This window comes from Thamnophis sirtalis, unplaced genomic scaffold, assembly GCF_051295495.1.
Source record: "Thamnophis sirtalis isolate CommonGarterSnake01/CBP01778 unplaced genomic scaffold, rThaSir2_p1.2 scaffold_3, whole genome shotgun sequence".
In the NCBI taxonomy this organism is placed as follows: domain Eukaryota; kingdom Metazoa; phylum Chordata; class Lepidosauria; order Squamata; family Natricidae; genus Thamnophis; species Thamnophis sirtalis.
In genome coordinates this window covers 145,372,955-145,515,969 of record NW_028261383.1, presented here as the reverse complement: position 1 = coordinate 145,515,969, position 143,015 = coordinate 145,372,955, and the positions used below count along the sequence as shown (strand labels likewise).

The 143,015-nt window shown below is 41.5% G+C and overlaps 1 protein-coding gene and 1 long non-coding RNA gene across 4 annotated transcripts; one reads left to right on the top strand and one right to left on the bottom strand.

The window, feature by feature from the left end:
* The first annotated feature begins 47,291 nt into the window (after positions 1–47,291).
* Positions 47,292–120,251, top strand: HLF (HLF transcription factor, PAR bZIP family member). Of its 3 annotated transcripts, none has more exons than XM_014061494.2 (4): positions 47,292–47,821; positions 50,744–51,079; positions 109,061–109,281; positions 113,538–120,251. In XM_014061494.2, exons 1-4 carry the CDS (start codon positions 47,716–47,718, stop codon positions 113,754–113,756), a joined length of 882 nt encoding a protein of 293 aa, XP_013916969.1. In that variant the 5' UTR covers positions 47,292–47,715; the 3' UTR covers positions 113,757–120,251. The 3 variants fall into 3 exon arrangements, with proteins under 3 accessions (XP_013916969.1, XP_013916970.1, XP_013916971.1); XM_014061495.2 differs by having other exon boundaries at positions 47,293–47,821; positions 113,541–120,251; XM_014061496.2 differs by lacking the exon at positions 47,292–47,821 and adding an exon at positions 48,476–48,717.
* Positions 57,639–70,712, bottom strand: LOC106545044 (uncharacterized). The gene is made up of 3 exons (XR_015696039.1): positions 70,609–70,712; positions 58,022–58,092; positions 57,639–57,709 (listed from the first exon to the last, which is right to left on the bottom strand). It is a non-coding gene; the product is annotated as an uncharacterized LOC106545044 (long non-coding RNA).
* Positions 120,252–143,015: the final 22,764 nt, after the last annotated feature.

Sequence of the window (143,015 nt, the reverse complement as noted above, 5' to 3'; positions counted from 1 at the left end):
CCAAGCTTTAGCTTGGCTTGGAATTTGCACATGACCACTTCATGATCACTTCCACAGTCAGACCTTGAAATCGTTGGATTGACAGCAACTGATAAGTTGTTTTGCTTCATTTCTCTTTCCTAGACTATTCCGCCCAATTACCTTTTTCTCTCTGCTATTCTCAACTTTGGCTTTCCATCTTCAACCATACAGTGGTCCCTGTATTCTTCACTCAGTCCTCATAGTAACGCAGTAACATGCTCTGAGACTTCATTATAGTTGTCAGGACTGAAAGCCATATTTTCTTTTTGGACTTCAGATCTGTCTGAAGTTGGGTGATATGTAGCCATAACAACATTTTTTTTCTAGAGAGCCAAGGTCATCCTTTGTCTCTGCACCTGGCTGGAACTGAATAAGTGGAAGGTGCCAGCGTAGCAATGGAAGATTGGACCATGTGATGGAATGTGGGGGGGGGGGGGGCAGGATCTTGAACTTTCAATTGGGTGGGAAAACCTGGAAGCTTTCAGATTTGGGTTTTCCCAGATGTGCCAACATTGCTCTCTTAATAAACTGGAACTTTGAGGAATCTTTTGCCTCGGACTGATTTACTTTTGGTTGCTATTTGGAACCCCGACAATAGTTATGTTAAGCCACAAAAGATCCAATTGGTTTTTTTTTATTGGAGACAACTTTGCTTACAGACTTCGTCAACACTGATTATTTTAATTATCCTTATCCTTCCTTAAGAAGGAAAGATCAGTTGATTAAAGAGAGGTCACCTGCCATCTATTGCAGAATACGGGTAGTGCCTTAGTTGCTAGGCATGAACCAGATCTGAGAACGAGATGGTGGAAAGGATTGCTACAGAGCCACTGGGTCTTCTTTCACTGAGGAGAAGTAAATAAAGTTTGTCATGCAATCTCCATTAGGAATTGTGTATGGGGAATACATAGGACTGTGATGGCGAACCTATGGCATGTGTGCCGGAAGTGGCATACAGTCATCTCTCTGGCCACACCAGCCGTCACCTGTTGCTCTTCCGGGTTCTGGCCAGCTGGTCTTTGTGAGCATAGGAACCCTGAAAACTGGAAGAGCAGGTCCCTGGTGCGCATGCACACACTGGGATGCTGAGCTTATGGTTTCCGGCATGCACATGCATGCCGGCCAGTTGGTGTTCACACATGCATGTATGCCAGAAACTGTAAGGCAGGCCAACTTTCCAGCACACACATGAACGCTGGGGAACTGCTCTTCCAGCTTCCGGTGCTCCCCTGTATGCATGCGCGCTCCCGTTTTGGCACTTGGTACCAAAAAGGTTCGCCAATGCTGATATAGAATGTAGTCTCTTCTCCAACTTCAAAAGTGGCAATATTCATAGTAATGTAACTTCCGCTCTTATATCACAGTGTTTCCACCCTGTGCCCACTAGGGAATACTTGCAAAATTCCTCCTCCCCTCCCTTCTCCTCCTCCTCCTTTTGGTATTTTCTTCAGCTATTGGCACTCACATCAGGGAGAAGAGGCAGAAGAATTCCCAAACCTGACCAACCAGTATAACAGGAGAACCAAAAGGTGAGATGTCAAAAGCACAAGTACATCCCAAAGCCATAATTGCTGTGGTTGGGAGGGACTGTCACCCAAGAGGAACTGAATCAAATAGGCCACTGACATGCATGTGTCACAATGCAAGCTCAGCAAAGCTTCATCACAACTCTGTTTCCCTGTTCCATTTGTCTCCTTCCACCTCGGATGGTAGCCAACCATGCAACGGTCTAGTGACAATCAAACATGAAAAGCAAACTCTACTTGCTTTTTGCATCCCTCAGGATAAACACCATGAATGATTAGAAAACCTCAGCCAGCACACAAACTGTTATGAAAAGAATGTGCTGTCCACACTAGCAATTTATAATTGTCCAGCCGTTCTATGGGATGTCACTAAGGAAAACGAACTTTGTATTGCCACAGTGATGTTTGGGTGTCATTATAAATTAATAATGTTGAAATACACAATACAAAGTGCAATACTTGGAATAACAAGGATTTGGCACTCTATTCTTTTAAGACTGAGCTAATGGAAGGTTCAAAACTGGTTTAACACATTCAGTAGTAACAAAATTCACAAACTTCATAAACACATCCATGGTTTCTCCTGGTATGAAGTTCCCGAATGTGTTGCCATTTTCTGTTTTTCCCCCAACTTATGAATCTAATTCATAGCAGAGCTCCTAAAAAAAACCTGGGCAAAGAAAAGAGGGGCTCATCCTCCCCACCTCTTATTTTCATGGAGAAGATAATCTGGAGAAGAAAACACCCCATTCTGTGGGTAGGCAGCCTCCACTCCAAGGAACGTAGGCAGTCTTGGGCCTTACCTCAAAAGCCCTATGCTACAAATTAGTTCAGATCCCTGGCAAGAGAAACCTTGTTCTCTTTCAAGGACTTGCTGGGTGGAAAGAAGATGGAGAAAAGGATGGGAATAGTAAGAAAAGAGAACAAACTCTACCTATCTTTTGCCTCCAGCGTTGTTGGTTGCCAATGCAGCCTCAAACATACTTCTACTAAAGTTGTATTGCCAGAGGTGGATTTCACAGGTGTTTACCATCGGTTCACTGTGTGCACACTTGCTTTTTGAACATGCACACCTTCTGCCCATGTGCACAACCTTCCACACACGTGCTTTGCTCGCGTGCGCAACTTGCACGGATGCACACGACTTCAAAAACGTGGCTAAATAGGACAGCATAGAGACAGGCAGGTGAGTATGGCTCACCCACAGGGTCCCAACTGCAGGTCGCCACTGCAGGTTCACTCAAACCGATCCGAACCGGCTGAATTCCACCTCTGCGTATAGCCCACTATAGATATAAATTGCCTGTCTTATGCCACTACCGTAATCTTTATGGTAAGAAGATTGGTAGCCCATAGACAAAAGTCATCATAGCCAAATCCTCCAGAAGATTGTCACACCCCAATTCTCATTCATTTTCTTTAAGATTTGTAGATATCTACAAAAGAGGGTTAGCAAGGTAGACGTTCGTAGCCAGCTTGTAGTTTTTCCCCACTAGCTCCTCTGTGCAACCAAATGCAATCTGTCCTTACTATAGAAACAAGTGTTGCAGAACTAGATGTCTGAGCAAGGGGGATAATTCAGATATTGTATAAAAATACACAAGCAATGGAACATCCTGTGCAGAAATGACAGATGATGTGAAACAGATCTTGAGATACTGGAATTTCCACTATTAATTGCAAAGACTAGCTTTTAAAGATACTTTTTTCTAGGCCACACTACATTTGTGTAATGTTATTTTTATTGGGATTTGTGCCACTAGTTGCTTGTTCTTTATTTTGTTCTTGGATGAACTATTTGGTTTTTCTTGTTAAAGCCTTTGCAAGCCTGGCCGTTTTAATTTATTGTGAAAATATTTTTAATTCACCTATTGCAAAAATACAGGTTCATTTTTGGAGGGTGGGTGTTACCTGTTTGTTTTGGCAGCTTAGAATTCAGCCCTGGCATTTGCTAAAGGAAGAAGTAAGAAATCCATTAGAACGAACTTCTCTCAAATTCACCCCCAATAGGCTCAACTATTCTAGGTAGCATAATGCAATGTTTGGCATCTTTCCAGAGGATCATAAGGCTTCAGTGAAACCAAAAGGTAAAGCAGCCACATTCAGTTATTGTTTAGGAGAGGAAACCAAATAGTTTTTCAGGTGAATATTCCCACCTTTGTGAAATCATGAGAGTTGCATCCGTGGAATGACTTCATCCTGCTCCACAACAAGTACCCCCTCAAACTCTCACTGACATTCCTTTAATATCACCAGCAGATGTCAAAATCATACCTTTAAAACTTCCGTCAAACAAATGTTGTAACTGTTAACGCAAAGGCATTGCCACAAATCTCAAAAGGCACTTTCTATCATACACTGAACTTTTGCAGAACAAATAAAAGGGGGGGGGGAGGCATGGGTTGGGTTGCAGCCAGTAAAGCACTTGAGGACTTAAAAGCCACCAAGACACTTCAGTATTTCATTAGGTAAGAAAGATTGAAATTAAACTCCTACAGAGCTGTTTACAAGTGCATCCTTGGCAGCTTCAGACTGCAATCTGAAACTGTCACACCAGAAGGTTCTTATCAGTAGGAGAATTCAAAAAACCACAAGAGGTAATGAATCTTTTTTACGTATTATCACTTTTGCGTGAAGCGTATTAGCTAAACTCAATTAATTATACCCCACTCTGAATTCAATTTGCAATTCTAATAGAACTACACACAAACACACACAAACCTTTACTTTTTTTCTCCGTCTCTTTAGATAGCTTTCAGAGAGACACAAATTCATCACCAATCAGAGAGGAACAAATCTAATAATTTCTAATGTTCTTGGCTTTGCCATCCACCAATCAACAATATTAACAAAAGAGATGTTTTGCGCAAGGACCTAGCACATGTGCCACATCGGTTTAAAGGCATATTATCCAGAAGCTGCTCTCACAGGTGTGCCAACACAGCTAAAGCAAGATACACAGAGACATTCTCCATCAAACATGACACATTATTTACTTGCTGTTTCATTTAAAAGTTCAAGGTGGTTAACACGTTGTTCTCTTCTATTTCCCCCCCATAACCAGTCAGCCTTTGAATTTGGTTGAAGTGTAAAACAGTGCCTGGTCCATTTAATGGCTGGGAGTGAGTTAGCTGTTGGATTTCTCTGGTGCCTATCCAACACTTTAACTATTTCACCAAAATGGATTGACATGACATTGTATGACTTTAGCTAGTTGATTAAGGAAGCGTCCAGAGTCTTAAATCATGTATCAATAAAAAATAAAAGCAGAAATAAAGCAGGTAATCCAAGCATTGACTATTCAACACTTCAAACATTTGATTCACAGATGGGTTGCTGCCGGTTTGGCCCGGATCGGCCAGTAGTAGCAGCATCAGGAGGCTTCGCCCTACCCGGATGCTTCTGCACAAGTGTAGAAGCATTGCGCGAGTGCACAAATGCACACGGGAGCACGCCCAAACCGGTAGTAAAGAAATTGGCAACCCACATTTGATTAGATTGAAGAGGCCAGAAGTGTAGAGTATTATATAGTCTGTGGTCAATTACCACAGAGCCACAATTTCATCATCCAAGTGGCTAGCTGGGCTGGGGGCTTAACCACATTGGTAGTCAGAACTGGCTCATGATTCATTAATCATTTAACCGTACAATCAAAGAGCAAATTTATTCAGCCAACTAAGGGGAGCTTTCTTCAAGTTAAATCCACTGAGACATCTTGTGGAACTTAATAAAAGGATTGACTTAGCCAACTTTTAAATTACTGTTGCATGCAATAACCACCAGTCTGTAGAAAATAATGCAAGAAAACATACCTTTTGCACAGCGACCTCTACATAGTAGGTCAAAGTGCTAAATATATCCTCCACAGTTTCTTCTATCACACATTCCATTAGAGCCACACTCCCACAATCTCCCAGAGACTCTTTCACCAGGAAGACGATTTAGACTGCAGAGTAAGATTGATACTGAAAACAAAACCATCTGGGTTTCAAAACAGAGCAGTAAGGGGGATTATAACTCTACAACCCTCCATAACTTCTCTTTATCTTAAGTGGAAGCCTTGGAGCGTCTGTTGGGAACCAATGATCCTACAGTACTGCTAACTGGAATACCCAGCATCTTTCTCTGCTGACCATGCCAGTGGAACCAGGGACATTGCCCTAGACCAGTGATAGTGAACTTAAGACATGTGCATCAAAAACGGCATGCCATGTTTATGATGTTACTCCAGCATTCGCCAACACCTGACAACTATTCTCAATAGCCAATGGTGGGTTTCAATTTATTTTACTACTGGTTTCCATGCATGTGTGACGTTTCTGTGCATGTGTGACACTTCTGCGCATGTACATAAGCTACTGCGCATGCACAGAAACGTCCAGGCGGGTGGGTGGAGCCTCCCGCCGCCGTCACTACTGGTTCACCCGATCTGGGGCAAACTGGCAGAAACCCACCTCTGTCAATAGCACACCCTGTTCTTAGCAATACCTATTAGACTTGTATGTTGCCCCATAACCCTCTCTAGGCAATTTACCATATAAGTATGATTTGCATATTGCCCCCAACCAGTGATGTGCGGTGAGGTTTATGGCTGGTGAGGCAGCATTTTTTTAGACTTGTGGACTTCAACTCCCAGAATTCCACAGCCAGGCATGCTCATTTCCGATTTAAAGCGACAGCATTTGTTTTTCTAAACTTATTTGCTAAATAAGTTTCCTTCTTTCTTTTTCTTTTTCTTCTCCCTTCCCCTCCTGCCTCCCTCTCTCCCTCCCTCCCCCCTCTCTCAAACACACACACACACACACATACACACACACAGTTGCACCAGGATTCAGAAAATTTAGGTTTTCCTCCTCAACCCATGTTAGCAATACCACTAGCAGCATTTGGCTGGCAGGTGTAACTAAAAGTGGAAATTCATTCTACGAAAACATTGTTTTTGCTTATGATTGGATAATTAAAATTTCAGAAGACCCAAAGACATAGTATTAGAGTGTTACATAGTGCATAAACTAAAGAACTGTCTCAATATGCTCCCTCCCCCCTCTCTCAAACACACGCACAAACACACACACATGCACACAAAGTTGCACCAGGAGGATGAAGTTTGAATTCCTCCCCCTCCCTCCGACCCACACGTATACTTACCTTTTCCAGCTGTTTCCCAGAGGATTTCAACTCAGCTCTTGCCTGCCATCATGAAAAGAAAAAAAATGTAAAAGGAAAGAGGCAAGAGCTGAGATAGGCTGAGCTAGTTGCTGCCAGAGTCACCGTGTGGATGACTCTGCTTAACTGTTTAAAAAAGCCTCTAAAAAAAACGCCCTCTACAGGAGGCAGGAGAACAACGTGCCTCATCTACGTCAGGAATTTTTCGGCTTTTAACCCTTGCTTAGCTCTGCTCGAGTGATCATAAAGTCAGAGTAGAGGCACCTCGTTCTCCTGCCGCCTCCTGCAGAGGGCACTTTTTAAGAGGCTTTTTTAAACAGTTAAGCACTAAGCAGAGTCATCCACTGTGACTCTGACAGCAACTAGCTCCGCCTTTTTCCTTTTACATTTTTTTTTCTTTTCATGATGACAGTGCACCAGCCTGCACCTCCCTGCCCCCAACAATCTGGGTCCTCATTTTACCGACCTTGGAAGGATGGAAGGTTCAGTCAACTTTGAGCCACTCAGGATCAAATTCCTGGCTGAGGACAAAGTTGCCTGCAATACTGCATTCTAACCACTGTGGGACCAGAGTTTATGATTCTTATGATTCAATTTTCAGAGACTGTGGAGGCCACATGAGATTGGGGTGCTGCTCTTACATGGCCTCAGGACCTTCTATAAGTGTGGCACAAGAGAGCTGTGCTCTTGTATGGCCTCCAGAGCCTCGGAAAATCAGGTGAAAGCAGGGCACGTTTTGCACTGTTTTCAGAGGCCGCAGAGGCTGTGGAAGAACATTCTCTGAAACCAATTCAAAAACAAAGGCTTGTGCAACCCAGACTGGTCTTGAGTAGGCCTCGGGGCCCTGTCAACAGAAACAAAACACCACCAAAGGTAAGAAAGCATGCAAAAGATCATAGGGAATGGAGTTTTTGAGAGGCAGCGGCTGCAGTTGAGGCCCAGTTGTTAAAATTAATAACATTTACAGTATTCACAAAATACTGGATCTAGGCTTTGGACTCGGTGTGTCACTCCTAGATTTTCTCAGTGGCTTCTTTTCCAATGCTTGTTTTTAAAAATCGCAGATGGCGCAGAGCGCCTGCCGGGCAATTTCTTTACATCCCATGAAATCGTCACATTTCACTTGCAAAAGAAAATCAGGTTCATCTTACGTTCAATAGAAAACATAATTCATACGGTAAAATTATAGAGTATTTTGTGAATACTGTATCTTCAGGCCTAGCCTCAGCGCTGCCGCTAACGATCACTGTTCAGGGTAGCCTAGTTGAGGGAGATGGAAAATAGGGAATTGTTTTATCTTTTATTGGGGGGGGGGGGAGTGAAATGTCAAGTTAGGATTTGTTTTTAATTTTTGACACACGGAGCCCAAAGCTTAGACCAGTGGTGAAATCTAATTTCTCCCACCACCACCAGTTCTGTGGGCGTGGCTTGGTGGGGGGGGAGGGTTATGTAAATGGGTGCGGGTGGCCAACTTTTTTTTCCACTTTTTTTTCCACTTATTCCAGCTATTTTTTTTATTATTATTATTTTTAGATTTTCAAAGCATTTTTCCCCTGCCGATTATGGGAATTTCTATAGCCACCTATCTCAATCAACCTTTAGGTCAGTGATAGCGAACATTTTTCTGCTTAGGTGCCAAAAGTGTGCGGGCGTGCACGATAGCACATGTGTGCCCACACCCATAAGGCAAATGCCTTCCCCTCTCACACATGCGCGCACAACTGACTCCTGTGCTCCCCCCACGCGCATGCACACAGGCCTCACTGAAGCCTCCAGACTTGCAGTAGGCCCGTTCGGGCAAACCAGCAGGGAAACAATGCTTTAAAAAGCAGGGGGGAAAGATTTCGCAGATTGTGCGGCTCACAGCTGAGCCATGCGATCCTCAGAAGCTTTTTTTTTAACTACCGGTTCGCAAAACCAAGGACAATCGTCCTTACCGGTTCAGCCGAACCAGGCCAAACCGGGAGGATTTCCTCCCTGGCTTAGACCCAGGCTGATGGCAGAGCAGCTCCAGCAAACCCCTGTTCGAAACCTCAGGGGTATTTTGGCAAAGCTCACAGTCGATTGCAAAAGAAAAGGGTGAAATATTAACCGGCACAGCAACACACAAGTTCCCTTTGGCCCCTGCATCACGTTGGAGGATACATTTGGGCCCCCAGGAATGGCTCTGTATTGAGTGCCTGTTTGCAGGAGATGCTTGACGGTAGCAATGCATGCAGTCACCAGCAGAGTGGGTTGAGAAGCCACCTCAGCTCCTGGAGCGTTCATGGGGCTTAGCTGCATTAAGCAAGGACATTCGTGCCGTCATAGCTATAAATAACCTCCTGCATTGAGGATATATGGGAACACGGCTGAGTGTTCAACCACCAGGCAAAAATATTCACTCCTAGGTTTTCTCAGTGGCTCCTTTTCAAATGCTTGCTTTTAAAAAAAAATCACAGATTGTGCAGAGCGCATCTCAGACAATTTCTTTCTATCCCACAAAATGGTCACATTTCACTTGTAAAAACAAAAATCAGGTTTGTTTTGTATTCAACAGGAAACGTAATTGATAGGGTAAACTGCAGCTTATTATATGAGTATTGAAAACATTATTAATTTTAACACCCGGCTTTTGAACAACTCTTTGTAGCCCTGGCCCACCAAAACTCTGGCTTGAATACATTTCACAACTGAATCTATCCATGCGGGAGGAGGTCTTTTGCTAGTTGCATTTCTTCTTACAAGTGCTCCTCCAACACAGCTCACTTTGCCCGGGCTCCAAGGCAGCCAATTTACTGCATCCTCACAATGGAGCCCCCCAGAGGTGGGTTGCACCTGGTTCAGCCTGGATCGGATGAACCGGTAGTGGTGGCAGTGGGAGGCTTTGCCCGCCCGGATGCTTCTGTGCATGTGCAGAAGGGTGGCATGCGTACACAAGCATGCACAAGTACGAGCAAGTCGGTAACACTGGGATTTGCAACTCACCTCTGAAGCCTCCCAATTCATGCCACTCTTCTAAAGCTGGATCAAGGTGAACAGTGTCTTTTCATGGGAAAACAGAAGGAAACACACACACACACACACACACACCGGTTGTAGGGAAGAGAAGCCTCCAGAGGTCAGTGACCTGCTGGATTTTATTTATTCAATTTATATAGGCACCCATCTCCATCAATTACTCTAGCTGGCTTACAATTCTAAAACTGCAAAAACTAAATAAACATTTTACAATAAAAAACATCCAAAATAAACATACACAGCAACTGAGAGAATTAGCCAGCTAACAGTAAAGCCGAGAAATGGAACTCTTAACACTTTCAGCTTCCCAGGCTCAGGAACACAATCAGCTTTACAAAAGGCCAGCAGGGTTGGGGCCAGTCTAATCTCTGAAGTGAAGATCTTCCACAGAGCAGGGGCTACTGCAGAAAAGGCCCATTTTTTAGTCCTCTCCAGCCAAAGGTAGCTCTTGGGCTGATGGGATCTGCAGCATGCCCAATCTGCTAGAACGAACTGGATAGGAAAAAGACCATCCCCTCAGGTAACCCAGTCTCAAGCCACATAGGCAGAGGTGGGCTCCTACTGGTTCAGACCGGTTTGGCCAAGTAGGTAGTAATTCGGCCGCTCACACACCCAAACTGGTTCTATTGTCAGTGGCGCCATCTTTATTTTTGCTTCTGCGCATGCACAGAATATTCTCCATTGCAGAAATGTAATTTTTTTCCCTTTTATGTTCTGCACACACAAAGACCTTTTTAGGCGTAAATGCATACATGGGCAGAGTGCACGTTTGCGCGCCGAACCAGTATTAATGCTGGTAGCAACCCACCCCTGCACATAGGGCTTTAAAAGTGACAACCACCACCTTGAATTGTACCCAGAAACATATCAGTAACCAATACAGCTCATTCAGTAGTAGTGTTACATCTGCCATATATCTGGCACCACCACTTATTACCCGTGCAGCCATATTCTGCACCAGTTGAAGTTACCAAATGCTCTTCAGAGGCAGCCCAATGTGGTCCTCCCCTTCCATCAGGCTTTGTAATTCTCCGGTCTTTCTGGTTGGGGCAGCTTCCTGACAATTCTCTGTGAGAAATTCTTGTTTGTTCTCCCTATTCCATCTCTCAGTAAGTAAAATGCTGTCAGGAATTAAAAACTACCACACCACACTCCTGCCTCTGCACTAAGATATAAACCACAGATTACAGACTAGAATGGCTGAGTTCATATATCACACTAGGCCCAAGATTATGGCTGTGTGTGATATAAAAAACAACTGGCCAATATTTGCCCAATAACATTGATGGAGATCCACATCCAATTCTAACCCGTCTTTGCTGAGGAGCTAAGATTTGGGATGTAGGATCTTAAAGAAGAAACTCAATGATTATAAAGGTAAGGTCTCATAAAAGGTTTCATATAAAGGCCTCACACATATGTGCTAGTCGTTCCAGACTCTAGAGAGTGGTGCTCATCTCCATTTCAAAGCCGAAGAGCCAGCGCTGTCCCATGTGGCCAGCATGACTAAATGCCGAAGGCGCATGGAACACTATTACCTTCCCACCAAAGGTGGTTCCTATTTTTCTACTTGCATTTTTACATGCCTTCGAACTGCTAGGTTGGCAGAAGCTGGGACAAGTAATGGGAGCTTGCTCCGTTACGCGGCACTAGGGATTCGAACTGCCAAACTGCCAACCTTTCTGATCAGCAAGCTCAGCGTCTTAGCCGCTGAGCCACTGCATCCCATTCAATGATTATATTCCTCATCAAACAGTCAGGCTACAAGACAATTCTTCTGTAGGAGCTCACAGAGAAAAATTCTCTCATTATTTTTTTTAGGAAGATATATAGATCTGGATAGCAACTGCAAGCCAATCATCACTGGTGCTCTGTTTCAAACACAAACACAGTTGCTAAGGATTTAAGCAGATAATAGTAGACAAAATTGAAAACCAAGGTCTGCGCAAAGAGAGCTTGCCTGAATAACTCTGTTCAAGCAGCAATAGAGCGATCCAAATTCGTTCCAAGAGTCAGAGTGCCAAGTCAAGAAATCAGCTAGTAGTCCAATAACCAAGAGTTCAACACTAAGTAGACACAAAAACAAGAGTCACAAACTCAAAATGGTTATTTCCCACAAATACTGAAAGCAAAGCAGCTATATAAATCTGTCTGCAGGCAGCTGGCTGCAATTACTCATTTCTTGCCCTTCGTCTAACAAGTAGCCTCACTGAAGAGCATTGCTGTGCTCACCGCTGCATGTGTCTAGAACCAATGCTCAGGGGGTCATGCCTCATCGATGCTCCCGCTGGACAGGAAATGCCTGTGGCTGATCAGCCTCAAATGAATAATGGTTTAATGATTCCTGAGGCTGACAATCCTGAAGCTGGCAATACGCAGGTTTAGCTGGAGCAAAAGATCAGAGTCAGATGCTGAACGGTGGCTCATGATACCTGGCACAGGTAATCCTCGACTTACAATAGTTCCTTTGGCAATCGTTTGAAGTTACAACAGCACTGAAAAAAGTGACTTATTATGATTATTTTTCACACTTATGACCCAGTGGTGAGTTGCCAATTTTTTTACTATCGGTTCAGGTGTGCTCACACGCATGACGCTTCTGCGCAGAAGAAGTGCCACTGCTGCTACTACCACCTCCCGCTGCCACTACTACCGATTTGCCCAATTTGGGCCACAACCCACCTCTGTTATGACTGTGTAGGATCCCTGTGGTAACGTGATCAAAATTCAGATGCTTAAGAACTGACTCATATTTATGAGGGTTGCAGTCCTTGGCGGTCATGTGATCACCTGTGATCTTTTGACAAGCTAAGTAAATGGGGAAACCAGATTCATTTAACAACCGTGCTACTAACTTAATAACTGCAGTGATTCACTTAGCCACAGGAAAGTAAGGTCGCAAAATGGGGCAAAACTCACTTAACAAATGAGTAACAGAAATTTTGAGGTAAATCGTGATTGTATGTTGAGGACTGCCTGTATTGAAATCACTGTCTCTTCACTCAATGAAAGATGCTAGGTTTTAATGTCCTAAGTAGCTGAAGGTCGGATTGTCCAAAAGGAAATCAATTCATTTTTTTTAATGCATTCAAGAAATCATGGATACTCAAACTTACTAGATTCTGAATGTATATTAATTCCATTACAATATGGCCTCTTTGGAGGAAAAAGTTGTGACTGTAGCCAGTTACAAAACCATTTATCAGGAAACAAATGGATTAAGCTGCTCTCCATTGAACCCCTTGGGTATTCTTTATCACTTTAGGCTTACCTTTTATCTATTTTTTTTTTATCCCCAGAAACATTTTTGGAAATAAAGATGATGCCAGAGGCTGTCATTTTAGGCTGTAACATCCCAGCTTATTTTAATAAAAAAGTTTTTTTAAAAAAAAAAATGAAGTGAATAATAAGCAAACACACTGAGGCTCTCCTCATGATCCAAGGCTTTTTATGTATTTCATCTGAAGCAGAAGTGAGATAGTAGTGAAAATGCTAGTTTACTTTTTCCTTAGCAGCAGAAAATCTAAAGAACTGGTGTTGAGAAAGTCTCCTTCAGCTTGCTTGACCAGAAAATGCAGACTGGAAACAAGGCAGAAGTATTTATTTATGTTTGTAGTGGACGTGTGAACATTGATTTAATTAGCATTAGAAATGGTTCTCTGTAGACAATCATGATCAGAATAAATCTACAGCAAAGCATTTAAGGAAGAATAAAATGGAAACCTGAGGCAGCCTAACATTTTCCTGTTGCGATATAAAACTGACTTAACTAGAAAGCAGAGGAAAAAATAGCAACCAATTAGACAAAACCATTCTCTCTTCCTTGAGAGTTACAAGGCTTATGGCAGGGGTCTTCAGACTTGGCAATTTTAAGACTTATGGACTTCAACTCCCAGAATTCCTGAGCCAGCATGTCTGGCTTAGGAATTGTGGAAATTGAAGCCCACAAGTGGACTGAGGAATTCTGGGAACTGAAATCCCCAAGTCTTAAAATTGCCATGTTTGGACACCCCTGGTCTATAGCTATGAAGTGTCCTAACTCATCAGTCATGGAGAGACCAAATTGGCCTAACATTGGTCAAAGAAGAAGCAGCTGTAAGGAATTTCACTCTCCAACATCTTCAGAGACTATTAAGATTACTGTAACCACCAGCCAGAAAATGAACTGTTGCTCCAATCCTCACTTTGTTTTCTGTGTGTTAAACCCGTGACGTCATGTTGCTGTCACATGATGTATCGTGATGTTTTCCCCCTTCACAGATCTGGGGTGGGCGTGGCCTACATGTGATGCGTCTGTCACGCAGGCCGCCAGTTTGACACCCCTGCTCTAGTCTATCCAATCTATTTATTCAAGGTAGTGGACAAGGGAACTGCCATATCTTTCATCACATAGTTGAGGCTACAAAACTATAGGCACTTTATAAATGAATTATAAGAGCATAGGGAACAATAACAAGGGCTAAATGTGTTCTACAGACAGTTTAGCTTTCCATTTTCTGCATGAACATCTGGAATGAATTATCAAAATTCCATTCCTTCCCTTTGGGAAAGAGGGGGGGGGGGGAAGAGACTCAAACATCTCTAATACAAATCAGCAAAAGAGCCCTGTGCAAAGCAGGCAAAATTATTCTGGCTGGGTCTGCCCTCTTCATTGTTTCCCTTTATAAGTGCTGCAGATGAAGTTATTTACACATTTAAAGAAACTGATATATTATTGGAAGTTGGACATTGAACAGAAGCATGTCACTGGAGCTCTAAAGTAGTTGCCAATATCCATTACACTTACACTTTTAAGTGGATGGGAGCTGCCATTTCAAAGGTTCTTTAATGTCCTGGAAGAATGTTATGATAGGTATTCTGGAACATTGTGGGAAATTCCCATGCCCAGCCAACACTTCAAAAGGTCCCAGAAAAACAGTGGAGGGGTAGGGACAGAGAGAGAATCAGGTTGCATTTTGTCAAGGGCATCTTCAGCAATTAAGCCCGTCTAAGTTCAGTTTTGATTTCACTGTAGCTGATACAAACAAGTGTTTTGAATATGGTCCAGGTGTGTTAAATGCTAGGGTGGTAACACATCAGGTAGCCTATCACAAACAAATAAGCCACCTGACATGCCATATATATAAAAAAAATGTTTCTATATAAAATGGCTGCTGATTAGAATGGTACAATTTTAGGAGAAGATTTGTGGAGTCTAACATGATAAAGAAAACCAGTACAGTAGAATACAGCAGAGTCCCCTCTAAGGAACATGGTGCCATCCAGCCAAGCTGAAGTCATAAATATATATTCAGTAAGAAACTTACATTGGTCCAATAAGGTGATGGCAAATCTTTTGGGCTTGGCACGTCAACAATTCAGACAATGTCTACTTTGTCTCTGCTGGCATGCCACCCCATCCCTATTCAGGACAAATGAGTTTTCTCTGGACTCTCCTCTCCTGACTTTTTGAAAGTCGCACAGGAAGGCCCTATTCTCACAAGGTCTCTGGAGCCTCTGAAAATCGCATACGAATGCTAGCCTGATTTTTGGGTGCCTCAGAGGTTCTGTGAGAGCAAAGCCTTCTTGTGTGGCTTCTAGAGCAGGGAGGTCAAACTCAATTTCATTGAGGACTGCATCCGAGTTGTGTTTGACCTTGGGGTGTGGATGTGGCCAGGGTGGGCGTGGCCAACTCGATGTCACTCGTGTTGAGGGTGCCTTTGGTGGTTCAAGTACTCAGCTCCCCTGAGATCTGTTGTTGCTGACAGAGGCACCACAGGCCGGTCCTTCACTGTTTCCATGGTAGCCCCGTGGGCCATATCTAACCACTCCGAGGGCCGAATCCGGCACACGGGCCTTGAGTTTGACATCCCTGTTCTAGAGGGTCCAGAGGATCTTTGACTAGGCTTTTAATGAACATTATAGCATTACAGGTAGTGCTTGATTTACAACAGTCCCTTTAGTGACTGTTTGAAGTTACAATGAACTGAAAAAGTGACATGACCATTTTTCACTTATGACCATTGCAGTATCCCCATGGTCACGTGATCAAAATTCGGATGCTTGGCAACTGACTCATATTTATGACAGTTACAGTATTCCAGAGACATGTGATCTCCTTTTGGTACTGTCTGACAAGCAAAGTCAATGGGAAAGCCAGATTCACTTAACAACCATATTACTAACTTAACTGCAGTGACTCACTTAAAGACTGTGGACAGAAAGGTCATAAAATGGGGCAAAATTCACTTAACTGTCTCATTTAGCAACAAAAATTTTGGGCTCAAATGTAGTATTTAATTTGAGGACTACCTGTATAGCATTTGTGGCACTAAACAGAATATGCAATGGAGCAGTTAGTGGATTTCATAGTAAAAAAAAATGAACGCAATTTCATCCTTACTACTATTGTTTTTTTTACCTTGTGAGGCCATTAAAATGCATGAACAAACAACCATCTGTAAGGAAAACAGCTAGAGTTCATGCATTGCGAAGGATGAATCTGCCCAATTTGCAAATAGCTGGCAGATTTTGCCTGCCAGTGTCAAAACAAGGGATTTTAAAGTCCAAGGGCCTGACTCCAAATAAGGTGGTGTCCCTATAAAAGTCTGGTGGGATCCCAGATTTCCTGCAGGACTTTATGACTAAGTGACTAGTTTGACAATCTAAATAAACCCGGCAAACTTTTTCTTTCCTCATCAGGTGTGAAGCGTTCTCACACTTTTCCTCAGAGCTTTGCTGTCAGGGAAGGAAAAACTGATCAAGCAGACGAATAAATTGCTTAAAATAATCCAAGCACTTTCCCATCATCCAGCAGGGCCAACATTGTGGCACCTCAGCCTACTCAAAATTTCATTGAGCGGCTTCATTACAATATTTGCAGCCTGTCTTATTTTTTAGGAACCTGAAACTTTTTTATATATAAAAAGAAGGCCTGGGTGGATGGAGGACACGCTCCCACTTGCATAATCCTGAAGTTGATTATGTTCCCTATTTCGGGTAACCAGGACTGTCTGGGTTTACAAATTCCACTCAGGCCATCAGGCGGTCAGCTTGGATTTGATTTAATACTGTGTAATACTGTGTAGTGTGTGGTGCCTTAGGGGCTTCTAAATCTTCTGTATAATTAGTCCTATAGCTCAGCCAGGTCATAAGAGCTAGATTGAAACAAACTATGGTACACAGCAAGGTATAAAGCAAAGCAATCCAATTTATTGAGGTGATAAGCATATATAGTGACTTTCCCAAATGGAGCAGGATGCCAAATATTAAGCTATGCTAACATACCAGTGTCATTAAAGTCTTGCTTCTTTCTGCTTAATTTAGCCTTTTGCCCTTGATCTGGCCAGGAACATTGCTTTTAAACCCAAGCTTTACAGCTGGAGCATAGGTCCACACCCAACACTCCCTTATTATTAGGCAGGCTTACAGAAACATCTGAGAAGTCAGTGTGGGGTAGTGATAAAAAGCACTGGGCTACAAACCAGGAGACCGTGAGTTCTAGTCCTGCCTTAGGCACAAAGCCACCTGGATGACCTTGGGCCAGTCAGTCTCTCATCTCAGCCCTAGGAGCAGCAGGGAAGATCTCTCTTCCCCCCCCCCTCCCTCTCTCCCACCATCCATCCATCTATTCATCCAATTTAGGTAGCACCCATCTGACTCACAGAGTGTCTCCAAAAGTCTTACCAAAAAAATTGCAGGGCAGGTAAGATCCAGGCAGTCAACTGTAGATAAGATTGACTCCAAGGCACAAATACATACACTTTAGCACCCAATTAAATAAATTAATCAAGGGGTATCATCCATGAATCAATCTGGCATACAGTTCTGTCCCAAGCCTCTAAATTATACTGGCTGTCTGCCATGACTAGGAGGGAAATAAGCTACCCCTTGGCTAGGAGCCCAGAAAATTATCTCTTCAGAAACCAAGGCCTGGACTCACGGATTTCTTCAAACGTTCATTACACCTGGATAAATGACTGTTGTTTCCTGCAAAATTCCCCTCCCATCGCCCCACCTATAAGCTCTCTGGGAGTGGCCAATCAGTAGCCACCTGTTTCCTATTTCCTTCTGTGAGCCTGTTTCCAAAGCTGCTCTCTCCTCCTATCAGCCCTACGCATCTGCACATCAGGGACAACCTCCCTCTGTTCCTCCTCACTGCTCCCTGACTCAGATGCCACTTGATGGCCAACAGACCTCTCTAGTCCCTGCTCTGATTCCGAACACCCACCAGAGTCTTCCTCAGCCTCCAGGGCAGTCTCATAGTGTTCATCGCTGTCAGATTCCACCAACAGCTCAGCTGGCCACTGCTGGGCCACAACAAGTTCAGTTCAGTTCAGTACATTTGTGGATCACTCCTACCAAATTAGGGGGGGTGGGAAACCCAATGCTACTGATTTTTGTACATTGCAAGACACCGATTTCATGCCAGTTCTAAACATGGACAGGAAAGTGTTAAGTATTGCGAGATCAAGTTTACTAATGACCACCCCACCTCCAATCAACATGACAGTGGATGTCCATTAACAGGCCTCATAAGAATTGTAAGCGTATAACTTGTAGTAGACATATGATCTCTACCAATCTAATGTCAAGATCTACTGAGTCCAGCATTCTATTGCCACAGTCCACCGAGGCTTCCCAAGAGCATGAAGCAAACTCCTTGTACCGACAAAAATTCCCTTTATTAATTTACTGTGAATTCTGCTCATTCACATCTAGCAAAGTCTTTCAAGGGAGGATTTACAGTCACAGACCTTATCTGACCTAGAGAACTGCCAGGCCGATATCTGCAAAACTTGGTAAGGAGTCTTGGAGAGTCACAAACCAATTAAGCAAATTAATTGTCTCCTGCAAACTCCCCTCCCCTTTTGCTCCTCTTTTATTTCCTCTGGGAGGGGCCATTCATCGTCCACCTATGGCCTTACTCCCAAGTCAACCCTGTTCTTTAGCTGTTCCCTTCGTCTGGCAACTCTGCACCTGCGCACACTGAGAACAGACTCCAGCTGTTCGTCTGCCTCACGGATGTCTGAAGGCAGCTGATAACTGGCATATGGCTCTGGTCCCCTCTCTGCTTCTGACACAGAGCCCTCATCAGGACCTTCCCCAGACTCCAGGACTGACCCATGTTCCTCGCCAACCTGTTGACTGTCCGAATCTGGTGCCAGCTCTGCTGGCAGTTGGAGGGCACAGCACACTGCCATTAGAGGAGACCGCATCTTCCTTGCAATTTCTACTCTCCAGAGTGACTCATTGGGAAAACAAATGAGTGAATTGAAGAGAAGTGCTATATTCAGTGTGTTTATATTCATTAAAAAAATACTATTTTCAGGTGTAAGATTGAAGGCTGACTCTGCTTTTGTGATAAAGAGAAAAAGAAACAAACGTGCAATCAGTTGAGAAATATTGACACGCAATACATGTTTTCTTACATGGAGACCACTCTACCAATTCAAAGCCAGAATAGATCCATATTGCAAAACTCATTTGTTCATTATAAGCAAATTGAATCAGTGCATCAAGCTGCTGTTTGACATTTCCTCTAGAAAAGGTATATGTTCGGTATAATTAGAAGAAAATATAGTAATTTTAAATGGGAATGGTACATTTGCTTTGTACAGTTTGATGGGCATAAATTAGGTCTCAGCAGCTTTTTAAAAATCTAATTAAAATTTTGATTACTAAAAGTGGCAAACAGCCACCTGCAAAACCTTTTTGCACATCTGATACAGTTTGGAAGCAGCAATTATGAGTAGCAGGGGAGAGGAAGGGAAAACCCAGTTTGGGTTACCAAAAGGAAGTTTAAACCCACTAAACCCAGTGTTGTGTTTAATACTGAATATGTGATACCTGATTCACAGGCACAATAGGCAGCCTCTCTAAGGAAAAGGGGCGAGAAGGAAGAAAGAGGAAAGGAGAGGAAGGAGGGAAGGAATAGAAAGAGAAGGAGAGAATGTAGGATGGGGAAGAAGAAGAGAGGAGTAGGGAAGAGGTAAGGGAAGAAAGAAAGGGAAAGGAGAGGAGGAAGGAAGGAAGCAGAGAAGGGAGAGGGAGAAAAGAGAAGAAAAAATAGGGTGATGATAATACAAAATAGGTGTATGGGATGGTAAGCAAGCAACCCAGAATGTATATTTTAACCTTTTATATGGAAAAACAAATATGTAAAAGTGATAAAGATAAATAAGAACAATAACTATGTGAACATATACCTGTAACTATATAAAAGAATAAAAATAAAAAAACTTTTTAAAAAATAGGCAGCCTCTCTAAGAGAACAGCATCTTATATACATACTGGCATCAATAACATCTAAATGATTCAGTGGCACCTCTTGTGTATTTATTTGCTTATTTATTAAGCTTATTTGCAGCCCATCTCGCAGAGATACAGATATACAGATCAGGCAAGCTACCTAGGCAAACTAGCTCACCATCACTGAATGTGCAAGAGCAGGGACTCAGTCAGAGATGCCTTAGCAACCTCTCTCAAAGGCAACTCTGGTAATGTCACAGAACAGTCAACTACAGCAGAAAGAATGGTCACACTGCGCCTCCTGCAAAGTGGAAGAAGCCTTACTTCAGTGAGGACAGTGCAAGAAAGTCCCAGGTTCACTTCCTTCTATGGCCAACACGTCTCACAAAAGTTTGCTTTTATGCATTAAAAAATAAATAACAGAGTGGAAAATGAACCTGCACCCAATACTTGTCTGCTAATTCCATCTCCAGATCTTCATGAGACTGATAGAACCTGGAATTTGTTAATTACGGTAAATTTTTATGCCAGCCATCTCCCCTATAAGGTGACTCTTATTGCAAACAAGAAAGGGAGGTGTTCAATTTAGTGAATCTTTATCTTTTCCTGGTTCACATGGTTGGTTTACTTGGATTTTCCTTTACCCTCAAATGCAGTAGAGGTCCATCATTCTCCAGATATGACTAAACTATGGCCAGCCACTATGGGAAAATTGAGGGAGGCTGGGGACTATCATGCACTAACATCTTACTTATCCTTGCTCTAGGACCTCCTAACTTTTGACAGTGGTCCTTCTTTCCATATTATTATTAGTGCTTTTGGATGGGAAAAAAAACCCCATGGTTTGGATTCAATGACCCCAACCAGTTTCAATCATACTTTTTCTCTGATTAGCCACAGCATTGTCTGTTCTTTGAAGCTACCTACGATTAGACCTGATTAGGAGTTGGATGGGAAGTTCCAAAGAATTCCAGAATTTGCACACATACACACACAAAAAAACACCAATGCTAAACTTTTCCATATCATGCTAAGAAAAGGTCACAGGTGTATCCCATGTTGTTGCTTGGAGTTCAGCTTGACTTAAAGACATCTTTATCATTTCAGTTGTAACGATGATCTTCAAATGAGACTGAATCCCCACTACCTGTATCAGACATACTTATCAAAGTCAATTTGCACCAGAAGATAGATCAATCAATCAATCAATCAGAATAGAGCTGGAAGGGACCTTGGAGGTCTTCTAGTCTAACGCCTTGCTCAAGCAAGACACCCTGTACCATTTTAGACAAGTGACTGTCCAGTCTCTTCTTAAAAATCTCTAGTGATAAAGGTTGACAACAAGTGATGAAGATTTGGAAAATCTTCTCATCCATAGAACCTGAGATTCCTGTCTCGGAATGATTAGGACTGGACTCATACCTAACCATAAGCCAACATTGTTTCAAATCATGGTTGTCCAAACTTTTGCTAACAAACTCCCCTTTTTAACATTTTTATTATACTCTTGTAGGGCCACATTACAAGCTCTCTGGGGCTTCATGCAGCCCGCAGGTAATGGGTTGGACATGCCTGTTTTAAACCACAGTTATTGAAAAAGTCACATTGGCCTTATTCATGAAGTCAGAAATAAGCCAACTCATGATGTGCAATTTAGCAATTATAGAGAGATCCAGGCCAGAGGCTTTCACACATGTTCTCCTACTGAATCTTGATTTCAGCATTAATCCGTCTCCCATATCTCCACTCCAACTCCTCTCATGTAGCAGGAGTTGGCACACAGCATAGGGCACCTTGCCTATTTTGGATTAAATCCAAGGACTCCTCCATGGAACGACCTCTGCCAGTTCAAATCAGGTCCCTCATCCTTAGAAGTACATGCAATTATTCTGCTGCTCTCAGATCTGAGACTGTAAGTGTTAGCAAGCAGGAAGGGTGTGTATGTGTTTGTGTCCATATATCAATCTTTCAAGTCACAAGTCCTTAGGTGTTGACTAACAAGATCAATTTTTTTTATAGAAGTGGGAAGCAGTTTGGACCTCCCCAAGTTATCTGAGAGATGACACTCAGAAGTGGTTCCTAATCTACCTCTCCACCTAACAAATTACTTTCTAGCACAGATAGGGCATATGATGAGGAGGGGAGATCTTGGAGACTAAACACTCAATCATCCCCATTTCTTTTACATGTGAGACATCAGGTTTCCTTTCCCAGGAAGAAAATCCACCATGATCTATCAAAAATGACTGAAAGCCACATATACCGTATTTTTCAGAGTATAAGACGCACCAAGGTTCTGAAGAGGCAAATTAAAAAAAAAGTTTTTGCACTCTGCAGACCTCCCAAAAACAGCCCATTTTTTGCAAACAAACAGGCCCTTTTCTTTTTTAAAAAAAGGCACATACAGCCTTTAGGAGGCTTCCAGAGTGCTCCTGCGGGCTGTGGGGGCAAAAATGAGAAAAACATGGGCTGTTTTCCTATCATTTCTGCCCTCCCCAGCCCCCAGGAGAATTCTGAAAGCTTCCTAGAGGCTATGCACAGCCCTATTGGTGAAGGGGGCGGGGTTTCAGAAGACAAAAAAAAATGCTGTATTCAGTATATAAAATGCACCCAGATTTTCAGCCTCTTTTTGGGGGGGAAAAGGTGCATCTTATACTCCGAAAAATATGGTAACCTTAAGCGCTCAAAGAGCCACAAAGGTCCTAACAAAAAGCCCCTTATTCAATTCTGGAGCCGACCAGAAGTCCAGTTCCCCCACCATCGAGTCTCCTCCTAGCAGTGTCCTTTTTCCTCTACCTGTCCTAAATGAAACCCTTCTCAATTGTGAAGCCGACCAGCGACAGAAAGCTGCAGAAGAGGGATGAAAGAGCCACATGCAGCTCCAGAGCCCAGGGGCTGCTGACCACTTAAGACATGGACTAAGATTGTCTTGATTGGGCTTATCAGAGAGGTGGGCTGCCAAAATCCCAGATCTTTAGTAGCAAACAAAAAGGGCTGCCACATAGAAGAGGGGGTCAATTTATTCTCCAAAGCTCCCGAAGGCAGGACAAGCAGCAATGGATGGAAACTAACCAAAGAGAGGAACAACTTAGAACTAAGGAGAAATTTCCTAATGGTGAGAGCAATCAAGCAGTGGAATAACTTGCCTTCAGAAGTTGTGGGTGCTCCATCACTGGAGGCTTTTACAAAGAGACTGGATAATCATTGGTCTGAATAAGTATAGGGTTTCCTGCTTGAAGAGGGGGTTGGACTAGAAGACCGCCAAGGTCCCTTCCAACTCTGTCATTCTGCATTCTAAAACAGTTTGAAAAAGAGCTCAGTCAGGATCCTGAATAGAAGTCTAAAGGTTTTTATAAACCGGAACCTAGAACAAAGCAACAAATATCCCATATATTAGTTTTAAAGAGTGAACTGTGTTTCAAACCTTCCATGGAGCAGAAATTACATAAGGGAAGGGAGAAAATACTAGCCTATGGATGCTTCAGAAACTAAAGTGTTAGCCCTCCACGATAGTCCAGACAAGAAGTTCAACTCTGAGTACTAACTCTGTTTTTATTGTAAGGTTATATTAATAGAGTATTGCTGAAAGTACTTCTCCCCTTTACTCTTCAGAAAACTAGAGAGTCTCTTCTGAAACTCTTTCTACATCTCCTCTGTTTCTTTGAGCTGAGATACCTTTTGCATGATAGTTATCAAGTGTGTGGTTCTTCCACCTGTCTCCCATGACAAAACCAGACCCAAGTCTCTGGTCCTTAAAAATTCTGAAGTGGTAGACTTTCATTACATCCATTTTCCTCCAGCAGGATTCTCAAAATCCAGCTCCCCAAATTGTCTGCCAAGTCAGCATTAGACCTTGGGAAGACTATAAAGCAGCTTTGCCACAACCTAAAATCTCAAGGTAGATGAGCAGGTTGGTTCCAACTACTGTATCTACCAGTGAAACAGTTATAAATATTTGTTTGATAATGTAATGATCTTGAACTGGAAGAATGGCTCCAACCAACTGAAAGGAAGACAAATATTGAAGTTTATTAGAAAATCCTGTTTTACTGTTATATTTGTGATAATGCTTAGAGAACAAATAAAGTATTGGTAGTGGAAGACAGATTGCTATGCATAAAACTATCTAAACTGAATCTTGGATGTCAAAAATATTTACCACACATTGTATTTATTATCTTTTTTTATTGTGTTCTTCCCTTTAAAACTAGGTTTTCTCAGGAAGGCTTACAAAACTCTAAAGTTACACCAAACTGGAAAAGAAATATTCAATGTAACAACTAAACTACATAAATTAAATTCTAAAACAATAAAAGCTGTTACCTGAACAAAGTTTTTAAACAGCAACCATATTTAACATCAAAATATTAAGCTATTAAAATAGTTTAAAACAGTTTAAAAACTACCTAATTGGACCCTAAGGTCCAATTATCCACTTCTTCAGGGGCCTATCACTGATAAGGTGTCTGTCTATCAGATTCTTATCCACCTTTATTACTAAATAGGTGGCAAACATGGGTAATACTCCTTCCTCCTGTTTTCCCCACAACAATCTTAAATCCAATAAACCCAAACCTAAACCTAAAAGGTGGATTGGGCTGAGAGTGAGTGACTGGCCCAAAGTCACCCAGCCACCATCATGCCTAAGATGCAACTAGAACTCATGGTCTCCCAGTTCCATGTCTGGTGCCTTAGTCATTAAGCCAATCTGGTTCTCCATGTGCATTGCAAAGTTCTCATTACAGTTTCCCAAAAAATGATTACATGAGATGGGTCAGAACAAAAGGCTTCCTTCAGATTCTGCAGTCCCAAGCCATGAAGAGCTTTTGGAATTAATACAATTCTAGAATCAGGAACAACCAAGGAGCTAGGGAAGATTGCAAAATGCCAGCCCACCATCTTCATTGAAGCAGTGTGCAATGAAAAGGGTAATCCAAGACACAGCAGAATAAACACATTAATGGATACATACAATCCCCAAACATAGCAAAACAAACAACACTTCAAATTTCAAAGCCAGCTGGAATGAAACTGGTAGAAATTGTTCACTTAAGTTTAAAAGGTTGAGTAGTGCTTTTTCAATTTTATCCATCTGTTTGTTTGCCTGGAAGTAAATCTCACTGAATTCAAGATGACTTGCTTCTAAAATACACATGCCTAAGAATGCCTGGTAAGAAAACAATGAAATCTTGCAGAGGCACTTCTCAAAAGGAAGACTGATCTATCAACTGAGTACCACTAGTGAGCAAGTGCAGGCATGAACCTTCTCCAACTTTGTCCAGAGATAATCTGAAGCCTCTCTTGCAGATCTATGGCACAAGAACCACCTATCATTTCTGTAGCAAAATCCAGCTAGTCCTTAATGTTGTTTTATGCAGGTGTTAAAATTGGCAGGAAAGCAAAATCTACTTTTTAACCCACACACTCTTGCAGAAGCCTTGAAAAGCAGTATAGAGTAATAGACTGGATTAGATAAAAACAGACGTTAGAAGAATGTTGAGTGATTTATTATCTCTTCTACTTTATTTTAAAAGTACAGCAATGACACTTGTCAACAACTTAGTTTCCGCATCTCTCAGATCATGACTGAGGTTTGAATCATCATGATGTTTACCAAATAGACATTATTTTTTTGCTCATACTAAAGCATAATCTGGCTTGTTTCCGGTTGAGCATGCTGAATACGACCAGACACTCTGGTCTGTAAACCATGATCTATAACTTAATAGGTTTGAACTAAGGATGGTTTTTCAATAAACCAGAGTTAAGCTATCCCTAGTAAAGTAATATGTGAGAATCCATATTCTATCTCATGAATTTCTCCCATTCTGTGAAGACAGAATTATGTGAAGACAGACTGGGAGAAAAAAGAATCATATAATTCACTTTGAATTATTTGAAGAAAGAGATTATAAATATACTGCTTTTATAAACAACTATGAAGCCAAGCTTAATTGCACTTCCTTCCTTCCTTGCCTGGCTGAATAAATTTCACATTAAGATATCAACATTCTACCAATGGTCCCACATTGCACAAGAGCTGCCAGCTTCACAGTAGGTGAAGTTTACGGAAAAACTTTCAAAAGCAGCTGTCTCAATTTCTATTTTTTTCTACAATCCTTCCTTGAGATTTATATGTTTCTTTTCCATCTCAAATCTTATACACATCTTGGCTTCCTCCTTTACTTTCCCAACAGATGCTGGGAGAGCATAATAGTTTTCCATTAATCTGTCTCTGTTCAGACCTCTTTGTTCGATCCAAATTCTTCTATTAAACTTCACTAGAGCCAGTTAAAGGCCCTGGGCTAGAAATTGATGAGACTGTGAATTCTAATCCCGCCTTAAGCATGAAAGCAACTGATGACTTTAGGTCTCTCAGCCCTAGAAGAACGTATTGGCAAACCACATCCCAAAATGTTAAGAAAATCACATGGGCTTATCTAGGCAGTCATAAAAAGTAAAGACTGACTCAAAGACACAATAAATATTATGTTCCTTACCTGTACCTAGAAAGGTCTTTTGTTCTGCTTTCCCCACTTTTCAGAAATATTTCCAATACTTCTATCTTTTTTTTAAAAAAAATTCTTTTTTAATTTCAAAGGAGATAGTTCGTGTCTATAAAATCAAGCAGGGAAGAGTACATCGTCCTGTTGGTGGATGGGTTGGAAGCTAATTTCAACATCAGCTGAAAAATCACAAGAAATTTTCCTATTCCTTCTCCTACCAGTTTCAGTAGAATTGAGGTTTAATCAGAGTTCTCCTTCTGTGGCCAATTTACACAGACAAAAACTATCAAATACCTGTGGCACAAACATTCACAGAGCAAACCAGTGATGTGGAGATAAGAAAGGTTTTCTTCATTCCTTTGCTTCCTCTACTTTGGAGGTTAGCAATTGAAAAAAGAACCCCATTCCCCCAACAAATTTGCTTCTGCTTCGTCCGAAAAAGATCCCTCATATGCAGTCCTTGTCCCTAGCCAAGTTTCTCAAAATATTTCTCTGAGCACCAACTGTTGGGAAAAATGTCCTTCTGGGTTCAGCTCCAAGTGGGGGAAAAGACACTGGAAACATGGAGGCTCCTTGGAAAGATGGTTTAATGGTGGACAGGACCACATGGCTTGAGGTCCTGAACAGAAAAAGTGAACACATGCTTCAATATTGGGTGAAGAAGAGCAAAGAAGGGGCTTGCTGGGTTTTTTATACTCTATTCAGGCCTACCTGTTTCCTGTTCCTGTGTAAGAAATGTATTCTGATTGGTTGTCAGATTCCCAAGGGGCCATGTTCTCTAGGCTGTTTTGAGTCCCAAGTTTGGTTGAGTTCTCAGATGCCATGTGGTGAGTTTCTGTAGAAAACTATCCTATCTTTGTTATGCGGAGTAAATTAGCAAAGGGCCCCTAATGGCCTATTGAGAAAGGTGGGGACTATTAAGAGTGAGTCTGTTTCCTGCCTAGAAACAAGTTTCTCCATTTCTTATTCAGGAAAATATAATATTCTGTCTTTTCAATATTTTCTAGGATATTCTTCAAGGGGGGGGGGTGCTAACTTCCTACACAACCTTCTCACCTATTCAGCTCATCAAACTGGTGTAATAGCTCATCCCACAGCTGGATGGGAGAACCACAAAGGATCCCAGCATACTCCTCTTTATCCTTCCTCTCCCCCCCCACCCCAGCTCCACTTGCCAGAAGTATGACACTAGAACAGGGCATTAATGTATCTGTGGATCTAATCTCTGGGTTGTCATGTTGGGTGGTGTTATTTAATGCTGATTTGTAAAGCAGTGGCTTTAAGTATCCATTTCCAGGAATGTCAAAACTAACGATGGAGCAACTGAACTTGTGTCTATTTTTTAATCCGTGTGGCCATCTTGACTTTTTTATGTCCATACCTGTCTGCATTCAGCCTCCAGATTTCAGGTATCCAAGTCTCTCTCCACTCCACCCCACCCCACCAGCTTTTACAATCCCTAATCTTCAGGGTTCACTTCAAAAATTCAATCCCAAATCTTCAGGATTCCCCTCAAAAATGCCATACTTGCTTCCTCTCCCCACTCACCCCTCCAAGCAAAAGTCTTTACAGTTGTTGCTACTCTGGTCTAAAATAAATGAATACTGTGCCCTGCTTTGAAAGGAAATATCTTTAGCAAGCCAGTTAGGACTACCTTCTCTTTTTTATATACAAATATTCAGTACATCATTCCGATACCATTTTGAAACTCCTACAGGAATAGCAGCTGCCTAATGGATAGGAAGTACCGTATTTTCAAGAGTATAAGATGCTCTGGAGTATAAGACACACCGGAGTATAAGACACACCAAGGTTTTGAAGAGGCAATTTTTAAAAAAAAGTAGGTAGGTAGGTAGATAGAGAGGGGGAGAAAAAGAGAGAAATACAGTAGGTAGGTAGGTAGGGAGAGAGAATAGGTAGGTAGGTAGGCAGGCAGGCAGGTAGGCAGCAGTGGTAGGTTTAAAAAAAATTTAGAGCCTCTTCTGTAGGTGTGGCCTGCTTTGTGGGAGTGGCTTGCAAGCCATGTGACTGGGTGGGCATGGCCAACTTGTAAAATATGGTGAAACTCACTTAACAACGCTCTTGCTTAGCAACCAAAATGTTGGCTCAGAAACTCTGGCATTTGAAGCACACAAGTCTTAAAGCTGTCAAGTTACAAGAGCCTTGCACCCCTAACCCTTTAGAGAGAAAAAAACCAGGGGTGTTCAAACTTGACAGCTTTAAGATTTGTGGACTTCAACTCCTAGAATTCCTCCACTCCCTCTTCATCTTGATGGGCAGGGAGCTGGAACTGGTTCCAGATGGGCAGGGAGCTGGAACTGGTTCTAAAAGAGAGAGAGAGAAAGAGAGAGAAAGTAGGTAGGTAGATGTTTCCAGGTGGTAGGTAGGTAGATGTTTCCAGGTGTACTTATCCATATGCTAGAGAAGGAAATAGCTGACAATCTGCAGCACCTAAGACTTTGTTTCTGCTGGCACAGCACTTGAACAATGTAATTATCAATCAGTTAAAGAGCTTTCCAAAAGGAAAAAAACTCTGCAAACCTCCCAAAAATGGCCCGGTTTTCGTGAAAACAGGCCTGAGTTGTTTGTTTTTTTTAAAGGCATGAATAGCCTTGGGGCGCTTGCAGAGAGCTCTGGGGCCCCCCAAAAAATGAGCAAAAACCCAGCCCATTTTTCACAAAAATTGGCCCATTTTTCGTCAAAAAAAATTGCATGCCTAGCCTTATGGAGGCTTATAGAGTGCTTCTGGGGGCAAAAAACGGCCCATTTGTTGCTCATTTCTGTCCTCCGCAGCCCCAGGAGCTCTCTGAAAGCCTCCATCAGGGTATGCATGGCCATTTTGGTGAAGGGGGCAGGGCTTCAGAAGGCAAAAAATGCTGTATTCGGTGTATGACGCACCCAGATTTTCAGCCTCTTTTATGAGGAAAAAAGGTGCATCTTATACTCTGAAAAATACAGTATACAATCAATATCAAGTGAGCTACTAATACCACTCTATAAAGCTCTAATAAGACTACACTTAGAATCCTGCATCCAGTTTTGGTCACCATTATAAAAAAGATGTGGAGACTCTAGAATGAGTGCAGAGAAGAGCAACCAGGATGATTAAGGGACTGGAGGCTAAAACATATGAAGAACAGTTGCAGGAACTGGGTATGTCTAGTCTTATGAAAAGAAGGACTAGGGGAGACATGATAGCAGTCTTCCAATCTTTCAGGAGTTGCCACAAAGAAGAGGGAGTCAAACTATTTTCCAAAGCACCTGAGGTAGAACAAGAAGCAATGGGTCGAAACTAATCAAGGAGAGAAGCAACCTAGAAATAAGGAGGAAATAAGGAGGAACTGGAGGCTTTCAAGAAGAGATTGGACTGTCATTTGTCAGAAATGGTGTAGTATCTCCTGCTTGAGGGGGGGTGGACTAGATGACCTATAAGATCCCTTCCAACTCTGTTAATCTGTTAAAAAAGGTTTGTAAAGCAATGCACAAGAGACTTCTGAAAATAATATAGGATGGTATCAGGAACATATGGAACTCTTGGTTTCGCATTTTCTTTCTCCGGTGGGATCCCTCCTCGGCCACTTGCTAGCTCGCCAAACCCATCCTGTTCCGGAGCTCATGGAAATAAACCCTGGCTGAATCGACGGGACTTGACTACAAGCAACCACGGGCAGGACGTCCATGTCAGCGTTGCTTGCTCGAATGGCAAGCAAACTTCCAAAAGCGCTGCTGCCATTCTAGGAACAGCCCTCGATTTCCAGAGGCCTGGCATCCCAAGCACCTCTCAACCCGTTCCTTTCCTCCTCTTCCTCCCCTTTGTTTCCCCAGCTCACTCTGTGGGCCCACCCATTTCGCTTTTCCTCCAATCCTTTTCTGGCGTTCCTGATTAAAACTCCTCCCACACAGCCTTCAAAGTTGTCTTCCTAGGCTCCGCCCAATGTTCTGAACTCACAGAGCCCCAATTTCACCCGGGGAGGCCCGGCGGCTGGGGAGAGGGGGAAGCTCGCGCAGATAGTCTCTTTGCGGGACAGCTCGCGATTGGCTCAAAGTAGGTCAATACCCCCCCCCCGGCTTCTCACGTGACTCCGGCTGTCAGCGCCTCCGCCTGAGTAAGCATGGGAGGGGGGAGTGTATCGCTTCAACGTGGGAGCACAGCTGAGTGGGCGGGGTTAACCAAGGCGGAGCGCAATTCTCAGGTTCGTTGTGTGAGCCGCTGCTAAAGTGTGATGCGGACGGGCAGGCATGCTTTCGTTTTTACACTATTGGCCGGGAATGAGGCGCATTTTTCTCCATCAACTGTGGGACGTGAAGGCGGAGAGATCCATTTTGGTAGAAACGTTGCAGTTATGGTGACTTCGATGAACTTTTACCGCCTCTTTATTTATTTTTCTCAAGTTCTGTTATGAAGCAATTTCCTGTTTTTCCACACAGAATCTGCCAAACTCTAGCAACTAAGTAAAATTTCCACCTGGAGCAACAGGAGGTCCTCTCCAGATCAGAAATTACATTTGGAAACTAGTGCAAGAAAAAAAATAGGTAGCCGAATTTATCTTATCTAACTAATGTAAAGAGTTAAAAAACTTTTCTTCGTGTCAAATATTTCTTCCTAAAGGGAGGGAATGCTCTTCACTGATTTTCAAAGCGATTTAATAAAAAATAGTGGTTCCCCATCCAGCTACATTTTTTATGTCTTCTGAAAAAGATTGCTAGTTGGGAAATCAGGTTGTCAGAAGAAAGCATGGCTAGCAGGGTTTGGAAGTGGTCTTTTGTCTATTGCAAAGAGTTTCAGAGAAGTTTCTCCTCCTCTGGGGAATCTTGGCACTTGTCAATCATGTCCAAGGTATTTTTCACAAGGTAACAAATGAAAAGATATTTCTATGTGTTTTTATAATAGGTAGCTCCAGTCAAACCATAACTAAGGGTGACTTTATTTGAAATAGGTATTGAAAATGGATTTAGCACTATTTTCTGAACTGCCTCTTTCAATTACGCAAAAAAAATCACGCTCTGGGAAATAACTGTCTGGCTACTCTAATTTTATGCACAGCAAAACAAAATATATCAGTGCCTGGAATTTTCTGCATCCCTTTACACCTCAGTGAAGGAAACAGCAAAACAAGTACTGCAAAAAAAAATAGCCATAATGAAAAAGTTTTTGAACAAAACTAATAATTACGTGATAGTCAACTGTGACTGAAAAAAAAAATTAAGTATTACAATGTTTAAAATCCTGCAGCTTTAAATAACTAAATTGCGATAGATGCATGTCAACTTTTAAATAGCTTTTTTAATTGTTTGATTTATTGGTCATACTGGAAGAATTCTATTATTTGCACGTTTCTCAGGGGCAATATTTTTCCATCCTTTAAGTAGCTTTGAGAAAAGATGGTAGTTGTGGCAGTGGGGAGAGCATCTCTTGCTTTTCCCCACATGAAATGGCCTGCAGTTATCCCTGTTGCATAGCAACTGCGTTCAGATGACCATGTAAGAAGGATTGACTGCCAGTCTATGGAGGAACATTCTAATGTTCCAACTTGATCTGCTTCTGCTGTAATATTTCAGTCACATCTCTTTCATGCAGTCCTAACATGAAAGGTGGCAGCTTTCAAAGTTTGATTATAAATCCTTCATCAAGTCGTTTCCTACTCTTGGTGACAAACGGAGTCTCAAAGACAAACTGAAAAAGCAAAAGCATATTAGCAAAATTGAAGGCAAACTGTATTTATCTCTACATTCACAATGACACTTAAGTTTTGCACAGGTCATGATTTGGCACTGTTTCCCCGTGTTATTCTGAATTGCTGTGTGCTGTAGGCTATTATCCTCTTCATATTCAAAAAGTGGCTCAGTGGCTAAGATGCTGACCTTGTCAATCAGAAGTTTGGCAGTTTGGCGATTCGAATCTCTAGCGCCGTGTAACAAAATGAGCTCCCCTTACTTGTCCCAGCTTCTGCCAACCTAGCAGTTCGAAAGTACGTAAAAATGCAAGTACAAAATTAGGAACCGCCTTTGGTGGGAAGGTAATAGTGTTCTGTGCACCTTCGGCATTTAGTCATGCCGGCCACATGACCACGTAGACCTCTTCGGACAGTGCTGGCTCTTTGGCTTTGAAATGGAGATGAGCACCCCTTAGAGTCAGGAACAACTAACACATATGTGTGAGGGGAACCTTTACCTTTATAATCATTGAAGTTTTCTTCTTTAAGATGCTACATCCCAAATCTTAGTTCCTACATCTCCTCAGCAAAGACTGGTTAGAACTGGATGTGGATTTCCAACAATCTTATTAAGCAAATATTGGCCAGTTGTTTTTTACATCACACACAGCCATAATCTTAGGCCTCTTCGGCTTTGAAGCAGAGATGAGCACCGCCCCCTAGAGTCGGGAACGACTAGCACTTATATGCGAGGTGAACCTTTACCTTTACCTATTCAAAATGGGAGGAACTTGATAGAAACTGAAAAGGCCCAGAGAAGCAGAAACTGTCAAACATCCAGTGATGTTGTGCTTCAAAGGAAAATTGTCACCACTGGATCTTAAGTGTTATCACACTTGAGACCACTTTGCTTCCCAGCAAAGCCCATGGAAGAAGTGCGGACTGCAATTCCCCATTGTCCCCAATTAGCAACTCCTCTTGCTGGCTGGGGATAATGAGTTCTGCAATTCACACATTGGAAGGATGGCAAATCCAGGAAGCATGTTTTAACATATTAAATTGTGAGATTAAAGATTTTCAGTTACTAGGGCTGAAGGTGGGACTTCAGCAGAAAAAACATCCCAGACAAAGGCAATGGGAACCATTTCCATACCATGCCAAGAGAGATGCCTGGGCTACAGGAGTCAAGATGGATTTGAGAATCTGAACTTTTGGACCCTGCTGCAGTGATAGTTTTAAATATAGCCTCATTTTTATCACTTGGTGCGGAGATTAGTTTTTGATCACAGTATTACAATTAGCTGAAAGCCTGGCACACCCACAGAAACTGGTGTGGCATTCCAGCATGCTTGATTTCCATGCTTCTGTGAGTTCTGTGTCTGCTGCTGAGGGCCCCTGACTTTTTTCACAGCTTCTCTTTAATCGGAGCCGCTGCCTTCATTTGTTCAGTACTGTTATTTGGCCAAAGCTAGCAATGAAGAACTTGTCTCATCAATCTTTGTCATATGAAAAGCACATTACACTGCAGCATGCTAGAGAAATCATGAACTAAAATCATGTTATAACTAGACCACAAAGAATTTGGCTAAACTTTACAGGATGGAGTTCAAAGCCTTCTATATCACAATCAGCGTTGAAGGTTTTACCGTGTTTCCCCGAAAATAAGACAGGGTTTTATTTTCTTTTGACCCCTGGAATAAGCACTTCGCCTTATTTTCGGGGAGATCTTATTATTTTTGAGGTGTAGGAGGCGGTGAGCGTGGTCACCTCATGGCTGCTGCTGTATTGCAATATTTTTGGGAAGGGCTTATTTTCAAGGGAGGGCTTATTTTAGCACATGCATTCAAAAGCCTGATTGGGCTTATTATCTGCGGAGGGCTTATTTTGAGGAAAACAGGGTATCCACCCTCCAATTATAATTTTGCAACAATGCAGATATTCTGTACACCTGCAACCATGAAAGCCATTTTCTTCTGTTTTAAAGCAAAGACTGAAACGCCTTTGATGCTGCCCTGAATTCTCTGATTTGGGCTTTAAGAAGCTTCCTCAAAATAGCATGTTTGGTGATCAAACGGGTGGCTGCTGCAGTCTTATGACTTAGCTGTGAAGCTCAGTTTTCGAAGAGAAGCAAGTTGCAATTTCCGTGTCCTGATTGTGGGCAACTATCCCTGAAAGCAAAAAAGGGGGGAGGGCAAATAGGGCTCTGATCTCTTCCTCTTCTGGATTGGTGGCTACTTGAGGCCCTTCATCCATCTCCTCAGTTCTCACAGATGCTTAGCAGTTTATAGGAGATAAAATAGCTTTATGTGAATAAATAGTACCTATTATAAAAACGGGTGACATTCAGCAGGTTCTGGAGAACCAGTAGTGGAAATTTTGAGTAGTTCGGAGAACTGGCAAATACCACCTAAGGCTGGCCCTAGAGTGGGGTGGGAATGGGGATTTTGTAGTATCCTTTCCCTGGAGTAGGAGAGAATGGGGATTTTGCAGTATCCTTTCCCTGGAGTGGGGAGGCAATGGGGATTTTGTAGTATCCTTTCCCTGGAGTGGGGAGGCAATGGGGATTTTGTAGTATCCTTTCCCTGGAGTGGGGAGGGAATGGGGATTTTGCAGTATCCTTTCCCTGGAGTTGGGAGGGAATGGGGATTTTGCAGTATCCTTTCCCTGGGGTGGGGTGGGAATGGGGATTTTGCAGTATTGTGGTAGTGAAAAAAATTGAATTTCACCACTGTATAAAAATAATATACAATAATGGGGGAAAAATGGATGGATGGATGGGCCTGTAATTCTACAGCGAGTTTACAGAGATTTTATTGGAAAAGACAAGTTTTTATTACCCATGGAAAGCCCATGACAAGGGTAGGGGCTCCTTTAGCTCAGAAAGAAGCCATTCCAGAAACTTCTTGGCATGATTTCCATTCTTCAGCCTCTGCTGAGGGGGAAAAATCATAGGCTGATGGATACATCCCTCTGCCATCCATTGGCTCATTCTTAAGGTCTGTGTAGCTCATCACAATAGGACTATTTAGGGACAACTCTTATAACACCTTGATTTACTTCTAAACCATGTCTTCCATCTTATCCCCCTTTTTTCTCTTCCATCTGTTGTGGCCTGTCACGGCCAGTGGAGCTGGCAGCAGATTCGGACAGTGAAGAGGTTGGGGAGGAACATGGGCCACTTCTGGAGTCTTGGGAAGGCTCTGATGAGGGTTCTGTGTCAAAGGCAGAGAGGGAGCCAGAGCCATATGCCAGTTATCAGCTGCCTTAGAATCAGACATCAGTGAGTCAGATGAACAGCTGGAGTCTGTTCCCAATGTGCGCATGCGCAGAATTGCCAGATGAAGGGAACAGCTAAAGAACAGGGGTCAATGTGGGAGTAAGACCACTGGTGGACAATGAATGGCCCCTCCCAGAGGAAATAAAAGAGGAGTGAAAGGGGAGTGGAGTTTGCAGGAGACAATTAGTTTGCTTAATTGGTTTGTTACTTTCCAAGGCTCCTTATCAAGTTTTGCAGCCTCTCCAAGCCAGATAATGTCTGTGACTATAAATACTCCCTTGAAAGACTTTGCTATGTGTGAATGAGCAGAATTCACAGTAAATTAATAAAAGGGGTTTTTGTGGGGACCAGGAGTTTGCTTAATGTTCTTGGGAAGCCTAGGTCAGAACACCAGCATTGAGAAGTACATTTAATCATTTATGAAAGGGTGCCTCAGGTCCTCTTGCTCAGGAGCCTTCTGGTACAAACTTGCATAGAAATCAACCTCACTTAATGTAACTTCCTTCTGTGTAGATTAGGAAGCCATAAGAGTCTGGGTAGTAGTCCCCCCATCCTTTTGTATGGCTTATTATAGGATCAGCTGCTGGATTGCAAGCTTCAAGATGTCTGGACCATACATGGAGATCAGTTTGCAAATTCTTCACTGTGATTTTCCTGCATGGATCACAGGTTTTGTGAAGGACCTTCTGTTGGGCTTTTGGAGACTGTTGATATACATGATGGCTGGTCATTACAATTATTATTGTGTGCTATTTTATAGCTTGTTTTGTGGCATGTCTTTAATTGTTATGAACTACCCAAAGCCGATGACTGTGTTGTAGCATACAAATACTGCAGGTAAATAAGTAAATGGACTTGCTGGGGATACTGTTTTTGCTTTCCCTCTGATAAGTGCAACAAGTCATCAGCCCACATAAGTAGCATTTTACATTTCAAAAAAATGTGTTTTACTAGTCCAGCAAGAGCTCTGGTAAAAGAGGGACAGAGAGTAACATTGCCTAGGCTCATTGCATAAGAAGACAGAAGTGCTCTATTGATCTTCTGGATGGCTATTTTCTCACCTTTACAAGTTGCCTGGACACCCATGGCTACTACTCATGCTTCAATCAGCCTTTCTCATCTCACAATCAAACACAACATATGAGTGTGTTGTAACTGCAGTTCCCAGGATCTCCAACCAATAGATATGCCAACTGGAAATCTAAAATTTGGAAGTCTTCACCTGTGGAGGTTATCAAGTTGGAGAAAGCCGGCCTGAGTACAAGATGTGCTTGTTTCAACAGTATTGCGTGTGTAGAGAAAATTGCATTTGGGATTATTTATTAAAACAAGATCCTACTGGCCTTCAAAAGGCCTTGAAGAACTAGTTTGGTTATCAAATCCCAGGAGTGAAATAGAATCTCCGCCATGATTGTGTTGAGCTGGTAGTGGTTGTTCTTGAAACTTCAGTTGTAATATATATTATTTCTTGATTTCTTATCTTTTATTCGGTTTTTAATCCTTGTTAGCCACCTAAACTCACGTATTGAGATAGGCAGCTTCTAAATTGAATGAATGGCTAAATAAATAAATGTAGACTTGGCTCTTTATATTGACTATTGGATAGCTCAATCGTATTGACCTGGATTGTGATGTTGTCTACAGGCATCCTGTTTGCAGAGAATTTCTATATCTTTATCACAATAAATAGCCTTTCCCTTCACATGCATGCCATCAACCACAGTTACATTTCTATGCCTAATAATAAAACATATGATACTTTGCTTGAACTCTTCACATTGCCTGGCTTTCTCTGAAGAAAGCAGCCATAATCAAAGGAACACCAACACCTGCTGAGTTAATATTGACTTAAGATGCTAAGTCAATATTATTCCATTTAATTGTTTGGCAAAAAGGCTCCTGATTGCATGTTACCAGCTCATAAACATATACAGAGATCTCCACCTCAATAAAAAATCATCCTGTGGAGGCTGAACAACCTTATCTCCTTAATATATGTAGCAAATGGCTTCTCCTGCCGTAGATTCTGTGTAGATGCTACTAGTTGGTGGAGGAATACTAAAATACTTCTTCGGCCAATTGAGTCATTTATTTTCATGGTGCTGTGACTATGAGCTTAATAACTTTTCTGCTGTTCTATTGGGTCCATATAGAGTTTGCCAAATCTTTTTAAATGAAACAATGGTTTTGTCTGTTTGCATACTTGTAAATAAATTATTCCTATTAGACACAATAAATATATCTTGTATGTGCATCCTGGACATGATCATGCCAAACCAATCTTATTTCATTCTTCAACACAGTAGACCAATGAAATACTCTGGACATAATATACTTAGACTTCAGCAAGGCATTTGACAAAGTAGGCCAGAACCTACCTCTTGATAAGCCAAAAAAAAGTGGGATAGATAGCATCATCATCAGATGGATTCATAACTGGCTGACAAACTGTACTCAACAAGTAGTCCTTAATGGGTTTACATCTACATGGAGGAAAGTAAGCAGTGGGGTACCACAAGGTTCTGTCTTAGGCCCAGTACTCTTCAATATCTTCATAAATGACTTAGATGAGGGAATAGAAGGGGAACTTACCAATTTGCAGATGATACTAAGCTTTGGCAGGAATACCCAACACCCTAGATAATAGGCTCAAGATCCAGGTGGATCTTGACAGCCTTGAATACTGGGCCCTATCTAACAAAATGATATTCAATGTAGAGAAAAGTAAAGTCTTACACTTATGCAAGAAAAACCAAAAGTACAGATATAGACTAGCTGAAACCTGGCTTAATAGCAGTAACTGAGAGGGATCTTGGAGTCTTAGTGGACAACCAGTTAAATATGAGCCAGCTGTGTGCAGCGACAGCCAAAAAAGCCAATACAATCCTAAATTGCATTAACAGAGGGATACAATCTGAGATCAAGATCTTGTATCAAGATCAAGAGAGATACTAATACCACTCTACAAAGCCTTAGTAAGACCACACCTGGAATACTGCATCCAGTTTTGGTCATCATACTATAAAAAGATGTTGAGACTAGAGAAAGTGCAGAGAAGACTGGACTTAGGGGACTGGAGACTAAAACATATGAAGAATGGTTACAGGAACTGGGTATGACTAGTGAAGAGAAGAATCGGGGGAGACATGATAGCAGTGTTCCAATATTTGAGGGGCTGCCAAAGAGATGAAGGGATCAAGCTATTTTCCAAGGCACCTGAAGACCAGACAAGAAATAATGGATAGAAATTGATCAAGGAGGGATTCAACCTAGACATTTTCTGACAGAACAATCAACCAATGGAACAGAAGTTGCCTTCAGAAGTTGTGGAAGCTTCATCACTGGAGGCTTTCAATAAGAGATTGGACTACCATTTGTCAGGAATGATGTAGGGTCTCCTGTTTGGGTGGGGGGTTGGACTAGATGATCTATAATGTACCTTCCAACTCTGTTAATCTATTAATCTGACATATGGTATTACAAAAGATATTACACAAAACATAAAGTATATAACTTTAACCTAAGGCAGACGGGCTTGTTGTGCTGTTACTGCCCTTTTATTGAGCAAATGGAACGTAAAGACAGGTACTAAAATAAAAAGAATAAAAGAGGTAAATAAACCAAGAAATAAAAATGGGTAGATAGAGATGTCATTAAAGCACAGACCATGGACATGTAACGGATCTCAAAGCCGGTCAGAGTTAGCAGCTAGAAGGGTGTGGCACCTTCAGTTTAGAGCTGACGTCAACAGTGCATGTGAGAGTCTTGTCATGACAGTGGTATTTGGCATGGAATCCGTGGGGCCTTTTCATGATGCCACTTCACATAGCTTCAGAGGAAAATTGAATAAGGATCATGCGAGTACAAAGCATTTGCTCTCCTTCAAGGCTAAGAAGCTGCATCTCTTATCTCATCACATTGCTGCCTGTGTGTCTGGGAAAGGAAACAGAAGAGTTTGTCTCTTCGTCTTGTCAACCTGAGGGAAGTTCCTCATGTTCCTGGTTACAGATGCAGCATTACAACAGGAGTGAGGTGCAGCGGCAATTGTAGTTGTGTCATAATGCGGAACTACAATTCCCAAGTACAACTCCCTGTTCTCTCAGCTGAACGTGCTGGATTGGGCTTCTGGGAAGTGTGGTTCAGCAACATTCAAGAAGGCTGCAGTTATCCTATCTCTGCCTTCTTGTGTCACATTACACTGTTTTTTTTTCCAGATACTGTACCTGTGATACATTTCATAGTTGTCCTTTGAGTATGTCCCATCAAATCAGTGCTGCCTCCTAGTAATCCTACACAGACCTTCTCCAGAATGATCTGGCCCCAAACTGCTCCGTTAGGTCTTCCAATTGTATACCAATCACTTCTGAAATCAAATGCATCCCTCTTACTGCTGGTTTTCCTGTTCTCCTCTTTCCTTCCACCTTTCTTAGCAATAAGGACTTCCCAAGGGAGCTGGGTCTTTGCGTAACATGTCCAAATTAATCATAACTTGATCCTACACCATCTGAAACTGAGGTAGCTTTCATAATTGTCCTTGGAGGTATTAACAATGGTTTCAGTTCATTCAGTGACTAAGCCATGGGTGTCCACAGGGTGAGGCAAGGTGAAGCAGGTTATGATGCATGCATGATAGTGTCATCATGCAACTGACATTTCTCACAACAATGTCATTTAGTCTAGAGATATTGCTAAACTAAATGTGGCTGGTTTATAGCTTACCACATTGCGTGCATTTAGACAATGTAATTTAAAAAGCATGGTGTATAACATCTGTGAACATAAGCAGTTGATTAATTTCATAAACCACGGTTAACCAAACCATGATTGTATGAACACAGCCACTGTTTCTGTATGTGTGTGTGTGTGTGTGTACACACTACATACTACTTTAGTACTATCAACATAATGCTATGAAATATGGACTCATTGGTTGACTCCAAATAGAGTCCTCTATGGCATAAATGATATAATAAAGGAACATGAGGATTTTTAGCCATGTCATTAGATCAGTTCTTGGCAGCAAAGCGCAGTCTTCCCCTTTTAGGCAGCAACATAGTTGCATACCATTTTTCAAGAAATTGATAGTCTCCTGTTTTACAACAAATACACAGCTGGAAAAAAAGATTCTGAAACTCTGCTATGGTACTTAAATCAACCAACCCATATTGATTGCTAAACACATCTTGTCTGGAATCATAAATTGATGGCAAGTTGGGATTAAGAGGGTGCTACTCAGAGCTTCCAAGTGGATACAGATTGCTCTCTTGGGTCCCCATGGAAGGCTATTAAAGGAGCTGAAAGTATTAAAGTTGCTTATCTGCCACATATTGTGCAAAAGTGTTAGGTAGAAAAATGCTCAGGCTTTTACTTTCAGTAGTTCGCACTCATTTTTTAACCTTTTAAAAAAAAAGTTTTTTAAAAAGCACTTTTAACTTCCCCCCAAAGTTCTATGAAATGGTGCAATGTTTCATGAGATTAAGTTAGGTATATTAGTTTGAAAGTTTGTCCTTGACTATATTTCCATGGTTTTGGTCAATTAGTTATGCATATGTTTCTGCTGTTAGGAGAAAGACCTGAAGTAAAAAAAAAAAGTGCGGGGGGGGGGAGAGAGAAATGCATGACAATGAAAGATCAAGTAGTTCATCAATTGTGGTTTGTTTGTTTTTCCTGATTTTCTAATTCACTATTTAATTTACAATCAAGGGTGGGCTTCAAAAATTTCAGCAACCGGGTTCTCTGCCCGGTTGCTGGGTGGGCATGGCCAGGGTGGGCATGGCCTAGTTGGCCTCCTGCACCACGGCTGGGGTGGTGGTGGGTGTTTTCGCCTTCCCCGGGCTCTGGAGTCTTTCCTTGAGCCCCTGAGAAGGTGAAAACTGCCTCCCTTGGGCTCCCTTTTCCCCCTCCCCTAGCCTCTGCACGGGCCCTGCACTTATCTCACATCCAAAACGGGCCATGTGGAGACTTCTGAGATGGGCAGGGTGGGATGGGGTAGGTGGGGTGAGCCAGGGGTGGGATTTGGAGGTTCTCCAAACCGGCCATAATGTTAGCTACAGGTTCTCCTGATCCCGGGTGAACCTATAGCAGCCCACTCCTGTTTACAATGCAGCAAACTCATCTGCATTTTTATCGAGAAATCATTTTGTGAGGTTTATTCCTGGATAATCTTTGATGGAATTGCAGCGATAGTTACAGTAACTTTGGCACACATCAGCCAACCTGTAATTTTTTAAATCATGTCTGGAAGTCATAGGTAAAAATATAACATATATTTCAAAGCTTAGATTACTGTGCCAGTGGGAAATCTTTTATCCTGGCTCATTTTGATGCTGGAATATTTGGTATTTAGACTTGCCTTGTCCCCCAGCCTGGTCACAATCAAGAGCTGGTTTCACAGTCAATCGAGGACAAAAGTCTTCCTCCTTTTCCTGTTTAGCAAAATATCATATTGCACATATTAATATTCTGCTATGTGCTTTGCTTTGTGCCTGAAAGCATACTGAAGAAAGTACAGTCGTCCTGCCCTTCTTTCCTTCTCAAGGTTTTCTTTTTCTAATCCTAATTGCAGATTAGTATTGTTTATCAGTATTTCTCAGATTCTCTATTCATCCCAAAGATTATGTTTCTGTTTATTTTCTTTCGCTCTTAGCCTTAATTCTCATTAAGGTTTCTTCCCATATTTATTTAAGCACATATCAAACAGAAATGCATTATGCATCACCTGATCCCCACTCTACTCCTGCCAGATATTACCCTCACTCCTGTCAATGATCTCCCTGGGTTTATGCAACCCGGTGTCCAATAACTAGCAATTTGGATTGGTTTTTTTAAATGCCATGGATTGAGTACAAGTAGTTGTTCTTTCCTCTCCACTTAACAATATTTATTCTCATGGTTATTTCTTGAGCAGGTGGTTTGGAACTCACTGTACCCTTGTTATGCCCAACTTTTCCAATTAATCCATCAAGTACTTCTGCTCAAGGATCATCAATAGCTTCTGAGATATTTTTTTGCACAGAGTCTATTAAGATAGTTGTTTTCTATGGGATAGATTATTTTCCTCTCTCCATAGCTTAGGTTTTTTTGGGGGGGAGGAACCCCTAAATGTGTGATTTTTCAAGAACTCAAACATTCAGCGAAATCTAATTTACTCATTTTCTTAAAGAGAGACAAAGTGCTATTGATTTCATGCCTATGAAGGACAAAAGATAGAGCAAACGCTAATGGATTCATCCATTTTAAAAAAATCTGTAATGTTCTTTTTCCCTACAAGATTTTTAAAAATCTTAGAAGCACACAGATAGATGAGCTGCTGTTGTTGGGCTGCAGTAAAAGAAGGGAAAGGATAAAAACTGTCAGTCATTTTAGAGATGAGCAAGTTGAACCCATGATCCTGCTGCATGGGTAGATAAGCCAGATTTGACACTAGGATAATGCAAATGTGCCTACTATGAGTGCCTACTATCTCAAGCTGCTGCGAGCTCTGTTGTAGCTACAGAGCTAACGTAGCAACCGTGCAAATCTTCCTCCAGTACTCTCGAAAACTCCTGTTATCTGTCAGTACTGTATTGCTGTCTGTGAAATTGAAGCACCAAGAAAAATGACGCAGTGGCTGGGACATCAAGTGGCCTCTTCTAGAACAATTTCTGCTACTCTGCCATTGGCTAGGGCAGCGATGGCAAACCTTTTGGGCTCAGTATGTCAAAAATTTAGAACATGCCTAACTTGATTCTGCTGTCCCAAACATAAGCAAAACAATTCTTTACATATTCATTTGTTTTTTTGTTTAAATATCCAATCCAATCACGTAGTGCTATGTACCGCATTATATAAAGAAGCATCAAATCATTAAAACATGAACTACAGGTAAAACAATTTTTGGGAGGGCCTGGAGGCTGAGTGTGGCCTCCCTAGCCTTCAAAAAAATCACACAAGAATGGACCATGCTTTCGAGAATAGCTGTTGTTGTATATCGTGAAAGCTGGCATGTGTCAGGGTTCCAAATAGCATCAAAAAGTAAATCAGAGTCCAAGGCAAAGTATTGCTCAAAGTTCCAATTTATTAAGAGACCCATGTTGGCACATCTGGGGAAACCTGAATCTGAAAGCTTCCGGGTTTTTCCCACCCAGTTGAAAGTTCAAGATCTTGCCCCCACACCCACAAGTCCATCACATGGACCAATCTTCCACTCTCATGCTGGCAGCTTCCACCCATCCAATTCTGGTTAGGTGTAGAGGTGCAGAGACAAAGGATGACCTTGGCTTTCTAGAAAGAATTTTGTTTTGGCTACATATCATCTAACTCCGTACAATCCCCCCGTCCCATTTTCCCACAATAGAAAATGTAGAGTAGAATAACAGAAAGTGTGTCTGGCCTGAGATCCACAAGAAAAAATGGATGCAGGCTTGACAACATTTCATCTTTGACATGCATACAATAGGTTTTGCCATCACTGGGCTAGGATTGCATATTATACTAAACTCGGTGTCCCCCCCCAAACATTAGTAACATGTAGACTCCCCAGGTTTCACCACAATATGACGGGATGAGCAAATGCAAATAAATCACACTATGGTCAACCCTAAGCTGTGGAAGTATAAACCCAGAAGTATGTACAGTGTCTCTAGAACCATGTGAGGGCCATTGCATTCAGTGAGCACACAAGGGGCTGTCAGGGTGCTCCATATCTATAATCAGAATGAAGGAGGGTGATACTAGTCAATTGGAGAGTACTACTTGGTCTACTTGCTGTATTCAGGTAATGTTTTCATTGTCTTAGCTGTCATTTTGTCATATTCCCTTTATCCCAGTTCTTGGGCTGTCTATGGTAGTCCATCACGAAGACTGTTTATGTGATTTAGTATATTATGGAACTGATGATAGGTATGCATTGTAAACTCATGAGGCACAGGTGACAGAATGTGCTTTCATGAGACAAAAACCTACCATTCGTACTTACATGCAAATACTGTAGCAGTTATATAGAGCGGAAGAGGGCTCGACGCCCCAGCGGCAGATAAAGCGGCAGAACCATTTTCTAGGAGAAGGGAAACTCTGATTACAAACCTCCACTGCCTTGTGGCTATATCCACTACTGGGAAAGGCTTCAGGAGTCAACCTCAGGGCAAAATCTGCAGCCGGAGTCCCGGAAGCAGTTCGTGACTGTGTACAACCTGTGTTCTGGTAACTCCTGCGACGCAGCTGGAATCAATCGTATTGGCTTTGCCATTCCATTGGACTATTCCAGCGATGTGGAGAGGGGGGATCTGCTGCTTGGGTAACAGTCTATCCTCCATATCAATCTACCTAGGCCTCGTGCTGGAGAGAACACTCCAGCATTGACCTCTTTCCAGAGCATGATACCATGGTCTTTTGAGACTGAAGGATGCCAATGCAATGTATATTTGCATCATCACCTTACAATACATGTCTTGTCATTTGCTTCCCTTTGTCCCCTCCTGTGGATGCTATCTGGGGAATTCTGGGAGTTGAAGTTCACACATCTTCATGTTGCCAACTTTGAAATGCCCTGTATGTAGTAAAGCAAAGGCTAGACAGGCGCTTGTTAAGAATTTTAATTTGGATCCAGAACAACAGATTGTTCTCATTGACCACTCCTGATGGAAGCCATGAAACATTGTAACATCACTGCAAAGAGTGATGCACAATATGTAACATGCATTAGTCATATCGTGATGCAGATTACATACAATGCAATCTGCATCCTAAATAAATGTCATTTAAGAGGTGATGTCTTGACACATGTCATCGCTGCAGCCCCACATGCCCCAGACCCATATTTCAGTCTGTTTCTGAAATAATGGGGAACCATTATTGTGGTTTATTCCATAATCCATGGTGAACCCAAAGCAGTTTCTGTAAGCAGGGCAATAAAGATTAAGCTAAAAACAACACCAGAATGCTTCGTTCCTGCCTTCCTTACAGGATTAGCTATGTAAAGTGGAAAAAAAAGAGATTTCTTCCAACAACTGAGTCTCCGAACTGCTTAGAAAGTTAACAACCAGTTCTCACAAATAGGTGTGAACTAGCTGAATCCCACCACTACCCCCTGTGCCCCCCCAAAAAACTTGCCACATCGTAAATGGAGTATGGGGAAAGACAAGTGTTCAGTAACTTTTGGGGTACTTTCTCACTGGATGGAGTGCCACTGAATGGCTCAACCCATACGTTGGCTTCATGAATTCTGCCCTGCTTAGGTTTTGTAAGTTAAGAAAATACCTGACCAATGAATGGAGAGGCAAAAGCTTTGGCAGGGAAGTCCGATGGAAGATTAGGCAGGGGAGAAATTCAGCAAGTGGCTCTCGGCAAAAGAAAATGTTCTGAAGTTTATTTAAGCAAGTATTTGATACCAATCCTGAAAGCACAATGACCACGTGAGCAGGTATAAAAATTAACGGCTGACAAGTCTTTCTCAACAGTGGGGGGGGGGGGGGGAATTTCCAGGCACTGTGTGCTGTCTTCAGAAACATTCAGCCCTAAAGGAAACACCATTGCACCACTTTTCTTCTTTTTTAAAAAAAGTTGCCTCCTAGGTTAGCTTGCTGCAATAAAAACACCTATGTAAAAAAAAAAGTTTCTGATAATGAAGAACAGATGTTGCTTCTTGCATGCAAAACAAGCTTCACACATGTGGCACCAATTTAGAAAAGTCTTAAAACTCCAATTCAGAGAGCTGGTTTTGTTCTTTCAGGCCCAAAATATTTCGGAAGGAAATAGCTAAAATAATGTCTTCTGGCATTCTCTAAGGCAGTGATGGCTAATCTTTTTGCCATTGTGTGCCAAAAGTGTGGGAGAATGTGTGTATGTGTGTGGGGTACTGTGCACACATGCCTGCATCCATAATTCTATGCACCCTCCCCCCATGCATGTGTTCGCGACCCCCCCCCCCACAAACTCCCCATGCTTTTGGCATGTGATGGCATGGTGGGCGTGTTTTTTTTTTTGCCCTCTCCAGGCTCCAGACTCTTTATAGGAGTTTGGGGAGGGTGAAAACAGCCTCCCTCACCGGGAGGCTGGAAATGGCCTGTTTGCAGTTGCCTTCTTTCAGGATGTTTGCCCACCCCCTCAACCTAGTCCAAAGTCTTGGGATCTCCTAGTGGTCTCCCATCCACTAAGTAGAAGTTGCAGGCAGGTGCTTTGGAGGCAAATCCCTGCTTTCCATAGCACCTTTAGAGATCCAAACTGAAGCCTTGCCCAGCTGCATTAACCAGGCCAGTGGCCTTATTTGGCTCTTCTAGAGCAGCCAAGCACTTCATCCTAGCTTGGTGAACCTACAGAAATAGGCAAATGAACCACATTCCCACTTCTGATGCCAGCCTCTGTATTAGGAGCAGATCAGAGTCTCCTCCCTAGAGAATTGGCTGGCTCTGCTATCCTTTGGGTGGTCAGCAAATTCATTTTTTTTTAACAAAAACATTTATCCTGGCTTTTAAATAGAAAGGAGTAAATAAATGAATCAAATGTAGCTTTCTAAGGTTTTGGCTTCTAAGCCTTTCCATTTTGTTGTGTTTCCCTATAAATGGGTTCCACCCTGAAATCGGAGCGGTAGGTAGCAAAACATTTTAAATGAATTTAGGAAAAAAATGATTAAAAAAAAACCCGTTGGTTTTAAAGTTACCATAGACTTTATTTTCATTTTATTTTTGTTCATTGGTTTAAAAAAAAATCCCCACAGCGCGAAACGCAAAAGCCTTTCCTGAAGGCAGGTTCTCCTCCACATTAGAAACCCGCTTTTAGCTCTGCCCCCACAACATCAGCGAGCAAAAGCAATGGAATGAAAAGCAGCCGCGGCGGCGGCGGCGGCGGAAACCCAAAGATGAATTATGAGGGCCCAGAGCCTCGCGAGCTCCTCCCTTGCCCGTCTACCGGGGAGCTGTGCTAACTCTGACGTCATTGTGATCCGTGTCCGCACATGGGTGTGCAAATGTTCTGAGCGCGGCGCAGGTGGCCCCAGCCAGCAATTAGGACTGGGAGGAGCGAGAGAGCTAGAAAGCGCCCTTGGCTTATCTGGCCGGTGGGGTTGCCTCTCTTCCCCCCCCCACCCCCTTCCCTTTCTTCTCTCTTTCTCTCTTTCTTTCTTTCTTTTTTTTTAAAAAAAAAACCAAAAACTCCTCGGTCTACTTTGCTAATATTGATGCAAAAAAGGGATCCAGGGGCGCCCAGATTCGCTTGGAGCGAGGTCGTCTGAAGCCTTTTCCGAACGGAAGATCGATTTGGGATTTCTTCTTTTCTTTCCATCCTCTCTATTTCTTCTTCTTCTTTTTTTTTTTGTGCTAGTTTAAACCAAATTGGCGGAGTGAAAGAGGGGCGAACGAGGGATGGCTCGACCTCTTCCTTTGAACCCAGCTTTCCTACCCCCAACTTACGGGGTGCTGAAATCCCTGCTGGAAAACCCGCTCAAGCTGCCACTGCATCACGAAGATGGTGAGACATGTGTGTGTGTGTGTGTGTGTGTGTGTGTGTGTGTGTGTGTGTGTGTGTGTAACGGGAAGGAGGAGTGTAGCGGTGGGTTTCCCTCTTGCCCCCACCCCTACGCCCCGCTTTATGGTCCTGTGAGTTGTTGTAAGGTGGTGTAAGGTTTCCTGCCTGAGCAGGGGGTTGGACTAGAAGACCTCTAAGGTCCTTTCCAACTCTGCTATTCTATATTGCTGCCTATTCGCACATGACAAGGCTTACAAGCCGTGCGCACAAGTTTCACTGAAAGCGGCGATCGAGCCGTGCGAACCAGAGGCGCGCGTCTAGCCTTAAGCGTTGCTTGTGGGAATCGGGCGCTTTACGCGTCGAGGCGGAGAATTCCGCGCAAATCTGAAGGGCGCATTTTTGTGTTTCGGCTCGCCGGAGGCTGCAGCTGCAGTCTTGAAGATCCTTGGGAATCGGTTCTGCTGAATCAAGCGGGATTGATTTCCAGGTAAACACCCCTAGGATTACCCCGAGAGGTAACAAACGATTCCGTCTAATCCTGCCTCTTTTTGCCTCTCTGTATGTTAGTCGGAGATAAGTCCAACTCAATACTCGGGGCTTACCCTCAAGTAAGTATGCCTAAGAAAAACGACTGCCTACTTTGCTACACTTTGCTCCAAAAATTAGCGCGTGCGGTGTGTTTATAGCGGAACCTGAAAAGTGACGGTACTTTTTAATGTACTGGATAGTTTATTTTTGGTTGGCAGGTTCTGTGGTAAATTGGAGCTGATCTTTTGGGCAAGGTGCCTTCCGATACCACAATTTGTGAAGAAGTCATAAAAGAGGGAATTAGAATCAGAGCGTTTGTATGGTGCACTTCTGTGAAGGAAATTCCCCCTTTTTAGTGGGGTGTCTCTCAGGTAAATTGGGATTTTGCAGTATTACACACCCTAGCAACTATTTGCCCTTGTTTTGATTTAAAAGTCGGGGCATTTTATTTCTGTGGAAGTGATTTTGAAGAAAGTGTGTGCCTTGAATTACAGGCCTCCCCATACTGCTTTTCTCTGCATTACACGGGCATACATTTATCCATAAATGTGTACACACAGCTCCTCCCAATACACATAGACTACTTAAAGCCTATACTAGTATTTTTTTTAAAATCTGGACTGACTTATTTCATACCTGAATCAGATATTTTGCTGTATTCTTGAAATCAAAACTTGCAACATGTATTTTACCCCTAATTCAACCTCTGATGAAGGTTTCAGAAGATAAAATTGAAACCTTGAATTATTTCTAACAAAGTTGACATTCCCTAACCTTTAAACTCCAATGCACTTAAAAGTCAGTAATAGCCAAGCATTGTATAGCATTCAACAATTTTCTATGATTTTTGAGGTAATATTCTCTATCACCTATACTTTAATGCTTGTGCAGTGTAGTTTAGACTCATCTCATTCCTGTTGACTATGAACCAATACATATACGTATTTTTTCATTAAAAAAATGCAAGCACAAGAATAGGATATCTAGATTAATTATGTTGATGTAATATGTCATTCTGAACAGAAATTTTTTGGAGTAGTTCTTTTAGATCATGATAACAACTTGAAATATTTCCAGTGCTGAAAAATCAGATTTAGGAATGGTAAATGTTCAAATAAAATATATTTGAAGAGGATGATCAGGTGCTGAGAAATGCATTAAGGGTTACTTACAAATTTAGGAAGTGGCTGCCAATAATTATTTGTCAGCATAAGTCTAAATCCAGTGGATGTGAAGGAACAAACTACAAATTACACAAAGATCTGTAATTACCATTTTATTGCTACTTTGTTGTAAGAAAAGTCCACCAAGGAGGAAGGGGGGATTACAATTAATTTTGCAATTTCCTACACAGTGTACAAAAAGTTCTGGTTCTTAGCTTCAAAACCAGTGTGCATTTCAAAACAATCCCAGGCATAGGAGTAGAAGAAAGGGGAGATACAAATCTGGAAATGATTGTAGGAAGAAGCTAAAAAGAGGCTTAATAGTTCCAGCCTCTGTTGCTGCTGCAAGTTTATTTTTAACCAAACTTGTGAAATGCAGTTGTGACTCCCCTGGGTAATGTTTGGCTTGTTTTATAGCTTCTCATTATGAATTTCTAGTTTCTAAGCAGCAAATGATGAAGATTGGACTAAATTAGGCTATTTTACTAAGATAGCATTTCCAGAATTCCTAACTAGCATGAATGTTCACCTAGGTAATTGGGAATTATAAAAACATTTAAATAAATAAGCTGTGGTGATCTTCAGGTTATTTATATTTAAAATGTGATATGTTGCCCTTCAAAATGGATTTGAAGCAAGTTAGCAATACATTACAAACACAATGTGTATTCTGTTCTTCTTAAACCTATTTGAAGGAGCTACATGCATTGCAGAAACCATAATCTTGCTTTTATTATTTGGATTCTGTGTAATGTATACAAACACAGGCACTGTGGTTACTAATCTCTGGCTGACTGTGTTGTGTAATACCAGTTAGTGGTGGCTTAAATGAAACCATGTTTAATAAACCATGGCTTAGCACAGATATATAAATCCTACCATTATGAGTAATTTCACTTATGTAGGATTTGATCAGGCAAATCCCATATTCCATTATACCCATTTGAGCAATTTTTTTCAGTTCTTCATTCTGATGAAATCTTGGAGTGGTGTTGTTTGAAGCTTGCAATTTTCTTGAAGCCAAGAATGCAGATGAATTGCAAGTTAAAAGCAGAGATGGAAAACATACATGGCCTTAATGAGCTGAAAAATGTATCCAGAGACTTTAATTGTGTTCCAAATATAGAACCCCAAAACAGAGAATAAGTACAAAAGGATTCTCTTTATTTTCTTCCTAGCAAGAAACTAGCTAAAAAAATCCTCACATTTCCTTGCCTTCCCCTTCCCTTTATAGCATTTTATAAAGAAAAAGACAAAGACAAAAAACTGGATGACGACAGTACCAGTGCCACTGTCCCACAGTCTGCTTTTCTGGGGCCTACATTATGGGACAAGACACTTCCCTATGATGGTGACACTTTCCAGTTGGAATACATGGACCTGGAAGAATTTCTCTCAGAGAATGGCATCCCACCCAGTCCAGTCCAGCACGACCACAGCCCTCATCAGCCAGCTCTTCAGCAACCTACCTCAGCCTCACCATCGGTCATGGACCTCAGCCACAGAGCATCCACATCGGTCCACCCGACTATGGTTTCCCAAAACTGCATGCAAAATACAGCCAGGCCAGGTAAAGTAAGAGGTCCTTTGATTTTTCTTTTTGCACCATTGGTGAGGAGTTCCATATTTGTGTAACACGGAGCCTTTTCCATCCAGGTTGTGAACATGTGTGAGGTACTGGATAGAGACTTGATTTGGTGCAGGGAATGGGAGATTGGACAGGCTCCTTGCTTTTCCAGGGTAGATAGATAGATTAACAGAGTTGGAAGGGACCTTGTAGGTCATCTAGTCCAACCCCCTGCCCAAGCAGGAGACCCTATACCATCCCCGACAAATGGCAGTCCAATCTCCCCTTGAAAGCCTCCCAATGATGAAGCTCCCACAACTTCCGAAGGCAAGCTGTTCTATTGGTTGATTGTTCTCACTGTTAGAAAATTTCTCCTTATTTCTAGGTTGATTCTCTCCTTGATCAGTTTCCATCCATATTCTTTGTCTGGCCTTCAGGTGCCTTGGAAAATAGTTCAACCCCTTCCTCTCTTTGGCAGCCCCACAAATATTGGAACACTGGTATCATGTCTCCCCTGGTCCTTCTCTTCACTAGACTAGCAGTGCCCAGTTCCTGCAACTGTTCATCGTATGTTTAATCTCCAGTCCCCTAATCATCCTGGTTGCTATTCTCTGCACTTTTTCTAGAGTCTCAACATCTTTTTTATAATGTGGTGACCAAAACTGGATGTAGTATTCTAGGTGTGGACTTACTAAGGCTTTAGAGAATGGTTTTAGTACCGCACTTGATCTTGATTGTATCCCTCTGTTAATGCAATTTAGGATTTTATTGGCTTTTTTGGCTGCTGCCACACACAGCTGGCTCATATTTAACTGGTTGTCCACTAAGGTTCCAAGATCCCTCTCAGTTACTGCTATTAAGCCTGGTTTCACCCAGTCTATATGTGTACTTTTGTTTTTTCTTGCCTAAGTGTAGGACTTTACTTTTCCCTACATTGAATTTCATTTTGTTAGATAGGGCCCAGTGTTCAAGTCTGCCAAGATCCATCTCACCCTTACTTCATTCAAGATAAGAGTTTTGACTCACAGTGTTGAGTGTTGTCAAAACTCACTCTTAGTATTTCTCCTTTTTTTCCTGCATACACCTGCAGTGAGCAGCTGCAGTATCACAATGTTTGAAAACAGCTTATAATGTGTAGATTCAAATGCAATTGTTAGAAAGAACCGTGGTGTGCTACAGTGGTTAGAATGCAGTATTGCAGGCAAACTGCCCACTGCCAGGATTTTGATCTTGACTGGCTGAAGGTTGACTCAGCCTTCCATCCTTCTGAAGTAGGTAAAATGAGGACCCAGATTGTTGGGGTATGTTGACTCTGTACACAGCTTAGTCAGGGCTGTAAAGCACTGTGAAGCAGTACATAAGTCTAAATGCTAGTGCTAAAATTAAACAATATACTTATTTCTTGCCCAGCCAGAACCTGAATGAAATCATTAGTTCTATACATGGAGACTGCCATGCATATTCATTTATTATTTTAAGGTGGGGTTGCAATACACAGAATTTGCTAACTCCTGCAGGGAGATGCTCATTCAGACAAATACAAGAAGTTTCAATTTAGAACTTCTGATTCAATATAGCAAGGCTGGTAAGATGAAGAAAGGGATTATTGGAAGAGAGCCAGCACTTGTTCAGGTCTTCTGTTCAGGTATATGCTGGATTAATATGAAGCCTTGCACCAAAGTCTTTCCATAATGTGTTACATGGAGCAAGGAGGGAAGTCGTCAAAGTGAGACAACTCCCTGTGTTATTTGGATAATGTTTTTCCCAAGAACCACATAAGTAGAGCCACTTGCTATCAGTTGTAGCTCTCTATGTGCAGGGAGCCAACCAGTATATTTGCACGTAAAGGAACCATGCTTTATACCCATGTAATTCCTTACCTAAATGCTACCATATTGGTGTAGGAAAATGGCTCTCCATATTTGCATAAATTACATGAGAGCTACCATCTTACATTTAGAATTAATGCCATGTCTGAATGGGTGTTTTGAAAGGTTCATGAGAGGTGCTGGAATTACCTACATTCCAGGTTGCGTATCTGTTTGTAATGGGTTAGGAATCTGTAGATCTCCAGATGTTGCTGAAGTATGGTTCTTAGCATCTGTCACTATCAGCCAGGGTGTTGTAGTTCATTGATACCTGGCGGTAGCGGGAGGCAACACAAAATGCTAATAGCAGGACACTAGCATGTGCTTGAAGGAATAATGGAGAAACACTAAAATTCACAATGAGTTTGAATAGTTCATTCTTCATTGAAGGAAGTTTTGCATAAAAGTAATTACTGTTAGATTTTAACTTTTTTTTAAAAAAAGTCTGTGGAAGAATTTTGCAAGTGGTGAAGCTAATCTTAGTTTTGTTAGAATTCAGATTTATTTTAATGAAGTGTTGTTATAACAATATCAGCAGTCTAATTACAACATTTATGAACAGCATGTGATTAATACGTCTCATTTGACAGATACTCATGTTACGGTCCCTTTGTTGGAGTGCCCAGAAGACTACTTGAGAAATTTTGTAGGGAACTGAGAATATTATCTTGAAAATGTCCCTACAGTTATTCTGAAATAATCATAACACTGCTTTAAATATTCTTTTTTAAACAAAGAGGCAATTTGGAAATATTTTAAAACTGAGCCTGCAGTCCTAATTAAATATATTAGGACTAATCCCCATGAAAATTGTGGGATATCTAGGACAGTTCTGTTTATGTTTACAAGTTGGTTCATCAAACAAGCAGTTAGGAAAAGGAGAAATGTATGCTGGGGTGGATGATACTTTGAATTAATTGTACATAGAATTGGGGAAATCTGCACAAAGTGCAATTTGGCTCTACATATAATTTTCAGTTGGGTTATTTATTGCTTATCTGTTGGAACGGAATTCATTGTCAACAGCAGGAAACCATGTTACTTGCGCTCTATCCTGGGATGGTGAAACAAGATATTGTTGTCAAAGACGTATAAATCAAAATAAATCAAGCAGCTAGCTTTGAGAGTGGAAAAGAATAGTATAGAAAATCAAAGCCACAAACTGTGTGATTATCAGAAACTGAGAGGAGACTGGTAATCTAGCTGCATTTTTCTGAAAATCAGAGTCAGAATCCTCATCGACATGCACTTCAGTTGATGATTTTTTGAATGCATGTTTATTTCAACTGGAATTGAAACAAGGGGAAGAATTTCAGATGGAGGCAGTTCACATTTCTCGGAAAAGCTATTGAATGCTGAATAGTACGTGATAGGAATGCAGCTATGAATTGGTTCCAATCAACTAGTTTCTTTGCACATAAGTGTGTATGGCGCCCCAAGTGCAGTTCCACATATAAAGAAAGTGCTGAGTTGAACATGTGTGTTTGGTGTGCAGCGCACAACACCATAGTGACTCGGGCTTCCTGACCCATGTACTCTCAAAATCGAGAGTATGATGGAAACTTATCCTGGTGGCATTTTTTTTTTTTTTTTTTGCTTTTGAGGTGCGCTGGTAACAAGTTCCATGTGTAGCTTTTAAAGAGATTTTAACTTTTGAAATAGCATCAAACATGATGGAGAGGGTCCCAAAGGTGCTTTTTCAAGAGGCAACTAAACTTTTTGGTTTTTCTTTGAAGACGTTTCGCTTCTCATCCAAGAAAGAGAGGGAATAAATTTTTTAAAGGAGAGAATTATAGATTTTGGAAGCAGCATTGACTGCAGGAGAAATGCGGATTACATTGAGGGTAGAAAAATGGCAGAGAGCCTAAAAAGGCAGGTGGCCTCTCTGAGCTTGGCTAGTTCCTTCCTATGAATTTCCTGTCAGGTCCTCCATGAAGGTGCATTGGCAATAATAATTTCCCTTTCTCACTTGTGGATTCTTCCTGACATCTCAAACCTGGTCCTTTATGCTCTCTATGCTTAAGAGGTCAAGGAGGTGTTTTTCCCCCCCAACTAAAAGAACGCTGCATGGGGTTTAGCATTATGGAATCACTTTGAGACTCCCCATGGTGGTATCACATGGCTTCCCCACACATGGCTTCCCCACACATGGCTTCCCCACACATGGCTTCCCCACACATGGCTTTCCCACACATGAAACTCTTGCAAAAAAGATGAAAACTAGGCAAGCATCAACTTTGGTGGCTAAACCTTTCCACCGGCAGGGAGGATTTGATTTAGTAATTCAGGGCTGTCAAACTCAAGGTCTGGGGGCCAGATCCAGGCTGCAGAGTGTTTAGATCTGGCCTGGGGGCCCACCATGGAAATAGCAAAGGACCGGTCCATGGCGCCTCTGCCAGGAAAAGTGGAGCTCAAGAGAGCGCATGCGGCCCTTTCAAACTCCATTTCCCCTGGCAGAGGATTGCAGGAGGCCATCCCAGCTGAAAACAGAGCTCATGTAGGCTGTGTGCGGTCCTCCCGGGCTCTCTTTTCTCCCCCAGAGGGTTGCAGGAGGCCGTCAAAGCTGGAAACGAAGCTTGGGAGCCAGTTTTTGCTGGCAGAGCACTTGGGCCACCACAGCCCCCCCTCCCGAGGTCAAACACAATCCTGATGTGGCCTTCAATGAAATCGAGTTTAACACCCCTCTAGTAATTCTCTAAGATATTTGTTTCTGCCACATGTGTTCTCAGATGCTACACCATCCTCAGGATTGTGTCAGGTTCTCTCTACATCATTGAAACGACTCTATATGATATGCCTCAATGGCCAAGCACACGATGGAGGGGAGAGAAAATTATTAGAACGATAATCCTTCCTTTCTCCGTATCTTTTTGGGAGAGCAGGAAAAGCAGCCAATCTTTATATGGTTACCTGTCAAGGTTCATTTGCAACCTCTTTTATAAGTCAGGCCTGGCTAAGATTTATTCTCTTGGTTGATTTTAGAAAACACCCCCTCCCTTTCCCCCTGCCCCAATAGTTGAGGAATTTCAAAACACACTTCTAAACTGTCCTACTGCCAAAAGTTATTTTGATTGCAGGTTTTGTTGTTAGCATCCAGAAATGCCCCTCCTATTTAAAAAAATCATGCCCAAAGTTTCCTTAGAATCTCCAGGCTGTAAGCCAAGAATTTATTTTCAGTCTAGATCTGCAACATGAACAATACACAAAGCAATGGAGACTTTGCCATAAGCAGGAGTTGCTTTCCCTCACCTCAAATGACCCAGCAAGCACATGTACATTTGGAGCTACAGGGATCAAGGTTGCAATGGGTTGATGTGTTGCCTGTCATTGTTCACGTTAGAAATGGCTTAAATAACGAAGCTCATGCTTTCTAGGCTCAAAGATAATTTGCTACAGTCAATTCATTGCAGCCAGCTTGCCATGGGCCAACTTGCTGCGAGACAAGAATCATGCTAATTTCAAAGACATGGTAATATAGAATGGTTAAAGAAATGATTCAAAAGGAGGGATAAAAATAAAATGTAATATAAATGACAAGCATTAAAATATTATTTTTATTATTTTAAATATGTAAATTGAATTGTTGAATTTTCCTGTGGTGAGTTGTCCCGTAGCCAGTTGGTGATGGAAAGTTGTCCTGTAACAAATTGGCCAAGGCAAGTTGTCCCATTCTATTCAAAAGAAGAGCACTTCGTTTCCCCACTGTTTTAGTTCAAAAGATTGTGTAATGAAGTGGAATCATAAATTGAGGGGTATATTATGTGACTCATGCCCCCTAGACTTTCCCCAACAAGCTGACTAGGAAGTGGATGATGTGCAAGTAGCAACAGGAGTTGGTACCTTTAGAGTCTTGGCACTGATAATAAAATAATAAGAACAGAGGGCAAAGTAATTAATTAAAATTTTCCAGGATGTTCCTGTCTCTCTGGGAAAACCCAAACAGTAACTTCCAGGACTTTGCCAAAGGGTGGTTGCAGTGGCTTTATATGTTGGTGAGCCAAATTCTGAAATGTGTACAAGAAGTTTCCCCAACTTTTAGAAAGGATGGATGTAGATGGACACAGATTCACATATCTGTGCTAACTTTATTCTGTTTATGGCAATTTGGTCATTAAAAAAAGTTATTTTGAATTCTGATTGCAATATTAGATTGGTTAAAAAAGCACAAATCTTGAATTGGCAGAAGATTAACGAGAAGAGTAGGTTTGGACAAGTAACTTCTTTACATGGTGTACCAATTGTTGCTTGAATTTGGCTACTGAAAGAAAAAATGAGGTGTCAAAGTACAAGAATCCAACATAGGTCTCCAACAGTTATGGGGAGGAAGTAATGTATACATCTCTGGTGGATAGAAATAATGATGCAAAAAACGTTAGGGTTTATTTTATTTCCTTATTGCAAATATTTGTACATTGCTTTCCATTATATATCAAGAAGCTGTTTACATTAAAGTAAAATGAAATTCAGTTTTATGGTCTGGCATTTTTGTATTTTTACTGTTCTGTGAAATAAGATTGGGAAAGACACAGTTCTCTATATTGTGTTCTTGATTACAAACTGATGATGATTTGATAATTGCACAGAACCTTTTGAGTTATGTAGTAAGTATGTATTGTCCCGTATCATTTGAGGGGATTCTGTGTTTTTCCATCTCTTAATTTTCCCAATTTGGCATTCCTTCAAAAGTGTTGTGATTGCAGAATTCCCAGTGAGTATCTTTTGGTGGTTTGGTCCCATCTGCAGGTAGTGTTCTGGAGACCTTACCCTAAAATAATTGATGCAGAAAGTGATGGGAAAAACAAAGCAAAACAAGAATTTGGGGAAAAGAAACAGAAACATTCATGGAAAGATGTGAACAATTTAACAACAGTGATGAAATGGAATGTTAATTAAAAAATTGAGGTGGGGGAAAATGAATCTTTCCCCTCTTTTTTTGGAGGATATGGGAGCCTTCATATCTCTGGAAGAGAAACGGTAGGCTGGGAGAGGCCAATATACACAATGAAATCCTACCTCTGTCTGTCGTCAGTCATTATGTTGAAAGCTTGCTAAAAATTGGAGTATGACGCCAACTTACGTTGTCAGAGTGAACATAGCTTGTTTCCCTGAAGCTCAGTCTTGGCGTCTCTATAACACCAGGTCTCCACACTGGAAGACGAAATAAAAATAAATAAAAGTTTCCCAGAGCAGGCACATGCCTGGATGCCAAAAATCTTCCTAGAAAACTTGCCAAATGTTATGAAACACAGGTAGCATGAATGTTGGACAGAACTGAAAATAAAAATGCCAGATGATGTACTTGAGGGCTAGAAAACACAGGGCCATTGGTGATTCTTGTAGCTTTGTGTTAGAATTGAGGATGTTTCTCCTTTAAAAAAAAATGATGGGGAGATGTTATGCTGGCATCTGAAAATTAACAAACTTAGTGAAAAGAATCCGATCTTTTTTTTCCTGCAATTGTTGGTCATTAAGTGCCAAGGTTTGTAGAAATCTATTGGAAAGCTACTTCGTTACTATGGAACCCACAGCAACAATGAAATGCACACTATAGTCAGGATAAAAATATTCAGTGTGTTCTTGGGTATATGCCCATTGAGGTCCAAGCGGGGCCTGGCTGTCATACATGTAACTTGTACACACCCAGCGTCTGTGCAATGGGGTTTTGGCAGCCATTGAGGGATTCCTTCTAAAAGAGATCAGTAAAGAAAGTATTCCTTGGAGATAGAGATATGAAATGTGCTGTGCTGTTTCCTGGAACTCAAAAGAAGTGTCAACATGATGTATCAAAGACAGGTATTAGGTGTAGCTCAGGTGCAGAAAATATCAGGTTTAGTCCTGGTTCCTTCTGAAATAAAGCATCAGATTGAGAGGAAAACTTTGGATCGGAGAATCCCAACAATTGATGTCAGAGACTGAGGATAGTTGAGCTGGCTGGATCAAAGCCAGTTTGGTCTAGTAATTAAGACATCAGGAGTGATTAAGACATCAGGCTAGAAGCCAGGAGGATGTGAATTCTAAGAATTCTTCTTAAGCATGAAAACTGGCTGAGTGACTTTGGGCCAGTCCCACTTTCTTAGCCCAACTCATTCACAGGGTAGTTGTTGTGGTGAAAATAGAAGGACTATTATGTGTGTTGACTGCCTTGACTTATTTATCAAACTAATAAAGATGGGATAACAGTAAATAAAACAAACTTGCAATATTATCTTAGCCTTCTCAAACAGGTATCTGCATTATCCTTTCTGTATATATGGACTATAAATTTCATCATTTTTAAGCCAGCATGTTCCTGGCCAGGGCTAGCAAGAAATGATGGAATGAGTCTAGGCCAGGGGTCTCCAATCTTGGCAGCCAGAGGAATTCTGGGAGTTGAAGTCCACAAGTTTTAAAGTTGCCAAAATTGGAGATCCCTGGTCTAGGCAACTTATGAGGGTGCCCAGCAATGGTGGGCTATGGATTCCATTCCAACCGGTACGTTGGAACGGCCTCGGCATCACCCACATGGATGCGTGCAGTGCACGCACAGATGTGCACAGCACACGCATGCATCATACTTGCTTGTGACGCTCCAGCTGCTTGACGGAATGGCACACAGGCACCATACGCATCGTGCACGTGCACAGAAGTGCCAAAGGTTTAAAGGACAGGTAAGGAGCTTGGGCAAGCAGGTGGGCCCTCCGGAGCACTGTACCAGAACAGTACCCAGTGCTCCAGGCAGGCTCCAGTATGCCCGTACTGGGGCATACTGCCTGCAACCCACCACTGGTGCCCGGCTAGTGAAGTTAGCAGAATTTTATATGACTTTTCTTTCTTTAGTTCATACCATGTGGAGTAACACAAGAGAAGCCAACAATTTCTACCAAATTGTTACCAATATGACAGTGCTCGTGGCAAATTATACAGTAGATTTTATTCAAGAGGATATGCTTTGTACTGTGATATTTTACTCTAGAATTCTCATTTTCCCATGCTAGCTACTCTAACACTCCATGAAATCATGTGAGGTTATCCCCAAATTCTCCAAAAAATAAAATAGAATAGCATAAGAAAGTAATAGCAGACTAGAAATGGCTAAGTTGTTTACCTATGTATTCAGGTTTTTGTGTGCTCTCTCTATTTTAGAAATAAGATCTTTCTTCATTGCAGTTTCTTCCATATTTAATGGCTGAAACAGCCACAGGCCAAATCTTATTCCATTCCAAAGTTCCTCTGAACAATTTTTCAATTTTTATTGTCACTTCAGGCATGTTCAGATTTATTATTTCAGGCAAAATGGTGGCCATTTCTAGATCAGAGTTTCTACTGTTACTCCAAATTGTGTCTGTCTCATGACTACCCACCCCCTTGCTCTGCAAAAGGCCAACGTTCTATTTTTTAAAAAATTAAAATGATGTTTTTATAACAAAATTAAGTTAGATGAGCAGGAAATTTGACCGGCATCAAAGGAGGAATTGGCAGGCACATGCATTTCCTGTTTCTGAAATAAAAGTACAACAGAGCTACGTATAGCAGGCTCATCCCAATGCCTCTGATCAAATGCTTACTCCTCATAGGGTCGTGGAGGTCAAGGAGGCAGCTAGGAACATTACCCATCTTTTGCAGTTTCCCTGGTATGGGTAAGACATTATCCAAAAGTTCTGGCAAATTTCAAAATTCTTCCCATCAGTGGGAAACAAAGCTGAGTCTTAGGTACAAATTGGCAATTTTGCCTATTAGATAAATGGCATAATGAATTACTCTATTTTTTGGAGTATAAGACACACCTTTTTCCCTCAAAAAAGAGGTTGAAAATCTGGGTGCGTCTCATACAGTGAGTACAGTATTTTTTTGCCTCCTGAAACCAGGCCCCTTCACCAGAAGGGCAGAAATGAGCGAAAAACGGGCTGTTTTTTTGTTCAATTTTGCCCCCCCAGCCCCCAGGAGTACTCTATAAGCCTCCTAAAGGCTATCCATGCCCTTTTTTTTTTTTTTTAAATGGGCCTGGTTTTGCGAATAATGGGCCATTTGGGGGGAGGTCTGCAGAGTGCAAAAACTTATTTTTTAAAAATTTGCCTCTTCAAAACCTTGGTGCTCCTTATACTCTGAAGAATACGGTATTTCAGAAAGATATATTTTAGGACAAAAGCCACCCCCTTGGTTTAATCTGTAGAATAAGACAGTAGAAAATAATTTTATAAATAGCTTCTAATTATGAATTGTTAAGCGTTTGAGTGGACTGAACAAAGATTAGTTCTGCTTCAGCCTCAATTGTCAATATCTTGGTTTGGGCTTAGGACAACATTCCCAGCGTGAGAAACATCCCAGTTACCAATGTCTGGTGTTATGATTCCCTTTAGGGTTTAAGGGACAAATTGTCTTCTGGGTGAGGAGTGGGGGCAAATAAAGAAAAAAGAATTCAGAAATCAATGTTGGAAGGAAAAATCCAGGTCCTGTTCCAAGCTGGGAGAAAGGTACTGGAGTCAAAATGGAGGCTGATTGGAAAGAGGGTCCATTTATTGCTGAAGCAGGAGCACATGTTTGTGGTTCTGGTCAATGGAACACATGGAGATGAGAGTGAGGGGTATTTAAACCTTCTCTTGGGCTTTGAACTTGAGCTTCCTGTTCCTGTGCAAGAACATGTATTCTATTGGCTGTTGTCAGACTCCCATAGGACTATGTACAAATCCTAGGAGTTTGTCTGAGCTTAAGTTTGGTTGAAGTTTGGTTGATGGGTAATTCCTATTGTGGCAGAAGGCTAACCCTACTTTTGTTCAGAACCAGACCTTGCTGCAGGCAGTAATGGATTAGCAAATCAGCATTTCTAAAAGTTGGCCTCATCTTAGTATCTGCTTGGGGGCAGGGAGCTGAGGCTCTTGAGTTTCTGTCTCCCTTAAGATTTTTATTTCTCTTGATAGGGGAAATATTTTATCCTGCCTTTTTAAAATATTTCTCAAAATATTTCATTCTTCTAGGAGAGGGGTGGGTGCTAACATTCTACGTCAGTTCCCCTTTCCTTATTGTGCTGTGAGGGAGGAAAAGAGATGTAAGCTGCCTCTGATCTTGAAAATGTCTTGGATGTGCACATCCTTCTTCTGAATTGTTATAACTGGGTAGCCTAAACAGTCCCCTTTATGGTACAGTTCAGTTATTTTGATTTCTGCTACCCACCTTTATGCCTCCTCCTCTGTATGCCATTTTCCATATAACCCAACTTGATATTGGTGGTTTCTGAAGCACTGACATTGTGCAATGATTGCAAATAATGCATGTAATGCTGCTGTATGTTTCCTGGTCCTTGGACTATCTACATGGGTTGCATCAAAGCAGAGGGAGCTAACCAGAGGTGGGTTCCTACCAGTTCAACTGAATAGTAACTTGGCCTGCCATGTCCCCAAACCAGTTCTCTCGCCAGCACCCTAGGCGCTGCCATCATGATTTTGGCTTCTGTGCATGCGCAACATCATTTTTTTTAGTACTGTGCATGTGTGCAGAGTGTGCATCAAGCACACGCAGCGCGGCTCTGAGCGAACCGGCAGTAGGAGCAGCCAGAACCCACCCCTGGAGCTAACCCATCAATCAGATCTTTTCTAGTGGCAGGTCTTTTCACATTGGCTCTTGCTGAATGGTTGAGAGTGCTGGTGGAGGAGAAACAACTGAATGGTTTATTTCTTTGATCTGTGGAGAATGTTCATTTCTTTGAAACAGGAAGGCAGATGCATCAGGCAGATACGTCCCTTTATTGGTACCTCGCGTGTCCAGATCTAGAGAGAACCTTAAAGCAAAATGGAAAAGTTTGGCAGTACTAGATGTTCTGTGCAGTGATGATAGAGAGTGGGGAGGAAAGTCATATTACCCACTCCTCCCTCCCTTTCTCTCTAGTTTGCCAGAGACTGCAGTTTAGATCAAAAAGAGATGTGGAATACGTGTAGGCAAATTTAAAAATAGATCCTCCTGGGTGTGAGGGAAGGAAATTGCTGAATGCACAAGCTGGAGAGGAAAAAGTCAGTATCCTTTTCTGATCTAGAGAAGTGAATTGTAACGTTCCCAATAAAATTTTAATTAATCACTTTACCCTTAAGAAATGTTTGCAAAACCTGGACATGGTAAGGCATATGGGTGTGTGGGGGGGATGGTTAAATGATCTGAAAATCAGTAGTTTTCAGGACCGCTGAGAGAGGCAATCTTTCAATGTAACTGAGTGGAAATTTGCTTGGACAATTCTGTTGCGTTGTATGGGAGATACATAGAGAAGTTCTATAGGTAGTCCTCTACTTACAACCACAATTGAGCCCCAAATTACTGTTGTTAAGCAAGATAGTTATTAAGAGAATCTTGCCTCATTTTACGACCATTCTTGCCACAATTAAGTGAGTCACTGCAATTATTACATTAGTGACACAATTGTTAAGTGAATCTGGCTTCCCCATTGACTTTGCTTGTCAGAAGTTCATAAATAATGATCATTTGACTCCAGGAGGTCACTGCAACTGTCACAAATATGAATGAGTTGCCAATGATCTGAATTTTGATTGCATGACCATGGAGATGCTGCATTGGTCACAAGTGTCAAAAACTGTTATAAGCCACTTTTTTCAGTGCTGTTGTAATTTCAAACGGCCACTAAATGAACTGTTGTAAGTCGAGGACTATCTGTACTTTCTGTTCACTATCATGGAGCTAAATGAGGCAGACTTTACTATGATATAGTGGTGAAAGGCTTGAGTAAAGCTAGGGAAGATACAAGTGCACAATCCCAGTCAGATACAAAGTTCACTGAGAAATTGACTAGAACATGTCAGAGGCTAATTTCATGTGTCTCACTAAGATATAAACCAGACTTGTACAACTTAAGGTTCTCGGACAGAGTTCTCCAAAGTGGTCAGTATTGACCCCCATGAGTAGAAAGGGACACACCAAGAGGGTCAGTGTTATTATTAGAAGTAGTAAACAATATTCATTTAATTATGTTCGTATAATAAATACTTGGGGGCGGGGTGTTATGAACAGTCTGAAACCTCAAGAAGGAATTGATGAGTTGAAGAGTTTGCTTTGAAGAGGGCCCTTCCCCTCTATCTCCCTATCTGAGCACCTCCAAAAGTCTCCACCAAATTTAAATTTGCCAGAAGAGAAAAAAAAAATATTGAATATGCTAGTTATAATTATGTCCTCTATATTTGATCATTTTAGTCTTAACTGCATTTGCATGTAAATTTAGTTCAATCTAAATTATTTTTCCTGGCCTCACCTAATTATTTTCAAAATATAGCCTCTAATGTGGCCTTCAGAGATCTGGTGCAAATCATACACTTTAACAAATCACAAGAGCCTGATTCATAACTCATACCACAAGCAGACAGCAGCTTTATTGGATATTATTATTAAGCACTGTAGAGAGTGGGAGAAAGAAATCATGTGCACTTTCCTGATATATAAAAAAAAGATAGAATAAAAATATAAAGAGGGAGACAAGTTGGTACTGTGCTCTTTGGTGTGGATAAATTTAGTTTTAGTGTGGAAATTAAGTGAATGGACATGTGATAAATCAGTGGTCAGATAATCCTCAGCTCTTTTTTTTCCACCAGGCTGTTACTCTTCATCAGGCAGAGAACTTAGAATTATTCATACAACTATTTGTGCAGAAAGCAAGTGAATTTTGTGATGGGAATCGCTCTGCAGACAGATGTGTGAAATAAGGCTGGTGTATATGGATGTTTGATTTTTAACAGCAGGGATATGCAAAATCTGTACCTGAAACTTTTCACAGCAGGGAAGACGAATGTTCACCCGCTAATTGCATCAGATATGGATGCTACTAAAGGCACAGCTACCAACATTTCACAAATTATGTTTATTTATTTGAGTCCACATAGAGACTGTTTGACCTTAACAATTCTGATAGCTTAAAGAGAGAAAGAAAGATATAATCAGACCAACAGCCAGCCCACCTGCCAACAGGAAGATTAAGTCAAGCAACCACTAGTTATTAAGTTGGGGGAAACATAGATCTCAAGAAGGATGTCATGGCAGAGGGCAGACCTACTGAAAAAGTCATCTCCTGGGTCTCATAAGGTGACATTGTATAATCAACAAAGCCAGAAATGTGCCCGCTCTGCCTGATCTCACAGGTGACTTAACTTGAAGATGCTGAGATGTTGTTTGAATCTGTGGAAAGGTGCATTAGTGATTATGGGTTTGGTAATATAGAATCTGTGGAAAGGCTTATGTGGAGGAGAAGGGTTGAGACTCTGAATGTCCCACTTTCAATAATTCTACACAAGAGCAAACAATTGTCTTGCTTTATGGACAGGGATTTGTATATTTCTTGGTGGATGGGAAGGTCCAGATCAGACTTTTCCAACCCTGTCTCCCCTCGGGTGAATTATAATTCTCAGCCAACATGTATTACAGTTCCAATAAATCATGGGTCTCCAAATTTGATAACTTTAAGACTTATGGACTTCAACTCCCAGAATTCCTCAGTCAGTTCTTAAAGTTCTCAAGTTTTGAGACCCCTACAATAGTTGTAGATGCACCTGAACAGGGAAAGAGAATCCAGGCAAATTCTTGTGTCCTCATATTCCTCTTCCACTACAATACTCTCTCTCTTTCCAAAATGTCAGTCAAGGTTGAGTGTTTTCTACATCCATTTATCTTAAATAGATCTTCTCCCACATTGCATGTTTTAGAGATCACTGCAAATGGCAGGGTAGTGAGGAGTGAGAATACATTGGAGATTGTAAAATATATTCTGCAAATATAGCTGTGAACATTCTGGAAATAAATCTACATTTTCACGACATGAGGCAATTTCTAATTAATGATTTACTTCTCACAGCATTTAGAATGTAGCACGTATGTGTGTGTTTATTTAACTGAAGCATATTTTGCCTTCCTTTGGCTGACAAGGACTTCCCAAAATTAATAATATGATAGCCCCTGCAGGCATAAAATCTATTAGCTGCAACATCAAAAAGATGGGGATTTGGAAGAAACAAGTACAAACACTAAATTGTTTTCTAGGAAGCTCTTATTCCAACCACTTGGTATAGAAACAGTAAAGCAGAGGAAAGTTGCCAAAAGTTGCTGGTCTAATTCTTCTTCCTTTCTCCCCCTTTCCTCAGTGTCTATCTGTTGCCTAGTGCTGTGGGAAAACAATATTCATAATTAAAAGCTAAAAATGTCTCCGATGGAGAGAAATCCATACTTTTAGGCATGACCACTGGAATCTGCCGAATGAAATTGTGAAATGAGCATGACAGGGTGGGAGACTTGTAGTCTTCCAGATGTTAAATGAGCCACAGTTCCCAGAAGTCTTCAGCTGTACGGCCAAAGGTTTAAAAAAATGCTCGCAATTGTAGTTCAGCAACACCTGCAGGACCAAAAGATTCTCTTATCATTGTTGTATATTTACGGCGCATGTAAATACTGTAATTGGCTGGAACAGGGTGAATTATTGTTGTTTTGACACTTCCAAGTCTGTGAGTCAATGAACAAGATTTTAGGAGGATTGTCAATAGTTCCTTCTCGTAAGACTGTTTTTGGTTCCTACCACCTTGTTTTCTGCTGGCCTCTTTTTTGATTTTTCCAGGCATCAAGATCTTTTCCAGTGATTTCTGCCTTTGCATCATGTGTTCAAAATATTTAAGCTTTAGCTTTGTTATTAGTGTTGTTGGAAGATTAGCAAGAGTCTGACCATGGTGTGCCAAGTTCTAGAATGGTTCAACTTACGAACTTTTCTATTAGGGTAGAACAAGACCAACCTTTTTAATAGTTAAAACAAGATGTCCATGTCACCCTAAAGACAATATCTCAGAATTGTTTTTGTTACTATAAAATAAAGATTATTTCTCTGGAGCCCTTTGCTTAGATTTTTAATTTGTTTTATTTCTGCCCAAGGCCCCTTCTTTGAATTTTCTCAGCCCTCTTCCTTTTTCTCTCTCCCTTTGATCTACTTGCCAACATCAAACATGGTAATTCTCAACTTCTACAAGTTCAAATGAAGGAGCCTCAGTAACATTTTTCATTTTGGAAGCACGTCCTTTTATTTTCCCCTCCTGCCCTAGACTTCAGGAAAAACATTACATTATTATAGCATTGTTTTGTTGTTGTTTATACAATTTTTGTTTTCATTATTTGTCAGCTGCCCAGAGTCATATACATGAGATGGATGGCTATATAAATTTGCTTAATAAATACCTCAATCCATAGTGAGTGGAAGAAAGCTGATGTGCCCCCGTGTATGCTCATCACCATAGTGTATCAGCTGTCACTATGACTGGTTGATGTTAAACTCAGTTTGCTCCTGTTGGCCAAGGGAAGAGCGGATAAATAAATAATTCACACAAGCCCAGTAGTACCTTGGATAACCCTGTTAGATCTGCAGGGCTTGATAGCTGGCAGGACAGCAAGCTAATAATTAGAGAAGGAAAACTTGCCAGGTGCCTCCAAATCAATGTGTTCTTTCGATTAGCTTGTGCACTTGTCACTGGCAGATGTCAGAAGCAAGCGACAGCGATAAATGAGTTGTGACAAAATGTCCTCCTCTGAGGTGTAGCCGTATAAATAGAAGGCTGCATGCATGGATTTTTGGCAGAAGATCTCTCATTGACGATGCTGAAAGGGCTGTAGCAAACTTTTTACCCAATTATCCTTCAGGAGCCTAGCCAGCAAAGCCTTCTCCTCTCTGGAACATGATTGAGGACAATAGGTCAGAGATTAAGTGCTCGGTGTTTTCTTTTCTTTTTAATAAAAAGAAAAGGAAAGGCAGCCACTTGGTGCCCCTTAATTTAAGAGCTACACAGTTGAATGCAGCTTGTGAATCCATAGCAGAAAACAAAATTAAATGCTTTGCTTTGCACGGCAAGGATACTGAAGCGTTTTCACCTCAAGCTGTGGTCTATGTGTTTAGCTAGTTAAGAAAGGCTGTGCGCCAAAGAATTGAGGCCTTTGAACTCTGGTGCTAGAGAAGACTTCTGTGAGTCCCATAAACTGCAAGGTGATCAAACCAGTCAGTCCTAGAGGAGATCAAACCTGACTGCTAGAAGGCCAGATCCTGAAGATGAAACTCAAATACTTTGGCCACCTAATGAGAAGGAAGGACTCACTGGAGAAGAACCTAATGCTGGAAACGATTGAGGGCAAAAGAAGAAGGGGATGACAGAGAATGAGGTGGCTGGATGGAGTCACCAAAGCAGTAGGCGTGAGCTTAAATGGACTCCGGGGGACGGTAGAGGACAGGAAAGGCTGGAGGAACCTTGTCCATGGGGTCACGATGGGTCGGACACAACTTGGCAAGTAACAACAACAATAAAAAAAGGCTTTCTTAGAGGCTTTGTTTAGATAGTCCAGTAATCCTGGGATAGAACAAAAGTTATTGTTGGGGGTCCAAGAACCACCCTTGACTTTTGAAGGGTAGGTCAGGGATTGAAATGTCAACAGTGGCTGGAATCAGAACCAACAAAAATGCACTAGGGCTAGTTCAATTAATCTGATTGGATTTCAGTTGCATTAATTAAATAACCTCCGTAGTTATTTAATGGTTCTGCATGTAATTTATAATATCTCTTTTTTCTTATTTAGAATTGCAATTCAAGTTGCAACTTGGCAATTCTCTCTGGGAGACTATGGGTTTTGTGTCTCCATCAGAAACTAAATACTGCTGGTGCAAAGTCCTTCTTGTAATAATAAATAAACAGTTCCTTACAGCAGACAGTATGATTTAACCAAAGTTTGTTCAGCAAACCAGAATTGTTTAAAAATAAAACATCAAAGAAAATTATATACTCCTTTCAGGACAATTTTTTAAATTTGAAGAAATTTTAAAATTTCTTTTTTCTCTTAGTGCTGTAATACCTTGTATTTTACTACAAAAGTGAGGATTGAAAAAAAAGGGGGGGGCTTAATTCTGTCCATTGTTCTCATTCTGGTCGTGTCAACAATAGTGTCAACTTGCTGTGAGATAATATAAGATTTCAGCAGACCTTAATCATGCTTACAATGAGGTCAAGAAGAAATCTGTTCCCAACTTCATTTCTGAAAACCACTATCTCTGCTTGTGTGATGAAGATCCTGCATTTCAGCATTCCTCCTGTGCAGTCAGATGGGTTATAATGGTGTGTGTGAGAGAGGAAAACATGTGTGAGAGAGAACATGAGAGAGAATAAAAAAGAGAACAAGAGAGAGAGAGAACACAAGAGAAAAAGAGAACACGAAAGAAAGAATATGAGAAAAGAACAAGAGAGAGAACACAAGAGAAAGAGAATGAGAGAATACGAAAAAAGAGGAGAGAGTGAACACAACAGAAAGAGAACATGAGAGAGAGAACACTAGAAAAGAGAAAGAGAGAGAGAGAAAGAAAACCCAGGATATAAACATACTGTATGTTTCCATATTTAAGTACCACATACATAAGCAGAATTTCTGAGGCAGTAGATGGGATTGCTAGGCCTTGTTTGATAGATCTCTCGTGGGCTCGGGATCTGGATGCCTGACAGAAATGATGGATCCATTTGTGTGCTAAAGAAAGCACTACCTGTCAATCACTGCCTTTCCACTACTTGAGAGATATAAAAGCCCATCCAGTGGCAATTGAAAATCAGTCTGTTCAGTATCTAGCATGAATTCTTTGGCTGTCTATCCTTCCTCAGAAAGAGGTGGAGTTCACAGCAATGCATGTCAGTGTGGGCTCTGCTGACAGCTTTCCCAACTGCTTTTTATTTTATAGTCAATTCATGCAAAATAGGGTGCTGTTAAGAAGCAATAGTAGCTTTTTCCTGGCCTGATCTTTAGAATGAACTACTATAGCCTCTGAGAAGGGATTATTATCGACATTATTGATTATTTTTGCCTCCAGAGTAGTAGTGGAATATATACACACACACACACACCCCAGTCTGTTATATTAAATAAGCATCCTTTATCCTGTTATTAATCAGAGAGGTATTGATGTGTCTTTTATTTATGATCTCCCATTAACATAACTCTGGGTGGCTCACAACAACATACATAACAAACATATACCCCCCCCCCCAAATGAAATGATTCCATGCAACCTAGGGATTGTATCATTCTTATTTCAAATATACAGGCTCAACTCTCATCCTGACATAATGTGTTATGCAGTAGTAGGCTTTCCTTTAATCTAAACTCTGTTGGTAGCAGTTAAAGGTTCTAGATAAGTTGGTGGCTACCCAACAGTGTGCTCTGTTGTGTATTTAGAGAAGAAAGCATCAGGTACTTGCAACGGCAAGAAATACATCCAGCTTTTTTATGCAAAACAAATATTGATTCCCTGCTTGGTACAATTCTTTGGTTACAAATTCAGGCTTGTGTCTGAACTAAGTCTCTTTTATTTGGGGAAGCGACAAGCTGTTTCAGGGGTAGGAGGCAGTGGGTAGTACTATTGCAGTGAATTCTGAAATTGGGAAATTAACATGATGAACGCTTTATTATCAGCCACTTCAGCATTAAAAATCAAGTAAAATTAGAACAAGGCAGGGTTAAAGGAGGAAGACATGCATTGTCCTTGCAATTAGAGGATGCTTGAAAGAGGCACATGCATGGATGTAAATGGGACAGTGTCCTAATAAATAAATAAAAAGCGAGGAGTCTCCTTCCTAATTATGCTTCCTCGAAATAATAGTTCAGTGAGCTTTGCAGAGTTTAAATTTGGATATTTTGTCTTACCAGAGCTCTTCTGCGTGTCACAAGTGAGGAATATGCCCATCATTCATGCTCACTGGCATTCCCCAGGCTGTGCACTTCTTTTCTAATAATCCATTTGGGAAATACCGAAGGAATTAAGGACAGCTATGCTTGTTGTTATTGTTTTGGAAGTGAGATGCAAGCACTCAGCAGGGAGAAAAATGAGGCCACTGTGCTGGTTGGGAAGGGAACTGAGAGAGAAAAATTGGAAGGAGGGGGAAAGGAAGGGTTTGGTTTCCCTCCAGTTGTATAGAAGTTGTGCAATTTAAGAATCGGATTAACCTGGTATGACTTGGTTTTTCTGCCAAAGTAGATAGGTTAAGTTTCTTGGCACAGGGCACAGTACAGTACATTATGTGCTGTAAATATGGGTGTGTCGGCCTTGGGTTTTAATGCCACAGAAGTCTTAGAGGCTAATATTCTGCAGCTGTGCAGCACAGAACAGACTTCCTTTAGCTTTTGTCAGGAGAGCTAACTGCATTGTTTGGGTGCGTTGTGGTTCCTTTTTTCCTGCAGCAATCAAATCCTCCGGAGAAGCTTGCAAACAGAGCCGTCTGACGTGAAAACCAAGGGGTCATTTGCATAGAAGCTTTTCCCATTCATGATTTATGGCCGAACATTTTGTTTTTTTCTCCTGTGCTACCAAACTAAGTATGGCCCCAGCATGCTTGTAAACTTGGGGATTGTTCCAAGATGGTGGAGGGATGTGGCAACCAAGACTATAATGTGATGCTTTCGTAGTTCAATGCTCCTTGATCGAATCTTCTTGCAAAGAGTAGCTAGTTACTGAGATTGCTGTATGGTAGTTATTTTACAATTATACATGGAAATATATGGACAGAGGGATCCATTAGCAACCAATAGCAAAATTAATTAGGAGGTTCTTTGGCTTAGGCAATCTACACAGCCTCCTTCCACAAAACAATGAAAAACAGCTCTAATAGAGCAGCAATGGGCAGTGATAGACAAGCAGACAGACCAGAAGAAGCAATGTGGAAGTGGCTGGGGATTGGTTCCTCTTGGTCATTTGACTTCTTGACTAGCTTCTGCCTAGAGTTGAAGAATTTACAGTTCCCATCACTCTTCGTTGTTGGTTGTATTGAGGTGATAAATGAAGAGCTAATGCCTATTTCTTGATGAATACATCACAGTTCCAAATACCAACTCTAAAATATAATAGGAAACAATACCAGGTTAGCTCAGGAGACCAGTTCACAGGCCCTTAAAACTGTAATAGGAGTTAAAAGATCACACACCACACATCTTAAAGCTGCCAAGGTTGCAATATGTTGGACTAGAGCAGTGATGGTGAACCTTTTTCTTATGGCTTGCCAAAATTGAGCCCGTGTGTGCTGTTGCGTGTGCGTGCCCAAACCAATTCAATCTTCCCCGCCCACCTGTGCATGTGCACAAAACCCCCACCCCCTTGTGCATGCGCACACAACCCCTCCCCAGGCTCCGAAGGCTTTCCTGAAACCTGGGGAGGCGAAAAGGGCCTCTCCTGGCCCTCTGGAAGGCTGAAAATCAGCTGGCTGGTGCACACATGCGCACTGGAGCTGATGGCTGACATTCCAGCAAAGAGCCAAGGTGGCGCAGTGGTTAAATGCAGCACTGCAGGCTACTGCTAGATCAGCAGGTCAGCGGTTCAAATCTCACCGGCTCAGGGTTGACTCAGCCTTCCATCCTTCCGAGGTGGGTAAAATGAGGACCCAGATTGTTGGGGGCAATATGCTGACTCTCTGTAAAACCGCTTAGAGAGGCCTGAAAGGCCTATGAAGCAGTATATAAGTCTACTGCTATTGCTATTGCTATTGCTATATGACTCCATGTACCACCTGTGGCACATGTTCCATAGGTTCACCATCACGGGACTAGAGCATCTCCAGTAAGGAAAGGAAATGCTTTTAGAAGGACAGCGGCTAACTTGAGTCTCACTATCTTGGAAGTATCATATGCCCAGTGCATATGCGATTTCTTGAAAATGAAGAAGTACAAGTGCACTTACAGATAAAACGTCTCATCCATGCCCTGTTTTTGCCACAGCTTTTTAAAGAAAATAATTATGCATGATCATTGGGCTTATATCTTGGGAAAATTAATATTTATTGATGACATGTTTAAGATGTGTTATGAGATTATGGTCACAAAGGTGTTGAAGTCAGGAGACTTTGTGCTGTTTTTATGGTTGTAACCTTGGCAATTTTCCAGATTGGCTTAAATTCCAGGAAAATTAGTAGTAAAATTGTACTTCCTCTGGTCCCTTTATAGATATGTAGCCTGGGATACAGTGCAAACATTGCCATCATAGCAATACTATTTGTTATAAGCCAGGTATTTAATTCTTTTGTTGAAAAGATTGAAAATGTGACTTTTGTCTGATTGTTTTTCCTTGTATATATATTCAGCAAAGGTTTAGAGCATCACTCAGCCCCATCCATTCATTCTCTCTCTAGTTTGCCCAGTTGCATTGCACTTGATTTGGTTAGTATCCCATTGGCCTCACACTATTTCCACTTCAATGCTTACATATTGATCAGTATTACTATTTATCAATCAGTGGTGATACTGAATTTACTAACTCTGTAGTGTGGTATCTCAAACCTCTTCCGCAGTTGCAATGCTTTGCTTATATTATAAATACACAGGTAAACCTTGACTTATGACCACCATTGCACCTGGAATTTTGGTCGTAAGTCATTGCAGTTATAAAATGAGGCATCACGTAAACAGACTTTCTTTTATGACCTTTTTCCCAACAGTCATAAAGTGAGCCACATAATTGTTAAGTGAATCATGCAATTGTTAAACAAATCTATTCTTCCAAATGACTTTTTTGCCAGTCACAAACTGCTCATTAATGAGAGTCGGTTGCCAAGTACCACAATCACGAGATTGCAGGGAGAACAACAGCAGTTGTCACAATTGCTGAAGGGTTATAAGTAGTTTTTAAAAAGTCCATCAGAACTTTGAATGATCATTACAGAACTGGCTGTAAGCCAAGGATTACCTATAAAAGACACACCCAACATCTTTCAAACTTCGTACTTCAGTGACAACTTTAATATTAGTTATTGATGTATGACACTTGATCATGTAACTTCAGCAGATAGTGCCTTGTATTTATTGATAGGTGTCTATAAAGGGCAAACAGAAACATCATAGACAATGTGCCAGAGAAAGGAAAAGGCATTTGGTTTTGACTATAACTGAATAAATTGTATTGCGCTTCTCCAATTTTTTCTCCCTATGTAACCTGCTCTGCTAATATTATTGCATGCGATCTCATGATACTCACAGAAAGTGGATGATGAGAAATACTGACTTGGATACGGCCATTTAAGCAGTGGTTTAACTAAGTAGTCCCCCATACCTGTCTGTCATTTCCTGCAGCATTCATCAGCGATTAGAAAAATATACATGTTTGCTTGCTGTCTTTGTTCCTAATGTATTGATGTATACAGGATTTGCCCAAACAAACCTGCCTTTTCACAACACAGTAATAGACTCCAACTAATGAGCAAACAACAACATATGTATTAGGTTGGCAACAGATCCATTGCTATTAATGTTGCTTTGATGCAGGTCTACAAGGAAAAAAGCAACTCTAATGCTGCAAAATTTCTCACCTTGGAGGCGTCATTCACACAATTGGTCTGCTGTCCGTATGAGTGTTGTTGAGTATTCCCAGGTACAGAAGCAATGAGAGAGTAGGTGATAATAGATCCTGTGAACCATTCTACACTTATAGCCTGGTAGGTTTAAGCAGATGAGCATTAAGGTAGCAAAGCAACGATTTTAGTTCAGTTTCACATTGTATTTGTGCAGGTGGTGTGCGTATCAAAAGAGGTACTATTTGACCAAATCCCAAGTGAAACCCTTGAGTGAAAGTTATTTATTAATGAGAAGATAGTCTAAGTCAGCCATTTCCAACCAAGTGACTGTCATTTATCCTGAGGTTAAAAATCCCATCATAGCCAGGCAGAATGACAAAGCATTTGTAGGATATCAAACTGATTAAAAGTTATCCAGAAATTTGGGATCCTGTAGACCAGGGGTGTCAAACTCGCGTTGTCATGGTGGTGTCACGTGACGTACTGTGACTTTTTCTCCCTTCGCTAAACTGGGCATGGCCAACACGTGACTCATCTGGCCCGTGGGCCACAAGTTTGACAGTCCTGCTGTAGACAAAATGTACATTGCCTGTAATACCAAGCAGTTTTGCCCCAGACATTTTTGATGATAGCCTTCTTGCATTCACAAATCCATTGTTTATATTGTGTTTCATTCTCCATTGTGTTACAGTGTAATTCTGATCTCTTCATATGTAGGAATTGCTCTGTTCTTTATTCTATTTTGTTTTGAAGTGAAGCTACTATTTATAGAGACTATGACTTAAATTGTAATGAAGTTGATTTGCATTATATCATATCTGCTGATAGCTGCTTATTGTAGAAGAGTTATCATCACCAGGCAAGATGCTCTTGGTTACAACATTGGACAGAGACTGTTGCTTTCCCAAGCATCATTCTGCCTCTCACCACTGTCAGTGATGAAGAAACATTTGAGTTCAGGTGATCAGGAAATGCCATCTCGTCAGGTTGCAGCAGAGTGAGATGGTTAGCGGTATCCTTGAGGGAAGGGAAGGAAATGGCATTGGTCAGAATGATGCAAGCAGCATTGTGGCATTGTGATGCCACTACTAGTCCTTTACCATATGCATTGCAATCTTGCACATACTGCCCCCGAAGGAGAATTTCATTGCAGCATCACACTGCTGAAGAAAACAAACACTTTGTAATGTTTAGAAGAATGCGGAAGTTGCCACAACAATGCCATTTCTGTTACTATGGTTATAAGCAAGTTTAGAAACTTCTCTGCTATTATTTGCATTAGCCATGCCACAGAATGCAAAGGGACAATAATTCTGTGGTATATGTGCATAGTGGATTATGAGGAGGAGTTGGGTTTTGTTGTTGTTGTGCCTTTGAGTCAGTGTTGAGTCCTGGATAGTCCCTGCAGTTTTCTTGTGTTAGAATTTTGAAAGTTATTTGCAATTGCCTCTTCCTAGGTCTGAGAGAGTGTTTTGAGTCCAAAGTGACCCAGCTGGTTTTGTGCCCAAAGCTAGACTAGAACTTGTGGTTTCTAAGTTACAAGTCTGGTTCCTGAATTACTACACCATACTTGTTTTCAAATAGTGGTATACATTACAGATAAAGTGCTTTAAAAAAGTCTAACATATGATGAAATGCTCTTTTTGCTAAGATAATAATAGCTTTTCTTTCCCATCACAGTGTAGAAATCATGTAGGGATTTGAGATTAACTGAAATATAATTGTTATTTTGAGTTATGTTTTATATTGTGGTCAGAGCTAAAACAATAAACAAAACTGTTAATGCTTTTTCATTGAAACTATAATTTGGGAAGTTGATGAGCATTTGACAGTAGAGACATAGTTCATTTTTTTTAATATGCTCATCACGTTTTCATTGACAGACATTTAACCAATTTCATTGTGTAGGGAATATGTTTTTGTTCATTGTTATCTTTGGTTACCATTGAGCAAAAGATTAATAGTCTCAGAAGATAAACTAATGAATATGGATGAAGGCCAATTTATAATGCTTACTCGCCCATAATTGCATGTCCAGGCCTGGGACCCTGGGTATGTTAAGGGCCATTTTCTGGCTGTATTTTCATCCATGGCAATAGTACTACTATATGACTATATATATATTTATTTTGCCTTGTTTAAATTATTTTTAATTTGTTTTCATATCTTATGTAGTTATCATTGACTTATAATTATTCTTTTAGTAACCATGCGAAGTCACAATGGCACTGAAAAAAGTGACATGACTATTTTTCACACTTAGGATTGTTGCAATATCTTTGTGGTCATGTGATCAAAAATTGGGTGCTTAGCAACTAGCATATATTTATGACAGTTGCATTGTCCTGGGGTCATGTGATCACCATTGTAACCTTCACAGCTGGCTTCTGACTAGCAAAGTTAGTGAAGGAAGCCAGATTCACTTAACAACCACATGATTCACTTAACAACTGCAGTTAGTTGCTTAACAACAGTGGCAAAAAAGGTCATAAAATGGGACACAGATCACTTAATTGTCTTGTTTAGCAAAGGAAATCTTGGGTTCCATTGAGGTCGTAAATCAAGGGCTATCTGTACGCTGCCCAGAGTCTGCCCTTGTTGAGATGTTGATTATTTCTAATCAAATAAATAAATAATAAATCCAATGCTCTTAACTGTGAAAAGTAACTTTTTTCAGTGCTGTTGTAGCTTTGAACTGTCACTAAATGAACTGTTGTAATTCGAGGACCTACCTCGAATCTGGTAGTTGTGTCCCTCCCTCCCTTCTTCTCAAGCCATCAAGTTATAATTTGTTATCTTATAGAATATTCAATAAACAGTTTAAAACACAAATAGAAATGAAAAATAAAATAAAAGTTAAATCTAATGACGGAAGAAGAGAGCGGAGACATTTCCTGAAGGAGTGTTTTCTGGAAGCAGTGCAGGGAGTAGCCCTTTCCCCCCATGCCCCAAAAATAGGTCTTGATGATGGAAGAATATTTTTATAAGAGCCTCTCCCTTCAGGCCTTAAGAATCAGACAGGTTTGCAGTGGCAGAAATTCCCTCAAAGAGCATTGTCAATACATTGCACTGATGCATTAAATTGTATCAGTAGGCAATTAACAGTCCTTGCCATTTTTCCAATATAGGCATCATATAGTCCCTGTAAATTATACCTTTACCTAGCATTATATATACAATAGACCTATTGTCGCTACATTTTACGCCAACTGCAGTATTTGGATGCTTGTCAAAGATACCCCTTTGAAGAAATTTATACCAAAAGCCAAAAAATGTTAGAACACTTAAACAGTGTGGCCTTCCTTCCTTCCTTCCCTTATTTTTAATACATATTTTAGATCAAAACCCAACATCAAACTTACATACAAAAGATTTTGCTTGAGCTGTCCAAAATAGCCAATCAATGCCATCATTCTTTCCTTTGCTGCTGATTATGGGGTGGTTGCCTTTTTAAAGTACTTGTTTATTTTTGCTTTGAGGATAAACAGTACAAGATTGCTTGTAGAAATACTGTACTAGCCAGTGTCTTCGGGAAAACAAAGATTTGCTGTCAGAACAAGGATTTATTATTGGAAAATTCATTTTACTCTTATTTAGTTCACTCCTAGAGCTGTTTGCTTCCATCCTAGTTCATGTAAACATATTGGAGGATCTGATTTTAGAAATGTAGAAAATGTTGAGTGTCAGCAGAAGATGGAAGATTTATTTATTTAACAATGCAGACAGGCTCTGATGATAAAATGCAATATGAGTCAGATGTCACCAAATTGTGTTACTAATTCTGTCACTCAGATAATTCTCTTTTGGCTTCTGATCCCAATTATCACTCAGTGTTCTGAGCCTACTACTGAGTATTTTCAATCCACATTGGTCTATTTGGGAGAGGTTTTTAAAAATCATTTTTATACATTTGCATCTGCTTTTCCCTCCAAACTTACTTCTAGCTTACAATCGGAGAGATGAAATGCACTGCTGAAGCAATTGAGTACAATCCTCTACTTTGTATGAGAAGTCAGATTAAGGTATTTGAAAAGGATGCTGCCATTTTGGCTAGATAACCTTGATACTCCCTCTTAAATAAGTACAAAAATAGAAGAAATGATAATATTAAACCTTAAATAGAAATTCAAATTACCTACCAAATTTGGATACCAACCATCATGCTATCAATGTTCCTTCAAAATCTTGGGTATGACTAAATCAAAGCTTGATTGTTTTCAAAGAAAAGCTTATATTCATATTTCCTTCTTATATAAATAACAGATTAACAGAGTTGGAAGAGACATTGGAAGTCTTGTACACCAATCCCCTGCTGAGACAGGAAACCCTATACCATTAACTAATATTTCACTTAACAACAGAAATGGTTGTCCAATTTCTTCTTAAAACCTTCCCATGTCGGAGCACTCACAATTTCTGGAGATAAGTCATTCCATACTAATATAAATAATCTATTTATATTGTATAAAATAATACTAAGTATCCCAACAATTTGGGGAACTCTGTCAGAATGTTTGCAGCTCTTACTCAAAAAATGAGAAAATGAAATTGTCACTTCATCTGAAATTATAAGCCTGATAAGACCTATGTTACATCACGATGTTTTGTTTTTTTAAAAAAAATAAAGGTTTGGAGCCCAGTTGAAGAAGGATGCAGACTTAATAAGAAAAATATGATAGAAGAAATCTGAATGAAAACCATGAAGTTTGAATAGAACCATGATGGCGAACCTATGGTATGTGTTCCAGAGGTGGCATGCAGAGCCCTCTCCTGGCACATGCGCCGTCACCCCAGGTAAGATCTTTGTGGCGTTTCTTACGTGAGCTTCTTTTCCCTGCAAACGACAAAACAGAAGCTCACGAAAGAAAAAGATCTTACCTCTTGCCATGTTGCCGGTGCTGGGATGCCCTGCCTCCAGCTGGCCAGTTGGTCTTCGGGTCTCTGCTGCACATGTCCATGCATGCGCGTATGCATGTCTGCACATGTGCATGTTTGTGCATGATTGCGCAAGTGGCATTGTGCACATGCATGCTCCTTTCAGTTTGGACATGCGCGTACACGCAGTTTGGGCACTCAGTGTCTAAAAGGTTCGCCATCCCTGGAATAGAAGAACCAAAGAAAGAGGAAACTGAGGCAAACAGCTAATAAGGATGAAGGGGCTTCAGAAAAATGTAATACTTTGGAAAGATCAACTAATATGAAACAGGTTAGCCGAGGAATTGCAAGGTCAAAGTGACGAGTTCACAACTGAGTCAGAAGAAAACCAGGCGGTAGGGAGAAACGGTAAAGAGCTGGCAACAAATTGAAGCAATAGCTCAAGTAAATTGGAGGAACAGAGATGACTGCATATTATTTCAGACCATAAGCAAAATAAGCACACAAAAAAAAAGACAAGTAAGGGTGATTTAGAGGGGTAGGGACAGTAAGCCATTAATTTTTGGGGGGTTGCAAGTAATACAGGCCTGATTGGTCAAAGCAAGAAATGTATCTTAGTGGGAATAATCTCGTGTTAGCCATAGAAGAATGTTCTGTGTTTGTTGTATTATTTGATACAATTTTCTATGGTAGTGGGAACAACATTTCAACAAGGTTTAATTATGAAAGAAAAAAAAAATGTGAATTTTAAGGCAGTGTTGTAGTTATTTATAAATGATATATTTTAAACATGCTAGGACAGGCGCTGAATGCAACATTTTTGGGAAACACTAAAGTGGGGTGCGGGTACAACAGGATTTGGGGTGGAGTTTGGTGGTAATCTTCATTTGAAAAGCCTATTTCAAGCCTTTCACTTCACCTTTTATCTGTTTTGTTTCTCAAGAGGGTAAGCAAATGTGCAGACATGTTTTCAGCATACTGGAGCGTATGCTCTTCTTTATGCTATTATATTTAGTATTAATACCAATACTAAAATCTTGGATGATCATTCTAGTATTCATCATTGAAGTACAGTTTTAAAAAGAGAACACTCTAGAGAGGAAGTTGTACGGTGCTCAACAGTTATTTCTGTATTTCTATTTCAGCATAAGTGCATTAGGAATTGAAGGCATATGGCATTTCCCTCTGAAGAAAAACATATCCAAATAATGAGTAAATTCTTCCTTCCTTCCTTCCTTCCTTCCTTCCTTCCTTCCTTCCTTCCTTCCTTCCTTCCTTCCTTCCTTCCTTCCTTCCTTCCTTCCCCTACTCAAGAAATACCTCCAAATCATGTTGCAGATTTGGTCTCTCTGAGATAAAATCCTTATATCTCAGATAGCAAACTCATTCTCTTGTCCTTAAATACCAGGCAGCTTGACTGGTGAGAGTTGCTTTGTGAACAAAATATTTTGGTGTCTATTCAATGAGCTCATAAAAGATTTTATAAACTTTCCCTTTCCTTAAAAAAAGTATTTCTTTGAATCAACATCAAGAAGGAATAGTACTGAGAGGACTCCCCGGGAGTCTAGATGGTTGACTTTTAATAGTTGTTCTCCACTCTTAGAAGTTGCTGATATTTTATTTTATCTCTAATGGAGGAATCTTTCAGAGTCTTCAACAAAATCCAGGCATAGGGAAGTTTAGCAAAATGGAATTGTTGCTTTTTATTCTAATATACAATACCAACCATTGCTGACAATCATGGTCTGTAATCTGAGTGGGCCAGAAATGTTGGTCCAATATATACATTACACACACACACACACACACACACACACACACACACACACACACACACAGACGTGTGTGTATGTGTGTGTGCATGTATGGGTATTGATATAAGTAATGTGTTTATGTTTATATATGTATATATCACACTAATATGCATATAGAGATTACATAAGTATATGCAATACATATATATGTCTGGATGCAATACATATATGTATATATGGGTGTGTGTATGTATTTGTGTGTGTATACATTTTATATTTAGGAAATATATATATATAGTAGATTTTCAGGGGTGTAGTTTTGCTGGTCTTGTTGTATTTGGATCTTTTCCCGTGTAAGATTGAGATTGTCTTGGCAACGTTTCAGTGAGGTCTCACTCACCATGTTCAGGCTGGGTTTTGGGCTTAAAGTGTGATCGGAGCTGCCGTCTTTCTATAAATCTTGTTGGAGGGGTATGGAGTGCTGGCTTTGTTTCAGTAAGTGGAATGATTGGTTGTGTGGTTGTATCATGATTGGTAGATGGTGCTGATTGGTGCTGGCTGTGTGTCTATTGTTGTTTCGTGTTGTAATGGCCTGAGTGGTGGGTGGGGCTCATTTGTTGACTAGGGCTGGTTTCCAGATGTTTGGTAGGCGGGAGGTATCGTCACGTTTATTCATGTTGTGGGGGTGTTTCTCTATTTCAATAGCTTCCATAATTATTCTCTTGTTGAAGTGTTCTGTTTTGGAGATTAACCTGGTTCCTTCAAAATTAATTTCATGTCCTGTAATATAGGTATTTGATAATCAACCACTCCATATTTTTCTCCATTAGTGTCCTCAGATGATCTGTTCTAGCTGCTAAAACTCATCAGACAAGTTTCTATTAAGCAATTAACTAGCTAAGCAGAAAGTGAAAGAGTGCTTCTCCCAGAGATGAATCTACTCTTATTTAAAAAAAGAGTCTAATTCCTTCCTTCCTTCCTTCCTTCCTTCCTTCCTTCCTTCCTTCCTTCCTTCCTTCCTTCCTTCCTTTCTTTCTTTCCAGTTTGTTAATAGCCCCACGGTCAAATTCCAAATATTTAATTTCCTTCAATGAAGGTTGAAGGAAATACAGAAAGCTGCTTAATAGAACAAAATAGATTGCCTACCCACTGAACAGATCTGTAAGAATTTCATATGAATAAAACAGAATATAGATATTGCAACTGATTCAATTACATAAGTTTGTTTATATCCTTTGCCATATGCCTCTTTCCTAAAATGGTGCAAAGGAATAATAAATCTGATTTTTTTCATCTCTGTAAAATCCAGACAATAATAACAGGTGGCACCATTTCACTGAACCTCTACCGGCACCCACTATTGAACATGTGGAATACCAATTTTCCTTCCAATATAGTTGAGATAGAGCATTGAAGCAAATAAATGTTTTGTCCTGTTCTGTTTTTGCTGTGTTTTATTTGAAAGACAAAAATAGAGTGGAAGATGCTATAGAGACCAAGATGAAGGATTTAAAGCAGTGGTTCCCAAGGTGGGGCCCACACCCCACAGGGAGGCAATTTGATTTTTAATGAGGGCAATTTGAACCTTGTCTAAACCAAGTCAATGGCCTTTTTGGCTCCCTCCGCATGAGTAGAGTTTACTTTTCGAGTAAAGTAAGAATTATGTCACAGGGGACATCAGGATTTTAGAGATGCTTAGGTGGGGCATGGCCAAAAAAAAGTTGGGAACCACTAATTTAAAATGAAATCTGTGATGATCCATGTTTCTTCCACTCAGAGGAAAGAAGGTGAATGACAGATACATTTAATTCAGGGGAAGATCTCAGAAACAAGGGGAAGGTTTTATTTAGCCTAAATATCATGTGTGGAGTTGGGAACTAGTAGGACTTTGGTTTCTCAGACAAATAATGAGATGGTTAAGCAAATTTGTAGTTCTAATGGGTTCTCTAATACAATATAGGTCATCCTCGACGTACAATACAATAGTTTGGTTAGGGAACATTCAAAGTTACAACGGCATTGAAAAGAGTGACTTTTGACTGTTTTTCACACTTACGACCATTGCAGTAACACCATGGTCCCATGAACAAAATTCAGATACTTGGCAACTGATTCGTATTTATGATGGTTGCAGTGTCCTGGGGTCATCTGATCCTTGTTTGCAACCTTCCGGCAGCAAAGTCAATGGGGAAATCAGATTCACTTAAGAATCATGTTACTAACTTAACAACTGCAGTGATTCACTTAACAACTGGGGCAAGAAAAGTTGTAAAATGGGGCAAAACTCAGTTAACAAATACTTCACGTAACAACAGAAATAGTGGGCTCAGTTAGTCCAGGACTACCTGTAGTAGCAATAAGGTTTTTTTAAAAAAATGGCTGCCCTCATGGAGATAGAGTAGAACAGCACCCCTCTTTAACAAAAGCACACAGGTGAAGTTGCTATTTGACAGGCCTCTAATCTCCCGGGCCCTCCCTTATTACCCCTTCTGTCAGTCTATTTTGGAGCAGGTGAGCACTCTTTTGACAAAAGACTGAGTGTAGACTCATCTTTGTTTATATTATAGAAAGGCTTATTGGACCTAGGTAGAATCCAGTGGCATTTTAGTTTTCTATTAATCTACCTGCCTCCATTTTTGTTCCCCTTTCTAAAAGTCAACTGGAGCAGAGACCCTGGTTGATACCAAGGTGGGAAGTATGGAGGGTCATGTATTATCTGCCCATAAACTGATTAACCTTACCTTGTTAAGAATGATGTGAAGAGCAGTTTGCCACTGAAAAGACTGAGTGAGAATCAGTACTTAGGGCATAATTGCATCTTGTGAGATCCTGAATCCCCATGAGAAGGGGAGATGGAAGGGCGTGGTTTGAGAATGCCCAGAAGCGAAGTAAGGAAGTCAAAAGAGATAAGATACCTATCACAGCCTAATATTTACCTGGCCTGACAGATACTGCCTTGGTCTCGCTGACATAGATCATAGGAGGGAATGAAGTAAGGCTCAGTCACATGCACTGATATTAGATACTCCAGGCGTGGATTTGGAATATTCTCATTCCTTTACGTGGCAGCACACAGTGAACTTTGACGTCTTCAAAACCACCACTGTCCACACCAGTTGCCTTGTTTTTCAAGGTCAGATGACAACTGCTACCCGTAGGTGGTTGTGAAGGTATGGGTGTAGGAATTATCGGGTAATCACACAAGATCTGCATCTACTTTGGAATAATTGCTCCATTATTCTTGGAATTAGCACATAGGGTACTTTCTCTGCACCTCCTAGTTTATTGTCTGACCTTGGCTGCAGAAAGGAACAAGCTGAGCATTTGTTTCTTGGCATATACACCAAGCCTAAGATAAAGGTAGTCTTTGACTTATAACCCCAATTGTGCCCCAAATTTCTGCTGTTAAGCAAGACGGTTGTAAAAAGTGAGCTTTATCCCATTTTACAACCTTTCTTGCCCTGTTACTAAGTGAACCTCACTTTGCTTGTCTGAAGGTTGCAAAAGGTGATCACATGACCTTGGGACACTGCAAAGCTTCATAAATATGAGCCAGTTGCCAAGAGACCGAATTTTCATTGCATTACTATGGGGATGCTTCAACAGTCATAAGTGTGAAGAACAGTCATAAGTTTCTTTTCCAGTGCTGTTGTACCTTTGAACGGACACTAAATGAATGGTTGTAAGTTGAGGACTACCTGTACAGAAGAATCCGCGGAAAGAAGGGAGAAACATCAGCTCCATGCGTTGTGTTCGGCTGTTCATTACTGCTATAAAGATCCGAAATGCTTAAAATTGCCAATCTGGTTGCCACAATCATTAGAACAAACGGGAAGTGTGCAGCTTTCTTATGCGCATATTTTAAAGCACAATGTCTCCTTTTAGATGTGGAGAGATTGTAGCCAACTTTTGCCAGAGGCTCATTCATTTAAAAGTGGGATTTAAGAAGCTCAGATGTCAGGGTTCCCCCCTTTGGCCTGGATCTGGAAGCACTTCAGAGGAAAGAGATATAAATATATTTGGCACAAGCCGATCCACATGCCAAATTTCAAACGCGTAAACTTGAGCCTGGTCTAGTGATGCCTTGGCTGTGAGATCAGTCTTGGCTAAAGCTGCTCCCCTCCTGCCAATCCTTGACACAGCTTGGGGTGGCTGGATACATTAATCACAGATTTTGGATGAGAATTAATCAGAAGGTGTGGCATCGTGCATATGTTAGTAATCAAAACCACTCTTTCCCTCCTCTCTCGCCCTTCTGTTGCTATGATTGAATGAGTTGATAAACGATTCCACTAATGTTTATTCAGAGCTGAGCCGAAGTGAGTTTGCGTGCAAACATGTGCAACAACCAAGAATGGCAGCATCACACGGCATGACAACTATTCCCTATTTTCTCCCTGCTACCTTTAAACATAAAAGCCTCTCAGACTGCTCTTCACATAAAGCAAGGTAAAGTGGTAGAACAGCAAGATGGTGTCATGGGGTGAGACAAGGCCAGAAAGAGATGCACCTTAAATGATCTTCCGAATATATTTTAGAGAGCTGGGCTGCCAAAAAAAAAAACAACACCCCCCAAAAACAACCCTGTGTTTTTGTTATCAAAAAATGACACGTTTACTGATGCAGATGGATGTCTGTGAATCAGTCCTGGTTTGCTGCAGTGTTAAATCAAACGGCAAAAATGAGGGGTATTGGTGTGGCAAAGCAGTTGCGGGCTTCTTCCTCCCCTAATGTTGTACTGTATAATTCGGCTTTTCAGTGGAGCCATAAGGCATTTTCAAAATGCATCTGGTAGAAAAGTGGTGCAGACCCTGTATGGACAGGGCATCATTGGTAGACAATAAAATAAAGAAGAGGGAGCTAAATATATTTAGCCTTGAGAAGATAAGATGTCAGGAAATGTGATAGCCTCCAAAGTGCTTAAAGTATCAGACAGAAGAAGGCCACGACCCCTTGTCTGTCATTGCAGAGTGGAGGTCAGGGAGTAATATGTCCATGTCCTCCACTTTGCAGGGGGTTTGCATTCATTGACCTCAATGGCCTTTTCTATGATTCTGTGGATAAGATACCCATGCTCTAGAAAGTAAGAGGGAATTTTCTAACAGAGCAATTAATCAGTGGAACGACTTGCCTCCTGAAGTTGTAGGTGCTCCAACACTGGAGGTTTTTAAGAAGAGATTGGACAACCATTTGTCTAAAATGGTATAGGGCAGTGATGGCGAACCTTTTAGGCACAGAGTGCCCAAACCGGAAAGCCCGTGCACATGCGCCAAAGTGCCAGAAACCCAGCAATCAGCTGGCCGGCACGTATGCGCATGTCAGAAACCCGACAACCAGCTGACTGGGCGACGGCGTGCATGCCCACAGAGAGGGCTCTGTGTGCCACCTCTGGCACATGTGTATATCATGGGTATATGGTTTCTTGCTTGAGCAGGCAGTGGGACTAGTAGACCTCCAAGGTCCCTTCCAATTCTGTTATACTAAAGCAGTGTTTCTCAACCTTGGCGACTTGAAGATGTCTGGACTTCAACTCCCAGAATTCTTCAAGTCGCCAAGGTTGAGAAACACTGTACTAAAGAAAACCTCCTTTATCACTGCAGTTACATTCCAGTTTTCTGAGCATCCTATTTTCATAGGATGCTCCCATGAGTCTGTCTTCTCCATTCCAGTATTGGAAGCTGAAAAAGGGGATACATTTTTTTTTTTTTTTGCACAATCAGACCAGCAATTGTGTTTGTAACCTATCCTTCAGTTTTCCTCCCTTTGAGATCTGCCAGAGTTTAGTTAAAATAAGGGTGTCAAAAAAGCCTCTGGGATTTCCTCCTATGCGTTTCAAGTAAGAGATCTTAGTAAAAAGGGCCATGGGGGTGGGGGTGGTCCTGAGGCAAGTCTCCACTACATTTTGCCTCCCTATAATTTTCAGTCGGGGCGGGGGGGTTGCAGGGAGACACAAAAGACAAAGGAAAAGGAAGTTTGTCAGCCTTCCCCTCCTGTGACCTTTAAAATAAGATCCATCCTCCCATCCCATTTGTCAATGTGACTGACACCCCTTTGATAGTATGGTTGTGATAAGAAGTTGGGTGCAGGGACTTGCTTCAATTAAAAACAGTGTATTTGGAGAAGTACATTTTTGTAGCCATGTGCAATGAAATGAAGTGTCTTGTTTAGTGTAGGTATGCAATACAGCCTGAATGTATATGCAAATAACGAGTAAAATCTTAATGATTGCCAAATTCCTTCTTTCCTCCCTCCCTCCCTTGAATTGAACCAATAATTTCTCTTACTGTTTCCTGGCCAACATGAATATTTAGAGTTCGTTTTCTTGAAAGAACAGGAACATACAACCCAGGCACACAAACCATCTTCCTAGAAATGCTGACTTTACAGTTTCCTAAGCAACACAGAAGAAGGAAAAACATACAGAGAAAGATCTCTCCCTCCTTCTCCCTCCCCTCCCCTGTGTGTGTGTGTGTGTGTGTGTGTGTGTGTGTGTGTGTGAACATTTACATTAGCTCAGCCTTTCTAAATCTTGCCATCCTTGAAATGGAATGGAACTACCAGAGTCCCTAGCCAGCATGTTTTATAAAGAAGTTTTTTTTAAGTCCTGGAATTTTTTAAATAGATGATTTAAAAAAAAAATACTTGAGATTGGTTGATCTCTCTCTATCTCTTTCTGTGAAAGACAAGCTGAAGTGATGTCATATGACAGTTGCTATGGCAACACACCTACATCATGAAAGTAGGACATAGATTGAGTTTCAAGACAGCAGATCTTGCAGATTTCCTGAGCCCATCAAGATTGTACTGTTGGAAGAAATGTCCTTCTGGGTTCAGTTCCAAGTTGGGGGGGGGGGGGACGACGACACACTGGAAACATGGAGGCTACTTGGAAAAATGGTTTAATGGTGGACAGGATCACATGGCTTGAGCTCCTGAAGGTGATCACATGCTTCAACATGCTGGGTGAAGAAGAAAAAAGGGCAGAGATGCTGAAAGTCCCTGATTTTATGCCCTCTCTAGACTTTGAACTTGAGCTTGTATTCTGATTGGTTGTCAGACTCCCATGGGGCCATGCAGGGGCAACTTCGTAGGCTGTGTTTTGAGTCCAAATTTGGTTGAGCATTGCTTCTTCCCAGGTGCCATGTGGTGAGAGCGATAGAGGGGTAATCCTACCTTTGTTATGTAGAGTAGACTGGATCAGACCTTAATGGCTCATTGACAAAGGGGTGTGTGAGTTTCTTCCTCACTTTTAGGGGGAAATATTTGGCCTTTTTAATATTTCCCAAAATATTTCATCTTCTAGTAGAGGGGTGGGCATTAACGTCCTACACTATATTGCCAGAAGAACTTCAAAATGGACATACAGACATATATGACTGTGTGCAGAGCAAACATGCTGTACCTCTTTCACATCTTTGATTTGAACTGTAATTAATCTGTGGGTTTTTTCCTAACACACATAATTATTGCAAAATTCTTTATCATTGCTATAGAGCAGACTATCCTATTGGTCGCTAAGTTATCTCATGCTATCCTGTGAGATAGCTGGTCTTAGGTTTTTTGCAACAAGTGTGATACTCTTCATAAAGTGCCATACTATATATTTGCTTCTAGCTCGGTATATATATTTGGAAGGAATTCCACAGAGTGCAGTATGACTTATTTCCAAGTAATACACTGTGTTAGGGCCTATTTGCTATCAAGCCTTCTTGTGACTGGGCCAATCAGATCTGGAAAGAAATCAGTGACCAGCCATTTCTGAAAATATTACCAAAAAGGAATTAAGGCTGACTTGAAGATGCACACATGTATTTGTGTAATATATGTCGGAATTCTTAAAGCTAATTACAGTATATTTTCTTGCATGACTTGCCCGTATTGGAATGTTTCACGACTTCAAAGTGATCCAAATTTTGATGTTGGAATTCAGTATTATGGAAGTTTCTTATGTCAGAGTTTGTTGCAGAAAGCACAAACAGATAACTGATTCATCCTGTTTCAGGATTTCAGGATTCATTAACTTCTTTATGTACATAATAACACATGAAATTATTAGGGTGACCAGACGTCCCGCATTTGGCAGGACAGGCACGCCTTTTCATAAATTTTCCTGCATCCCGCGCCGTTCTTAAAAAAACACGCTTTTTTTGGCACTGGCAGCTCCCTCGCTCCCCCCACCCATCAGCTGCTAGCTTGCTGGGCTGGCTCATCGTTTTGTTCTATCCTACAAATTTAAGCCAGCCCAGCCTGCCGCTCACTGATTGGATTGGCCTGGACTCCAGCCAATCAGTGAGCTGGCTGGGATGGAAAATCACTGATTGGCTGGACTCCGCTTAGCTTAGCACGCCTGCGTGAGTCTCCATTTCATTTCGTCTTTTGTTTTGGTTGCAGCTGCGCTTACTCACTGGTGAGTAATCATGGAATGGATTGGTACCGGTGGGAATTGGGAGGCGCTGGGGGGAGGAGACAGCCCTCCTCTCCTCCTTCTCCCACTTTGTGGAGTTCATTTCACCTCCTCGCGTCACAGCCAGCCCCTGTGCTGCGCCGCCACAGGTGGCAGAAGCTCCAGAACCGAGTGGAAGTTCTCTGCGCGAGTGAAACAGCCCCCGCCACTCGCGCAGAGAACTTCTACTCGGTCACGGATTCACGGAGCTTCTGCCAGTGTGGCGGCGCCTGTGCTGCGCAGTTCCCAGCGACCACGCTGCGAGTCCGTGAGGCGTGGTCGCGTCCCGCTGCCCTCCCCTGCGGCTCTCCTGCGGCGGCGTCCGTTTCAGTCGCGCAGAGAACGTCCACTCGGTTCCGGGGCTTGTGCCGCCCGGCAGAAGCCCCGGAACCGAGTGGAAGTTCTCTGTGCGAGGTGAAACAGCCAGCCGCCTCGCTCTCCTGTGGCCGGCGTCCGTTTCAGTCGCGCAGAGAACGTCCACTCGGTTCTGGGGCTTGTGCCGCCCGGCAGAAGCCCCGGGACCAAGTGGAAGTTCTCTGCACGAGGTGAAACGGCCGGCAGCTGCCTCGCTCTCCTGCGGCAGGCAGACAGAGAGAGATGGTGCCAGGTTTGTTTGCTTCTTACTCAAAACCATAGGAACTCTGCTAACTCCATCTAGTTGATGAACTCAGGAAATGGATAAGTAGGCCATGAGATCAATAAGCCTATTCTGTTATTGCTCCATAACAATCAATATTAGAGCAGGTTGCCATAGGCAGTCTCTAGCCAAAGACTCACCACTATTGATAGCCTTCTTTTCTATGAATTTCCAGAAATGTCTAAATTGGTATTTTCTTAGGTAGTCTGAATTCCTTGGTTTAATTATTCACGGTATAAAAAAATGATTGTCTTTCTTCAGTCTAAATCACCATTCATTTAGCTTCATTGGGTGATCTCAAATTCCACAAACTGCCTTTTTAGCTGCTGCCTTCACACGTAGGCAATATTTTACAATATTGTATCATTTATCTCTTTTAAACTAAAAAGTCCCAATTCTTATTCTTATAGAACCTAGTTCCATTCAATGCATTTAATACTAGTAAAGCAAATGGGTTAAATTCACACTGCACAAACCCATAATGTGTACTTGCTTTTGGTAGCAAAGGTTTGTTCAGAGAATCTAATCACTGTGGTGGTTGAGCTCTGGGGGTGCAGTGGTTAGAATGCAGTATTGCAGCCTAATTCTGCTCACATTGCCAGGAGTTCGATTCTTTTGTTCCTGACCCACTCAAGATTGACTCAGTCTTCCATTCTTCCAAGATTGGTAAAATGAGGAGCCAAATTGCTGGAGGGGGGGGGGAGATCAATATGCCAATTCTGTAAACCGCTTAGGGAAGGCTATAAAGCACTGTGAAGCAGTATATACTGTATTTTTCGGAATATAAGATGCACCAGAGTATAAGACGCACCAAGGTTTTGAATAGGCAAATTAAAAAAAAAAGTTTTTGCACTCTGCAAACCTCTGCAAACGGGTCATTTTTTGTGAAAACAGACCCTTCCCCCCCCAAAAGGGCATGAATAGCCCTTAGGAGGCTTGTAGAGTGTTTCTGGGGAGGTGGAGAGCAAAAACGAGCAAAAAGCAGCCCATTTTTGGGGAAAACAGGCCTGTTTTTTTGTCAAAAAAGGGCATTAGGAAGCTTATAGAGTGCTCCTGGGGGCTGGGGGGAGCAAAATTGAGCAAAATATGGTCCATTTTCTGCTCATTTCCGCCCTCCCCTGCCCCCAGGAGCTCTCTGAAAACCTCCTACAAACTATGCACAGCCATTTTGGTGGAGGGGCAGGATTTCAGGAGGCAAAAAAATGCTGTATTCAGTGTATAAAACGCTCCCAGATTTTCAGCCTCTTTTTTGAGGGAAAAAGGTGGGTCTTATAGTCTGAAAAATGCAGTAAGTCTAAGTGCTATTTTAGCGTGCTGTGCGAATCCAGCCACTTGTGACTGATCAACATGTCATGTTTAATCTAACAATTGTTTGGCCAAGTCTGCCAAAGAATGCCATTACAATATATTTGCTCTTATAATGGATTTTTTGGATCTGAAAGACAAATTGGTAGGAGGAATAAGAGGCCTCTTGTCTCTCTGCGGTTTAGGGCAGTGCTGGTTAAAGGGTGGACTGGACATGCCAGTCGGTCAGGGGTTTGACTAAAGAAGCAGGTGAGTGCTCCTTCAGTATCCAGCTTACTGATGTATTTTCACATTCCCAAACCTGAAAGACACTTGACAGCACTAAGATTGGAAGAGAAGCCGAAGTAAAAACAAACAGAGCAAAACAAAAAACACTTCCCTCCCCTTCTTGGCACACTGGCATTGGGGAAAACAAATATGGCATGGGAAATGCTCCCCCTGCTGTAGAAAAGTTCACTTTGCTTCCTTGCTCCTTCGCAAACCGACAGAGCTTGCAGCTGTGTATACATTTCTTCTGGACATTGGTGTATTTGCTGAGGAAAACAACACATGAAACTAAGGAACAGATAGTTTCAAATTTCCATCACATCTGCTCTTAATCACTTGCTCTGCCATGACTCATCCGCGCAATAACAAAACTGAAGGGATTCTGTATGATTCTATGGATCACATTTATATTTCATTCTCCTTCCTAGGAGCCAAAGAGTTGCATATGTTTTAGTTCTTATAAGACGTACGATGATAATAGAAAGTGCCTTGCTTACATAACAACCAATGGGTTTCATCACTCAAAATAAAAACAATAACAATCTCTCCCTCAACATGCCATGACTGTTGTGATCTGCTAAAGTTGTCATTTGAGGCGTTCCTATAATGAGCATGACGAGAACTTTTAGCTGCGTGCAGGCTTAGCTATCATAGTTGCTTTCTTTTGCGTCATAGGTAAGTAAGAAGGGTAGAAAGCAGCCCTGACATTCTTTTGAAATTAGGCCGCAGCAGGGGTGTGGTACAAAAACACCAAAGAGATTTGGCAAATACTGTTCCGTAGGGAACAGAAAAAGCACCCAAGCAATGACTCATGGCCATTTTAAAATTTTTTCTAAAAAGTTTCTACCCAAATCAGAACAAAGTCTTAATAGGTTGTCTGTGGCTGTGCCACAGAACAATTGAGCAGTGGGGTTTGTTTTTTCAAACTGGGCCAGTTAACACTCAAAATGATAGATGCAAACTTTATTTTTTTCATTCTTAAGCGTTCAACATTTTTTAAAAGATTAATTTGAGGTAGAGATTCTGGGTTTAGGTTAACTTGTCTTGTGAACATTTTCCTTCTAAATTAATCCACTGAATGAACCCAAACCAGCTAGAGATGGTTCTGCGACTTAGAAGAAGGGCGTTCTCTGCAGTGGCTCCTTCCATTTGGAATAACATTCCCTTGGAAATAAGGTTAGCCTCCTGGCTACTTTTCCAAGAAGGCCTCTAAAAACATGGTTCTGTCAGTAGGCCTGAGGACCCTAGGGGGATCTGGAGCTTATCAAATGGTATATCTGATCATGTTTGTCACCAGCACGGATTGTGTTTGTGTATGTGTGTCTCTGGGGATTTTATATTGTTGATTTTTAATGTACGCCATCTGGAATCTTGTGTGAATTGGGCGGCTATGTAAATCTTAAATCCCGACTATTTTAGTTGGAAAAGAAAGCATGTGGTTAGCTGTCTCTTAGTGCTAGAAATGGAATCAGCAGCACAATCAGATGGCTCAGTTTAGATGGAATAGAAAACCATGACTTCATATTCCCAACCTCCGCTCATGCCTTCTCCTTTCCACTCCTACTTAATAAACTGCAACTCTTTCTCATTCATAGAAGTCATAGTTCATAGAAGCCATAATTTGGCATTGAAACACAGAAAAATATGGTTTTTGCAAAGTGTATTTGCAGAGTTTGGCTGTAATGGTAGATTAATTTCAGTGAACAACAGAAAAACAATCTGAAAGCCCAAAAGAGGTTGTGAAAAAAAGAGGCACATAAAAAAAAATCTGTAGTGCAAATGGACAAACCAGGTTTGTCATTATAGGTGATACTGCCCCATAAATGTTGAGTCAGAAGCAAATCCCACTGAGCTGAGTAGCATTACAGTCACTTTTGGATGAATTGTAGCCAATACTAAACATTATTTTCCAGCATTTTTTGAAAACAATTTCTGCTTGGGTTGATGGATATTTTTGTTAGATTGTTTTTTGCTGTTTTATATGTGCATGAGAGTGGCTGGTTAATTGTGTGTGTATATATATGAACCTGTGTATGTGTACTCCAAGCAAACAAATCACATTTGCAAAATTGCCACAAATAATTATTATTTATTCAATTTTTATAGCCGCTCATCTCAGTCAAGTGACTCTTGGAGGCTTAATATTCTAAAACGCAGGCTAAATGCAGCCTGATTGCTGACAGCCCAACATAATTGGATGTTTGGGGATTGGGTGACTAGCAGAGTTGGCTTCATTATTTTTCAAAATTTCTCACTATCACTATAAAGACCTAGTGTAAAAATCATATGCTCTGAATTGAAGAACATTGAATATCTTTCAAGGCAAAAAAATCATTCCTGGTTACTTCAATCTTCCTTCAGTTTTGCAATATAATTTATGATAGGAAAGAGGAGTGTTTAGTCACTGCTGTTGTTAAATATTTGTGAATCAGAAATCTTTCCTAATTTGCTGTACTGCAAATCACTCAGAGATTGGCCAATAAATCCCAAGAAGCCTTCTTTTTTATCTACCTGTAAAATCATCTTGCCTTTTTTCCTTTAAAAGAGGCTAAATCTTGCTTGGTCAAGTTGACTTGGTAGTCCTATAAAAGATGGGGCCCAGTGGCGAATCCCTCTGTTCAAGACTGCATGAATAATGATTGATGCAACCATTCATATTACAGTGACTGAAAAGATGAAGGTTAAGGTGAGTATTAAGGTTGCATAGTATTGGTTATTGCATGGGTGATAGTACATAGATTACCTGTATAAACATTCCAAGATCCCACTGATTAAATTGGGTGACATAATGGCCCAGCTTTGGTAATGCAATCTTGTGGTGTTTGGTTGGTTGGTTGCACAGTCAATCAGGTGTTTAGATGGGGTTTGGCATTCTTGTCCATCTGTTGAGTCCATCCCAAGCATCTGGGATGGGCACATGCTGTGTGATGTAATTAAAGGTATTGTTACAAGATGTAAGCTGTTCCAAGTAAAGCTGCCTTTTGCAACTGACTGATGGTGATTTTGTCAATGCCAATGATGTTCAAGTGATTGCATGCAAGGTGCCTATTACTATTGGTACTATTTTTGCTTTCTTTTGCCATGGTTATTCCACTTCTATTTGTAGGTCTTTGTATTCTCTCCAGTTCTTTCTCTCCTATTCTGCTGTCTCCAGGTACTGTCATCTTTAATGTCCTGTTGTTGTTGTTGCTGTTGTTGTTGTTCTCCTCCTCCTCCTCCCCCTCCCTGCAGTCAACTAGATGTTTAGACTGGATTTAGCATTTTGTCCACTTGATATTATATATATATATATATATATGTATGTATGTATGTATGTATGTATGTACATACGTACGTACATATATACATATACATATACATACACACACTGTGTGTGTGTGTGTGTGTGTGTGCGCGCGCGTGCACACACACACAAACATATATACCTTTCAATGAGGTCTCACTCACCATCTTCAGGCTGGGTTTTGGTCTTAAAGTATGATCAGAGCTGCCGTCTTTCTATATATCTTGGTGGGGATGTGTGGAGTTCTGGCTTTGTTTCAGTAAGTGGAATGATTGGTTGTGTGGTTGTATCATGATTGGTAGATGGGTGCTGATTGGTGCTAGCTGTGTGTCTATTGTTGTTTCGTGTTGTAACGGCCTGGGTGGTGGGTGGAGCTCGTTTGTTGACTAGGGCTGGTTTCCAGATGTCTGGTAGGTGGGAGGTATCATCACATTTATTCATGTTGTGGGGGTGTTTCTCTATTTCGATAGCTTCCATAATTATTATCTTGTTGAAGTGTTCAGTTTTGGAGATTAACCTGGTTCCTTCAAAATTAATTTCATGTCCTGTAGCTTTAAGGTGCTGGAAAAGGGGGGGGGAGTTTTTCCTTTTTTTCTTACTGTGTTCTTGTGTTCTGCGATGCGGGCATTTATTCTCCTGTTTGTTCGTCCTATGTATGTGGCAGGGCAGATTTTGCATGGTATTTCGTAGACTCCTTGGTTTTCTAGCTGGATTTTGTCTTTGAGGTTTCTTAAGATGTTGGCTATTTTTTGGTCAGTGTTGAAGGCTATCTTGATTTTGTGTTTGTGGAGAATTTTGCTGATTTTATCTGTGGTGCCTTTGATGTAAGGGAGGAGGGCGATGCCGTTGTCCTGTTCTGTGTATTGGTTTTTTGCGGGAGTCTCCCTTTGGATTAGGTTGGTAATTATTTTTCTTTGGAATCCGTTGGAGATTAATATGTTTGTAAGAGTGTGTAATTCAGTTTTCAAGTGGTCTTTGTCGGCTAGGCATTTGGTTCTGGAGATGAGGGTCTTGGCTACAGAGTTGATCTGTGAAGGGTGGTGATGGGATTGTGCGTTTAAGTAGTGGTTGGTGTGTTTTTTTTCCAGTAGATGGTGTGTCCTAGGGAGCCATTGGGTTTTTTGTAGATTAGGACGTCCAGAAAGGGAAGTTGGTTGTTTGCTTCTATTTCCATGGTGAATTGTATTTTGGGGTGTAGGCTGTTGAGATGTGTGAGGAAGTTGTCCAGTTTTTCTTTTCCGTGTGGCCAAATCATGAAAGTGTCATCAACATATCTAAGCCAGAGTTTGGGTTTGTGTTCAGATTTATCTAAGGCATTAGTTTCAAAATGTTCCTTGTATAAGTTTGCGATGACAGGTGAGAGGGGTGGTCCCATGGGTGCTCCTTCTATCTGTTTGTATCTTTGTCCATTACGGATGAAGTATGTGTTGGTTAGGCAGTGGTTGGTCAGGTCCAGGATGTGTTTAGGGAGGTTGTGTTTGTTCTGGATAGCCGTCAAGGCTTCTTTTATAGGCACTTGGGTGAAGAGGAATATGACATCGAAACTAACGAAACAACAACCAAATCCAAGCAACTAGCCCTCTGCAGAGCTGAAACAGAAACCTCCTACAAGAGAGACAAACACACCAACAAACTCCACAGACTAGAAAAACAACAGAAGCCCAACCCCCCTGCACAGCAACTCATGAAACGAACAGTACACAACATATCTAAGGTGACCAGATTTTAACATTGGTAAAGAGGGACACCATTGACTGAGGGGGAGGGGGGGTTCTTGATTAAAAATTTAAAAAATTGGGAATTTTTAAAAATGCCACGGGACGCAGGACAAATTGTTCAAAAGCGGGACTGTCCTGCCAAAAGTCGGATGTCTGGTCACCTTAATTTAGATGCCCCTCAAAGGCAAAACTCAGGGGGCTGAATTCTACAGGGGGAGGAGTAAAGGGGGGATTTGAGGGGCAGCCCAAACATCGTCTCTAAATTTGCATCAGGCAGGCAGTAACATTTTCATAGACCATGATCAGAGGAGCAGCTGATCCTATGGAGAGACTCCTCCTGCATTCAGTCCCAGGCCTACAAGTGGAAGTACCCCTTCCTTCCTTCCTTCCTTCCTTCCTTCCTTCCTTCCTTCCTCCTTCCTTGCTTCCTTCCTTCCTTCCTTCCTTCCTTCCCTCCCTCCCTCCCTCTTTCTTCCTTCTAGCCTTCCTCCCTTTCCATTCTTTCTCCTTCCTTCCTCTTGCCTATCTACCTTCTGTCTTTCTGCTCTTTAGATCTCTCTTCCCCTTCCCTTCCTTCCTCCTTCCATCCTTTCACCTTCCGTCCCTCCTTCCTCCCTTTCTTCTTTATTTTTCTGTTCTTCCCCTTCTCTTCCTTCTTCCATTATTTTCTTCTTTCCTCCCTCCCTCCCTCCCTCCCTCCCTCCTCCCTTCTTCTTCCTTCCTTCCTTCCTCTTGCTTATCTACCTTCACCTTATCTGTCTTCTGCTCTTTCCCTCTCTTCCTTCCTTTCTCCCTCCATCCTTTCTTCCTTCCTCACTCACTCCCTTCCTCCTTTTCTCTTCCTTCCTCCTTCCATTCTTTCAGCTTCCTTCCTTTTGCCTATCTACCTTCTCTGTCTTTCTGCTCTTTCCATCTCTCTCTTCCCCTTCGCTTCTATTCCTTCCTCCTTCCATTCTTTCACCTTCCCTCCTTCCTATTTCTTCCTTCTTCCTTCCTTCTGCCTATCTACCTTCACCTTCTCTGTCTTTCTGCTCTTTCCCTGTCTTCCCCTTTCCTCCCTCCCTCCCTTCTTTCCTTTCTAGTTCCATCTTTCTTCTTTCCTCCCTCCCTTCCTTTTTCTTTCTTCCTTCCTTCCTCCTTCCTCTGCCTATCAACTTCATCCTCTTTGTCTTTCTGCTCTTTCCCTCTCTTCCCTTTCTCTTCCTACCTCCTTCCTTCTTTTCTCCCTCCCTTCCTCTTTTTATTCCTTCCTTTCTTCTTCCATCTTCCTCCTCCTCCTTCCTCCTTCTATTCTTTCTCCTTCCTTCCATCTTTTCTCCTTCTATCTTCTACCCCCCTTCCCTTCTTCTTTTTCTTCCCCCCTCCCTCCTTCCTTCCTCTCCTTCCTACTCTCTCCTTGGGAGGAAACAAAACCCAAGGGCTAATGGGGCCGGGGGTGGGGGGCAGCAGAGACCAAATAAAGTCAGAAGATCTTATTAAAACTTTCCTATTTGTTGGATCGCATTGCTGCAAACTTATAAACCAAATCAGGAGAACATTTGCAACCGATGGTGCTGCAAAGAAAGGGGGGAGGGAGGCGACCCTGCCATTTCTTCAGTTTTGCAAGGAATGAGAAACAGTGCTTTAATCCAAAGCAAAGGACGACTGCAATCTGAACCCCAGACAGGGAAAGAAAGAAAGAAAGATCCTTGTAGTACAAAACCCACCTTTTCATGGTTGTGAGAACACAGGTTAAAAAAAAAAAAAAAGCACAGTGTCCCTCCGCCCTCTGAATGGGACTCAGCACGACTCCGATTTGAATACGAGTGCACAAAGCTGGGCGGGGAGATAAGCACCTTCATTTGCATTCTATGAGACCATGATGCTTTGCGAGGAACAATCCCCGGAGTTCCCTGTGACTTTTTGCAGATTTTTCCTTTCGTGCTTAAAAAAAAATCGGGACTTTTTAAAAATGCCATGGGACGCGGGACAAATTGTTCAAAAGCGGGACTGTCCCACCAAAAGCGGGACGTCTGGTCACCTTAAACATATCAGACAGAACCCACACCACAGCTGAAACCAATGTCCTTTCCAGAGGATTCAACTTTGCAGTCACTCCTAAGCGCATCCCCACTGAAGACATCATATGCGGAATTGAAGCTACAATCACCAAAATCAATCCAGATGAAGCCAATAAAATCAGACTTGCAGTCACCAACATCCTTTGCTCCAGTAATCCATCCAGAAGCAACTTACAACAACAAGAAGAAAAAGCACTCACCAACCTGAGGAAAGATAACAACATAATCATTCTCTCAGCAGACAAATTTAATGCCACAGTGGTGATGGTCTGACTACCAATCCAAACTATCCAACCTACTCCAAGACTTCACTTACAAACCTCTAAACACAGATCCCACCACCTACCTTAAAAAAAACCAGCAAATCCAAAATAAAAGCCTCTCCCATCAGTGAAGAGATCCAGCAAAGAATCATCCCCAGAGAGAAATCTTCCAGATGCCCCAACTCTATGGCCTCCCCAATATACACAAAAAAAGAACACCACTCAGACCCATAGTCAGCTACATAGGCTCACCTCTACAGAATCTTGCCAAATTCCTTGCCAAACAACTCCAACCCTACGCAGAATCCATCACCTCACATGTACAAAACTCACTCCACTTCATAGAAACAATAAAGAAACAAAACTTACAACCCAGCGAACTACTCGTGAGTTTAGATGTCATACCCCCTTCACCCAATTGCCTATAAAATAAGCCTTGACAGCTATCCAGAACAAACACAACCTCCCTAATGGGTATGGATAGGAGGAGGTCGACGTTTTGACATTCCATTGGCTAAGAATCTATTGGCAATGTCGGTTTTGCCCTCTGAATTCAAGGGTGCCCAATGCTAACCCTAAGTTGGTTTTTCCCCCATTATGGGATTTCCCCAAATATTTCACTGGGAAGCATAGGGGATGGGGACTCGAAATGTTGACCCCTCCTATCCATACCCATCGGCTAGGAATCTGTTGCTGACGTCGGTTTTGCCCTCCGAATTCAAGTGGGCCTAACCCTAAGTTGATATTTTCCCACTAAGGGATATCTCTATGTATTTCACTGAGAAGCATAGGGGATGCGGACTCGAAAGGTTGACCCCCTCTTAACCATACCTATCGGCTAGGAATCCGTTGGTGACATCGGTTTTGCCCTCCGAATTCAAGGGGGCCTAACCCTAACCCTAAGTTGGTTTTTCCCCATAAGGGATTTCCCCATGTATTTCACTAGGAAGCATAGACGATGGGGACTCGAAAAGTTGACCCTCTCTTAACCATACCAATCGGCTAGGAACCCTAACCCTATGTTGGTTTTTTCCCCTATGGATTTCCCCATGTATTTTCACTAAGAAGCAGAGAGGATGGGGAGTTGAAAAGTTGAGCCCCTCCTATCCATACCCATCGGCTAGGAATCCATTGGCGAGGTTGGTTTTTACCTCCAAATTCAAGGGGGCCTAACCCTAAGCTTAAGTTGGTTTTTTCTCCCTATGGGATTTCCCCATGTATTTCACCAGGAAGCAAAGAGGGTTGAGACTCCAAAGGTCAACCGCCTCCTAACCATACCCATTGGCTAGGAATCCATTGGCGAGATCGGCTTTGCCCTCTGAATTGCAAGGGGCCTAACCCTAACCCTAAGTTGGTTTTTTCCTGTAAAGGATTTCCCCATGTATTGTCACCAGAAAGCAGAGAGGATGGGGAGTTGAAAATCGAGCCCTTCCTATCTATACCCATCAGCTAGGAATCTGTTAGCGAGGTCGGCTTCCCCCTCTGAATTCAAGGGGGCCTAATCCTAACCCTAAATTGGTTTTTTCCCCTATGGGATTTCCTCAAGTATTTTACCAGAAAGCATAGAGGGTGGAGACTCCAAAAGTCGATCCCCCTCTAACCATACTCATTGGGTACCAATCCATTTGTGATGTCAATTTTGCCCTCCGAATTCAAGGGGGCATAACCCTAATCCTAAATTAGTTTTTTTTCCCCTAAGGGATTTCGCCATGGTTTTCATCGGAAAGCAAAGAGGATGGGGAGTTGAAAGGTCGACCTTCTCCTAACCATACCTAAGGGCTAGGAATCCGTTAGCGATGTTGGTTTTCCCCTCCGAATTCAAGGGGGCCTAACTTTAACCCTAAGTTCATTTTTTCCCCTATGGTATTTTCTGCTCTTTAAATATTTTTTATTCATTTTCACATTCCATTTTACAGTCACTTATATACTGGATATTTGCTATAAAAAAAGAAATAAAATAAAATAAAAAAGAAAACACAACTCATCATCATTCACAACCCCACCTAACACTTCCATCCTCCATACACCCCATCTTCCCCCTCCAACTTTCCTATACCCCTATGGTATTTTCCAATGTATTTCACCGAGAAGCATAGAGGGTGGAGACCCCAAAACTCGACCCCTCCTAACTATACCCATGGCCTAGGAATCCATTGGTGAGGTCGGTTTTGCTCCCAAATTCAAGGGGGGCTTACCCTAACCTTAAGTTTGTTTTTCCCCCTATGGGATTTCCCCATGTATTTCACCGGAAAGCATAGAGGCTGGGGACTCAAAAAGGCGACCCCCTCCTAACCATACCCATCAGCTAGGAACCCTAACCCAAAGTTGGTTTTTTCTCCCTATGGGATTTTCCCATGTATTGTCACTAGGAAGCAGAGAGGATGTGGAGTTGAAAAGTTGAGCCCCTCCTAACCATACCCAAGGGGTAGGAATCCATTTTCGAGGTCGGTTTTTGCCTCCGAATTCAAGGGAGCCTAATCCTAACCCTAATTTGCTTTTTTCCCCCTAAGGAAGTTCCCCATGTATTTCACCGATTAGCATAGAGGGTGGAGACTCCAAAGGTTGACCCCCTCCTAACCATACCCATTGGCTAGGAATCATTGGCGATGTTGGTTTTGCTCTCCGAATTCAAGGGGGCCTAACCCTAAGTTGGTTTTTCCCCTTATGGGATTTCCCCATGTATTTCACCAGTAAGCATAGAGGGTGGAGACTCCAAAGGTCAATCCCCACCTAACCATACCCATCGGCTAGGAATCCATTGGCGAGGTCGGCTTTGCCCTCTGAATTGCAATGGGCCTAACCCTAACCCTAAGTTGGTTTTTTCCCCTTTGGTATTTTCCAATGTCTTTCACTGAGAAGCATAGTGGGTGGAGACACCAAAAGTCGACCCCTCCTAACCATACCCAAGGTTTAGGAATCCATTGGTGAGGTCGGCTTTTCCCTCCGAATTCAAGGGGGCCTACCCTTACCTACCCATCGGCTAGGAATCTGTTGGCGACGTCAGTTTTGCCCTCCGAATTCAAGGGTGCCTAACCCTGTTTTGGCTAGCAGGAGCTGTTGGAGTTGCCGATGGACTCCGATAGCGAGGACCCCTATGAGTCTGCTATGGAAGATGTGGAGGATCCTGGGCAAGCAGGGATCAGAGAGGCTGGTTGGCCACCAGGAGGCGCCTTAGGCATGAAGCAGTGGGGAAGAGAGTTTGTCCCTGATGCCAGGCAATGGAGGGTGGAGAAACGGAGGCAGCAGTTACGGAGACAGACTCATAAGAGATAATCAAGCACAGGTGGTTGTGGCTTGGCCCCTCCCAAGGGCGTGTATAAGAAGAGATTTTGGGAGGAGTCCTTTGGCAGGACACAACCGTTCATACTAATCTGGAGAATTTCTTGTCTTGTCTGCCTTGTGTCCCCGTGCCTGTTGGAGTCTGGGTGCCAACATCTTGCAAGTGAGTCATGTCTGGGCTTTCAGCCAACAGGATTATAATTGCTGTGAATAAAGAGTGGCAAACAGCTAAGCCTGTGGCTGCGTTAATTACCGGACGGAAGGGGGGGGGGCAGAACACTAACCATAAGTTGGTTTTTTTCCCCTTATGGGCTTTCCACATGTATTTCACCAGAAAGCATAGAGGGTGAAGACTCCAAAAGCCGATCCCCTCCTAACCATACCCATCGGCTAGGAATCAGTTGGCGAGGTTGGCTTTGCCCTCCGAATTCAAGAAGGCCTAACCGTAACCCTAAGTTGGTTTTTTTCCCCCCTATGGGTTTTCCCCATGTATTTCACCGGGAAGCATAGAGGGTGGGGACTCCAAAGGTTGACCCCCTCCTAACCATACCCATCAGCTAGGGGATCCCATAGGAGAAAAAACAACTTAGGGTTAGGGTAAGGCCCCCTTGAATTCGGGAGGAAAACCGATATCGCCAATGGATTGGTGTACATACACAGACACGTTTTTACCATTGTATGTATAAACTTGACCAATCACTAAAGATGAAGTCCAAACATGGATACATTTGGGCATACCTATAAAAAAACCCAGGAATTCCTACCAGATCTGGTCAATGATCATACAGTCACTCTAAATAATTGGATTCATGGTTGGATAAAGCCAATAGCCTATTGAAATAACTGCAGAAGGTCGTCTTAAGACGGGGGTGTCAAACTCAAGGCCCAGGGACCAGACCCAGTCTGTGGGATGCTTAGTTTTGACTCATGTGGCTGCCCTGGAAACAGTGAAGGACTGGCCTGCAGTGCCTCTGCCAACGAAAACAGAGTTCGGGAGGGCAAGTCCTCCCAAGCTCCGTTTTCACTGGCAGAGGGTTGCAGGAAGCCATTGCACTCGAAAACAGAGTTCAGGAGCCCGTTTTCTCTGGCAGAGCGCTCAGGCCACCATAGACTCCCTCTGACACGAATGATGTCGAGCTGGCCATGCCCACTTTGCCCACCCCCTCCCAGGGTCAAATACAACCCTGGCACGGCTCTCAATGAAATCAAGTTTGACACCCCTGGGACTCTAAGAGAAGTAATGAAATGGTGACAGAGCCTCATCTGCTGAGCATCCAATTGTGTATTCATTTTCACGGGGTGGACCAGCCTTCTGTTCAGCTGAATTTATCTGCTTAATTAAGATAGAATTAGAATCAAAAATGAGCATGAATAGCAGCTTCAGAGAGCTGTAATGCAGAACCAAATATTTTGCCTTAACTTTAGGAAGAAATCCTGCTGATCCTATCCTGCAGCCTTTCTGGTCTGCTGACCTTCTCTTGTAGTTGGGTGTTGTTGTCACAGCTGCACAGTGTGCTGATGCAGAGTTATTCTGCTGCTCTTTCTGCGAGGCATGTGATCTTCTCCACGCTGTCCTCCTTTGACCCACCTTGAACTAAAGAAAATTTAAGCATCCCAAATTGAGGCACAAGGACAGATCCTACAGAAGGTTCGGAAGGCATGTTTGTATCATTGTGAACGGGAGAGGGACATAATTTGTCCATGCGTGTTTAGTGGATTGAGCTATAGCATCGTACGGAGGTTAATTGCTGTGAGGCAATTTTATCGTTAAAGCCACATTCCTGTCCCTGGTTGAGAACTATCACAAAGAAAGACAGTATTTAATATAACGGTCAGAAAATAGATCAAGAGAAATCTCTCTCATTCACAGGTGGGAAGACGAGCCTGCTGGTCACTTACATGCACACACTTCACACACAAACAAACACAAACCCCCAGCTATGTAAATGAGGAATGGCAACTTTTTCAAATCCTGTAGCAATGTACATCAACATGGGCTGTAGTTCACTGCGAGTTTATGTTCAAATTCACAGGTTTGGTTTTGAAAAACATAAAATGGTGTAATTGATGCAACCAATTGGGCAGGATGCAAACTGCATCTTCTGGGAAACATCCCACAGTCTTGCTTTTGGTGTCACAACAGCACAAGCAAGAGCATGAGAACAATATAGATTTGGAGCATTCATTAAATATGTGTTCAAAGAGCATCTCGGAATATCACCGCCAAAATTATCCCTGTCCCTCACATGGAATAGAAGTTCTTCAGTTACATGAAAACTTCCCATAGTTGTTAATGGATGGTTACAACATATAATGCATTTCGAATGTAACTTTCTGCAGAATGGCCTGAATACGAGTAGTCCTTGACTTAGAAAAGTTCCGTTAGTGACCATTTGAAGTTACAACAGCACTGAAAAAAGGGACACGTCCATTTTTCACACTTACAACTGTTGCAGCATTCCCACGGTCACATAATCAAAATTTAGAAGCTTGGCAACAGCGTTATATTTACGACGACTGCAGTGTCCCTGGGGTCATGTGATCCCCTTTTGCGACCTTCTGACAAGCAGAGTCAATGGGGAAGCCAAATTCACTTAACCACCGTGCTACTAGCTTAAGAACTGCAGTGATTCACTTAACAACTGTGGCAAGAAAGTTTGTAAAATGGGGGGGGGATTCAGTTAACAACTGTCCTGCTTATCAACAGAAGTGTTGGGCTCAATTGTGGTTGCAAGTTAAGGCTAGCTATACAATAAAGCATGACCAACCATCCATTATTATAATAATAATCCTTGAAGAAAGTCCGAAGGAGACGGTTGGAGGCTGTGCATGAACCAAGAATTCTTTGTTTCCTGCTCAACCGCTGAGGAGTTTTTTTTGGCGTCTGCCACAGATGAGATGTGTAAACAAGGCTAAGCCTATCATCAAATGCCACTTTTCGATTTTATCCTCACTATTATCATCTGTTCCGTGAGCAAAACTAAAACAGCATATGCCCGTTTTTCAGCACCTTGGCACCGAGCATCCACAGTGCAACAGAAGGAAAGTTTATATTATTGGTACAAGAGATGAATCTCTGGATCTCCCCTTTTTTGTTTTTTAAAAAATGGGGAAGAATCTCTCCCAGGGCTTTTCAGCCCTCTCGGCCAGCAAATAGTATTGCGTTGCTTTGTAGAAGGAATTAGACAAGACACAACTGCCACTGAATCAACACTTTTGTGCCCTCCATAAACAGCTCTCCCTAGTCTGCACCTTTCTGCTATAATGTCCTGTTATTTTGGAAGGCGATGTATAGTGTACAGCAACGAACAACTCAAGACACACACATTTGAGATGGGTTTTTTTCTGTTTAGAGCACAAACCCCAGCTGACAAAGAACAGCTCATGTAAGGGTCAGAGATGTGTCATTCATGCAGCATATGGAAGCAAGAGAGCAAGTGAGCATATGGATGGGGAAAGAGCTGTACAAATGCATCCCAACTTTCTTTATGTAATCTGATTTTCAGGGCTCAGCGCATCAACAGTCAATCTAACCAATCGTCCGTTCAAGAGAGAACATTCTTACATCCAGCTTTTCTAACTCAAGGATTATTTGAAGCGGCATTAAGATGCTATAAAAACATTCCTTTAATAAAATAAGGGGAGAAACCTTAACTTTCTCTTCAGCCTTATCAGCCACTCTGGATCTACCGCTGGCAAGCTGGCAACAGTGTATTGGTGCTAGTGCAATGAGCCAATATTTTACGTAGACGGGTTGGCTGAATGTGGACAATGGTTTCAAAGAGGAGACCTATGTTATTTCCATGATCTGCTCCTTTTTCTAAAATGATGAATTTGTCACCTGATAATTTAGCAGGCCCTTCACTTGCGTGGATTGCTCTATATTGGGAAGTACCAGCCAATTTTCAGAATTATTATTTAAAGTCCTCCCAAGACAGGTACACATTCTGACTTGGTCTGTTCATATTCTTGGGCGTTCTCAAACCTTATTCAAGGTTTAGTAAATCTTGCTTATGTGAGTCCGAATGGCACCATGCTGAGTTGTCTCATGCTAAACATCACCCTCACAAGAGGAATCTTTTCTGGGCATCCAATAGATGGCATGTATATGACATCCTCATGGCAGTGACGTGCAGTGAGGTTTATGGCTGGTGAGGCAAGCGGGTAAAAGCTGCCCTATGTCTGCCAGCGGCGGGGCTTCGGCACAGCTTTCCGAAAGCCCTGCCAAAGCCACGAAGCCCTGGCACGGTGGGGCTTCAGAAAGCCGCGCCAAGGCTTCGGGGAGGCTTTCCGAAAGCCCCCCCAAAGCTCTGGTGCAGCTTTCCAAAATCCCCGGTGAAGCCCTAGCGTGGCGTGGCTTTCCGAAAGCCCTGGCGAAGCCCACCCCCCCCGCCCGACCTACTCCCCGCCTGGCCGGCTGGCCGGCACAAGGTCTCACAACTCTTCTCCTCCTCCTTCTTGTCCTCTCCGCTCAAGCGGCAACGAGCTCCACAGGACAACAGAGTCTCATTCCTCCCCCGGCGCTGCGAGCTCCAGCAGGCTGGACATGGGTGCGAGGGGCCTGGCAAAAGAAAGAAAGCGCCAGCCTGCCAGCAGAGGCGGGTAAAAGACCCGCCTCTGCTGGTGGGCTGTCCCTCTCTTCTCAAACAAGGCTGCCCCTCTCTTCTCAAACAAACTCTCTCTCAAATTGAGAGAGAGTTTGTTTGAGTGAAGTGAAGAAACAAACAAACAAACACACACACATACACAAATTACTTACAATAAAAAATTACTTACAAATTACATTAATTTTGAACTCCTCCCCCCTCCCTCCGACCCACATACCTTTTCCAGCTGTGTCACAGAGGATTTCAACTCTGCTCTTGTCTGCCATGATGAAAGTGTAAAAATGTAAAAGGAAAAAGGCAAGAACTGCTGAAGTCAGGCTGGGTTAGTTGCTGCCAGAGCCTCCAATGGATGACTCTGCTTAACTGTTTAAAAAAAGCCTCTAAAAAAAGTGCCCTCTACAGGAGGAGGCGAGAGAACCACGTGCCTCATCTACATAAGGAATTTTTCGGCTTTTAACCCTTGCTTAACTCTGCTCGAGTGATCATAAAACGCCAGACTAAATGAGGCACGTGGTTCTCTTGCCTCCTCCTGCAGAGGGCACTTTTTTAGAGGCTTTTTTAAACAGTTAAGCACTAAGCAGAGTCATCCACTGTGACTCTGGCAGCAACTACCTCAGCCTTTTTCCTTTTAATTTTTTTTCTTTTCATAATGACTGTGGTGAGGCCCTGCCTCCCCTGACTGCACGTCCCTGCCTCATGGCTACTAGGGATGGTCTTACTTTCTCATCTGTTAAAATACTCTGGGTTATTTTATTTCATCTTTCATTCAGCAGCTTTAAGTAGTGTACATAGCGCCCCTTCTTATATTTCACCACAGTAGCTACTCTTTGAGGTAGACTTGACTGAGAAGGAGTTCCCAACCCAAACTCATCCAGGGAACTTCCCTGGCTACCGATGGACCTGAACTTGTGTCTCCCTGCTCCCATTCCAACATCTTCATTGCTAATGGGTCTTAAGTGAAAACAGGACAGATAAACTAGATTCTGTTCTTGAGGCTATACTTAGTTGGAGACTTGTATAAATCTAAGCTTCTCATTGTGCCTCAGACTTAAGTTTTCTAAAAGGCTGCTCTGTGATATAAACACCAGTGTCTACCATGATGTAAAAAAGATGTGGAGACTCTAGAAAGAGTGGAGAGAAGAGCAACAAAGATGATTAGGGGACTGGAGGCTAAAAGATATGAAGAATGGTTACAGGAACTGGGTATGTCTAGTTTAATGAAAAGAAGGATTAGGGAAGACATGATAGCAGTGTTCCGATATCTCAGTGGTTGCCACAAAGAAGAGGGAGTCAAACTATTCTCCAAAACACAGGACAAGAAGCAATGGGTGGAAACTAATCAAGGAGAAAAACAACTTAGAACTAAGGAGAAATTCAAGACCCCTTGAATTTTGAACTGTCCTTGACAAAGGACAGTTAAACAATTAATCAGTGGAACAACTTGCCTCCAGAAGTTGTGAATGCTCCAACATTGGAAGTAAGAACATTTTGGATATCCATTTGTCTGAAATAGTGTAGGGTTTCCTGCCTAAGCAGGGGGTTGGACTAGAAGACCTCCAAGGTGCCTTCCAGCTCTGTTATTCTATATTCTACCAAATAACTGTAGAAATATTAAGTTATATATCATTTGATATTACTCTTGGTAACTTTATACCTTGGATCAAAGACGGAATGACTTAATGCTAATGGCTAGAGAACAGTACAGTAGTGGGAAAGGGCAGTTGCTCTCCTGTCCATGTGTCTGTCCTTCCTGAGTTGGCCTAGTTGGCCATTCTTGGCTCTTCTAATCTTATCAGATAGTCCAGTGAAAATGGCTTTGTGAGCATCCAGTTAAAAGCAGAGAGAAGACAATGTTTATTATAAACTGACCAGGGCTTTCTTTCCTGTACAAGGGGTATAAGCATCAACTTACTTAGAGGACAAGAAAGTGGAAATGTGACAGATTATAGTATGTAGGGGTTAAAGTGGTTACCTGAGCAATATTATTATGTTACTGCTTCAAAGCATTATTTGTGGAATTCTTGGTCTCTCTGAGAGATCTTGGCTATGTCTTGCAGATATTTCATTTCCCACTCTTCAGTGCTAGAAAGGCTTGCCTTGTCCACTGTAGACTATAGTAATGATATAGTAACGAACTACAAAACATAATTAGTATTAGAAAGGGACGGGGATTTCATTCCTTTCTAACACTGATTATGTTACCTAGATGGGTAATGAAACATCTGCAAGAAAACCACCAAGCTCAAAGAGCACCAAAAACTCCACAGTTCAACACCAAGTTACAAATATTTTCTTCTATTGATAAAGCATCCTTTTGTGTGTGTTTCTTCAGGTCAGATCTTGCCTACACACCGAAACACGCCAAGTCCCATTGATCCCGACAGCATTCAGGTTCAAGTTGGGTATGAACCAGACCCTGCCGATCTTGCTCTTTCTAGCATTCCTGGTCAGGAAATATTTGACCCTCGCAAGCGCAAGTTCTCTGAGGAGGAGCTCAAGCCCCAGCCGATGATTAAGAAAGCTCGCAAAGTCTTCATTCCCGAAGATCTGAAGGTAACTTGGGACTGGTGTCTAGGGCTGTGCAGAGGGACACAGTAAATTGGAGTATGCACAGGTAGATGGGTCACATTAAAGAAAGAGTGTCTTTTTCTAGCTTCTCCCATACTTGTGATAGAGACGGGAAGGACAGCAATTTGACACAGTACAGTTAACATTTGGTAGGAATAAACAAATATCTTATTATGAGAACCAGGGAAAGAGAGCCCTGAATCTCCAAGAGTGGGTTCAGCTGGAGTTGATAATCCTAGATACTTACCGTATTTTTCAGAGTATAAGATGCACTGGAGTATAAGACGAAGCAAGGTTTTGAAGAGGGAAAAATTTTTGCACTCTGCAAATCTCCTCAAAACAGCCCCCCCCCTTTTTTTTTGCAAAAATGGGCCCGTTTCTCTCCCCAAAAACCCTTTAGGGAGCTTGCAGAGTGCTCCTGGAAGGGGGAGGGGGGTTCCAAAAAAGAGCAAAAAATTGCCCATTTTTTGTGAAAACGGCCCCATTTTTTGTTTTAAAAAAAGGGCATGGATAGTCTTTAGGAAGCTTATAGAGTGCTCCTGGTGGCTGGAGGGGTAAAATTGAGCAAAAAACGGGCTGTTTTTTGTTCATTTCTGCCCTCCCCAGCCTCCAGGAGCTCTCTAAAAGCTTCCTAGAGGCTATGCATGGCCATTTTAGTGAAGGGGGTGGGGTTTCAGGAGGCAAAAAATGCTGTATTCAATGTATAAGACACACCCAGATTTTCAGCCTCTTTTTTGAGGGAAAAAGGTGCGTCTTATACTCTGAAAAATATGGTAACCTAAGGAAACTGGAAATTGCAGAGGTCTTTTTCCTGCATTCATTTTAATTTTTGTACCCTTCCTTTTAGTGAACAGGGTAGTATCACCTTAAATTCAAGATTGTCTTCCTTCCAGGGAATTGTGGTGTGCTTTTTACCTGAAATCAGATGTTGTTCAGTGAGCCTACTTTCTAAGGAATAGATCTTGAATTGAAATTCTCAATTCTTCTCTGAGCTCAAAATGCTGGGCATACACTGTACCAATTATAAATAGGATAACTATGAAGAATTGCAGATGCGATAAATCTTGCTTCTAAATCGCAGACTTTTAAAATGCACAGGATTGCAGAGATTGTTCAGAAAGATTTGTGACAGAGCTAAAACGAGCCAACTCAGGTGAGATGGAGGTGCTAATTTCCTGAAGCAAGTTGAGTTATTACAGCACATATTATTTCAATTATTTTAAAAGAGTCACCATTCAAAAAAAAAATCCAATCTTTTTTGGTATATAATTCTGTGGTCTTCAAAAAGTTAAGGAACACTCTGCATATGTCTCTGCATTCATCGCAGGAATATAAAACCGGAAACCGAATAACAAAGGGGGCAGGTGTTTTTTTTTTAATGACTTTTCCTGCCATTAAAGGCAGAAAAGTCTTAGAAATGAGCCACTGATGATCTTTTTGGATTGAAATAACAGGCAGTGACTTCCTGGGGTTTGTGTTGCTTCATCTTCTTCCATTCTTAGCAAAAAGCTTGAGCAGAGCTTGTGCTTCCTTGGGTTAAATTAGTTGCAGAATTCAGGTAAAGAGAGGCAAGCACAAATTAGATCCGTCTCTGGACGGATGTGATTTCACATGTTTGCTCTTTTTTCTGGGTTAGGTTTTTTTAAAAAAAAAAATATAAGAGGTGTGCATGGACTTGGTAATACAGGAACGAATTGAATTTAAAGTTGCTATTTTTTTTTCTGGAGAGGAATGAGATGGGAAGGACGCACTACAGAAATACATAAGGCAATTTCCCAGCTAGAAAGAGACATTCATTAGACAATCTTAAACTCCTTAATTTTGTGGTCAGGCTATTGGGCTTGGCTATTGATTCTGTTCAATAGGCACATCCCAGGAAACTGATGGGCCTTCTTTCAGATGACCAGGTCCTTTCTGGGTAAGGAGGGACCAGGAAAGCCCCTGTGGCAGAGGTGGGATTCAGCAGGTTCTGACCAGTTCTGGAGAACCGGTAGCGGAAAATTTGAGTAGTTCAGAGAACCAGTAAATACCACCTCTGACTGGCCTCACCCCCATCTATTCTCTGCCTCCTAAGTCTCAGCTGATAGGGAGGGAATGGGGATTTTGCAGTAACCTTCCCCTGCCACGCCCACCAAGCCATGCCCCTCCAAGCCACGCTCACAGAACTGGTAGTAAAAACTTTTGAATCTCACCACTGTCCTGTGGGGTTGCTGTGAGAAATATTCTCAGCAGAATAGATGCTGCCCTGTAGAACACCCGCCCTCTGTGGTCCCCCACCTTTCAAGCCTTCTAGAAAGTTTTAAAAGCCTGGTCCTTCTTTCCAGTGAGGTGAAGATGGAATCTAAATGATAGTAGGTTTTTTTATTCATTGGCAAGTATTGGATTAGGATGCCAAGAGTTGTTTATTTAGATATCAGCTTTATTGCTTTTGATCGCTGTGCTGGAAGCCATCCAGGATTCTGGCACAGAAGATGAATAGCCGTATAAGTCTCTTAAATACATAAATACATTCTGACCATGCTGAAGTGACCTTTGGTTGTCAGTTCAACATTATTCCCAGGACGGCATTTGGAAAAAAAATGAGATAAGGAAAACAAGTTAAAAAGATTTCCTCCTTCTTATCACTGTTAAGAGCAGGAGTGCCCAGGGAAAAGCTATGGAATGCAGGAGTCGTTATGCTACTCCTGTTGATTCCTAGTCATTTCCATCTGATTTACACATTTATATCCCACTTTATTCATTTTTCCTTCTCATAGGATCGTGATGGCGAACTTATGGCACGCATGCTAGAGGTAGCACGCGGAGCCCTCTCTGTGGGCACATGTGCCGTCACCAGCTGCTCTTCTGGTTTCCGGCGAGCACATCCGCAGGCCCTAGAATGCCAGAAAATGGCCTGAAAGCACATTTACATGCGTTCTGGTTTAGGCACTCGGTGGCGAAAAGGTGGCCATCACTGTCATAAGATATCTTTTAACTCAGTTTTTTGGCAAAGTACTAGGTCCCTATTACTTTGCTAAAAACCTGAGTTAAAATATATCCACAGCAGGGGTGGGTTCCGGCAGTCACAAGTGCCGGTTTGCTCATGGGCGCACTGCGCGTGCATACCTAATGCAATAAAAATTGCTCTGCACATGTGCAGAAGCAAAAAATAAAGATGGCAGCACCATAGGCACCACTCAGAGAACCTATTTAGGGGCATGGCAGACCTGGGTCGCTGCCGGTTCCAGCGACCTAGGCTGCCAAACCACTGAACTGGTCCAAACCGGTAGGAACCCACCACTGATCCTCAGCCAAGATATGATCCACTGAAAATCAGGTTTATGGAGGAAAAATGTGATCCTTTGCACAGTTGCCTGGAAGTGAGCTCCAGTGAATTTATTGACACTTACTTTTGAATGCTAAGATTTAAGTTCAGATCTTAACCATGCTTTAACAATTAAAAAAACAAGAAATGTCTTCAGCTACTGTATCTAAGATGCAAAGGAGTTTTACTATTTAAGTGGAAAAGTGGAACTTTTATTGTTTATATTGCGAGAAAAGAGTAAAAGTTCCATCAAAGAAACTGGGGAGGTTCCAGCCTCTGCTAAATCCTTTTCCTGATTCTCTTTTTTTTTTTTCCCCACCCGTCTTCCTAACCTGGCATCCTCTTGGTGCGCTAGCTCCATCACCCTGATTAACTTGAGATGCTAAGGATTATCATTCCACTGGATGCCAGGATCAGGAAGATGCCTCAATGCAATTGTAAATTTTTATTTATTTATTTTTCACATTTTCAGAGCGGGACAGTGTACATTAAAAGTCTAAAGATTTAAAAATATCCGTATCTCCTCATTATTTTGCTAGATCATGAAGACTCCAGTAGTTTACATGATATCTCACCACACATCATCTTTTTGATCTCTGTCTGTCTGTCTGTCTGTCTGTCTGTCTGTCTGTCTGTCCGTCCGTCCGTCCATCCATCCATCCATCCATCCATCTATCCATCCATCCATCCATCTATCCATCCATCACTTAAAAAGAAACATTAAAGTACAAACTGTGCAAGTAGATAAGTAGTTTGCATCTATTTCTATTTTAGAAGATATCCCAGCCCTGCAAGTGTCATCTTGCACTTGCTTTTCAATACAACAGTGTTTGAGTGGAACACAACAGGATACCTACAACCCTGCTGATGCCTTTCTGGGCCTCTATTCCTCTACTGAAATCTAACACCGATTTTCTTTTCCTCTGTGATTAATGAGCAGGATGACAAATACTGGGCAAGGCGTAGAAAGAACAACATGGCTGCCAAGCGATCCAGAGATGCCCGGAGGCTGAAGGAAAACCAGATTGCTATCCGTGCCTCGTTCCTTGAGAAGGAGAATACGGCCCTGCGCCAGGAAGTGGCTGACCTACGGAAAGAATTGGGCAAATGCAAGAACGTCCTTGTCAAGTACGAAGCCCGGCATGGTCCTCTCTAAATGGCCTCCTACCCAACTCCACCCCCCCCCCCATCCAATCCCATCCACCACCATCCCCCTGTTTCTTTTCTTCCCATCTACTTTTTTTAATTTTCTTTTGTGGTTTTGGCATTTAAATAGATGGGACAGTGTGTTTCCTGTTCGATAGCACCTCACCCAAACCAACCTTTCAGTCATGGGCACTTTAATAGAAAGCAGAAACAGAACCAGTGTACAGTTTGTGTGTATGCACGCGCGCGCGTATGCTTGTGCACACCTGCCCAGGCATACTTGTGAATAAGTGTGCATGTCTGTCTTGGCTCTTGTGTTTTTATGAAACCCTCTTTGTAGGATTGGATTGGCTGAAACTGGCCATACTAAACTTTTTATGGAATACATACATCTAGATATGTATGTATATATTTTCCAGTGCTGCTTACACTGTATTTTTGTCTTACCCTATCCCATTATTTTGATTTAACTTGGGGGGGGGGGGGGAGAAAGAAAGAAAATGAAAGAAAAGCATCCTGGTAATGAGAAAGAACAAGAGAAAGAAGAAAAAGCTGTTTTTGGTTTGTTATTTCAATAAGGCACATCAGGCAGTGTAAACTTACTGATAATAATGCAGAATTGGTATTCATGCTGTACTGCAGAGATACTAATTTATAGATTCGCCTTTTTGTTTTATTTCGGTTTTCATTTACTGTTATGTTTTTACATTTTGGTAAATAAAATAGATCTCCAGATTCATTATGTATTTTATATCATCATTGTAGAGAAATAAGGAACAGCTAACTTTCCTTTCATTGCTTTAAAATTATAAATAGACCGCACCCCTTGGGCATAGTCAGTAATTCTCTTGTACAGATTAAAATATTTCTCGTGGGCATTGGATGACTTTGGTACCCTAATACTATAATTTTTTTAGTGCTATTTTTCTCTAAAACATTAAAGATTTCTTGATAGTTTGCCTAACAATGATCCCTAACCAGAACAAGCAAAAACATATTCATCTGATGACTGCACACTATCCATTTATGCTGTACGGATAAGGCCAAAGCATATTCCTGCCTTAGGTGAATTAAATTTTTGCTTGTACCAGCTTTCCGCCCCCCATTTTTTGTGATGTGCAGGGCACAACACTAAATACAGGAGTGCAAAACACTTCAAGGCTGAAAGACTCCAACTCTGAAACACGTGTTTCAATCTTATTAAGAGCTGACCAGGATAACTCTGTCTTTCATCTGATTTCTTTTATACTTTGCAACCAGCAAGTGGAAATCTAGAAACTGTCAGTTAAATCTTGGGCGGTGGGGGTGGGGGGGAATTCAGGGTGTCAATTCAGCTAGTGACCTGCTATGCTGCTTCTGCAAATCTTTCTACAGTCTGCTCAGTCCACAGGGATCTTGAATTTGGTCATTGGGAGAGAGCTTGTCTGCTTTTGATGGTCAAGCTGCTCTTGTGAACATCTGCTGCTCTTGGTGCCGATCCTAGTCCTTGCCCTTAACCAATCTGCGATTGGCATAACCGGAGGAGTTTGGATCCATCCACCATTGGGGACGGAGGTCAAGTGATGCTTGGCTTTGGCTCATCACCCACTATTCAAAGAGTCCAGTGTTGTTCTTGGTATGTAGAAGCCATGCTGATTGGCATGCTAGGTCAGGATGAAACTCTATACAAAAATCAAGATAATTCACTGACCAGAGAACTGGAAACCAAATTTTTTTTTTAAAAAAAGGCCTACATTGCACTATCTTTGGAGTTTGAGCAGACTGCATTTTTTAAAAATTTCCATTGATGTTCAGTTTCTGAAATTCTTGCCCCAAAGGTGCTTTTTCCAAAGGCAACTGGGCTTTCTTTGTTTTCCCTCGAAGACACTTTCTCTTCTCATCCAAGAAGCTTCTTCAGTTCTTCCAAACTGAACAGAACTGAAGAGGTTTCTTGGATGAGAAGCAAAATGACTACAAGAAAAAAAAACCAGGAAAGTCCAGTCTCCTTTGGAAAAGGCACCTTTCTTGTCAACCATGACCTGGATGACTGAGACTCTCCATTAGACTTTCTGAAATTCTTATTTCTTTGAATTCAGCTTTTTAGTTTACTATGTGCAATATAATTTCTGTAGATTTCCCACCTGCTGGGTTTTCCTCCCCCCCCCCCCACAAAAAAATGGCTTTGATTCAGTTAGAAGTCACTTTTGTGGGGTTTTTAGTTTTGTTTTGCCTTGACATGCTGCTGTGATTGTATAATGAGCTGATTGTTTTCAAAGATTCTCCTGTTATTTTTTTATCTATAATTTGTTTCTAAACTTATGCTATATTATACGAAGTATTTTTGGAGGATGGGAAGGAAATGAATGTAAGAGATACAGATATATATTGAAAAGCGGCGGTGTTGTCACACCGTGGTTAATTCAGTTCTTTTAAATGTTTCCTGAAGACCAAAAGAAATTGATTATTATAAAATGTATAAAATTTATACAGAATCTTTAGAGTGTGATTTTTTTCTGTACAGTATTTTTCAAGGACAAATGTCGATTCTGTATTTTGGGAAAAAAGAATAAGATATATATATCAATCATATGTTTAAGCAAAGAGATGGTTTAAAAAAAAACTAGATTATTTCACCTTAAAGATGACAATATATCTCTTTATATATTCATGAATATTGAATACCGAAGAAATGCTTTTAGGGCTTTTTTTAAAAAAATGATGATATTGTACAGCTTGCCACTGGCACATTAACATAGTTTTGTGTTTTCAGTTAGAGAATGATCCATGTCGCTGGGCTCAGTTGCTTACTTCTGGAAGGATCCCATTGGGTGCAATAGAAGGCTTTACCTCCCTCTTTTTCTTAATGTACCCCACTTTAGCAACTGTCCATGTATGAGAAGAAGAGGCTTGTGCACATCCCCCATTCCCCCCTGAAGGACTGTAGAGTTCCTGCAAGCTTCATGTAAACCTTCCATGTAAAATTGACTGGGGATTTATAGAGATGGACGGGACTCTAAAATGTTTTCTCTTCAGGCACGCAGAAAAGACTGCTGCAGTCTTTCAAATTTCTCCTGAGCAAATACAGCTCAACTATCCTTTTTTTAAAAAAATGCAGTTAATTGGTTGGACAATTAATATCTGTCACCAAGTTTCAAGGGTGCAAATACATTGGGGATTGGGCAGGATGAATAATAATGCTCATAGAGCTTGCGTTACATCAATCCCCTCTGAGATTTCTATCCCACGATGAGGTTTTGTGTCCACGATGAGAGTTTTGGAAAGAAAAAAAAGTACTTCCGGTTCATGCAGATTGAAACAAGTTTCTTTGAAAAGACATCAGCTGAGAAGGCTGGAGTGTCTGCCCAGACCTCTCCCCAAAGACAGCTCAACAGACCTAAAACAGAAGGCCTATTTTTCAATTCAATACAGTGGAGAGCAGGTAGGACCTCTGCTTCAGGCACCTCCCAAATACTGGACTTCTAGTTGCATTGGACGGTAGCACCCAAAATTCCTAGCCAGCCACAGCTCTCTTAGGTGATCAACAGTGTAGGTCTGTGTACTTCTCCGGGTTTAGGAAGGGTGTTTGATTTGGGGGGAACATTTAGAAACAGTAAGAATCGTTTCAGGGACATGGTAGCTCAGTGGCTAAGATACTGAGCTTGTCAATCAGAAAGGTTGGCAGTTCAGCGGTTCGAATCCCTAGTAGTGCGTAACGGAGCTCCCATTAGTTGTCCCAGCTTCTGCCAACCTAGCAGTTCAAAAACATGTAAAAATGCAAGTAGAAAAATAGGGACCACTTTAGTGGGAAGGTATCAATGTTCCATGCGCCCTGGGCATTTAGTCATGCTGGCCAGATGACCACAGGGATGTCTTCAGACAGCACTGGCTCTTCGGCTTTGAAATGGAGATGAGCACCGCCCCCTAGAGTCGGAAACGACTAGCACAGATGTGCGAGGGGAAACTTTATTTTTACCTAAGAATCATTTCAGATGTTAAAGAGGAGGCCAGGTTAGTTGCTCAGTATTCCTTCCCTACCCTGGTATCCTGTTTGACACACTTGTCCAAACTGAATTCCTTTTATACCAATTTTGGTGCCCAGAGTTTTCTGTAAGGCAGTCATTTCTGCTTGTGGAACCACATAGCTTCTCGTTCTTTACTCTTACCCATGTTGGATAATGCTGCTGACCAGCAAGTTCAACAACATTGAAACAGCATAGATTCCCCATCCTGGCTTCATGCTTACTGCTTTTTCATATCAACCTTGAGCTGCAAATATTCTCCTTTATTATTGCTGCTTTCCTTCTGGCATCTTCTAGAGGTCTGTTGTTTTAATATTCTTGCCCAGTCTCATTCTCTCACTGGTTGAATACAAGAGTGAGCAAAGCCATATGACTTATTTGAGGCATACTTGGCTTTCATTTATACTTGAAGAGGTGATTTTTTGAATTGGTGAATTACAGGAAAGGTGTTGGGGTATTTTTTTAGAGCATTTAAAATACTGCACATCATAAAATTATGGTGCCACATGTCTTTCTAGATCACTTTTTCCCACCAAAACAAGTGCATTTCTGTTACATGATCACATTATATTAAAAGTGATTTAAACAAAAGTTTTGGACAATTTCAAAGAAATTGCCATTCTTAGATGACTTTCCGGAAAGATTGAAAATATATCTCAGTATCCTAAATGCTTTAATAGATTTTTTTTTGGACCATTATTTCAGCTGAGTAATCCTCTTTAGGGGATAAACTATCCTTTGCTGGCCAGTAAATATTTCTTTCTAAATGTTTATGTTTGTGTGGAAGTAAAAATAAATATTAAGATAATAATTTTCATTGAGTTCACAAGCCTAGTTTAAGAAGTTGTGAACAGAAACTCTGTTCATTTCCCCCAAATCCCAAATATTTTAATGGTCTGACTCATAATTTTGCCTTGTCTGGAGGGGACAGTATAGAAAATCAAATTAACAAAGATGCTCTCCAGGCTAAAAAGTTTTATTTCAATGATGGATATAGAGACTTTAAAGAAAAAAAAATCACTAATCTGGAAATTCTTTTGAGATATAAAGATCTCCTCAATACAGAGCTGTTAATATTAGAAACACCAGTCACTTCATCATTGTAGGATCATTTAATTTCTTGACAGGACAACTATACCAAGTCATAGAAGCCACTGTCAAATTTTACGGTGGCTTCTGTGAATAATCCGTAGTTACACACAATACAATATCTTGAACCACAACAAAGCAACCAGATGCCCACACTTGATCTGCCCTCAAAACATGTTTGCTTCCAATTTTGATCTTTAATGTGGCCTGCTAGTTTATTCGGTTTTACCCTATGAATCGGAATAGGTAAGTGATAAGCTTCTCTCGAAGAAGAAAAAGAAAAAACATAAATGAGGACAGGAGCAAGTCAGCTGTGACTTGAACACAGGACAAATGAGGTTGAATTTTCCAGAGATGGGCAGAATCTAGGACAAGGCCAACAGCGATAGACCACTGATCAGAACTGAAACCTGAGAGCTGCCTGCACATTTCAAATTACATAGCTAGATCTGGTTTGGCTTGTGGATCATGGTGACATTGGAATAAGAGTTGTCTTCTTCCAAATCCTACCTGCCAGCCTTTCCCAACTGGATGCATTCCAAATGTGATGGGAATATATTGCCCATACTTTGAAGCATCCCAAAGCCATGTCAGCTAGCGAGTTCATAGCCCTAATATTTCTGGAAGGCACCTGCTTAAGGACTGATAGTTATCTGCACCAAGAAGCCAGTGCATCTTCTGGCAAAGAGTTTGCAAGAAACATTCTTGATCTCTCAGGAAATGATTATCAGGACCAGCTATTTCATCAGTCCTGAAACTGTTGCAGATAACCGTCGCTTCTCCAGATGTCTTGCAGATGTTGCGTACCCATCAGCCTCAGCCAGTACGGCAAGGAGTTGGCCAAAACAGGAAGGCCACAGCTTTTCCACACTCTGGTATTGTAAGGAGCGTACATCATCTGTACATGTAGTCTGTTGTTTCAGTGCTCCATTGGTTTAAGACTGCATATTATTTGCTGGAGTGAGATGTAAATTAGGCTACAATTGTATATGCTCTAGTATTTTTGCACACAGTGGGCTTACTTCTGAGTAAGATTTTGGTAAATTATTAATGAATGAAACTTAGCCTTATCTTTTGAGTTAACTGGTCCCCCCGGCCTTTATTCTTGCTTCAAAAACTGTATGTGCGTCGTATGTGTGCATGTATGCACACTTGCATTAGCATGTGTGTTGTTTGAGAAAAGCAAGAATGAGCTTTTGGTATTTTCAATTTATTTGGGAAAATGTTCCACCCTTTTCTCCTCTCTCAAGTGATCCACTGTTGTATTTCTGGCAACCTCGCAGGAGAGCTCTGTTCACCAGAGTTTAACAAACAAGATCAAATTAAATGTACGTCATGACATGAATTGTGTTCTGTATGTTTTTCAGCCCGAATCTTTCTGTTATTCTTTAACGTTTAATAAAAACATTTAAATTTTTTCTTTGTCTGAGGTTGTGTTTGTCTTTCTTGCCTTTAGATCCCAAAGTTGAGGCAGGATTCTGAAGGTTGGTTAGACCCCTGGCTGCTGCTGTGACCCTTTATAAAGAATTTGTGACTCTGCTTTAGAGTAGTTGCTGCTTTTTAATTATGAAAAGTCAAAATGTATAAATACTTACACTGGGTATTTATATTTTTAATTCCACACCTAGCCGAAATTAATTTGGATTTAGCCTAGCCCCTTTCCCCAAACTTGCTCGGAATGAAATACTATTGTTCCATGCCCAGCCCCTTAATTAATCTGAAGCCCCCAAACAAATGAGGAATGTGTTTGTGGTTCTAGATCAGGGGGGTCTCCAAACTTGGCAACTTTAAGATTTGTGGACGTCAACTCCTAGAATTCCTCGGCCAGCCATCCTGGGTGGCAAATCCTGCGAGTTGAAGTCCACAAGTCTTAAAGTTGCCAAATCTGAAGTTTTGGAGATCCCTGCTCTAGTGGTTTGAATGCCAAATAATCATCTGGCATCTCCAGATAGGGTTGAGAAGCTCCTCCTGAGTACTATTGCTGTATGTTATAGACAACCCTGGACTGGATGGTTTAGGTGCTGAAGAAGATCCTCTCAAAAGGAGAGAGAGACAGTAAACTCCTCTCCATACATTTCTATCACAGACCCTGAAGAGAAGCTCTCCCCCTTAACTTTCACTCAATGCATGGAGGGTGGAAATAATGAAACAGTGGCTGCTTGCAAATTGGAAGAGAAAGATTGTGTTCTGTCCCACGTGAAAGCATTTGAGGTATGGAGACCATGCTTTGCCAGGTTTGGAAAACATTGATGTAGACAGAGTGTTGGGTTATGAATAAGTAAATCGGGGTCTCCCTTCCTCCAATATGAGGTGATAGAACTTCAGCTCCTTCCTGAAGAGGACACAGTTTTTCCAATCTTTTGGCCTCCTGTCTCACCTTCATTGCCTGTTTTTTGGGAGTTCTCCACATCAGGAAAAAGAGAGGCCCAAGAGACTGAAGGGTGAAAGAAATTGAAGCCATGTCCTTCTCTGAGAAAAAGTAAAACTCCATCTTTACAGTATGATAACAACTAATTTGCACAACATACGAATCAATGACAATCCCTCAAATGCTAAATTTAAGCTGACTAACCTTAATGGATTGTGCAATCAATCAGTACTTTTTTTTATTTGCCTACTTAAGCGTGTTGTGCAAATGCAGCCAGAAAGAGATGCTGTTTGAGAGATTTGAGGTTTTTTTTAAATGGCTGAGCAAATCCAGATTTAATAAAATACTCTTTAGCTAAAGGTAGGGATCTTTCCATGGGTGGGCTGCTGGGGGTTTGCAGGGGTTCGAGAGAAACTCTAGCTAAGATTCTGTGCAGTTCAGAGAACCCTCAAATCCCACTCCTGGCTGGGTTTCCTCTCTATTTCCATGGCCTTGCAATCTCTACTTCCCCCAAAGGAATAAAATGGTTTATGAAAAAAAAAGTTTCAAAAGATCCCTTGTCCTCTACCCGGCTTGACAAAAAATAAAAATCCAAACCAATCAATATAGTGAAAACTCTGCAATTCTGCATATCTGACAAGACAGTAGCAGAAATCAGCAAGATACATTGGGATATATATACCAAGGATCGCAGTTTCCTGGTCTCTTCTGCAGATGTGTTGGGACAACTAGTTGTCCAAGAGGCCTAGAAATTGTGATTCTCAACCCAGTTTAAATGCATTGAGCTGGAAAAGCCTGAGCTAGACAAAATTGCCAAGGGTGGGGAAATTTAACTTAAAATATACTTACTCACCTGTTGGCCCATACAAATACAGGATTCTCTCCTCATTGCAGTTAGAGAATAACAGGTTCATCCTGAAACAAGAAAACAACTCACCTGAGGTTATGTTTATTTATTTGTAATTCAGGAACATGAAATGGCATAATCACGGAACTCTTAAGTCAGCAGTAATTTAGAGACTGGAAACAAGAGCTGTGCAATTATTAAAAAGAAAGGACAGGTTGTTAAAGAGCAATGGGAAGGTGTAGATCATTTTCATCACAATTTAACTATATTGAGAAGGAGCTAAAAGAATTTGCAGAGGTGTCAGGACTATTAGTTAATTTTCACAAATCACATTTGACGTGTTGTGTTTTTTCATGCACTCTCAAAAATTCAAAAGGCTTTTTCTGCCATTTTAGGGATTCCAACAGTATATACATCCTCAAAATATTTAAGCATCACTATTACTAAACATGTTAATGCTTTTTTAAATTAATTTTATATCAACGTGGAAGAAATTAAATAGGGAAATGAAAAACTGAGCTTCAAAACATTTTAATGTTTTAGGGTGTATTGCAAAGGTAAAAATGAAAATCTTTACACATGCCTGCCACTGGAAATTCCAGGACAGGTTTGAAGACATGGGTAATAAATAAATAATACCTCCTGTTTTAATGAAAAAAATGAGAATAAAGAAAAGGATTTTATACAGACCTCAGAAAGAGAGAGGTGCCTAATTTGATAATATAATAATAATCAAGTGGTACAGTTACGGTATATGATTCCATTTATTATGGAAAGCTCTCCTAAACAGTGTTCCAAATTAAAACCATATTAAGGCCAATCCAAAATATTTCTCTAAAATAAAGAAGATTGTAAATGTTTTCACTAAATTCACACAAATTTGAAAGTAAAGACGTAACTGTCAGGGTTCCATGTAATACACCCATAGCAAACAGAACTCCGAGGCAGGTAAATTCCTCCAAGAATAGTTTTATCAGATATAGCATATTGGCACAGGCTGGTGAAAACCAACTCTGAATGTTCCCACAGTTTTCACCTAATTAAAAATAAAAGTTTTCCCCCTTCCCCAAACACTCAGTCACATGGTCCAATCAAGGGGTCGTCCGGTTGCCTGGTAACTTCACTGCTCTCTCCAGCCACCTGTGGGGATGTCCTTGGTTCCCAGGAGAAAATATTTTGTTTTGGCTACAAACCCCAACTATTTCTATTCCCCTCCTCCCTATCCCTAAACTCCAGTTTAGCAATACTGAAGCCTCAAAATAGCCTCGGTCAGATTAGCTTTAGGGTTGAGAGTAGTTTTGATAAAGAATATTTCCCCTTTAACTTATTTAATAACATACAGAACAGAATAATTATTAAGGTTTGGTTGAAATTATTTTTGCATTTTTTAGAAATTACAATTTTTATACACTAAAAGATGTTTATAGTCATGGGAATCAACTATAGAGCAATGAACAGGTGATAAAGTAATAGGGTCTTTTGTATTAATACAAATCTCTTTGGAATAATAGAAATATTGGAGCTTCAGCAACATTTTATGTTTATTCTGATCATGCAATAAAACTATACCCTTTTAGGATGCATTTTTTGGGGGAGGCAAGTAACATCACCAAACAAAGAACTAAATGCTCCCCAGAGCATATATTTACTGGACCAAATCTAAAGCAAATATATCGCTTTACTGCATATATTTACTGGACCAAATCTCAAGCTTAAAAATACTTTATTATTTAATTTTAGCAGCCAAAATAACTGCGCAACATTGGAAAATTCTAGGTAGAATGCAATTGAGATGTGGATTAACTAGGCCTCTTCAATTGTCCCATAAGAAAAAAAATACGCAATGTTGATATAATGAAACAGCAGAAGCAGGGATCAAAATGTTATCAAATCTGGATGGATTTTATCTTAATAGCAATAGACATAATATGGTATACATTACATATATATGGGAAAGAGACACGTAGCATACCTGTTTCTTGATTTAATTGCAGTAAATCTTTTTTTATATCTTCTGTCTTTTTTTCTCTACATACGCATTATGCATTTATATTAATCTAGTTACCTGATATTAGCTGTACATCATAATGCAGTAAAAACAATGGGAAAAAAGCAGTGGTGAAATTCAATTTTTTTACTACCGGTTCTGTGGGCATGGCTTGGTGGGCCTGGTGTGGCTTGGTGGGCATGGCTTGGTGGGCATGGCAGGGGAAGGAAACTACAAAATCCCCATTCCCACACCATTCTGGGGCCAGCCAAAGGTGGTATTTGCTGGTTTTCCGAACTACTCAAAATTTCCGCTACCGGTTCTCCAGAACCTGTCAGAACCTGCTGGATTTCACCCCTGGAAAAAAAGGCCTCCATTTCTTCTAAACACAATCGCTCTGGATTGACTTATCCTCTAGTTTAGTTCTAGAGGTTCCATGCTTTTTTTCTTTCTCTGATGAGCCAACCGCCTCCACAAGTTCTTGCTGAAGAACTCATCCTTCCAAGCTGGGCCCAACTCAAGTCAACCTTCAACCCTGGATCCAGATATCTGAGTCAATTCATTTTTCCAGCAAAGGTTTGTTCTGAAGTCATGTTATCTGGAGCATTCTTTCTTTACCCTTCCGCCATTAAAGGCTACCAGTGTCTTTTGGTAGACAGGAACAGTGGATATAAATGATACCGCTTCATATCTTTTCTTTATTTGGTTTGTAAATCATTTGGGTTGAAGACCTTAAAGAGTTGTTGGTATTTTTCTAAAAACTTTGAGGCTGTCTCTTTCAGGACTTTGATTCTAAGACTCTTTTGTTCCAGTATTTGAAAAAAGTTACTCCAGCGCTTTTCATAACACAGACCGACCTTGTCTTAATAAAAGCTAAACAAAGAAACAACCCCCCCCCCAATGATAGCTTGCCTGTTGGGAAGGCAATGGTGTGACAATTGACACTTCCCTTTGTACCTGACAAGCTATCTTAACAATAACTGAACTCAAGGATGCTGCCAAGCAAGATGTTAGTTAGCTTCAAGCATCATTTGTCTTTCTAAGTATCCCACTGGCCAGAAATGATTCCATAAGTTTAAGAAACAAAAATGAAATCCATTGTTTTGGAAAGAAAGTGAGCCTCTGTCCAGATGTATCACAACCTGAATGTTTTCTGCAAATTGGCGGATGGAAGTTAATCCAAGTAACATTCTAGTCAAATGCTTGAAATTATTTTATGATGGACATGACTTCCTCACAACCATTTGATGAAACAGGCAACTATTCTTTCTGAATGTGTGGAGAGAAAACCAGAAGGTGAGGAGATTAAACCAAGCCACCTGTTATTTCTTTGACATATTAGGTTACCATAATTTTGGAGGGGTGTGGGTTTCTACAGTGGAGAATGTTAATGATTCAACTCCTACCCATCCACAATTTCTCCAAAATAGTTTGAGCTGTAGCTTAGTCTGAAAATACAGGTCCTCTTTCTAGTCCTAGCTTTGAGGTAGCCTTGTCCAAGGGTGGGTTCCAACTCCTAGATCAGTGATGGCTAACCTTTTCCGGACTGAGTGCCCAAAGCGCAAACATGTGCAGCCAAACTCCCAAAATGCAATGCTCATGCAGCTCCTGTGCATGCGCCCCCACCCCATGCATGCATATCCCACATGTACCCCACCACTGCACATGCAGATGTGCCCCCTGCATGCGCCCCTGCATGCGCACATGGCCCACCACGTGCGTGCATGGCCCACCGCATGAGCACACTCCACAGAGGCGGTGTTCAGTAGGTTCTGATCAGTTCTGGAGAACCGGTAGCGGAAATTCTGAGTAGTTCAGAGAACCAGTAAATACCACCTCTGACTGGCCCCGCCTCCATCTATTCTCTGCCTCCCGTGTCCCAGCTGATCGGGAGGGAATGGGGATTTTACATTATCCTGCCATGCCCACCAAGCCATGCCCACCAAGGCACGCCCACAGAACTAGTAGTAAAAATTTTTGAAACCCACCACTGCCCCCCCGCATGCGCAGCAGAGACCCAAAGACCAGCTGGCCAGTGAGAGATGCATGCACATGCTTGGCGGAGCTGAACTGGTACAACATCTCACATGCCCACAGAGAAGTTGCTGCGTGCCCCCTCTGGCATACATGCCATAGGTTTGCCATCACTGTCCTAGATTCTCTGCCATGGCCAGGCTGGCTGGGGAGGGCTGGGAAAAGAAGCTTACTCATCTGGCAAAACACGACACTCAAGAATACTGTTTTAAGAGCCATGGCGGCATAGTGGTTAGTATGCAGTATAATTCTACCAACTGCCAGCAGTTCGATCCTGACTGGCTCAGGATTGACTCTGCCGTCCATCCTTCCAAAATCAGTAAATTGAGGACCCGGATTTTTGATGACAATATGCTGACTCTGTAAACCACTTAGAGAGGACTGTGAAGTGCTATGAAGTGGTATATAAATCTAAGTACTATTGCTACTTAAAAAATTTGCATTTCTATCAAGAATCTTTGAATGTTAACATCATAGTGCTTTTCACATGATGGATTAACTCCTGTGGAATTCATATTTGCAGGAGTGAGGGAGAGCAATTTTTTTGGTTGCTTCCTATCTAGAATAGGCATAGTTTTCTGCCACATTAGAGGAGGTTATTTTAAGACCAAAAGATGAAAATGAGACTGACCAACCACACTGATCATAAAAGAATCAAGAGTTTAGATTTGGAAGAGATCCCAGCTCACCTCTAAAGCTCAACAGAATACAATGTTCAACGCCTATTTCGGCTACAAATGCCCCAAACTCCCAAAAGTAAAAATGGAGCTCAGAGTCCCAAGATGCTTCCTATTCATCTTCTAATAATGAAATGGGATTCTCTCTTTTTTTCTTGGAATGTTGATGGAGTAAGAATGGAAAATTATTATTAGCAAAGGACGTGGGATGGATTTTCATATCATTAGCCACAAGCTGTCATTACTTTAAGTAGAGATTATTCCTGTATCCTTCTGTACACCTTCCTGATGGAACATCCTGATCAAGGACTCACCTAAGACCAAAGTCTAGAAGTCACCATAACGCATAAGGAGAAAGTCAAAACAGCCTAGCAAACATCCTAACACTGAGACTGAGTTCTAATGCCACCTAGTGGTATTGCATCCCAACATCTAAAAATTAGGCATTAGGAAGCAAGCCATGTTAGGAATCTAATCTCAGGATTAATAGGGTATTGGTACACTATGGGGCACATCCACAGGGTAAGCTGCTTCCTGAGGTGACCAGTTTCACACAGGAACAGTTTCCTGATCTTATGGAAGGCTTCAATTAGATTCATCAAGGCAGGTAGTCCTCAATTTACAACAATTTGCTTGCTGACTGTTCCAAGTTACAACGGCACTGAAGAAAGTAACCTATGATCGTTGCAACATCCCCATGGTCAAAATTCAGATGTTCGGCAACTGAGTCATATGTCAGGGTTCCTAATAGCATCCAATATAAATTCAGAGTCCAAAGCAAGAGATTCCTCAAAGTTCTATTAAAAGAGTCATGTTGGCACATCTGGGAAAACCTGAATCTGAAAGCTTCCAGTTTTCTCCACCCAGTTAAAAAATTAAGATCCTGCCCCAACACCCACAAGTTCATCACATGGTCCAATTTCCCACTGCCACGACAACAGATTCCACCCATCCAGTTCCGGCCAGGTGCAGAGACAAAGATGACCTTGACTTTCTAAGAAGAATGTTATTATAGCTACATATCACTCCATATAATCCCCCCTCCCATTTTCCCACAGTAGAAAGTGTTGCAGGCCTGAAGTCCAAAAAGAAAAGATAACTTGCAGGCATGACCTCATATTTATGATGGTCACAGTGTCTTAGGGACACATTATCCCCTTTTTCAACCTTCCGACAAGCAAAATCAATGAGGATGCCGGATTCACTTAACAACCATGTTACTAACCCAACAACTGCAGTGACTCACTGAACAACTGTGGCAAGAAAGGTTGCAAAATGAGGCAAAAATCACTTAGCAACTGTCTCACTTAGCAAAAGAAATGGTCTCAATTGTCACTGTAAGGCAAGGACTACTTGTATATATAAAAAAGACCACTGCCATGGGTCTGCTCAAAATCAGACATTGTCCAGTGAAGGAACTTTTCAGCTAACTTGAAACTCTTCCCACATTACTGCCAAACCCAGTTTGGTGTTCCAGCAAGATGTAGTCTTGATTTACATCAGTGGTGGAATTCAAAATTTTTTACTAGAGGTTCTGAGGGTGTGGCTGGTGGGCATGGCTTAGTGGGCATAGCAGGGGAAGGATACTGTAAAATCTCCATTCCCTCCCCATTCCAGGGGGAAGGATACTGCAAAATCCCCATTCCCTCCCAATCAGCTGGGACTCAGGAGGAAGAGAATAGATGGGGGCGGGGCCAGTGATGGGATTCAAAAATTTTACTATCGGTTCTGTGGGCATGGCTTGGTGGGCGTGGCTTGGTGGGCATGGCAGGGGAAGGTTACTGCAAAAACCCCATTCCCTCCCGATCAGCTGTGACTCAGGAGGCAGAAAATAGATGGGGGTGGGGCCAGTCAGAGGTGGTATTTACCGGTTCTCTGAACTACTCAAAATTTTTGCTACCGGTTCTCCGGAACTGGTCAGAACTTGCTGAAGACCACCTCTGGTTTACATGACATGAATAGAAAGTAGATTCTTGGCAGAAGACTGATGGAGGTCCCACTGGGAAAGCAGAAATGAAGGCTTAATATTTAGAATCTTAATATAATATTATAACACAAGTCATCCACGAATGGAGGCCTAATTAATCTCTAGAGTTCAGCTTGCCAATTGTGTAAAATTTGCTTTGTATAATTCATGCATGTACAGTATTTGGCTCTCAAGCCCGTCCTGAATTTCTCTGCCAGATTTCCAGAGGAATAATTTAAACATTTTTCTCTTGTTTGGGATCTATTGAGCAGGTTTTATTTCTGACCTGTAAAGTTCTGCAGTCATTTGTCTGACGCCTTCCTAACACCAGCTTAATCTGTGGCAAGAACCTGGAAGTCTTGTGTCATAATATGCAATAGGGCAGTGCCACTGCAGAGTCATCGTTGGCAAGTCACAATAAGAAAATGTGATTGCGCTCATAGCCTATTACAGCACTTGGTCAGAGACTGGCAAATCAGCTTTGGGACTGGCCTGAACTGGATGTTTTTCCACCCCCAGAACATTGGGACATCCTGATTACATTCTATTTATCACAGAGGATATTCAAAACAACATGGCAATCTAAGTGTTTCTGTTTGTCTTTAAAAGAAATGAAAAAGGATATTTACAACCTGAAAAAGGGCCCCTGCTCTAAATTGAGTCATTGAAAAATGTACCCAAGCTTTCCCGTTGAGGGTTGATAGGTGTCAGGCAATGAAGAAATGAAGAAACCTGAAACCATCTAACAGCCATCTAGATTTTGACAGCCCAGATATTGTTTCCCCGTAAAGATATCAGGATCTGTGTTTGCAAACCACGATGTTGAGACCTAACCATTTGCTGGATTTTACTATCACAGTATCCAGAATAGCTGACATTTCCTCATAGCCAATTAACAGCTGCACTAGCAATAGCACTTAGACATATATATCACTTCACAGCAGCTTGCAGCCCCTTTCTAAGCGGTTTTACAGAGTCTCCCTTTTGCCCCCAACAATTTGAGTCCTCATTTTATCCCTCTCAGAAGGATGGAAGGCTGAATCAACCTTGAGCCTGGGGAGAATCGAACTGTCAAATTGAAGTCAGCCGGCAGTCACCAGAAGTAGCCTGCAATACGGCACTCTAACCACTGTGCCACCAACTAGGTGGCACTTGCCATCAGCAGGATTGGCAAAAATGTTTAGCAATATGTCCGCCAAATGTTGGAAGTGTAATCAGACTCCAGGTATTATTATCATATGTGGTGGACTTGTATGAAAGCAAGAAAACATTGGAGGAAAATACATACTTGGTTGGAAAAGATGATCAAACAACCTATAGATCTGTAACCAGAAATATTTTTGTTGATTTATAATGCCAGAGGGCTATGATAAAGGGACTATATATTTAGTTTTACTTTTACATGTACTGACAGCAGCAAGGATTGTATTTGCACAATATTGGAAAAATGAGAATACCCCATCAGATGAGGATGTAATTCGGAAAATATTAGACTGTGCAGAGACGGACAGATTGACTTTAAAAATAAAGGACAAAGATGACACAGAATATTACTTGACATGGAATTGATTTTTTGAGTGGTTATAGATAAGAGGTAGAAATTAGATGAGGAAAGATTATTGCAAAGTATGAATTAAATATGAAGGCTTTATAATTATAAATATGCTAATATTTAAAAATAAGCTAATATAAAAAGAAATCTAGTTAAAATTATCCTGTTACACCAATTGTTATTAATATATGTGTTAATATTTCTTTTTGTTCTTTCTTTGCTTTTTTGTAAATGATATGCCCTGACAATGCACTGTATTCAAAACGTTTATGAATAAATAAATAAAAACCCACTGCGTCACCACAGCTCTTCAACCTCATTTGAGTTATAAAAATCCTCCCTGAGTTGAAGACAATTTCAGATGACTTCATGTACATGGCCATCTTGCTCTTGGCAATGCTATGGAAGGAGTTAGCAGTTACCTTCTTGCAGAATGTACCGTATATTCCGCCGTATAAAGCAACTGGTCGTATAAGATGCCCCCCTACTTTCAGGAGCACACGAGCCCGGCTGAAGGCTTCCGTGCTGCCGGGCTTTTGTAGTTTGAGCTCAGTTCCTTCCTCCTCCAGACCTCCAGCCAGACCTTACTAAGCCATCCCAGCGCTCATCCATCCACGTGCCCAGGCAAGGAGCGCCGAGGTTATTGATTGAAAGGCCGGTGTCTACGTTGGTGGCAGTGTTACTTTTTCTTTTGTTTTGGTTTTTTGGTATGGCCTTTCTTATACCCGGCGTATAAGACGACCCCCGACTTTTGAAGTAATTTTGGGGGGTTAAAAAGTCATCTTATACGCTGGAAAATACGGTAGTTTAAAACCAAAAGTCCAGACTGGTCTAAAGATTGGCATTTCCTGGTGGTCTTACATGGAAGGATTAAGAGGCCTCTTATGCTTAGCTTTGGGAAATCAGCCAAAGTCAGCTAGGTATTGCCATTGTATTTTGTTATAAATAGCCACAAATCCCCTTGAGACAGTGTCTGGTAACAAGGAAAGCGTCGCGAAGAGAGGAAATTAAGCTAGCTTTCTTAGAAATAAACAACAGGCATCAGTCCTGTTAACAAGATCTTTCTTCACTCCCCTGCCCAACATTGCTAGCCCACACCACCCTTCATCATTGATTGAAACAGATCAATAGTCCTTTTAAAGTCTCACTTCCCTCCTTTCCCCCTAGAGCTTTTGACCGAATTTAGTCAATCAAACCTGGAATGACTTGATTGCATATGAGCAGAGAAAGCCACCTAGCAGCCAGGGTCACTTGCAGCTTTTAAGTCAATCATCTGTCATCGCACAGGTTCTTGCTGCTCCTTTTAAGGAAGGACCTTGGGTTTTGCTTCAGTTGTTTCAAATCTTAATTAGTAAAAAGAGAGATTGTGCAACTCACATGGAGGTCAGTGGGACTGCTGTCTTCCAACAGGGATGCTCTGTTCTTTAGCAATTTACGGGCAGGGGTGGGTTCCGGCAGGCACTACTGCTGGTTTGCTCGTGTGTGTGCTTCAAACGCGGGCTTGATGCACACTGCACGCGCATGCGCAGTGCAATTAAAATTGTTCTGCTCATACGCAGAACTGAAAAACAAGATTGCACTGATGGCGCCACCCGGGGAACCAGTTCGGGGGAATGGCAGGCCTGAGTCGCTGCCAGTTCCAGTGACCCAGGCCCCAAACCACTACCGGTTTGGCCAAACTGGTCCAAACCGGTAGGAACCCACCACTGGTTAGCAGTCCCAGAGCTGGGCTAGAGCCAGGAGCCGAGTTGGGGTCAGTGAATTGTCTATTTTGGTACCAACATTTACAGGGGTGGTTGGGTAGATAGATGGATGAACCACTAAAACTACTTTTAAAAATTCTATGCACAATATATTTCAAAGTATTGTGCATAGAATTTTTAAAAATGGTTTCACTTCAATTTATTTTGGATAGAATCTTTTTTTAAATAGTCTAAGACAATTTAAAAAAAGAATCCACACAGAATAAAACTATTTTAAAAAATCCTATGCACAATAAATAAATTATTATTTTAAAATACATTAAAAAAATAAAAGAAAAAACCCTGCTCACTTACCAGCAGGCAAGACACTCCAAGTCAATCCAGAATGATGTAGATGTTAATACAAAGAACTGAGCAAATTAAAACGGTGAAATTATTAGTGCCAGGGGAATATTTTTCAAAGAAACTTTGCCACCATTTTTTCCACACGAGCCGACCTCCAACCTCCGTGCTCCTCCCCTCCGGAAAATCCAGGAAGGAACACTCGCGACTTCTCTAGCCAAGTATTTCCTGGAGCTCTATGGTACTGGGTCATTTTTTCTTATAAAATGAGGTAAAAGGGCGGGGGGGTGTCCGTTTTCTTGCTTTAACGTTTTATCTTCAATGAAAGTACTGACAGAGAGAGGGATTAGACAGAGTGTCTTTTGCCTTGCCCCGGTTAGGATTTCTTAAGCAAATCCACTGGGCTTTCAACATGAAGCCAGAATATCGGGACTTTTTTAAAACGCCCCGGGACACGGGACAAATTGTTATAAATCGTGACTGTCCTGCCGAAATTGGGATGTCTGGTCACCTTAGGCAATGGAGGTGTTGCTCTGTTGTCCACCATTAAAGATCCAACAGCACATTAATGAGACTTTTTGGTGGTGGCCTCCTCATTGAGAAATGTCCTTAATTTACCATCTACCTATTTCCTTCCACCTTTAATGGAAACAAAGTTTGGTTGATTGCCGGATTTTTAACGTGTAGAGCATGTGATGGACTTCTCTTTCCTGCAGTTTCAGGGGGTACCATCTCAGCAGAGATGAATAAATACATCATCAGACAGATGTCAAATTTGAATGATGTATTTGAACCAAGAAATGTCTTTATTCAAAGGGGAGAGGAGGGCAATGCAGGTGATCCTTTTCTGATATGTAGGAAGCAATCTTCTTTCATTCAAATATGGGCCCTGGCAGTAATAAACAGATGCTCTGTGCCAGCTTTCCAGAGCTCACCTTCTGAAATTCATGATTCATTCAAAAGTGATGAGAGCCCTGCTGAAACTATTGCAACCGAGATGTCAGGAGGGCAATTTGGGTTTATTGTGAAAGGCTCTCAGTGCCTTAGAGACCAGACTTGCTTTTACTCCCTCCCAATATTACACGAGGTTTTTCACACTTACGACCGTTGCAGCATCCTTATGGTCATGATCTCAAAATTCAGATTACTTGGCAACAAGATAGTTGTCCTGAGGTCATATTATAACCTTTTGCAACCTTCTAACAAAGAAAGGGAACTAATCAAGGAGAGAAGCAACCTATAACTGCGGAGAAATGTCCTGACAGAACAATTAACCAGTGGAACAGCTTCCCTCCAGAAGTTGTGAATGCTCCAACGCTGGAAGTTTTTAAGAAGATGTTGGATAGCCATTTGTCTGGAATGGAATAGGGTTTCCTGCCTAGGCAGGGTGTTGGACTAGAAGACCTCCAAGGTCCCTTCCAACTCTGTTATTCTATTCTATTCTATTCTATTTGGATAACCAGATTCACTTAACTGTGTTACAAACTTAACAATTCGTGCCAACTCAGCGAAGCAGTGGAAGTGATGTGCCAGTGCCTGGAGGCTGTCAGGGTCTGGATGGGAGCAAACAAGCTTGCACTCAATCCAGACAAGACCGAGTGGCTATTGATGCTGCCTCCCAAGATTAGTCCAGACATTCCATCTCTTAGCCTGGGGGATGAAATTATACACCCCTCAGAGAGGGCCCGCAATTTGGGTGTGCTCCTGGACCCACAGCTGACATTAGAGCACCATCTGTCGGCTGTGACCAGGGGGGCTTTCGCCCAGGTTCACCTGGTGCACCAGTTGCGGCCCTACCTGGACCGGGAGGCACTTCGAATAGTCACTCATGCCCTCGTCACCTCAAGACTGGATTACTGTAACACGCTCTACATGGGGCTGCCCCTGAAGAGTGTTCGAAGACTACAGTTGGTCCAGAACACAGCCGCGCGAGCGATATGGGGTGTATCTAGATACACCCATATTACACCTATCCTCCGCGAGCTGCACTGGCTTCCTATTGGTCTCCAGACGCGCTTCAAGGTGCTAGTCGTTACTTTTAAAGCCCTTCATGGTTTAGGACCTGGCTACCTGAGAGACCGCCTCCTGCCACTTACCTCCCAACGACCAACAAGATTGCACAGGTTGGGCCTCCTCCGGGTGCCGTCAGCTGGACAATGCCAGCTGGCGACTCCCCGGGGGAGGGCCTTCTCTGTTGCTGCGCCGGCCCTGTGGAACGATCTACCTGCAGAGATCCAGACCCTTACCACTTTCCCGGCCTTCCGTAAAGCCGTCAAGACCTGGCTGTTCCGGCAGGCCTGAGGCTGTTGATTGATATCCAGCCCTGCTTAGATGGAATGGGTGACATGAATTTTAATACTGTATTTTTATTTTTATTTTATCTCTATTTTTAAAAATTAAATGTTTCTTGCCTGTTGTGAGCCTCCCAGAGTCCCTGTGGGAGTGGGCGGCATACAAATTCTAATAAACTTGAAACTTGAAACTTGGTTTACTTAGCAACTGTAACAAGAAAGGTCGCAGAATGGGCAAAATCTTATTTGGCAACTGTCTTGTTTAGCAACATAAATTTTGGCCTCAACTGTGATCATAAATCATAATATTCCCTGTATAACATTCATGAATTTCTGAGGGAATGGGGTCAGGTATTATTGGAAAAATGATCCAAACTTTATCAAATTGCCTGCTCCTGCACTATGTAGGCATGAACCTGGTGGGTTGGAGCCAAGAATTCAACCCATCATGCTTTCCATTTGTTCCCATCCTTTTCATTCTACTGTATGGTATTGAGGGGAAGATAACCTCAGCTAATTCTTTCCTTTCCATGTCAACATTACTCTGGTTTTGTGTCTGGTGCCCTCTTGTGGCAAACATTTTGCCACACATCTTTTCCTGAAGCACCCACTCTGCTTTTTAAGTCTCCCTGTGATTGCTGTAACATGCACCTGTGCTCTCATACCTTTGCAAAATGATTTCTTTAGATCAGGGGGGTCAAACTGGATTTCATCGAGGAATTGTGTTTGACCTTGGGAGGGGGGGGGGGCGGGAGGGGGGCGTGGCAAGCTTGACGTCAGTAATGTCCAGGAGTGCCTGTAGTGGCCTGAGCAATCTGCCAGCAAAAATAGGCTCCCAAGCTCCATTTTCATCTGTGACAGCCTCCTGCAATCCTTTGCCAGTGAAAACAGAGCTCTGTTTTCTGCCAGGCCTTCATTGTTTGGCAGTCCTTCATTGCATTGGTGGCCATGCGGGCTAGATCTAAGTACCTTGCAGACCAAATCTGGGCCCCGGGCCTTGAGTTTGACACCCCTGAACTAGATCGTTCCATATTTTGCACTTTTTGCAACTACAACAACAACAACAATCCTATCCCAGGTCTTGGCAAGGACTCGAGAGCTAAACAAAAATGCCAAACCCAGTCTGAATATATGGCTGACTGTGCAATGAATAATAATAATAATAATAATAATAATAATAATAATAATAATAATAATAATAACAACAACAACAACAACAACAACAACAATAAAACCAGGAAACTAATGACAATGCGCTACAGTTTACATCCACGTGGTGATACTGATAGACTATACCTGCCCCAAAAATCAGGGGGCAGAGGATTATTACAAGTGAAGCAAACAGTTGAAGAAGAAAAACATGCACTGGCTGATTATTTAAAAGAAAGTCAAGAACATTAATCGAAGTAAAGAACAAAAAACTACTGAAGGCCCAACAGACGAAACAAGAATACAGAAAACATGTGATAAAATCAAGAATGGAGAGTTGGCAGAACAAAGCACTGCATGGCCAATTTCTGGAAAAACTAAAAGATAAAGTGGACAGTGAATAAACTTGGTTATGGTTAACAAAAGGTACATTAAAGAAAGAAACAGAGTCACTAATCCTGGCTGCGCAAGAACAAGCTATCCGCACAAATGCCATTAAGGCCAAAATCGAAAAATCCTCTGATGATGCCAAATGCAGACTTTGCAAAGAAGCTGATGAAACTGTTGATCACATACTCAGCTGCTGTAAAAAAATCGCGCAGACTGATTATAAATTGCGGCACAATTCAGTAGCACAAATGATCCATTGGAATTTGTGCAAAAATTATAATATTAAAACAGCGACAAACTGGTGGGAACATCAGCCTGAAAAAGTCACCGAAAATCAGATGGTCAAGATCTTGTGGGATTTTCGCATACAAACAGACAAAATACTGGCGCATAATACACCAGACATCACACTGGTTGAGAAAAATAAGATCACAATCATAGACATCGCAATACCAGGTGATAGCAGGGTCGCTGAGAGGGAACATGAAAAAATCGCAAAATACCAGGACTTAAAAATAGAAATTCAACGACTATGGCACAAACCAGCAGTGGTAATTCCAGTGGTAATTGGCACACTGGGTGCTATTCCAAAAGCACTGGAATTACATTTAAAACAGTTAAAAATTGATAAAATCACCATCAGCCAAATGCAAAAAGCCGCACTGCTTGGATCTGCACGCATATTACGAAAATACGTTACAACGTCCTAGGCCCCTGGGTGGGGCCCGACTAGTAACCAATGCCAAATCCGGCGAAACAACTGGCCGCTGTAATACAATTGTATAATATTATTGGCACATAATACACCAGACATCACACTAGTTGAGAAAAATAAGGTTACAATCATAGACATTGCAATAACAGGTGATAGCAGGGTTGACGAGAAGGAATGTAAAAAAATCGCAAAATACCAGGACTTAAAAATCGAAATTCAAGAAAAGATGTGATAAAATCAAGAATGGAGAGTTGGCAGAACAAAGCACTGCATGGCCAATTTCTGGAAAAAATAAAATATAAAGTGGACAGTGAAAAAACTTGGTTATGGTTAACAGCAGGTACATTAAAGAAAGAAACGGAGTCACTAATCCTGGCTGCGCAAGAACAAACTATCTGCACAAATGCCATTAAGGCCAAAATCGAAACAACTGGCCGCTGTGATACAATTGTATAATAATAATAAGAACAACAACAACAACAAGCACAACAGAAGTGCAAAATGGATCAAACAGATTGAGGATTCTATTAAAGTGCATAAAATGGAAGATGTGAAAATAACAAAAGAAATGGTGCAAAGACAGTCAAGAAAAGTGAAGAACTGAAGTGTACCTGGACCAGATGAGTTACATGGCTTCTGGTTAAAGGCACTTACAAGTGTGCACAAAAGATTGCCAGTCCAAATGAACCAGATCTTAAAAACACCTGAAAATGATGAATGGATGACAACTGGAAGGACATTGTTGATCCAAAAAGATAAAGAAAAAGGAAAGGATCTTGGAAACTATAGGCCAATCACCTGTTTGCCAACAACATACAAGCTCCTTACTGGTATCATTGCAAACCAAATTTATGGATACTTGGAAAGAAATAACTTGCTTCCTGTAGAACAGAAAGGATGCTGCAAAAATTCAAGAGGAACAAAGGACCAACTGCTGATTGACAAACTAATCCTAAAGAATTCAAAGAAAAGACGAACCAACCTATTCATGGCTTGGATAGACTATAAGAAAGCATTTGATTCAGTTCCCCATAGCTGGATCAAGAAATACCTGAAAATCTTTGGCATCAGCAGCAACATACAAACATTCATGGAAACTTCAATGAACCTCTGGAAAACGAAGCTTATAGCTAATGAAGAAGTACTGGGTGAAGTTGAAATTAAATGAGGCATTTTCCAGGGTGATTCCCTTTTACCCCTACTTTCTATACTCCCAATGCTACCACTGACAATCATTTTGAAGAAGATGAACTATGGATATGAACTTGCAAAGAAAGGACTGAAAATTTCGCACTTGGTGTACATGGATGATTTGAAGCTGTTTGGTAAAACAAAAGCTGAACTGAATTTATTAATTGAAAGCACAAAAGAATTTAGCCAAGACATTGGTTTGCAGTTTGGAAATGACAAATGTGCAACAATGGCAACCAAAGCAGGCAAGGTCATAGAAGATGATGGAATAGAACTTGAGAATGAAGAAATGATAAAGGCAGTAAAACCAGAAGAAAGCTACAAGTACTTGGGGATTTTAGAGGCCTCTGACTTAATACATAATAAAGTCAAGGAATTAACTTCAGCCAAGTACATTCGACAAATTCGCAAGATATTAAAGTCCAAATTGAGTGGAGGAAACATCATAAAAGCCATAAATACCTGGGCTATACCTGTGATCCGATACTCTGCAGGAATAATTGACTGGACCCAGATGGAGTTGGACAAATTGGACAGAAAAACAAGGAAACTTATGACAATGAATCATGCTTTGCACCCTAAAAGTGATGTTGACCGATTATATCTACCAAGAGCAGAGGGTGGTCGAGGATTCCTCCAAGTAAAACAGACTGTGGAAGAAGAAAAACACAGCTTGAATGATTACATCCAGAAAAGTGAAGAACCAATGATTAAGGAAGTAAATAAAGGAGGCCTTTTAAAGACAACTAAGTCAAAAGCTGAATATAAGAAAGAAGTAATTGAGAAGCGAGTTGAAAATTGGAAAAACAAAGCTATGCGTAGCCAATACTTGAAAAGTATTGAAGGCGAAGCTGACAAAAGCTAACTTGGAACTGGTTAAGATCAGGAGCACTGAAAAAAGAAACAGAAGGCTTTATTTTGGCAGTTCAAGAACAAGCCTTAGCCACAAGCTGCATGAAGGCAAAAATTTAACATGTTACCATCAACGGCAAATGTCGCCTCTGTAATGAGAAAGACGAGACAGTCGACCACTTGATCCGTTGGTGCAGCAAAATTTCACAAACTGACTACCTACAACGCCATGACCACATTGCTAAGATCATTCACCAGAAATTGTTCCAACAGTTTGGATTTGAGTACACCAAAAACCACTGGGAACATCAGGTTCAGAAGGTTTTAGAGAATGAGAAAGTCAAGATCTTGTGGGACTTCAGAATTCAGACTGACAGACACTTGGCCTACAACACACCTAACATAACAATAGTTGAAAAGAAAAAAAAAGTATGGTTCATTGACATTGCAATACCTGGAGATGCCCGAATTGAAGATAAACAGCAAGACAAAATCACAAAGTACCGGGCCTTTCAAATTGAAGTTCAGCGACTGTGGAAAAAGAAATTGTGTGTTGTCCCGATTGTAATTGGAGCCCATTGAAGTCGTAAGATGGAGCAAAACTCACTTAACAAATTTCTCACTCAGCAACACAAATTCTGAGCTTCACTTGTGGTCGTAAGTCGAGGGCTACCTGTAATAAAGTAATATTTAGCATTCATAATTCTGTTGTCCTAGTCTGTTCTATCTTGGAGATCAGATTAGAGTACCTTAAAAAAAGATGAAGTATATGGATTTGGCGTAAATATCTGATGATACTCAAGTTAAATGGTTTGGCAGTAATCTGGAGAAAATGGCAAAAAGTTGAAGAATGGTTGACAAACAGTAAAACATTATTAATAGCAAATGACACAAAAAGTAGATTCAGAAAACTACAACAGAAAATACTTGCTTCCTAACACTGATTTAGCACTTTTGAATTTCATAATGAAATTTTATTGCGTCTACCAGAAAAAAAAAGAAACATGCTGAAACTAACCAGGACAAAGCATCAGCTAATAAATAATTATATTTTAAAAAATGAAGAAAACACAATGTACAAATCGCTTGAATTCATAATGAAAAGTCATTCAATTCTCCTACATGGAGTTGCAGCCAGTCATTTTAGAATTACGTGGCAACAGTGCAAGCATTCAAAAAAGTCGGTGCCATCCTAAGCATAATCAAGCACTAGGAATCAATTGCAGTGTCCATATCCATCCTTAACCCTAGAGGATTTTTTCTCCCCAGGATCAGTGACGTGCAGGCAGGGGAGGCAGGGGAGGCAGGGCCTCACCACTGTCATCATGAAAAGAAAAAAAAAATTAAAAGGAAAAAGGCTGAGGTAGTTGCTGCCAGAGTCACAGTGGATGACTCTGCTTAGTGCTTAACTGTTTAAAAAAGCCTCTTAAAAAGTGCCCTCTGCAGGAGGAGGTGGGAGAACCACGTGCCTCATTTAGTCTATCTTTATGATCACTTGAGCTGAGATAAGCAAGGGTTAAAAGCCGAAAAATTCCTTATGTAGATTAGGCACGTGGTTCTCTCGCCTCCTCCTGTAGAGGGCACTTTTTTAGAGGCTTTTTTTTAAAGCAGAGTCATCTATTGGAGACTCTGGCAGCAGCTAACCCAGCCTGACTTCAGCAGCTCTTGCCTTTTTCTTTTTACATTTTCATCATGGCAGACAAGAGCAGAGTTCAAATCCTCTGTGAAACAGCTGGAAAAGGTATGTGGGTCAGAGGGTGGGGAAGGAATTCAAAATTAATGTAATTTGTAATAAGTAATTGTATTATTGTAAGTAATTTGTATGTGCGTGTGTGTTTTACCTGCCTCTGCTGATGCGCAGGCTGGCACTTTATTTTTTATGTCGGACATAGCGGCCAGCAGGGCTTTTGGACATAGTGGCAGGGTGGCTTTTGCCTCTAGCGCCAGGGTGGCAGGGCGGCTTTGGTTCCATCCAGCATTGATTCTTTGAAGCTTTCCATAGGTCCTCTCTGCTTTTAAAGTCTTCTGTTGGTCTAAGGAAGTTTTTCCTCTATGGTGGACACAGCTGCAGGGCTTTAAAGCCCTGCTGCCGTGTCCGCCATCCCTCTCTATGGCGGACACAGCACCGGGGCAGCAGGATGGCTTTTGCCTCTTGAAAGCTCTTGAAAGCTCTGCTGCGGGCGAAAGAAAGCGCTTTAATCAGTGAGGTGCCGGGGGAGAGCACTGCCTCACCAGCCATAAACTTCACCGCACGTCACTGCCCAAGATACATGGGAAAATTCCATTGTGGAGAAAATACACCTAGGGTTAGGGTTAGGTCTCCATCAATTCAGACAGGAAAATGGACATTGCCAATGGATTTGGAGTGCTTCATTATGCTTAGGAGGGCACAGACTTTTCGAGTCAGCCTAATCTACGATTTCTGGTAAAATACATGGGAAAATCCCTTTTGGGAGAAAATACACCTTGGGTTAGGTCTCCATGAATCCGGACAGGAAAATGTACACGCCAATGGATTTGGAGTGCTTGATTTTGCTTAGGAGGGGGCTGAGTTTTCGAGTCAGCATTATCTACGTTTCCTAAAATAGATTGGAAAATCCCATTAGGGAGAAAATACACCTAGGGTTAGGGTTAGGTCTCTATCAATTTAGATAGGAAAATGGACAATGCCAAGGGATTTGGCGTGCTTGATTATGCTTAGGAGGATGCCAACCTTTCGAGTCAGCCTCAATTATGTTTCTCTCCCATTGGGGAGAAAATACACCTAGGGTTAGGGTTAGGTCTCCGTGAATCCAGAAAGGAAAATGGATATCGCCAAAGGTTTCTAAGTGCTTGATTGTCCTTAGGAGGGTGCCGACTTTTCGAGTCAGCCTCAATTACGTTTCCTGGTAAGATACATGGAAATATATAATTGGGGAGAAAATACACCTAGGGTTAAGTCTCCATGAATCCAGACAGGAAAATGGACATTGCCAACCATTTCAGAGTGCTTGATTATGCTTAGGAGGGCTTCGACTTTTCAAGTCAGCTTTATCTATGTTTCCTTGTGAGATACATGGGAACATCTCATTGGGGAGAAAATAACCTAGGGTTAGGGATAGGTCTCTATGAATTTGGACAAGAAAATTGACATCACCAATGGATTCAGAGTGCTTGATAATGTTTAGGAGGGGGCTGAGTTTTCGAGTCAGCCTTATCTACATTTCCTGGTAAGATAGATGGGAAAATCCCATTAGTGACAAATAAACCTGGGTTAGTGTTAGGTCTCCATGAATGTATAGAACCGGCAGAGTAACCAATGTGGACAATTGTGGAGATTGTTCATTGTAGGAGCTGATATTTTTAAAGGCTTGGATTGTAACTTAAAAAAAAAAAAGTCAGATTTAATATTTTCTATTGTTTGAATAGAAGGTAGGTGATTACTGTTTTGTGCTTAGAAATTAGAATTCCTTTTCCAGAATCACATATTTCAAGGTTAGATATGATAGTCATCTGCCCTCAGATACTTGATCAAACCTGTGGTTAGAAGAATCAACTGAAAGAAAATGATGTAATGAAAACAAAAATCAATTTACGGATATAAAACACCATCTCCTCCCGCAAGAGGGCACTCAAGAGCTAAGAAAGTCGAGTTGCCTTTTGAAAACGCAGGTTGGGACAACCATGGCCTGAATGACTGAGAATCTCCATAGACGTCTAAGAGCTAATTTGAAGATCTTGCTCTGGCAAATCAATTCACCATCTGCCCCTAAAACATCAGTTGTTAAAAATGAAAATGGATATTGCTTGATTTAAAGAGAAAAAAGTAGCTTGAATCAACAGGGCAGATTTCTCAAGTTTGTCTTAGCGCTTTTTTTTTTTCCCCTTAGAAAGACATTTACTTGAAAGAAATTTTTTACCATAAATGTGTGAGCATTAAATGAGGGTCTCTCTATTAAAAACAAAACTAATGGGACCCAGCCTCTTCTGTCCCAGGCCCTTCGTCATGGAGAGAAATACTGCTCACCCCGGCCTTTTGGGCTCAAGAGATAGTTGGCCACCAGCCAATCGGAGGAAGGAAATATCCTACTCTACATTTAAGAGAAACAACACTAACCTTTTACTGAAATTTCATGAAT

Excerpts from the sequence above, each read along its gene's own strand:
- HLF (XM_014061494.2), top strand. The coding sequence starts at position 47,716 with ATGGCTCGACCTCTTCCTTTGAACCCAGCTTTCCTACCCCCAACTTAC. Across the intron at positions 47,822-50,743 it reads GCCACTGCATCACGAAGATG|CATTTTATAAAGAAAAAGAC; the intron begins GTGAGACATGTG and ends TTCCCTTTATAG. Across the intron at positions 51,080-109,060 it reads GCAAAATACAGCCAGGCCAG|GTCAGATCTTGCCTACACAC; the intron begins GTAAAGTAAGAG and ends GTGTTTCTTCAG.